At 34.5% G+C, this 137,127-nt stretch overlaps 12 protein-coding genes and 1 long non-coding RNA gene across 17 annotated transcripts in view; 3 read left to right on the top strand and 10 right to left on the bottom strand.

The window, feature by feature from the left end:
* Positions 1-10,125: 10,125 nt before the first annotated feature.
* On the bottom strand, positions 10,126-12,591 carry LOC145582828 (polygalacturonase 1 beta-like protein 3). The gene is made up of 2 exons (XM_081639854.1): positions 12,358-12,591; positions 10,126-12,251 (listed from the first exon to the last, which is right to left on the bottom strand). Exons 1-2 carry the CDS (start codon positions 12,433-12,435, stop codon positions 10,428-10,430), a joined length of 1,902 nt encoding a protein of 633 aa, XP_081495980.1. The 5' UTR covers positions 12,436-12,591; the 3' UTR covers positions 10,126-10,427.
* A 28,884-nt stretch (positions 12,592-41,475) lies between these two features.
* Positions 41,476-42,163, bottom strand: LOC145580684 (uncharacterized). Its single transcript, XM_081637810.1, has 2 exons — positions 42,159-42,163; positions 41,476-42,016 (listed from the first exon to the last, which is right to left on the bottom strand). The coding sequence occupies exons 1-2, from the start codon at positions 42,161-42,163 to the stop codon at positions 41,476-41,478; spliced, it is 546 nt and encodes a 181-aa protein (XP_081493936.1).
* Positions 42,164-48,848: 6,685 nt separating this feature from the next.
* LOC145582827 (uncharacterized protein At4g28440-like) lies at positions 48,849-53,742 on the bottom strand. Its single transcript, XM_081639853.1, has 3 exons — positions 53,592-53,742; positions 52,693-52,926; positions 48,849-49,433 (listed from the first exon to the last, which is right to left on the bottom strand). Exons 2-3 carry the CDS (start codon positions 52,913-52,915, stop codon positions 49,243-49,245), a joined length of 414 nt encoding a protein of 137 aa, XP_081495979.1. The 5' UTR covers positions 52,916-52,926; positions 53,592-53,742; the 3' UTR covers positions 48,849-49,242.
* A 2,683-nt stretch (positions 53,743-56,425) lies between these two features.
* LOC145580683 (uncharacterized) lies at positions 56,426-57,898 on the bottom strand. The gene is made up of 2 exons (XM_081637809.1): positions 57,488-57,898; positions 56,426-57,199 (listed from the first exon to the last, which is right to left on the bottom strand). The coding sequence occupies exons 1-2, from the start codon at positions 57,896-57,898 to the stop codon at positions 56,426-56,428; spliced, it is 1,185 nt and encodes a 394-aa protein (XP_081493935.1).
* An 8,382-nt stretch (positions 57,899-66,280) lies between these two features.
* LOC145580682 (F-box/LRR-repeat protein 13-like) lies at positions 66,281-67,708 on the top strand. Its single transcript, XM_081637808.1, has one exon. It carries the CDS (start codon positions 66,281-66,283, stop codon positions 67,706-67,708), a length of 1,428 nt encoding a protein of 475 aa, XP_081493934.1.
* Positions 67,709-68,043: 335 nt separating this feature from the next.
* Positions 68,044-71,497, bottom strand: LOC145582826 (2-methylene-furan-3-one reductase-like). The gene is made up of 4 exons (XM_081639852.1): positions 71,015-71,497; positions 69,476-69,799; positions 69,206-69,365; positions 68,044-68,498 (listed from the first exon to the last, which is right to left on the bottom strand). The coding sequence occupies exons 1-4, from the start codon at positions 71,432-71,434 to the stop codon at positions 68,233-68,235; spliced, it is 1,170 nt and encodes a 389-aa protein (XP_081495978.1). The 5' UTR covers positions 71,435-71,497; the 3' UTR covers positions 68,044-68,232.
* An 811-nt stretch (positions 71,498-72,308) lies between these two features.
* On the bottom strand, positions 72,309-82,706 carry LOC145582825 (carbonic anhydrase 2-like). Of its 3 annotated transcripts, none has more exons than XM_081639849.1 (9): positions 82,608-82,706; positions 79,896-79,954; positions 77,585-77,755; positions 76,364-76,412; positions 74,737-74,853; positions 74,536-74,589; positions 73,955-74,040; positions 73,010-73,115; positions 72,309-72,633 (listed from the first exon to the last, which is right to left on the bottom strand). In XM_081639849.1, exons 1-9 carry the CDS (start codon positions 82,659-82,661, stop codon positions 72,469-72,471), a joined length of 861 nt encoding a protein of 286 aa, XP_081495975.1. In that variant the 5' UTR covers positions 82,662-82,706; the 3' UTR covers positions 72,309-72,468. The 3 variants fall into 3 exon arrangements, with proteins under 3 accessions (XP_081495975.1, XP_081495977.1, XP_081495976.1); XM_081639851.1 differs by lacking the exon at positions 82,608-82,706 and adding an exon at positions 80,086-80,240; XM_081639850.1 differs by lacking the exon at positions 82,608-82,706 and adding an exon at positions 80,088-80,193 and having other exon boundaries at positions 79,896-79,960.
* Positions 82,707-84,925: 2,219 nt separating this feature from the next.
* LOC145581740 (uncharacterized) lies at positions 84,926-85,786 on the bottom strand. Its single transcript, XR_014099673.1, has 2 exons — positions 85,348-85,786; positions 84,926-85,102 (listed from the first exon to the last, which is right to left on the bottom strand). It is a non-coding gene; the product is annotated as an uncharacterized LOC145581740 (long non-coding RNA).
* A 4,455-nt stretch (positions 85,787-90,241) lies between these two features.
* On the top strand, positions 90,242-95,780 carry LOC145581739 (AMSH-like ubiquitin thioesterase 2). The gene is made up of 8 exons (XM_081638771.1): positions 90,242-90,395; positions 92,701-92,852; positions 93,001-93,090; positions 93,672-93,734; positions 93,831-93,905; positions 94,102-94,164; positions 94,706-94,758; positions 95,331-95,780. Exons 2-8 carry the CDS (start codon positions 92,712-92,714, stop codon positions 95,503-95,505), a joined length of 660 nt encoding a protein of 219 aa, XP_081494897.1. The 5' UTR covers positions 90,242-90,395; positions 92,701-92,711; the 3' UTR covers positions 95,506-95,780.
* A 3,154-nt stretch (positions 95,781-98,934) lies between these two features.
* LOC145580681 (uncharacterized) lies at positions 98,935-99,720 on the bottom strand. Its single transcript, XM_081637807.1, has one exon. It carries the CDS (start codon positions 99,718-99,720, stop codon positions 98,935-98,937), a length of 786 nt encoding a protein of 261 aa, XP_081493933.1.
* Positions 99,721-113,706: 13,986 nt separating this feature from the next.
* On the bottom strand, positions 113,707-116,839 carry LOC145581738 (transcription factor bHLH90-like). Of its 2 annotated transcripts, none has more exons than XM_081638769.1 (8): positions 116,504-116,839; positions 116,197-116,382; positions 116,001-116,079; positions 115,337-115,405; positions 114,759-115,241; positions 114,451-114,648; positions 114,154-114,330; positions 113,707-113,990 (listed from the first exon to the last, which is right to left on the bottom strand). In XM_081638769.1, the coding sequence occupies exons 1-8, from the start codon at positions 116,605-116,607 to the stop codon at positions 113,928-113,930; spliced, it is 1,359 nt and encodes a 452-aa protein (XP_081494895.1). In that variant the 5' UTR covers positions 116,608-116,839; the 3' UTR covers positions 113,707-113,927. The 2 variants fall into 2 exon arrangements, with proteins under 2 accessions (XP_081494895.1, XP_081494896.1); XM_081638770.1 differs by having other exon boundaries at positions 114,496-114,648.
* A 2,869-nt stretch (positions 116,840-119,708) lies between these two features.
* On the bottom strand, positions 119,709-120,957 carry LOC145581737 (uncharacterized). Its single transcript, XM_081638768.1, has one exon. It carries the CDS (start codon positions 120,820-120,822, stop codon positions 120,088-120,090), a length of 735 nt encoding a protein of 244 aa, XP_081494894.1. The 5' UTR covers positions 120,823-120,957; the 3' UTR covers positions 119,709-120,087.
* A 14,695-nt stretch (positions 120,958-135,652) lies between these two features.
* LOC145581736 (putative nucleoredoxin 1) overlaps positions 135,653-137,127 on the top strand; it is a 4,302-nt gene continuing 2,827 nt past the window's right edge. For both annotated transcript variants that reach the window (XM_081638766.1, XM_081638765.1), the window contains exon 1: positions 135,653-135,823. In XM_081638766.1, coding sequence (XP_081494892.1) covers positions 135,731-135,823 — 93 coding nt within the window. In that variant the 5' untranslated portion in view covers positions 135,653-135,730. The remainder of the gene's footprint in view (positions 135,824-137,127) is intronic.

The raw sequence follows: 137,127 nt of genomic DNA, 5'->3' as shown, positions 1-137,127 counted from the left end.
TACTTTTAAGTGCCTAAGGATAGAAATTAAGAGAAATAAGCACAAATGTCAATTTTCAACCCTAACTCATCGAAAATTATCAAAAATTTGCCTATATGGCTAAAACCATGCCTATTTTCTAAGTTTTCAAGCAAATGGACTCGTTCTTTCTTATAACATTCCAATATCACATACTTTTAAGTGCCTAAGGATAGAAATTAAGATAAATAAGCACATATGTCAATTTTCAACCCTAACTCATCCAAATTCATCCAAAATAAGCATATATTGAGTTCTACTTTGCTAATTTGCCATATTTCAACTCATATAATAAGTGTTTACCGCAATCCTTTTTTCTTTGTTGTTGGCAGCCACTTGGCCTTTACCAGACACTTCCTTGAAGTGTGTCTTCAAGAAAAGATCATGGGCATTTGGTAATTGGCCTTGGTTTTTTGCAGCCTTTATATGTACATGCAGAAAATCAATGAAAACATGTTAGCCCACCAAAATTCATTAATAGACAAATGACATAATTGTTACTAGACATATTGTAGTAACCTTACCATCTTTTTAGCATGTTGTAACGATGACATTGAACCTTGAAAGTGGGTCGGTTCAACGACATTTTCCATAATCGCACATTGTAAATTCATAAATTAGATCCATAAGACATTAAAATAATAAAATGAGACCAAAAATGTAATGCAATATTACAAATCCGAGTAGTCATTAAACTAATAAACCAAACTATCGTTATATATATTAAATTAAACTAACATATTTCTAAAAAAAAACTAAACTACAATAAGGTACTTTATATTAAAATAAATTAAACTAAAACACATTATATTAACATAAACTTAACTAAACTACATTATGTTAAACTAAACTAAACCAAACTAACATTATATTGTTTTTTTAAAGAGAAGGGAGCAATTGATTACTTATAAGAGATCACCAATGTCACTAAATTAACCAAACTAAAAGTTATTGAATATCTAACAACCAAAGTAAGATACACATACACATTATATTAGGGTTTGTAATGTAACTAACCTTTAGATCTGCACTTCTTTTTAACAATTAAACCAACAAAATTGTACAAATCCTACAACAAAATTAAAAAAAAAAAAATTAAGGGTTTATAATTCAAATTAATGCAACAAAATTCAAGCAAATCAGAAAAAAAAATTAAAAAAAAAATTAAAAAAAAATAAAAAAAAAAAGAATTCGAGCATTTATGAATTTGTCATCTAATTAATCACCTTAATCGTTCCCTCTCTAGAAAAAAAATAAAAATGCAAACATAATTCAACAAAATTAACGATTCCAGAATAATTAGCTACTAACACAAAATTGAAATAATTACTTCGTAAAATCCTGATTTAACAAACCATTAGCACAATTCCTGAGAAAATATAGCATAGTATCATAAAAATTAGCACATTAAGCAAGAAAAATAGCAGTAATTTTGCGATCGTTTGGCCACAGAGTTCGAGCAGCTAGCTAACTGATATTCAATTGAGCACACTTACTGTCAGGCGGAGGTGGGGCGTCGCCGGAAACAACCAAGGACCGGTGGGTTCAGTCACGGCTAGGGGACGGAGGTGCGGCTGCGTTGTGGTGGTTATATGTTTTCCGGTAGTTTTTTTGCAAAAAAAAAAAAAAATTAATTGACAATTGCACACACTTACCTAGACGCGGCGGCTCGCCGGAAACCACCAGGGCTCGACAGCTCTCCCTTCTCCCTTCCTCCTTATCTTTCTCTTTCCCGTTCTCTTTCTCCTCTCTCTTTCTTTCCCGTTCTTTTTCTCCTCTCTGTTTCCCGTTCTCTTTCTCGGCGGCTGATGTGCGTCGTCTTCAGGCGTCGCCGGCGTAAAGAAATCACCACCGCCGCCGCGACTTTCTCCTCTCTCCTTCTCTCTCTCCTTCTCTTTCTCTCTCTGATTTTCAATTATTTCCCCCTTTTTTAAGGCAAGGTCGCAACTTTTAATTTTCAAAAAATGACAGTAATATTTACGACGGAATTTATTTCCCTCGTAATTTAAAACTTGCGACGGAATATTCCGTCGCAAAACACTTTACGACGGAATATTCCGTCGCAAGTTTTAAATTACGACGGAAATAAATTCCGTCGTAAATTTTACGAGGGAAAATGCGTCGTAATAGAAATTTTCCGTCGCTAAATTGCGACGAAATATTTTCCGTCGAAAATATCCACCTTTACGACGGAAAATCATATTCGTCGTAAGCATTCCGTCACAATTTAGCCTATTTCTAGTAGTGTGCAATAAGTCCCTAAACTTTGGCTTAGTTGGCTTGGAGATCCCTAAACTTTGCTGACTAGGAAGTTCCTCCACCAGAAATGGTGAGGCAAGGGTGGTAGAGGGAACAATTTGCTTCATTTGAGACATAAGGGACCAAATGTACAACTAATGACAAAGTTAAGGGACCGTATTTTAGCTTAACTCCTCTTTAAATCAAAGATAGAAGAGCTGCTAGCGAAAGAAAATTAATAGGCGAACTTCTAAGACGAGGAAAGTTCACTTCATTTTAAAGTGATCAAATAAACTAAAGTTAGTCTAGTATGTTCTCCTACAATAAGAAATTGGCCAAAAAAAAAACCCTAGACAAATGTGTAAGTTTTACATTATGGTATTGTGCGTGTTTAGAATATCATAATGCTTTACGTATCTCTATTTTTAATTTTATTAAAGATTTTTAAATTAAAGTGGTTACATTGTCTTTGCATGGTAATTAATAAGCGCATATATAGATGTAAATGAACTTTATATTCTAAAAACAATACTCCGTAACTTTCATAGCTAGAGAGTAGAGACATATATATATGAACTTCTTAAACTAGAAAGCTTGGTTTGTAAGTGATGAAAAAAAATGTCATCACCTTACCTTTACCTATATGAACACATTAATTATATACACCCTAACACCCAATAAGTATAGCATTAAACCATCTCACATTCACAATACTTAGCTTGTCCATGACCTACAACTTTCCAATAGAGATTACTTTTTGTAGGTATGAAAAATCCAAAATAAAGTCAAACGAACCCAAGAATACCTCCATTATATAAACCTCATACTCTCGCATAAATAGTGCTAATACATACATAAATTGATGAATAATATGTCGGCATAAAATCATGTCTACGTTAAAAAGGCTCTAAGCCAATGTTCATATTTATTCTCATTTATAACATTAACAGTACAATACTCCGTAATAAACTAATTTGTTGACCCATAATGTCATTGTCAGTACTACATTTTTACGTGGACTAGCACAACAGTTATTCGTCACCTTTTGTGTCTTCACTTTTATCTGTTTTCCACTGTTTCTTGTTTTCTGAAATTAGATTCACCACAAACATTCATGAAAAAATAGAAATAATTAATATATTTTCCATAATACAAGGATGAACCTTGATTTTTCTGTCACGGTACTTTTGTACATGGAATCTGTAATTCTACAAGAAAAATGTAGAGGTATTGCCTTTTTGTTTTTACTAATAAAACTAGCATAGCACCCGTGCAATGTACGTCGTATAAATCTTAATACTTATATTTATTTAACAAAATTTCAAGATAAAACATTTTAATGAGTAATAATAAATTTACTTACATAAGTGTCTTAATCATACATTTTTCACCTTTCAAAATAATGATATACTACTTTTAAATGGGGGATTTTTCTGAGCGGCTAGTCACACTGTGTGGCCAGGGTTACTTGAGTTACTCGTTCAGGGGTTACTCGAGTTACTCCTGACCGAGTAACCTCTCAAATAACCCCTGATCGAACCCCTCGAGTAACCCCTAATCGAGTAAACCCTTTAGTAACTCCTGACCGAGTAACCCCTGGTCGAGTAAACCCTTTAGTAACCCCTGATCGAGTAACTCCTTAAGTAATCCCTAACCGAATAACCCCTCAAATAACCTCTAACTGAGTAACCCCTGACCGAACCCCTCAAATAACCCTTGACTGAACCCCTCAAATAACCCTTGACCAGATAAACCCTCGAGTAACCCCTGATCGAGTAACCCCTGACCAAGTAACCCCTTAAGTATATAACTCCTAACTGAGTAACCTCTGATCGAGTAACCCCTGACCAAATAACCCCTTAAGTATATAACTCCTAACTGAGTAACCCCTGATCGAACCCCTCAAATAACCTCTTGACCGAACCCCTAAAATAAACCTTGATCGTGTAACATGAGTAACCCTTGACTGAGTAACTATAATAACCCTGGACACACGGTGTGGCCAGCCACATATAAAAATTTGTGCTTTAAAATAACTTTTTTATTCTTAAATTGAATGTAAAGTTTTTAAAAATAATTCAACTCAATGAACTAATAATCAATACCTACATTAAGGGGCTATTCACATTTACTGATATGAGATGAACTAAACTGAACTGAACTGATTGGAGCTGAACTGAACTGAGTTGAAATGAATATTTTATAAGAGAAGGAAAGTAGGAGCTGAACTGAACCGAAATAAGCTGAAGTGAACAGGCCCTAATTCATTTTTTTCTCTCATTTCTACATGAGTCACTGGCCACTTCATTTTAAAATGATTAAAACTCAATACATAGCTTTTTTGTGTGGCCGGCTAACACACACCAAAGCATGAGTAACTCCTGACAACCGAGTAATCCTTGACAAAGTAACCCAGACTTACTAAGTGACCCTTGACCGATTATTTTTTTTCTTTCTCATTTCTACATGAGTCACTGGCCACCTCATTTTAAAATGATTAAAACTCAATACAACGCTTTTTTGTGTGGTCGGCTGGCACACACCAAAGCATGAATAACCCCTGCCAACCAAGTAATCCTTGATAGAGTAACGCAGACTTACTAAGTGACCCTTGACTGATCGAGTAACCCTTGACAAAGTAACCCCTGACCAACCGAGTAACTCTTGACCAAGTAACCCCTGATCGACCGAGTAACCTTTGACCAAGTAATCAGCCACACAGTGTGGCTAGCCACACATGAAATTTTGTGATGAACTCCATATATCAATCAATAAATCAATCAAAACCTTAATACCATAAGCGGAGTCAGATAACATGAACCAAAATTGATTATTCTGTGTAGTCATCGACATAAATCTTCCTCTTCCATCCTTTATGATCTAATGTTTCATCCTCATGCAAATTCATGCACTTCATATCCTTCAAAATTCCTTCTAACAAAGTCATTTTCGGTCTCCCTCTCCCTCATTTGATTCCTCCATAGTCCTACTCTTCCACTCTTCGAACCGGTGCACCCTCGAGTCTCCATCTTACATGCCCAAACCAATACAAGCGATTTTTCCTTAGTTTATCTGCAATGCCTGCCACACCTACTTTCTTGCAAACTCCATATATATTTGGAAAATTTTACTATTATAATAACAACGTGATCATTGTATATATAATATTGTACTTCATATATCACAAATAATATTATATCTTTTTCTCCTCTATAACCTCTAAATAAACTTGAAATTTAATATGAATTGAAATTCCAAAAATAGGATTTTTGATATTCTCAGATAACATGAATAAAAAAAACATATCTTTTTATAAACATTTGATATTTTTATTTTATACACACACACGCACATATATATATGTGCCTCTCCTCTCCTCTTCTCTCCTCCTCTCTCTCTTCTAGGGTTTCTCAAAAATTTTGGTCGTTTAGGCCGGAAATAGTCTAATGTCTTCGGAAATTAGACTATTTTCGACCCTTTTTCCTTAATTTTATTTAGTATTGCATTTTAGGTTTCAATAAATCTACACAAGTAGTGTAGATATTCGTCCGTCTCCCTATGGTGGAGTGTCTCCCAATGGTGGAGTCGTTAGTTTAGTTATTTGTTTATTTTTAGGGTTTGTTTGTGTGTTAGGGTTCATAAAAAAAAGTAATCATCTTTTGCCCTATTGTCAGTTTCTTGGTAAATATTTGTTTGGGATCGCAACGGTTGTCAAATTTTCAAATGCGTTCAAGCGAATCAGATGAGAATCATCCTTACGGCTACAACAAATCGTTAAACCGTCTTTCCGAAAAGGCTGTATATTCCAGCGATGTGTGCGAGAGATGTACCACAGTGCAAGATCTTTTCAACGATTATAGCTCTGATGAAGGAAACCCTAATTTGATTCAATTTTATGTATTAGTTAATTTAGATTTCATTTGTAGATGTCGGATGGCTTTGTATTAATGAATTGATTTGTTTCAAAAAAATAAAAATACACACACACACACACACATTATTTCTCATATTTTTCTTTCACTCGTGGAGGATAAAAAACATTGATAACGTGTCACAATTAACATATTTTTTTTACTGGTTAAATATTTGGTCGAATTGAGTTTAATAATATTAGCGAGGTTGACAACAATGAGGCACAGTTAGATTCAACATCATGGTTTCCAAAAAAAAAAAAAAAAAAAAAAAAAAGGTTCAACATCATAAGAAATGGTGTTGGCAGCCATAGGAGTAATGTGGGGAGGGAAAAATAAATTAGGTTATTGAAGGAACAACCTGCTCTAGTACCACGAAAGGGTTTTATTCCTCTGTAATAAGGTGTTTAGGTTTTTGTTTTCTTTTTGTTTTATTGTTTTTGCTTGTTTGTTTTTTGCTTTTCTTGGTTATTTGTAGCCTCATTTGGAATTAAAAAAAAAAAAAAGTCTAGAGCATATACAATAGTTGTACGTGTGCTAATAAGAATAGCAAAAATATACTCTACAAAATAAGAACATATACTCCCTTTGAATTAAGCAATCTAAAGTCAACTAATATGGACTAAATATATGTTGAATCCTGTGAATAAAATTGATTGAGAAACAATATTAAGAAGTCAAGGATATCATCATGGAGTATCTTTAATAATAAGATATTTGACAATTATATAGTCTACCCAAAAAAACAAAAAAAAATACTAAAAATCTAAAACAGGGACACGTGTCAGCTTTGGAGCTAGTGTATCCTGTTTTGGTATAGTATATAGATAGATAGATGTTGATTTACTTGGTTTATTACCTCATACAAGTGTTTTATTTGAGATACAAATCCTGTCCAAGTGAGGGTGTTTGGGGTAAGAATTTTCTTACCCTTTCCGGGCCTCTACTTAAGTAAGATTTTAAAAAAAAAAACATTAGGGTTGAGATGTGGTATAAAATTGGCTTTTTGTGTCTTTTTTGGTAGGAAACTAGGAATGATGAAGGATCCCGAAGCGTTAGGAGATCAGATTTTTTTTTTTCTAAGAAAAGAACTCCTTCCCTAATTAGGTTGAAAGTTATTTAAAAACTTAAATTTATGTACATGTATATTAAAATTAATACGAGATATATATTAGTGTACATTTCAGGGTAAGTTTTAATCAATTTTGGATAACTTTTAGCGCGTTTTGGGGAAACACTTGATATAAATATAATGCATATGCTATGAAATAACTTTTATAAAGATAATACGATTACTTTCACACATTGAAATTTAATTTTAGAGCAACTTTATCAATAAGAAATACGAAGTACGTAGGTAATAACTTTTATCACTATTAAGGTGATTGTTTTATTTTATTTATTTAGGGTAAGAATAACTTTAATTTCCAACTAATATACAATATCTATCGTATACCCGATTTAGTTAATGGTTTTACTAGACCAAACTCAGTTAACATTGGACTTTGTAATTACAAAATGTACCTCGTGTGTAGAAGAGGTAATCCGTATTATATGCATGCAGTAAGATGTATAATAGATGCATTGGTGCTAACATGATCGAGTCAATATCCATTCTATAAAGACTTGATCAAGATAAGCCATTCTTGGTTTTCACTGCAAGTGCATTAAAGTGAAGCTATCCAAAATCTCTTTTTTCGCAGCTTCTACTTATTAATTAGATGTTGCATTCGATAAAATCAAAACCTTGTATATTTATATGTTAGTTTTTTTTTTTTTTTTTTTTTGGAGGAAATTTATATGTTAGTTTTCAGTACAGTTTCTTGAGTTCTTCTCACAATAATTAAGTCCTATTGAAAATTTAAGCCACCAGTTTGAAGTAAAACCAAGTGAAATAATAAAATAAGGTGGAAGAAATGAAAAAAAGTGGCCCATAAATATAGCTGGCAAAAATTGGAGTTTAATACACATCAGTTGAAGGCCAGAAAGCACCTAAGTTTGGGTTGGTTCTAACTTCAAAGGACCACTTGGATCTTTCTATCAACTCAAAATCACATGGTTTTGTACATTTCTAAAGATATTGTTTTCAGGGCACTTGGCTTTAACACATGAGTTAAAGGTCCACACGGAATGGATCTATACATCATCTCATTCTTTACTTGATTAATTAATACTCCTTCCGTCCTGAAAATAAAATAACTGTCTAATTTGATTTATTACTATCTCCATTAACTTTTAGTTGTAAATTTGGGGTATTATTTGTATTCATAAGAATCAATAGAGATAGTATATAGTTAAGAGATACGGTTCTAATTATGGATATACGTAAATATTTGATTATGTATTCATAACAATTATTAAAGGTTAGTATTTTGAAAATACCCATCAAATCAAATCTAACCTCACATTTGACAAAGTATATTTGTGAAATACAATCACGGTTTTTACAATTTGACTTTAAAAAGTCAAATGTAACACTTAATCTGAGACGTATGGTGACTAATAGGAGAGTGAAATGAGAGAATCTTATAATAGAGAAGTTCATCCACTAATTAAACATTTTGGACATTTATAGAATCACCTCATAGGCATACGAACTAGGATAAAAATAAAAAATATTAAAGCATGCTCCTAACCATAACTCAAATTCACATTAAAGAGGTATAGAATAAATGTTAACCCAATTAATTATATAGGGAGTGATATCCACGATTTGAGATCAAAATCTCGTGTACATCATTTACTTTTCAACAACGTTCTTTCTATACCATAAATTAAACTTCAAAGTACACAAGATCGATGATAGGACGAGAATAGAAAGAATGGCATGATCCTAAACCACTACTCACGTCGCTCATAATAATTAGTTTTAGAGAACATTATAAAGATGTGGAGCATTGATGCGGGACCATATAATATTAAATCAATCAAAAAGAAGCACATAATTATATCAAATCAAATAGTCTTTAAAATCTTTGTTTTGCATTAGAGCATTGAAATTTGAAGCCTACTTTGTGAATGTGAATATATTTCTCTTTCTTTCTCTCACTCACAGGTAGCTACATACCAGTCGTAAAATTGCAAGTGAACAAGAATGCGTGACTCAACAGTTACTAGCAAACAAAAACACGTAACACCATTGTCCCTTTGTTGTTAATAACTACCAATTTTTTCATGCTATTTGCACTTATTCTTTATTTCGGCAAGATATATGGGATGATTCATGAATCATCACATATTGCTATATGAAATTACGCGTTTATATCGCCTTAAATCATATCAACATAGATAACATGAGCTAATCAATCGGATTCAATAACCTCGATTATATTATAGTACACGTTCTTTTTTTTTTTTTTAAATAATATAGATAAACTGTAACGGACAATTTTATAGACGGAACTTGATATCTACTCAATCTGAGTCAATTGACAACTTCATTATCAATGAAATGCAATGCAAACAACCAATGCAAATACTAGTATAATTCACCTACCAAAGGAATTAATAATTCTTCTGTTGACTATCTGGTATAAATTGCTAAATATTGACAAAGCTTTGAATCCAAATATGGTGAATCCAACAACACATCCCAATCACCCGCCACCATTTATCATATCCATACATGTGAAAGGCTTTATAGGGGGTCATAGGGACCACAGAAAACTAGAAAGTTAAAAAAAAAAAAAGCGCGTTGCAAGGTTAGCCATAGCTAAAACTTGCAATTCTCTATCGACAACAAGTGTATCAAAATACCTCCTCCGATTCTCAATATTACTCTTACCTCGACCTTTTTTTTAAGCAATCACCGTCAAAGTAAGAAAGACATTTATTTATAAAATGAAAAGAGAAATCATAAAATTATGAAGAAAAAAAAATGCATAAAATTATGAAAAATGTGCATTAAATTAGTGGCTGTATCCAATCGATACTCGTTTAATAGGTACATAGGACTATATAATATAATATAAATATATCCATTATTTCACCTATATAGTAAAATTTACCCATATTCTAATAACAATATGACAAGGTAGTAACCAACATTTAGAAACAACAAATTACAATTTTTTGCTTGCACATTTGTGGCTTTTGCCTTTGCAAAGCCAACAACTATTTTAAAAAAAAAAAAATTAAAATGTGAACTAACCCTTTTTTTAAAAAAAATTTGACCAATTCCCAAAAATGGTTCTTAAGTAAAGAACCCAATCTCAATGGGAATGCGTTGCCCCAATTTTTTTTTTTTAAGGATCATTAGTTTTAGTCAGCTTTAGCCCAAGTTAAATCATTCTCAAAAATCCAATGGCAAACCTCAATCTTACCCGGACCTGACCCGAGTGATAGGAACGCTCCGTGGGTGGGGCTCCATGCCGAGGTATCCAAGTGACAAATGGCGACGCCATGGTTGATTTTAGCCTTGGTCTTCGGGTTCAAAATATCTGCCTCGTAAACCCGAACCTTAGGTACTGAATGACAGTAATACAACAAGTACGGGTACAAACTTTGATGACAAGAAACGGACTTTGTAACCTTTCCACCATTTATCCCTCTAACTTTCCCAATCAAAATATCCGATTTGGACCCGTTTACACTCTCCATAGTCCGGGCCTCCACGGATTGACCCAAAACCGAAACCGCGAAATCAATCATATCCTCAATCGAACCAACACACTTCTTAGTCTCGCCCACGGCCGGGGCACGCTCACACTCCCCCAATGCCGCATTTAACATCCCCTCCATAGTAGAGTTATCAAACGCGTGAAAAATATCCTTCAATTGAGTAATTTTGGAAGACGAAAAGGGTATTTTCGACAATATCGACCTCGGCAAAAACGACCTCGTTGGCATCTTATCCCTAACATCCGGCATTGGCATAACAATGCCTTCCTTTAACATAGTTTCTCTAAAAAACTTCCCTGGTTCCACCCATTTATTTACCATTTTACCCTTGTTCGCAATCTGTGATGCACCCACCTCATTACTTCCACTATTACTAGTATTCCTATAATCAGCAAAACTAACCCCCTTCTTCGCATAACTCTTGAAATTACTACCTTGCCCATAACCCGTAAACCCGACTTGCTGTCCTTTAGCACCTTCTCCGTACCCGGTAAAGTTATCGGTTCCTTGATTAAAACTCTCAGCATAATTACTAAACTTAACCTTCTCAATGTTGGAATCTTTCGCATAAGATTTGAAAGTATCGTCTCCTACATTGGACTGATCTCGATAACTCGAGAAGCTCTCGACCCCGGCATTACCACCGTCGGCGTAGCTGTTGAACTTATTCTCCGGCACATTGCCGTCAAATCCGTACGAAGTGAAGTTATCGTTTCCGCTGTTTCCGGTCTGAGAATACCCGGAAAAAGTGGACCCCACCACATTGGAGTCATCAGCATAGGTGTTGAAATCATTACTCAACCCATTTCCATTCTTGCCATAGTTAGAGAACCCTTGGTCACCCGAGTTCGCCTCGTGCGAGTACGAGGCGAACGAGCCGTCACGCCCGTTCGCCTCGTCCGAGTACGAGGTGAACTTAAGACCAGGAACATTAACATTATCTGCGTAAGTGGTGAATCCACCGGACCCACCGGTAGCACCAGCAGCGTATGTGTTAAACGTCTGAGAAACAACATTACCATTACTGGCGTAACTGGTGAAATCATCATTATGACCGGCTGAATCCCGGCTGTACCGGCGGAAGGTATCAAGCGGTTCATTCTCATCACCGGAGTACTTCTTGAACGAGTTGAGACCACCGGCTGCGCCGGTAGCATAGTTGGTGAAGTTGTTATCAGAATAAACGGAGAATTTTCCGTCAGGGGAGTGTTTGGTTGAGGCAGAAATAGTGGGGTCAGGGAAACAAAGGAGGTTAGCGAGTTTACAGAACGAGTCAAGGTGATTTGAGAGTGAGTTGGTGGAAGCGAGTTGAGTGAATCGGGCTAAATCGGAGGCCGAAAGCGGTGATGCTTTTCTTAGGAGGAATTCGGGTCTTGGTACCTTGTAGATCTTGTTATTCCAGTATCTGATTGCGAAGCCCTTCGGCGTAAACGGATTCTCACGCGCCGCCGCCGATGGTTGTACCTACATTATTGTATCACATACCAACCAACATATTAATTATTAATGTCAATTTATTCTAAATACATAAAAAAAAAAAAAACATGGCATAGAATTAGACTGAGCTTACAAAGGAGGATAAGAGGAGTAATAATAAGTGGAGGAAGAAGAATGAGTTGATAAGCTTGTAATGTTCTTGTTCTTTCATTTTTTTTTATTTTTTATTTTTTTTATTTTTTGTAAATGATTTAAATTTTAATTTGGGAGGAGAGAGAAAGAGAGAGAGGAATGTTGGAGATGGGTGAGTTTGGATGGAGTGAGAGTATTTATAGAGGAAGAAAATCGAGGAGAAGGGAGCGCTATTTTGGCCGGGGAACTTTGGGAGTGGAATTGTGGGAGTGAGGCAGTGGACTATAATGTCGGGTTACTTCAATTTTTTTAATTAATTAACAAGATTAGAATAATGTTTTGTATTAATAAATAATCTTTGCCAAGTTATCAACTCTTGCTACTTGCTAGTGTTAGATTAATTAATATTCTTTCCATTCATATCGGATAATTGACGATAATATCTAAGATATCTGAAATAATAGTTCATTTCAGGACGTGTTTGGATTAAAATTATGTTTATGGCAAATGATAGTAAAGATAATGAATTGAAGAAGTATAGTTTTGCAAGGAAAGTATCATTTGAATGTCAATGGCAAAGCAACCTTCTCTTTAATGATACATGTAAAAATAAATATTAAAGGGTAACATGACTAAGTGAGAAAGTGAAAATAAAATAAAAATGAATATATGTATGTTAAAGGCTTATTTAAGATAAGCAGAAGGTGGTGAAGAGGCTAGGGAGAATGAGAAATGATTAACCATTTTTAAAAAGAGTGATTACCTACCATCATTTATTGGTCTTGTTTAATAATTAGCGATTAACCTTTAGCTATTTGTATTATCTTATTTGACTAGTTAGTAGAATTACTTCATAAATAATACAAATTAATTGTTAATTGAAAGCTATGGTAAAAATCAATTTCCTCTCAATTACTACAACCTCAAAAGTAGTATACTGGATTCAATTTTATTTTTTTTCAATCTTCCATCAATTTAACACTCCAATTATTTCTAAAAAATAACTAATACGAAATACTAGTTCATGATATATCACCCTCAACTCCCTCAATTGTCTCTAAAAATAATTAATACGAAATACTAGTTCATGATATTATTATATACTATATTTTCAAGATTTCACCCATATATATACTTTGTATTTACGATTTATTACTGTTTTTTACAACTATTTTTTTTTTTAAAAAAAAAATTTATAGACTTATTTTGATGATAACCTCAACCACTAACTTTAATTTGTTATAATTTACAATATATAGACGGCTTATTCTCAAATTATTAAAATATAGATTCAAATTAAATGACTCATCACATCAATATAAACTAAAAATCGAATGGATCCCGACCAAAACTGATTCAAACAAGATGCATGTTAAACCCCCTACCCTAGTTACAATAATTATGAGATAAAACAAGAAATGTTTAAGCGAAGTAGATGGCTAAGATTATGAAGCAAAGAAAGTATGATGCAAACAAAGAGGAAATAAAAAGGGGGCCATTTATAGTCACGAGTCCTGTCACTGTCCATTGATGGATTTATTAATAAATGTATTATTAAAGAGTTTGATCATTATATATCATCCTTGATCAGTTTAATCATGTATGGTTTGGAGTTTATTACGACTTTTACTAGAACAAACGCTAAGAACAACAGAACAAACATAAAGACATTCATTGCCGGCTATGCGCGTCACAAATTATCAACACCCAATCATTAAACTCCAACCATTAATAAACCATTCTACTTGCTTCGTCCTCTATTAATTGTAACATTTTGATGTTCATGCTTATTTCTGAAGTATTTTTGACCTTATATTTAGGCAATATCTGATAAATTAATGGAAAAATTAGTTTTAACGATCTCAATTTTGACTGATTTTCTTTAAATAATCTCAACTTTTGATTATTCTAAAATAATCTCCTGCGCATTAAGGAGGATCATGTACTATCGTGGTTTTCAAGACGTGCTCTTGCTTAGTGGGTATGGAATAGTGGCGTCAAGTTGAACCAGCATATGACATTTTTCCTTAAGCTAAGTGAGTCTATAAATAGTAAATTATTTTAGTTGGAAAACTCACCTTTGCTCAAGTATAATTTTATCTTTTATTTTCTTATTAAATTGAGTTAAGATTCTTATTCCACACTATTGAAAAAGAGTGTATGTTCCTATGTTCTTAATTATACCAGAGTTAATCTTTTCGAGTTGTAATTTGGGAATTGGGGAGTTTGAGTGAACTTAGCTTTGAATGAAGCTAGGAGAAGAGAAGAGAGAAAAAGAAGAAGAGTAACATGTTTAGGGACTTGTTGCTTGGGGGCTTTGAGTTCACTGAGGAGCTTGAAGTAAGAGTTTTTAGTTTGTAATAGGTCATTGTCTTATTCTAGTAAAGAGTCTTTTTCTAAAATCCATTGTGGTCGTGGTTTTTCTTCTTGTTTAAGGCCAAGAAGTTTTCCACGTAAAGTATCTCTTTGCACTTTTGAGTTCCTTGAGTTTCAATCAATCAATCAATCAATCAAAGCCTTAATCCCAAAAGTGGGGTCGGCTAACATGAACCAAATTTGATTATTCCGTGTAGTCATCAACATAAATCTTTCTCCTCCATCCCTTACGATCCAAAACTTCATCCTCACGTAAATCCATGCACTTCATATCCTTCCTCACTCCTTCCAACCAAGTCATCTTTGGTCTCCCTCTTCCTCGTTTAATCCCTCCATGGTCCCACTCTTCCACTCTTCGCACCGGTGCACCCTCGGGTCTCCGTCTTACATGTCCAAACCAACGCAGACGATTTTCCCTTAATTTATCTACAATGCCCGCCACACCTACTTTCTTGCGAATAACCTCATTTCTGATTCTATCTCTTAAAGTGTTTCCACACATCCACCTTAACATGCGCATTTCCGTAACCTCCATCTTTTTAATATGCTCTTTCTTAGAAGCCCAACATTCTGTACCATAGAGCAACACTGGTCTTATGGCAGTCCTGTAGAATTTTCCCTTCAACTTTAAGGGAATGCTGCGGTCGCATAACACTCCCGTGGCCGCTCTCCATTTAAGCCACCCTGACTTAATCCTGTGGGTCACGTCTTGATCAATGTCACCATTCTTCTGGATGATCGACCCTAGGTACTTAAAACATTCACTCATGGTCAAATCCTTTCCATCCAAACTCACCACTTCATTGCTTGTCCCCCTCTGAGTGCCAAAACGACATACCAAATATTCAGTCTTACTCCGACTTAGCTTAAACCCTCTAGATTCCAACATTTGCCTCCATTGCTCCAACTTGACATTAACCCCATCCTTAGTCTCATCCACCAAAACGATATCATCTGCGAACAACATACACCATGGAACCTCATCTTGAATTGGTCTAGTTACTTCATCTAGAACCGTTGCAAAAAGAAAAGGGCTTAATGTAGACCCTTGATGCAATGTTCCTTGAGTTTATTTGTTTTTTATTCTGCATGCAAAAAATTGGCTAATTCGTCATACTAAACCCCCTCTCTTGTAGTATTATCATTGAAACAACAAGATGGTTCAAAGTTAGGATTATTTATGTTAATTTTTGCTAAATTAATTGTAATTTATTTAATAAAATTTATGCTCTGGTTGATGAAACTCCCAATGAGCTCCAAGTATTAAACGATAGAATGAGTTACATGGTAGATCAGAGTTGATTGTTTTAGAATCTAAACTTTTGAAAATTATAATTATTGCAATATTAAGGGAATAGAGGAAGTATACAAAAAGATGTTACAAAAGACGGAATTATTTGAGACTAATTAATCAAACAACCAAGCTATAACATTACTTGTATAACATTATTTCTATACAATAGCCAAAAAAAATTAATAATATAATTATGTAAATAATGCAAATATTAAAATATTGCAATTATTTGAGAGCGGATGTATTACTACTTAAGCTTTGAACAAGTTAATTCTAATGACAATATTAATATTTCTTTGAATAAATAGGGCTAAAATAATAAAATGACGTCTGAGTAAAACACAGGCAGGCTTTGTTTGGCAATGATAAAGAAAAAGGGTTGTGATAGAATATTGTTCCTTTATTGAGAAGGGATAAAAGGTAAAATCAATTACCGAGAGAAATTATATTGTTCACTGTTTGTTATCTTTTGCAGGAAGGGAGAGCTTCGCACTGGCCATCATCGGATCGGCAACAGACCTTCTCATCTCTAATTCACAGTTTATTCCAAGGCTTTATTTTCAAGCTTTATTACTGATCAAGTATTATTACGTCATCATTTAATTGAATATAAGAAGTGGAGTATCGAGTTAAGATCAACTCCAATGGTTAAAATAAGGAACTTATTTACCAATATTAAAAATTTTAAGCTACATGTACCATTGTCGCGCATTTTGTTACTTAGCTTTACAGAGCTAATGAGCTTGGTGATATAAAAAATTAACCATTTGAACGACTTTTGTCAAGGAACTTGTAGATCGTAGAGCAGTATGGGTTGCAAAACTCCTTTATTAAGGTTACTTTAGCCTTTTTGACCTCATTATTAATCTTCTGAAAATAAAGAGAAGATATAACATTAATCTTAGAACTAGGAATTAGGAAATCAAAAGATAAGAGATCAGATAAGGGGATTCCGCATTATGAAAAAGAGAAAAGCTAAGCAATCATCTCTCCATCTTTATTTCTCCAACTACTAAGTCCTAAAATAAGAATTGCATTGGTGGATTAAGCTAATGATGTTGTTTTCGTTCTTGCTCGTTCATTTTCTCCCATTACTCAAAACACAATTTATACCTTATGGTGTAAAGGCCAGTCTTTATATTATTTATTTATTATCCTTTTTTCTAAATTAACGAAATTATGGGATAATTCATATACAATGGCAATAGAAATAGATGATCAAAGTTATTGAACGGCTTTAACTCCAAAAACGGCAATGGAGCAACGTACCATATACAATCTTGTATGTTCAATCCGAATTTGGACAAGCATTGTGAGAAAAAATAGCCCACATATTAGTTGGAGATAAAAAAAAACATATATATATATATATATATATATATATATATATATATATATGGTGGAAGAGAAATAGCTCACTTGCTAGTTGCCTAGTTGGAGCTAGTTTTAATATTGAAGAAAAAAAGAATAACTAACATATATTTCGATCTATAAGATTGTTAGGCTACTTCATCTATCACCAATTGATTTAGAATAGAGGTTTAGCTCTACTTGACAAATATGTGGGCTTGTACTTGGCTTACTGAAGTTATCATGGCATCAGAGTGGACAATCCTAACCCTAATTCTAAGCCTATCATCAGTCAAAAAGGGATGGCTCAATAATTTGAAAAAATACAAGATTGAATAGGGTTTGAAAAAAATGTTAAAAAGATCTTTGTTTTTTTTAAAAGAATGATTAACATATAAAGTAATTGGAGGGTTATTCCTAGAAATCCCAAGGGACGAGACGAGCTGGGTAGGTTTAGGTTGTAAATATTTCCCCAAAATTCGTATATTTTGACTGTTAGTCTATGACTTTTTAAGGTCGGGCTAAAAAAGTAAACTAAAAAACGTAAAATATGGCTTCGAATTGATTTTTGATGTCCAAAACCCACCTAGAATTAGGTTGGGCCGATGTTGATCCTCTAGTTATTTCATTTATCACCAATTAGTTTTAGCCATTGTTTATTAAAATCCCAATTTATATCTTAGAAACTTACGATTTTACGATTCATGTATGTCATATGATCCGATTTACAATTTTACCTCATTATACATATTTCTCTAACTAACGAAATCCTTACAAGTTTAAAACATGTATACAAAGTAATTTATAAATATATATTGTCATTATTAGTTGCTTAATGGATAACATAAACAACTACTCTCTATTAATAATTAGATTTCAACTCATAATTTTAATATATTTACTTGAATTTAGATATAACTTACATCTTGATTATGCATGTCCATAGAATCATATGATTACATGATTCGATTCTGAGAGCTCCTTTTCAATTCAAAATAGAATCTCGATTAGATAACTTTGATTTTAGCATTTTAGGAAAAAACCCTGTTGGTTGTAGGCATGGCTTGTGATCAGTCTATTAAAGTTTATCATCACTTATGTTCATTAATATCTTTTAGTTGTAGTATGGATGTACGTACTAGTTCAATAAGTTTAAGTTTTTAACACTTCAAATTTAAATCTAGATAAGACATATGAGTAGCACTTTCATTAATGTCTTCTAATAATCATGGGCCAATTTATGCAATGCAATATGAAGTGTTCTAATCTACTAGTTGCATTTGCATAGTTCTCCATTTTTATTCTAGTTCTAAATAAACCATAAATGAACAGGTTTCGCATTAATGGAGTTCGATGTGGTACTATATAACCACTCACATTTATTTCATTGACTATGAAAATGTAAGACATATGTCATGGTATTGTCAGCAAAATTTATTAGAAAACATGGATATTTCAAATCAAATTATTTTTTTGAAAATAAAAAATAAATCATACTCCGTAGTTATTTTTTAAGAAAATTTTTTTGGTGTGGAGGGACATGGGGTGTGTTGTGTGTGGGGATTGGGGGGTTGGCTTGTTGAGGTCCAACGTAATTATGCAAAATGATTATTTATAATAATGGATCGTGCATCATTTTAACTTTCAAGGTAATGAGGTATTACATTTGCTTTTGCATGTTAAACTCAAGAGTATTGTGGAGAAAACGGTTTAAGCTTTGTATTGATAATCACCACATATATATACACAATACAATAGAAAACCTAATTTGCCTAAAACTCCGAATAAAATAAACTTAACATAAATACAATATTAACATAAATACACCTAACCGACTCTAATACATAGTAACATATCTTAGAACTTGGATCCTGTGTACGTGATTATATATATACGTGGTTATCTTCTAATTATTATTACTTGTTTATCTTTAATATGTGATGATTATGGAGAAAGAAAACATCATGCATATTTTTCCCAAATACAAATGTTCTGGATGTAGTTCCGAAGCCTAGCTGGTGGTTCGATCTGGGTGTCAGTTGGGATTACCTGCACAATGAACGGTGGTTATGTCCTCGGGGGTGGTTTTGAGGAACCCTCTCCGATACTTAAGTTAGTAAGGTACTGGGTGAATAATAATGGGTAACTGATGAAATGTATGTGTCTAACCTCTTTTCCGCTGTACTTGAATTGCTATTTATAGTTGTACTATTCTTGGCGCTGCAGACTGAGGCTTGATGAGGTCAGCCTTGGTGCTGAACCCCTAGGAGATTGATCCTGACTCTGAGATGGAGCCTGCTGGGGTCGGTCAATCAGTCATGAGGCTGAGCCCCTGACCGGTTTTCCCTGGCTTTGGACCAGACTGGCTCGAGTGCGCACCTCTCAAGTGGTGCTGGGAGCGCGGGTCAACTCAGCGGGAGCTACCCCATACAACTAGCCCCTCGAGAGGTGATCTGAGGCACTCAGGCCAACTCTTGCTGACTGGAGACGTTCCTCTGCTGTGAGGTTCGGAGCATGGAAAGAACTCTGCCGGAGCTATCCCATACAACAAGTTTATTAAAACTTAAATTATATAGCACAATGTATAACCTTCAAAATTAATTAAAGCTAAGATCTAATTTTTTTAACTCTTTAAAGTTAGATCACAAGAATGTTAATAGAATTTAATCAATTTATGCAAGAAGGCTGTTTATATTATTCCGATCCTTACTTTACCAAACATATACTCCGTAGTCGTATTAATTTACTTTCTCTATTCTTTTTACTTGACCCGCTTTGAGTTTTACACTATTCACTACCCCTCTTTTTAACAATCTTTTGTGAAGTATAAATAAGAAAAAACATATTCATGTGAGATTTTGCTTGAATCATTTCTGTTTCTGTCTGATCCCAACTCCTCCAGGAACTCGGAACTGAGATTCTGATACCCCTATCGGCAAGCTGAGAACCTACACAATGAGAAGAGGTTAGCTAACCCCGGGGTGATCCGGGGATAACCACTCCGATGATAAAGTCAGAAAGTATTTGAGAAGAGAAGACAAGTAAGAGAAAGAAAGTAGAGAGAGATTAGAGAGAGAGAGTCATTAAAAATTGTCCCCCTTAATGAGGTCTTACCTACTTATTTATAGTAATCTACCTTGACAGGTGGCTTTCACCCATGCACAACCTTTCGCGCCAAGTGTCGAGTTTCTGTTGCCACGTGTTAAATTGCGGCAGGCCGACATGTCCTCGTTCTGTAACATATCGGCGTCTTCTCGTGATCTGGTCACGTGCTTTCGCAAGATATCGGTCATGTCCGGATATCATCCCATACAATTAGCCCCCCAAGTGAGGACGTATGATCATTCATCATCGTGCTCAGTTAATCATGGGAGACATGCTGATCGTAACAGAACAAACTTTGGGTTCCACATCTCATTCTTCAGACTCTTCCCTAAATTGGAAATTTTGTTGTAACAACGTTTCTTGCACTCTGTTAAGTACTGTGTATTAATAAAGTTTCATTAATAATGTTGTCGTTTGTTAAAATTCATTGTAATCGCTTGGCCTGTATCTAGGCAAATTAGTTTCTACATATTCATATATTTTCAAGCTCTATGTTCTTTTGCTGAGAAGTGTCATTTTAATTTGCTACTTTCAGTACTTTTTGTTATTAATTCGGCAGAGGGTAACTTTTATAAACTCCGTTTTCTTCCCCAAGTGACCTTGTATGCTGATAACATACAAGGTCAACTCATTATAAAGAACCTGGGAGCGAGGTCAACTCATTATAAAGAACCTGGGAGCGAAAAACTCCGTTTTCCTCCCCAAGTGACCTTGTATGCTGATATCATACAAGGTCAGCTCATTATAAAGAACCTGGGAGCGAAAAACTCCGTTTTCCTCCCCAAGTGACCTTGTATGCTGATATCATACAAGGTCAGCTCATTATAAAGAACCTGGGAGCGAAAAACTCCGTTTTCCTCCCCAAGTGACCTTGTATGCTGATATCATACAAGGTCAGCTCATTATAAAGAACCTGGGAGCGAAAAACTCCGTTTTCCTCCCCAAGTGACCTTGTATGCTGATATCATACAAGGTCAGCTCATTATAAAGAACCTGGGAGCGAAAAACTCCGTTTTCCTCCCCAAGTGACCTTGTATGCTGATATCATACAAGGTCAGCTCATTATAAAGAACCTGGGAGCGAAAAACTCCGTTTTCCTCCCCAAGTGACCTTGTATGCTGATATCATACAAGGTCAGCTCATTATAAAGAACCTGGGAGCGAAAAACTCCGTTTTCCTCCCCAAGTGACCTTGTATGCTGATAACATACAAGGTCAGCTCAGTGCAAAGTGGACGTTATGGTAGTGTAACCGTTTTTCTTCTCTCTTTTTTTTTGTTTGCTTGGGCGGGAAAATTTTTACACGTGTCACAAATCCTGCCGCTGCTTTTTGAAAAAGCTTGTCAATTAACAGCCGTCAGATCTCTGAACCGCCTTTCACTTCAATTGGCCTTTCAGTTTCTTCTCTTTAGATCAAAATTCCGCCATTTCCTCATTACTTCGCATTTTTTCCTAGTTTTTTCCTGTCGAAAAAGTTTAAGTTACCGACCAAAGTTCTTTCCTTTCTTATCTTCTTCACGTTCGGTTTGTGCATTCCGTCTCCTCAGGCGTATCTTCTCTTTCTTCGTCGTCTCCTTATCAGTTAGAGGCGTCAAATCCGCGATTTTCATCGAAGGTATTTTTGTACCCTAACCTCTGATTTTTCATGCCTTTTTTTTATTTTCTTATATTCAATTAAATGTCTGAAGATAGTGTTGAAGAGAATTTTCCTAACCTTAGTACTGCTAGGCGTCGTTTAATTAGGCAATCTTTAGGCAAAGAAACCGGTAGTAATCAGGGTAATTCGTCTTCCCTTTCTGATAATATTGACTATCCTTTTGAGACGTTATCTTCTGAAGAAGAAAAACGCGCGTTTATGATACATAGGACCATTGCCCACCGTGAAAGTGCCCTTCACCCTACTAACCCTGATATCCCTGCCGATACCGAAATTCTTGACGTTGAGCCTGTTAATGTCCGTTATCACTTACGCAGCTTTACTGGGAGACGATATTTTAATCAATACGGCACTAACGTTGGCAATATAGGTATAAACACTATGCCAAGGGTAAAGAGTACAAGTTATCAACCCCGAGCCGCCGCCCGTGAAGCCGCTGAGGCCGCCAAGGCAGCCAAAGCAGCTGAGGCCACCAAGGCAGCGGAATCTAGCAAAAGACTTGGACAAGGTCAGGTTGTAAGTTCTTCTGAAGAAGAACTTGAGGATGATATCCCTTTGACACCTGAAGAAGGTCCGTCATCTCCTGTTCATGACTCTGCCGTCAACTCAGTTTTAAGAGATGACGACGCTCAGGAAGACAGTGTAAATAATGAGAGTAGGGATAACATTGTTGATTTAACGGCTGAGGTTATCCAGGAAGAGAATCTGGACGAGGGGTATATTTCTGAGACTGATAGGGCTGAGTTCCGACAACCTATGGTCCTTGCCAGCGACGGAAAAGTAGCAAAGGAAAAGATAAGTGAAGCTTTTAGGAAAACGGCAATTACAAAGGACTATTGTCGTCGTGCGAAAAAGTTCTTTAACTTACCTGATGGGTATGAGTTGTCTCTCCCTCCATCTGGAGCTTCAGTGTTGGATTGTCCAGCTGGTTCCGTTGCTGTTTATATGAAGCACTTGGATTTCGGCCTCCGCTTTCCTCTACATCCCTTTGTTGCTAAAATCTTGAAGGCTTGGAACGTTTGCCTGGTCCAGTTAACCCCTCAAACCATTCGTGTCGTTATCGCTACAGTTTGGGTTATGCTATATCGGAACTTCCCTCTAACCCTTAATGTATTCAGGCGGCTTATTACCCTAAAGAGAGATGGTCAATCAGATGGGTGGTGGTCTTTATATACCCTACCTCATAAATATACCGTCCATCCTAAATTATCTAGCTGCAAAGGTTGGAAGGATAAGTTTTTCTTCATGTCAGTCCCAGAGGATTTTCCTTTGAGGAGAACTTTTTTCAAGCCTCATCCCCACTTTGATTCAGTCCCCGAGAGAGATCTCGGGAAACATGAAGAGAGGGCTGTCAATTACTTTGACATCTCTGAACATGATGAAGGTGACGGCAAGGTTCGTCTTATTCCTGCGGTGTGGGTGCCGAATGTGAGTTACATTCTGGGCAACGCGCCGCTTTCTCGTGTCGGTCTTTGTTGGACTGACCAGCATGGTATAGCTTATCCTTCTTGGCTTTATTATTCTTATTCACTAATTATTCATTTTCTTTTTTCATAATGAAAACGGTGTAGCCTACTTGTTTGGTGCTACCTTCTTTTCCCTTTTATTATTATTATTTTTTATATATATTCGCATTTAACTGATTGAATTTACACTCCTTTTCACCAGGTATTGATAAGTTGGATAACAGACAACTCGGCCTATCTGCTGACGGGACCAGGGTTATCAGGCGCTGCCCCAAAGCTTCCGACCCCTACGATACTCTTGCTTCCGTTTGCGGGCGTGCTCCAGCCATTAGTGCCAAGAGAAGAGCTGAGATCATGGCCGATGAAAATACCAAGAAAAGAAAACTAACACCTCTAGCCAATCGGCGAGGCGGCATTGCGATCTCCAGCCCCAGGCAACCTGAAGGGCGAGCCGAAAAGAAAAGGGAGCAATCGGCGCCCGAGAAGAAGAAAGACCAGTCGGTGTCTGAAAGGACCCCGACTGCTAACAAAGCTAAAAGCCCTGAGGCCGTTGTGAAGAAGGTTATTCAGGGTATCGAGGTCGAAGATCTCACTTCTGCTGAATCTCCCCGTCTACCTCAGGCAACCACCGTAATTGCTCCTACAACGGTTGGGTCGGATTCTAGCATCCCAGCCTTGACTTATCGGTCCAATCAATGGATTGAACGCGTTTCTGGAAGGTTTCCAGATGAAGTTCTGAAGGGGTTTGCTGTCCCTCCCGGCCATTCCGGCGACCGTTGGCAACCTGCCATGGATGTCGGCCGGAACGAATCTATGATAACCGATGACCCAATGCAAGGTGGGAATCTCGGTTATCGGTTGTTGAGCAATTTGACACTGCCAATGGACAGACCTGCTGGTCCAATCGGCCCCCTTGCTGCTGTTCACATGCACAACATGATGAAGGTACGTATATATGTTATTACTTTATTTCTTTATATATATATCTTTATGTAGCGTTCTCGGCTTTCCTATTTTTACGTATATACATTTCTGTAGGCCGTCATGTCCGGCACAGAGCTGGTTGAGATGTATCGTTACTATCAGGAGAAGCATCATCAAGCCTCCGCCAGCGAAAGTGCTATGCAAGAAGTCATCAAAAATGCTGAAAAAGCGTTGGATGACTTAAGGAAAATAAAAGAGAAAGACGACAGAGAGATGTCGGAGCTGAAGATCAAGGCTGAGAGGGTTGCCAACCTCGAGCTAGAGGTGCAAAGTTTAAAGACTCAGATCACTGAGAAAAACAAGGTCGTTGAGCGGCTCCCCTCAGTTGAAAAAGATCTCCGGGATGCCAGGATTAAAATTAAGAGCCTTGAAGAAAAGGTTCAAAAAATGGAAGCCGACAAACCTGGTATTCGTCGGAGAGCGGTCGGCCGTTATCTAGCATCTGATGAGTTCTGCTCCAAGCTCCAAGATCGTTTTGATGGAGGTTGGACCGCTGCTCAGAGATGTATTGCTCACGCCGTCGGTTGGAAGAAGGATGATTGGGCAAAAATTGAAAAAGCTTTCGGCGAGGAAGCCTACAAGATCCCTTCTGGCTTTGAGGCGCAGCAATTTTCTGATGAGGACTTGTATAACCTGGCGCCAACTGTTGATGACGGCCCCAGCAATCCCAGCATTTTGGATTTCCCTGTGCCTGAGAATGCTCAATCTTAAAGGGGCGGGCAGTCATCACCGACATCCTCTTGTGGGTCTTGTATCATTGGGCCTTACCAGCCGTAACTCTTTTATTGTTTTTGTATGTATGAACATGTTTTGACAGTGCTGTTTTATCGGCATATACCCCTCTTTTGTGGTGATGCCTGTCGGCTGTTAATTTTATCTGTTGTGTAAACTTATTTTTATTTTTACCGTCTGCCGTTTGCCTTCAAAATTCTATACTTTTATCATAACTGTGTAACTCTTTAGTTATCATTTTCTAGTTTGCCTGTTTTTAAACAAGGTTATGATAATCATGTTGCCTCGCCTTGCTAGTTTTCAACGCATAAAAAATTGCAAACAATAGTTACTTACCTAATGCTTTGTCTGAAATCAGAAAACTTCCAGTTAGAAACCTTTTTAAAGACGCCAGCTTCCGGAGATACCAGATCTAAAACCTGGCTCGAGAAATTGCATATAAAAATTACTAGCATATTTTAAAAACTTATCAGCATACTATGGATATCACAACGCATCTGAACGCCATATCATTCCTCGTGCCCCCCAGTGTACATAGTTCACGCTAGAGCTATGCACACTGAGCTGCGAACATGAAAGCGAACGGTTATTGCTGGTTCAGATTATAACACTGGTCACCTACTGCTGTGTTGTTTTAGCAAGTTAGGTACCCTCTCGGCGATCATTTTCTGAGCTACGCCTCATGTCGGCGTATACTCGAATTGATTTGGCCGGTATTTATATTTTGAACCAGCAACCTCATGAGTTAACATATACAACTGATCAGGTTGTATAACTGTTATCTTCATGGAAGCGGTTTTTAGCTGTCCATCCCACTTAACGATGTTCTGTTAAATGGAGGATGCCTATTTCAATGCGTATTGTCTGAATACTTCTTCATTCATTACCGATATCTTTTTTGATATCAGTTTCAAAAAAAATAAGGATTTGTTCATTACACATAGTATTTTTTCAATACAGCGGAGTTCCATACATTTTTTAGAGGTATCCCATCCGGGGTTTCCAGATAAAATGACCCTTGGATGACGACATCTCTTATTCGATAAGGCCCTTCCCAGTTTGCAGTCAGCTTCCCGTCTTCATTTCCCTTACCGGTTGCTGCGGTTCTTCGTAAGACTAGATCTCCTTTGCTTAACGACCTATATGACACTTTTCTGTTGTAGGCCCGTGACATTCTTTCTTTAAAGGCAGCTGACTTAACTACCGCTTTTTCTCTTAGCTCTGGCAAGAAATCTAACTGTTGCCGTAGGAGTAAATCATTTTGATCTGCACAATAATGCTGAATTCGGAATGTCGGCAACCCGACTTCTGCTGGTATGACTGCCTCCGTTCCGAAAACTAGAGTGTAAGGGGACTCACCTGTGGCTTCTCTCATTGTTGTCCTGTTGGCCCATAATATTTCTGGTATCAAATCTGCCCATAAACCTTTTGCGTCTTCGATCTTTTTCTTAATTGCCGTTATTATCTGCTTATTTGCTGCTTCTGCTTGGCCGTTAGACTGTGGGTGGCATACTGCTGCATAAGCAAATTTTACCTTATACATCATTAAGAGATCTTTGACTGGCTTACAGTCAAATTGAGTTCCATGATCAAAAACCATCGCCATCGGCAGTCCGAACCTCGTGAAAATGCTTTTCCATATAAATTTTTTCACTTCCGATGCCGTTATCTTCGCTACTGGTTCTGCTTCTATCCACTTGGTGAAGTAATCAATTCCCACTATCAGATATTTTCTTCCACCTGTTGCTGATGGGAACGGGCCTACTATATCCATTCCCCATTGGGAAAAGGGGACTGGATTCAACATCGGAGTCAGATCATTTGGGGGCAAGTTGATAATTGGAGCAAACTTTTGACACTTTTCGCATTTTTTAACATAAGCCGTCGCATCTGCAATCATTGTCGGCCAGTAGTATCCCCTTCTCATTGCCTCTCTGGACAAAGCTCTTGCTCCGAGATGATTACCACAACTTCCCTCGTGCAATTCTTCTACTAATCTTGCGGATTCAAAACCCGTTATGCACCTTTGCAACGGCAATGAAAATCCCCTTTTGTATAACTGGCCTTGGTACATAACGAACCACACACTATCCTTCTGTAACCTTCTCAGCTCCCCTTTATCGGTTGGTCCTACACCATGAACGATGTATGCCAGTATTTTATCATACCACTGATCCTCCACTTCAACACAATTGACATCTGCCGGCATCTCATCTATGCTTCTCTGCTTTAAAATCTCAACCATAACCGTTCTTTCCAAGTCATTGAAGCTTGAACTTGCCAATCTTGCTAGTGCATCCGCTTGAGCATTTTTTAATCTCGGAACCAGTTTGATCTCAAAGTATTGCAACTGAGCTGCCAATTGCTTCATCTTCTCTAAATACTTTACCATTGCTGGCTCTCGAGTTTCGTACTCCCCACTAAACTGGCTTGATACCAGCTGGGAGTCAGTTGTCAAAACTAACCGTTTTGCCTCTGCCGCTATCGACAGCTGCATTCCAGCTACAGCAGCTTCGTACTCGGCCTCATTGTTTGTTGCCTTGAATTTAAATTTCATGGCGTATTCAAATATTTTTCCATCTGGAGTCGTTATCACAACTCCGGCCCCTGCCCCCGTTGCTGCGGCTGATCCATCAACTGATACCTGCCATGTTCCCAACTCCTCTTCTTCATCCGTGTATGTGGTTTCAACAATAAAATCTGATAACGCTTGAGCCTTAATTGACGTCCTAGGCCTGTAACTTATTTCATACTCCGATAACTCTACTGCCCATGTCAGTAGTCTACCAGACGTATCCATTTTTCGCAGTGACTTCTCTAGGGGATGATTGGTGAGTACTTCTATCGGATGTGCATCAAAGTAAGGTCTTAACTTCCTAGCTGCTACCAGTACAGCTAAAGCCATTTTCTCTATTACTGGGTATCTGCGTTCTGCTGCATTCAAGACATAGCTGACAAAGTAAATCGGTTGTTGTTGCCTCTTCCTTTCTACCAACAAAACGGCCGCTATTGTTTTTGGTGATGCTGAGATGTATAATTGTAACACTTCTCCCTTCTCAGGCCTAGCAATTGTGGGAAGAGATTTAAGATGATTCCTCACTACTTCTAAGGCATCACTTTGTTCTTTTCCCCACTCGAATGCCTTATTCTTTCTCAGCACCATAAAAAACGGGAGTGCTTTATCAGCTGATTTGCTGATAAATCTTGTTAGCCCTGCCATCCTGCCCGTTAACCTCTGTATATCACGAATGGTTCTTGGTTGTTTCATTTGAAGCATCGCATTCACCTTATCGGGATTTGCATCTATCCCCCGTTCACTAACCATGAAACCTAAAAACTTCCCTGATCTCACCCCAAAGACACACTTCTCTGGATTCAACTTCATTTGATATTTTCTCAAGGTTTCGAATGTCTCCCTCAAATCGGCTATATGGTCTTCTTTGTTCTTACTCTTTACTATCGTATCATCCACATACACCTCAACATTCCGCCCTTTCTGTTTCTCAAAAATCTTATCCACCAACTTCTGATAGGTTGCCCCTGCATTTTTCAGCCCAAAGGGCATTGCCTTATAACAGTACACACCTACATCCGTTATAAAGGCCGTTTTATTTCTGTCGGCCTTATGCATGCTGACCTGGTGATATCCCGAGAATGCATCCAGAAAACTAAGCATGGCATGACCAGAGGTCGAATCTACCAACCTATCTATCCGGGGTAATGGATAGCAATCCTTAGGGCAGGCCTTATTCAAATCTGTAAAATCCACGCACATTCGCCATTTCCCTGTCGGCTTCCTCACCATTACTACATTTGCCAACCATTCGGGATATGTACAGGGTTCTATAAACCCTGCTGCTAAGAGCTTATTCACCTCGGCCTGGATTGCTTCTATCTTCTCAGTCGAGAAATTACGCTTCTTCTGCCTTATCGGCCTAAACTTTCTATCAACATTCATCTTATGTTCCATTACCTCAGGATGTATGCCTGGCATCTCACTGGCCGAGAACGCAAAGACGTCGGCGTTCTCGCGCAATAAACTTATCAGGTTGCATCTGGTCTCCACATCCATATCTGCCCCAACTTTCACTGTTCTACTGGGGTCGCCTGGCTGCAATTCAATTTGGACGGTTTCTCCGCCCGGCAACGGCCGTGGTGTTTCTTCAGGTCTTGCGTCAAAGTTTTTCATTGTCAAATCTTGCACTGTCGGTTCACCTTCCCTTGTTGGGTTGCATGGAACTGTGGCACTACCAACGGGGTTCTTTAAAGCTGTGACATAACAGGCTTTTGACATAACCTGGCCTCCATACACCTTCTCCACAGCTCCCAAGTTTGACACATAGGCTATTGCCAAGTGGTAGGTTGATACAACAGCCTGCATGTCATGAATTATCGGTCTGCCGATAATTGCGTTATACGCCGACTTGACATCCACCACCAGAAACTCTGCCATCACATCTCTTGCGTGTGGTCCATCACCCATCCTTACAGGCAACACAATACTCCCCTCCGGCCTCACAGTTGATCCATTAAACCCGATTACTGGATACGACACCGGTTTCAGGTATTGCCTCCCGATATTCATCTCATTAAAAGCTTGAACAAACAAAACATTTGCTGAACTGCCTCCATCTACCAGCACCCTTTTGATGTCGGCACCATTTATCTTGATTATCAAGACTAACGGATCGTCATGTGGGAACACTACACCTCGTGCATCTTCTTCCGTAAACACAACTTGTGGTATTGATGCCGGCCGAGGGCGATTATCTACATCCAAAGCACAAACCAGATGCCGGTGCTCCGCTAAATGCTTCTTTGCCCCACTAATCGTTCCTCCGTGAATCGGTCCTCCCGTTATCACATCTACCCTTCCCGTAGATAACGGTGGTATTCCTGCGTCCCTTTGTCGGACTATTCTTCCTTGAGCTCTTTCAGGCCTTGCTTCTATTTGTTGCCTCTCAACGGCCTGTGTCGGTTGTTGATTTCTACCGGTATTCAACCGGTATTGTGTTAGGTGCCCTCTCCTGATCAACTCCTCGATGTTGTCCTTCAATTGGGTACACTCTTCTGTATAATGCCCCACATCCCTATGGAACATACAATACTTCTTCATGTCCCTCGACCTTGCTTTCATGGGAATCGGCCTTGACCAATCTTCTCTGTTCTGATTCACTGAGTAGATTGCAGCCCTTGGTGTATTCAGGGGGGTATAGGTGCTGTATCTCATTGGCAGCCTTGTCGGTCTGGTATCTTGCCGGCTTCCTCCTCCCCTTCCCGAGGCAGGAGTTCTCGGCCTGCTCCCTCCAGACGAGGTCCCCTCATTTTGAATTTGCCCCTTTCCTACCACCATATGCCTGCTACTCGTCTTCAACAGCTCCTCACTCTTTATGTAATCGTGAGCTTTGCTGAACGCTGCCGCCAATGTCGGCAGACTCTTCCTTGTAAGATACCTTTTGAAATCTGAATCAACTAATCCATTCATCAAAGCCATCACAGCTATCTCCTGTTGTAACTTCGGAATAGTGTTTGCTTCATTATTAAATCTCCTGATGTAATCCCTCAAAGATTCATCTGATTTCTGCTCCACAGCCATCAACTCTCCAGAAGTTTTCTGCCTCACGCTGTTACTGACATATTGCCCTACAAACATCTCAGTCAGTCTTTCAAAGCTATCTACTGATCCAACTTCAAGGTTGTTAAACCAATCGGCTGCAGCCCCAATCAAAGTTGTCGGAAAGACCTTACACCAAACTGCATCTGAGTTTGTGTACAGCATCATGTGTCCCTCATAAGACGTTATAAATCTTGCCGGATCCCCTCTTCCATCATATATACAAGTCGGCATTTTCACTTTCTCCATTGGTTGTTCTAAGATGTGCTGGGCAAATGGGGATGCCCTTAGCTGCACTACCGTGCGTACTGCTTGACCTGCCACTTGTGAGCTTCTTTGCTGCCAAGTTCTGGTACTCGCAACACGGCTCGAGGATTGCTCATCTTGCCGTGATGTTGTATGCGTCCTTACTGGCGACTCATGTCGGGGTCTCCTTGACGAGTTCTCCAGCTGATTGTGTTGTTCCTCCTGATGATGGTGCGATGTTCCTCTATCGGCCTGGGCAGCTTCTCTTTCAGCCCGTGCTGCCTCAGCCTCCTTTCTCTTCTTGCTCATTGCACTCATCACCCTTGCGGTTGTTTCCAATTCATCTGGAGTAAATGCCGCCATAGGATCCTCTGCCTCCCTTCCTCCTGCAGGGGGGGTTATCGGCATATGGAACTGATTACCCTCTAGGGTATGGGTTTCATCCACTATTTCCACCTGGGGTTGTCCTTCTGGTATCCCATTGTTTAAATTGTTTCCGGCCATGATTATTGTTGTTGCGTATATATTTTGTGTGAGGTTCTTAGGCGATAGAAGTGATCAACAGCCCCCTCCTTCTAGCGCCAAATTGTTTCTGTCTGATCCCAACTCCTCCAGGAACTCGGAACTGAGATTCTGATACCCCTATCGGCAAGCTGAGAACCTACACAATGAGAAGAGGTTAGCTAACCCCGGGGTGATCCGGGGATAACCACTCCGATGATAAAGTCAGAAAGTATTTGAGAAGAGAAGACAAGTAAGAGAAAGAAAGTAGAGAGAGATTAGAGAGAGAGAGTCATTAAAAATTGTCCCCCTTAATGAGGTCTTACCTACTTATTTATAGTAATCTACCTTGACAGGTGGCTTTCACCCATGCACAACCTTTCGCGCCAAGTGTCGAGTTTCTGTTGCCACGTGTTAAATTGCGGCAGGCCGACATGTCCTCGTTCTGTAACATATCGGCGTCTTCTCGTGATCTGGTCACGTGCTTTCGCAAGATATCGGTCATGCCCGGTTATCATCCCATACAATTTCAATAAATACTACTACAATATATAACTTTTATAATATTTACTTATAAAGAATTAGAGTTATTGTTGATTGAAATTGTGCATTGATAAACGTGATAAAAAATCAGGTCAGGTAAAAAAGAAGGGAGGAAGTATACTTTAGAAAAACAAAATTAAGCAAGTATGTCTCATAGGTACCACACAATAATGAGTACTATATTGAGTAGGCTTCTTTAGGAATTTGGTGGAATTCGAAAGTATGTATAAAAATGCGAAATTAGATGGAATTTTTTTGGACTGCCGACCTTAATTAGTTAATTATGGTCACCATTGTGATTGGCCCCGCGATGTAGACCATAATAAAGAGAGATGATTGGATGAAAACTTTTATGTAAAGGATATAATTAATTTGGGTTTACATAGTGGTTTTAAACTTCTCTGACTCGTTATGTTTACCTTATGCAAGTATAAAATATACCCCTACCGACGAATGTGACATACCCGCCCTAATTAGATATTTAAATTTCTATATAACATATTATACGTATATCGATCACTGAACATTACGCACGTACATAATCTCATAAGAATCATTATCTTTATCTCTCACTCGTTGTATCCATTTTACGGTAATTGTTTGAAAAATAACTACCACATTATTTTAATAATATATAATATAAATGATTTATTTTTCACCTTATAAAATGGTCACAATTAGTCTTATTATATCCAATGCAAATACATTTTTTGAAATTTTCAATTCAACATAAAATAATTTTTTTTTCGAGAAACTATAAAATAAGAATAAAGATTACATAAATAAAACTAAAAAATTGATTAATAAAAAAACTGTTGATAATACTATTTTATACCTAAAGTAAAGTAATATAATTAATTATCTGGAAAAAAAATATCAATTATAAACTATATAATCATGAACACACTATGGTAGTCATATTTCAAATGACTATTGTAAAATTTTCAAAAAAAATGATTTGTTTGATGCTACATTTAGCTATATATAGAAAGATAGTACATAATCAGATTAAACTAGCTAGCCACAAATAATCGAATATTAAAAAAACATGGAAGAGATACAATGCCCAAGCCTAGCAGAGGAAGGGGTTTGGGGCATGTGTTTTCAGCGGCATTTAGAAACTTAGGGTAGTGATTCGTGTGTTTGTTATGTATTCTAAAGGATGAGAGTGAGGGATAACTGAAGTGATTAGAGCTTTGATGTGGATCTCTCAAGACTCTCACAAGGCTCGCAAGCTATAATAACATTGGATTTTCGGATTTTAATAAGAACTAAAGAAATTACACGAAAATTAAATGGATAATACTCTAATTCTCACAAGAATAGAGGGTCTCTTCCTAGTCGCAACTAGAAGATGATCACGAGTCGCAACAAGTGATGTTTTTGATTAACAATCAAACGAGCAACGCTAAAAAAGGATTAATTCCCAAAATAAACTCTCTCATTCTTAAACTATTATTGATATACACACATATTTATAGGGTGATAAATCGTACAAAGATAAGATAGGAAACTAATAATTATATCCTAAAATAAGATAAAATACTAAGAATCCTAATCCTAATATATCTACTAATCATATTTTAACCAACTACTAAATCTATCCTAACATAAATTAAATAAATAAAAATCCTAATGGCTAAAACTCTTAAAGCCTAAAAATAGGAAAAATCCTTTCAAGTGAAAGGTAAAAACCCATAGGCAAAAATCCTAATAATTAATAATAACTAAAAGATAGTGTAGGCTTTCTTAAATCCATGAATTTTCAAGAGCTTTCTTAAAATTCCATGAATTTTCAAGAATACCCATATTGGTCTATTGCTCCCGTATCAAGCTTTCTTCCAGAAAATCCTGCCATTGATTCTCACCCCCGCCCTTATACCTCTTTAAACACCCCAAAAAAAAAAAAAAAGTTATGTATTCTAAAGGATGAAAAGACTAGCAACAAAATTTTGTACAACCATGTTCAAATTCTACTACACATACGTTGATAAGATCAGACCTTGTTATAAAGAACATTGTATAATTAGACAACCATATACTCTAATTATAAGACCGATTGCCCATATTTATATATTGACAAAAGATTTTATGTATAATCAAGAAAAGAAGTTGACCTTTTTTATATTTTTTGTGGGTATATATTATTTGTCAATTGTCATTATATTACGTCATTACTTCGTAATAAGTGTATAATATTATTATTTTAACTTTAATCTTTGGAGTGATACATATCTTCCTCTCTTGTCTCCGCTTTCCTAATTGTAAACATAGGCCCATCATTTTCATGTGATATAAAATGACACACTCTTTGGGTAAACATTCTAGTAATTTATTAGGAACGTTTTTTCTTAAGAAATTTAACCTAGTTCAACATTCGACTAGGGAATACTCCGTAGTAGTTTTAATTAATCTCATAATAGATTTATTATATTTTGACTTCAATTCAGAAATTATGAATTGAATAATTGAACATGCCTGATTTTGTGGATAGCACTAAGCTAGCATATGAGACGATCATGACGATTGGACCCATATATTATCATCTTAGAAATTATACTAGGATACTTTAATTTGCATCAAGGTGCTACTTGAATCCTTCATATATTTTGCACGCCAAAAGATGCTTTTTGTTTGGCCACCACAACATCATAAAAGTCTTGATGTCAAGAATTATGTATGATAATGGAATCCAATCGTATTTTATGGTTGAAATATATTAGGGCCTTTTCTGTTCAGCTTAATTTCAGTTCAATTCATTTTAGATTAGCTCTAATTAGTTCATTTCAGTTCCGTTTCTAATTTCCTTCTCTCATACACAATTCACTTCAGTTCATTTCATTTGTTTTTAGTAAATTAGAACAGGCCTTTACTATACACCTTCTTTATTTTCTTCATTTTTGAATAGTTTTAATGAACAATATGATCATTACACTATTTATACCACCTTCATTTCAGAAAGTTCGACTCACTTACTATTTCTGAATCATGAGATCTGAATAAAATAACTTTGTTATCTTCTCTCTTGTTATCCAATAATTATAAAATCGAGGTAGTATTATACGAGTACTCGATTACTCTAATGTTACTGAATCAATTATTATGGGTTATGGCCCATAATTCTTTGCTACAAGTCTACAACTGCAATTAAGCTGCAACTTCGGCAAGAGCAACGAGTCTTTGTCTACTTACTGTCAAGATACTGTAGTTGACTCTTGTCATGAAAAAAGTTCCATTAAACAATTCAAAGAAAATCATCTAAAAAAGGTAAGAAAATCTAACTTATGGACTTATTTTGTATGCACAAATACCCAAAATACCACCAAACCCTAAAAGTAAGTTACGTTGTTATTAAACACATTTTTAGTTTTTGTATGCGGTTAACATTTAGCCATTTGTTCGATGTAGGAGCATTTAGGCACTTAGCTACTGACAAACTATTCAACAATACATACTTTGATATAATGATATAAATTAACATTCATATACAATTTATAATAATGCTATATATAATTCATTTTCTCTCTTGGATGATGTTTTCATTAGATTAAATAGCTAAATAAAAAACATATTATAGATGAAGAACGTTTTAAAGTAGTTGTAACTTGTAAGTGAAAAGACATATCATGGACAGAACTATGAGGGATATAAGGGATGAAGAAGAGGAAAAATTAAGGAAAAGATATACTTCGTAGTTTCTAGTCTTTCTACTTGTATTTTGCATTAACGTTTATGTTATGCCCCTAAACAACATTTTTTACCTTATAAATAAACCAAATTTTCCCTCATTCTCATATTTCTATGGATTTTGTTGTTACACTAAATAAGAAGATAACATGGTTGTCCATAATGGGAGACTTTATTTTTTAGTCTTTGAACATCTCCCTAGCTGAGAAGGTGTTCCGGGTGAGCACCGGTACTGTGAGTCCTGGGGTTGGTAAAGGTTTACCGTCCAATTTAGCACCTGTACAGTCAGCACAAATTAGCTAATCTGGGAGATTATCCGGGGATAACCACTCCGATTCTAAAGTTAGCAATCTGATGAGAAGAATGAGAGAGAGAGAGAGAGAGAGAGAGAGAGAGAGAGAGAGAGAGAATTGTACCTTAATAATGAAACATGTTTGGGTATTTATAGAAAGATAACCAAGTTGGTGCCATCTATCCCTATATAGGTGGCAAGTTGACTTTGTGAACAGCAGGTGCCTACGTGGTCGTTAGCAGCTCTCTACGTGGCTGGGACTATTCCTTAACGGTATCGGCACTATCCCGTACAACTAGCCTCCCAAGTGAGGACGTCTGTGAAACTGATGTTCTCACTTGTTAGGCAAAAGCAAAAGATTTTTTTTAAAGTGCCGTCAAATTTGTGTTTATTGTAACGAATGTTAAGAGATTGAAAAAATCTCTGATTTGTCCCCACAGTGAGTAAAGTTGAAAGATAAAACTTGCTCAATTAAAACAAATGGGCCGAGATTGAAAAAATCTCTGATTTGCCCCCACAGTGAGCAAAATTAAAAAATAAAATTTGCTCAATTAAAACAAATGGGCCAAGATTGAAAAAATCTCTGATTTGCCCCCATACTGAGCAAATTTAAAAAATAAAATTTGCTCAATTAAAACAAATGGGCCGAGATTGAAAAAAACTCTGATTTGTCCCCACAGTGAGCAAATTTAAAATATAAAATTTGCTCAATTAAAACAAATAGGCCGAGATTGAAAAAAATCTCTGATTTGCCCCCACAGTGAGCAAATTTAAAAAATAAAATTTGCTCAATTAAATCCACCGGAATGAGGGTTAAGATATAGACTAACAAATGGGCGGGAAAAAACTTGAAATTAATGAGGCACGTGTCGCAAATCCAATGTGGGTTGGCGAAAAGGCGTTTTATCCCACCCGTTAGATTACATGCAATTAACGTCACATCAACCGCCACTATTATTGATAATATAAATATTTAAAAATACACACTTCACTCACATTTTACTGTCCTGAAAATTTCGCCAAAAATTCTCCAGCGCTTAACTCGATTTTCTGAGTGAAACATTCGAATTTGTTGCAAATCACTCCAGCGTTCGCAGAACTTAGTCGTTCTTGCTAAATTTGGTACTTGCGTGTGTTGTCCTGCTCAATCATTAGGAATCGGATTGTCAAGAGGTAAAAAAACCCTAACTTTCATTTTCGCATTTTCGTTAACACTTGTTTTTAGTAGCGTTAGCCATTTTTGCGTTTAAATATCAATGCTGGTTCTGGAATGCATTCAAATGAGGGTAAAGCCGGCGAGCTGAACCTTTTACGCCCTTGTCCTGGGCACAACAGCGGGAAACATATTATCGGCATAAGTTTCTAGCCGACACTGAGAAGGCTTTACGTCCTGATAATCCTGATATTTTAGGGGATGTAGAGGTTATCGATGTTGAGCCTTTAAGTTTTCGTTATCATTTAAAATTAGATACCGAATTATGTAATTAATACGGTACTAATCTCGACAGAATAGGTATTAAAAGCACCGGCATGCCGAGAACTAAGCGTACCAGCTATCAACCTGAGGCTGAGGCCGGGGAAGGCAGTAGGCGTCCCAGAAAAGAACCAATGACAGAGCCGGAAAAGCCGACATTAGATGTTAGGGATGATGGCGTCGAATCTGTTGAGAGAAGTAATGGTGAGGTGCATCCAACAGAAGGGGGAGGTGAAGAGGCTGACATGGGAGAAGAGATTGAGGAAGAAGAAGACGAAGAAGAAGGTGAAGCGGAGGAACAAGGAGATGAGGGTGAGGGCAAAGATGAGACGAGTGAAGAGATTAGGGCTGACTTTGATATCGCCGCTCAAGTTGCAGAAGAAGAGAGAGTTGATGAAGGTTACGATTCTGAACAAGATGATTCCAAATACCGATAGCCTTTACTTGTGCCCAATGATTATAAGGTGGCAGAAACTGTTGTTGATCCTGATTGGCTGAAGTTGGCTACCGAGAAGGAATATTGCCGACATGGAAAGCGCTTCTATAGGCTTCCTGACGGTTATGAGCTCAGGTTACCTAAAGAAAGGCAAACTGCTTTAGACTGCCCTCCCGGCCATATAGTTGTTTACGCCAAGCACTTCGAGTTTGGCTTACGGTTTCCTCTGCACCACTATATTGAGAAGATATTTAGGGCTTGGAACGTACCTGTTGTGCAGTTAACCCCATCAACAATCCAGAATGTGGTCTCCCTCGTTTGGGTGATGATTCTTATGGACTTTCCCCTTATCTTAAATTTGTTTCGGCGGTTGCATTGGATAAAGAAAGATAGCCAGTCAGCGGGATGGTGGTCCTTATATACAACTCCTGGCAAATGTACATTTTGGCCGAAATTGACCAGTTACAAGAAATGGCAGAAGGAGTTTTATTTCATGACTTTACCTGATGATTACAAAGTTTGTAGGGCTTTCTACCCCCCTCACAGCATGTTTGATACTATTAGGTCTAGGAAATTAGTTAACCGAGAGGGAAAAGCTTTTAGGTGGTTTACATGTAAATACGTTGGTGCTGGTAAGAAAAATAAGGTCGTTCCGGGGGTATGGCTGCCCCATTGTAATTACATACTGGGCAACGCCCCCCTTTCTCACGTCGGTCTCTACCATACCGATGAATTTGGTATAGACTTTTTCGTGCAGTCAAATTTCTGTGATAGATATTGACTGCTTTGTTATTCTTGTTCTGTTTCATTAAATTTTTGATGTCTACTTTTGTTTTCGTGCTACTTGTAAGTTATGTAATCAGTCTATGCCCTTGTACTAATTGCAGGTTGGTATTTGCAGGAATTGACAAGCTAGACTTCGCTCAATTGGGACTGTACCCTGACGATAGAGTCAAATATCAATGCCCTCCGAAACCGAAAGAGTCCTTTGATACCTTACCAGTTTTCGCCACTAGAGCGTCAAAGGGAAAGCAAAGAAGAAAGCAAGATATGGCTCCTGAACAAATAAGAACTCGTTCTAGGACCCTTCCCTTGAAGAGGGGAGGTTCTCTCAGTACCGGCTCCAAACGAGCCAACGAGATCAGTGACCGAGAACAGGCAAAGAAACATAAAAAAGTCAATGATCAGCAAGCAGCACAGTTGCACACCCAGCAATCAGGGCAACCCAAGGATGTTACCATCGACAGCTTAAACGTTGTTCAGCTAGACGAAGAGGACGTGCACCCAACTTTTAAAAAGAAGTTAAACATTATCCTGCGCGGCTAAGCTACTACCGGTGCCGACAAGGCCGCGTTCATTGAGAGGCACCCAACTATGACAAGACGGTCTGGCGCTAGCTGTCGGAATGCTTTCATCCCAGTGATGGCGGGTGATTGCATCGAACTCCCTCACGTGAAGCTTCCGGAAGAGGTATGTGAGGAGTTTCTATTACCTGCCGGTAGTACGTACTGGTGAGCCTGGGCATCCCCGCATCAACGTCAATCGGGGAGAGTCAGTCATATGCGATGAGCCTGGTTCTGGGGGGAGCATGGATGGAGGATGCTAAAGGACTTAGCAACTCCAGCTGATAGTCCCGTTCATCGGTTGGCTGCTCCTTGTGGGCAGATGATGAATGATTTGCTCAAAGTAAAGACTTTGTTTTATTCTTTTGCTTCCCGCTTTACATGTTATTACACGTATATACCTTTTTTTTTAATCTATTTTCATATATTTAATTCATTTTATGTGCTTATGTGATGATAAATATATATATATATATATATATATATATATATATATATATATATATATATTATTTTAGTCTGTTAACTCGGCTGTGGAAGTTGTGCATATGTACAAGTATTATCAAAGGTATGCTGACCAAGCCGAGACGAAGGTGAAAAAGGCTAAAGAAGAACGCAAAGTTGCTGTTCTGGAGCGTGAGAATGGCAAAGTCCAGATGGCTTTGCTACAAAATCAGGTTGCAGATCATTTAGATATGAAGAAAAAACTTGCAGATCAGGATAAGCTGTTAGGTCAGATTGCCGACCTGGAGAAGAACCTTAAGGTTGAGAAGGTAGAGAAAGAGAAGTTGAAGAAAAAACTGGAGGAAGCACAGAACGAGAAGCCCAGTATAAGGCGTCGAGCGGTAAACTGATTTCTGAAATCAGACTTGTACCGTGACAAGCTTGTGGATCGATATACCGACGGGTGGGTTACAGCGCATCGCTGTGTGTGCAAAGCTGAAGAATGGGTCGAGGGAAAGTGGCAGGTTGCTGAGTCTGCATATGCTAACGGCAAACACCACTCCCCTACCAGCTATGAGAAATCTTATTTTGCCAAACCCCTTTTATATGAGATAATGACCAATTTGGATCTACGCAAGTTACCTGATGAAGAATTTGATGACGCCCTTCTTGCCAACCCTGTAACTGACAAAGAACCCGAGAAGGGTCCTAAGAAAGGGTCCGAAAAGGAAGTTGAGAAAAAGCAGGATTAATGGGTCGGGTAGTCATCACTAAACTCGTCATGTGGATCATCTTTCTCATGTAACCACCGCTAGGGCTGTCTGTATGAACAGTTTTATATTTTTGCTTGTATAACTGACTCTTGCTTTGAACTTAGCCGATTTGACCCTTGTCTTTTTTGGGTGATGGTTGTTGTTTGCATGTTTTTATTTGTACGCAATTACTCTACCGCCCGTGTTTATTACTTTATCATCTGTTAAGTATGCTCTTTCTTACATGTTTTCCTTGTTCTCGTTTTATTTTTGCTGAGATATTTTTTGTTTATTTTTGTTTTTTCATACTATATAAAAAATGATTGATCTCGGGTGTAGGTAACCTACGCTCCCCAGTTTTGCAAGGAATTTTAACTTGAAATTTCGTTCAAAACTTTGCCATTAAACTTTCGATAGTTTCAGCATGAAATATGCAACCTTTGCCAGGCTGAGTAAGGACAGTGGATTAGCGGTTACTTCAACTCACCTTTAGGCGCATTGTTATCCAACCTCTCTCCTCACTTGAATGGGTGAGACAGTTAGCTAAACTGGTCACACGCTCATGTCAAAAGTGGGGGGGGGGGTTCCATGATTATAATATAGGCCGTTAACTACTTTATTAACGGCTTAAGCCAAACTCAAAATTATAAAATGAGTTATCACACATATGACCACATATCATACCGAAAATAAGCATTTAACTCCTATCATACTTAGGAAATACATTCCTAGAAAATACATGCTTAGAAAATACATATCAAACATAATACTTCTTAAGAACACTAGCATTCCACACATTTTTTAACGGTACCCCCTCTAAGGTCATCAGCCGGCATGACCCTTGTCGGAGAGTTCATATATTTGATATGGGCCTTCCCAGTTTGCGGTAAATTTCCCATCTATGTTTCCTTTACCCGTTGCTGCGGTCCTTCGTAAAATCAAATCACCATCTTCCAGAGGCCGGTAGTTAACTCGCTTGTTATATGCCTGACTCATCCGATTCTTGTACATTGCGGATTTAATAGCCGCTTTCAGTCTTATCTCAGGCAAAAAATCTAATTGCTGTCGAAGCAGGAGATCGTTTTGATCTTCATAGTAATGTTGAATACAGAAAGTAGGAAGGCCGACTTCAGTAGGGATAACCGCTTCAGAGCCGAAAGCAAGGTTGAAAGGCGACTCCCCAGTTGTTTCTCTTGTTGTCGTCTTGTTGGCCCACAGTATTTCGGGTACCAAATCAGCCCATAATCCTTTTGCCTCTTTGATCTTCTTTTTTAAAGCATTCAAAATATGTTTATTAGTGGCTTCCGCTTGACCGTTTGACTGTGGGTGAAACACTACTGCATAGGCAAACTTGACCTTGTATATGCTAAGGATGTTTTTAACCGGGGTACAATCAAACTGGGAACCGTGATCGAAAACCGTGATCGTTGATTTACGTTGATCATAAAAATATCCAAAAAAAAAAAATTCTTTAACTGTTTTCCATAATCCTCTAGGCACTAACCTACTCCATTATAATTTTTCTACAAAGTATGAACAACAAGTTAATCCACTTAACATGAAATCGATGTGATCAATTAGTGCAATGACCATGAAGAGTTCTAGACAGCAATAATTAAATAATTATGAACTGTGTAATTATCCTATCCAATTATCTATGTAGTTCGTATATCCGATGTATAGAATTCTTTTTATCAAATTTAGTTGGCAGTTCCATTGATGGCTTGGGTATACTTTAATCCTGTTCATTGTTCCTCCATACCTATTTAATGAAGATTTAGGTTGAATACTTCGAACTACATCAATGGCAGTAACAAGTAGGGTTTTTTTTTTTTGGTAAAAAGTAAAGTAGTTTAAAAAATTATTTATGATTTAGAAGTTGAATATATGAATGGACATGATTAATCATTAATATTTAAACGGTTGAGATTAAAAGTACAATGACTACATTTTTAATGTGGCCATTGAAAAGTTTTCCGTCTAAAAAAATTGTAATATTTGAATTATTTTATCAGAAATTAGAAGATTCAAAGTAAGTATGAGCAAGTGGGGGCATTAAGGGTCTGTTCTGTTAACCTTATTTTCACTTATTTTCTGATCTAATAAGTTCAGTTAAGTTAATATAGGTTCAAATAAGATCAATTCAGGAAAGATTTGTTTTGATAAAGGTTATTCAAATTTGAATTACGACTAAAATAAAATTAAATAAGTTTAAATAAGTAAAAATTAGGTGAATATATAAAAAACATCCTAAAATAAATATTATTTCCGATTTAAATTCATCGTGAAAAGATACATATGTGATCGTGGGTTTCCTTCAAATTAAATTATTAAAAGTCCACTAGCCACATCAAATCAAACACATGATGTTGTAACATTTACGTAGTACATGTAAAATGACTACAATCATTGTATAATTTTTTTTTATTTATTTTTTTTAATGAAAACACAATCATTGTATAATTGAGACATTAGAGTACGTATTGGAAACAAATTAACGATAACTAATGACTTTTTACGGTTATTGAGTAGTAGGATGACGTAATTGTAGCAGCTACGATGACGTCAGAATGCATAATAATCGCCAATAATATCCAAATAGGTGCAATATAATAACAAATCAAATATACGAGTATTCTTTTTTTTAGGTAGCTTTTAAGCCAAATTAAAGTTTTGTCAAAAGATAAAAGATCACTACTCATTGGTTTAGAAGCACCAAACATGCATAATTTTTATGCTCCAAGTTCAACGTTTTAGATGATGGACATGCACCATTGTGTTGATCCTATTATAGAATTCAAGATTTTTTTTAATAATGTCATCAAAGGCAGATCGATTGAGACCTTTGTGCATTATCGTTAAAGTTTAAAGAGAGTTGATCTTTCAATTGATTATGTATATTAGGAAATCAACTTTGCCTGGCCTCCACTAGTATAGATGGGTGTTCCTTTTGTCCTCCTTGGTGGAAGGGAGCAATAATATCGAAAGCGAAATTGGAGTGAGATAAGAGTTTTATTGTGGTCGCAAGGGGATGAAATCACCGAATTAGTAGTGCAAACTACTATATCGAAGGGTGTTTCAAGCCTGAAGTCATTTACTTTTTTAGTCAAGTCTGTTTAAATAGCATAAATTTTTTTATTATGTAAACTTTCGAAGAAATAAGACATTAGTTTGTTCAAAACTATCTTTAATTCACGTTTTATTGCTAACTTGAAGTATATTGTATATATATACTAAGGGCCTAGTCTGATTTATTTAATTGGGTTGAATTGAGTTGAACTAAACTGAATTGTTGAGAGAAAAAAATTAGGAGCTGAACTGAGTAGAACTAAATCGAGCTTAACTGAATTGAAATTAAGCTGAAGAGAACAAGTCCTAATAGCTAATTGGTACTTGTGTATAACAAAGTCTTTAAAAGACATTTGCATGTTTTATAATCTTAATTAAGCAGCTGCATTTTAATAAGTCTATGGTGATTGAATGAAAAAGTTGATGGAAATACTTTAGGGTTTAACCTAAGGTTATATAAAACACTAATAATAAATTAATAATTGTGGTTGGAAAACTAAGTTACCAGTATATTATATTCTTCTTTTATCTTTTTTCTTCCCTCCCATATAGGGGTGTAAATGAGGTGATATGTTCGTGAACTACTCGCGAACAAGCTCGGTCAAAGATTGGTCAGAACTCGTTTGTTAAGCTAACAAACAAGCTTGAACAAAAATATTAAGCTCGTCAAATTAATGAACAAAGTTCGAACAATATCATGTTCGACTCGGTAATATTCATGAACAACTCGTTTAACTCCATTTATAAGTTTATTCACGCCCAATTAAAACTCGAACAATTTATACATCTTTTATTCATATATATTTGGAAAAAGTACTAATTATTTCATCATGTAAAGGCATGAAAACTCTGTCATTACTTTTTTCTATAGAAAGAATATAAATATCTTATATAAAATTAAGTGGATGTGTTAAAATTAGAAGGAAACTTTTTTTAATGATATATTAGGGTTCGTTTATTTAATTAAGCCCGATTTAAACCCGTTCAAGCTCGAACTCAAACTTGAAATGCAAACGAGTATGTTCGTGAACAAAGCTCGAACAAGCCAAATTCTTAACGAGTCCAGGTCGAACAAGATGTTTAAAAGTTTATTCAAGCTCGGGATAGTTCGAACACGAATAATTCTTATTAAACTTATCTCGAATATGCTAAAACTCAATTTGACTCGGATCATTCGCAGCTCTTCTCCCAAAATCCTCTCATTTGCTAATTGTCAACTAAGTTACCTTTTAAATATAATATGAACCTAAATTGTAGCTAGTGTCGGTAAGAGTTCAATATGTTGAGTTTGAACAATGGTAGACAATTCTTTGCATTGTCATAATAATTACTTAATTAATTATGTGTTAACATATTAACCATGCCGCATCTAGCTAGCTTAGTGTGCATCTTTTATGATATTTAGGAGCTACAAGCATAATAGATTAACATGCATGGTAGGGTTTGCTGATTTTATGTATATAAAAATCCTATAAATAATAAATCCACTTCTATGTTGATTGCACATATCTATCATAAAAAAATGATCAAGGGATTGATCACTAACTTCATAATTAAAGTGTAAGAATGATGTATGTCCGAGAATCAAACATTAACAAGAGTGGAATTTAAAATTGGGGCTGTAAATAAAAAATTTACATATAGTCATATACTGAATGGACAAGTGTCTTTTAATTTTACCGAGCTTAATAAACGTGTTTATAGCTAGAGAAATCAACGAACATAGCAACACATATTATGACTCATTTACACTTGATAGATTACTTAACTAGAGTTTAGGTTGAAAGAGGACTGGATGCTATTGAGAATGTAATTTCGATAGACTTTTGTCTTGCTTTTAATGAAAACAATAAGGTGGATAATTGTGTGACCAAAATTACAATATGATTGTTTATCTTAAAACTTAAATGACTAGTGGAGGTCAACTAATATAACATTTTTTATTAATTTTTCTTTAATTTTTTTTTTTTTTTTTGACAATAGCTAAACTAATTATATAACTTGGTTAAAGCCTGAATAATCAAATCTCATTTACATGAATAGAGCATTGTTAATATAAAAAGGATTTTTTTTTGTAAATAACCATCCCAATATGTACCTTAAATTGAATTAACCACCCGTTTTTTTCAAAATTAAAAAATACCACCCATTAATGTCAAAACTAGTAAATTTGACCACCCTTCTTCATTTCAGGTCAGTTTTCCAACTTAGAGTACACGTGTCACCACATAATTGCTCAAAAATAAAAAAAAAATTAAAAAAAAAAAAATCCCCTTATTCCCAGACCCTGGCGGCTCCCCCATCTCCTGCCACCCCACCCAAATCAACCACCTACCGCACCACCCTCACCCTCACCCCAACCAACCACCACTCCTGCCGGCGAATCTCACCAAGCCCCAACCCTTGCTCCCGAAACCCCACCCCTAACCCCTACCCACATCGCCGCTTCACCACCAAACCCCACCCACTTCGTCGCTTCCTCAAAATACCCCTACCCACGTCGTCGTTTCCTCACGAAACGAAACCCCCACTTCGCTCCTTCCTCTGCTCATTCCAAGGTTGCACTCTTCAATTTGTTTTTAAACTTAATTTTCTGTTTTTTAGAGTTTTGATTTGTTGGTTTGATAAGATTGTTGAGTGAGTTTGTAATTAATTGAGGAAGAGAGAGGAAGTGGAGAAGATTTAGAGAGTTGCTGATTATTCTGGAGACATGGGTTGACAGTGGTGAGTTGGTGACTATGGATAGAATTATAGAAGAGGTGGGTTACTGGGCTGTGGTGGTTGTGAAGGTGGTGGTGAGATTGAGGGGTGGAGGAGATTGCAGGAACAGGTACGGGGAAGGGAGTGGATGCCGAAAATGGAAGCGGGGAAGGGGAGGGGTGCCAGAGGTGGCAGAGCTGTCGCCTTCCAGAGGTGGTAGTGGTGGGTTTGGGTTTTTTTTATAATTTAATTTTGATTTTATATTTTGTGGGCCCCTAAGTCGGAAAACTGGCCGACCTAGTTAGAAAATTGGCCGGAATTGGAAAAGGGTGGTGAATCTACTGGTTTTGACATTAATGGGTGGTATTTTTTAATTTCGAAAAAAAACGGATGGTTATTTCAATACAGGATAAATTTTTGGGTGGTTATTTAAAATAAGGGTAATGCTATACATAGCCCTTAGGGCTATATATAAGCATTGAATTTACTCTTGAAAAATGTATAAAGTTGGGAATTCATGACAAAAACACGCGCAAATCGGTGTAATTAGTGTGTTTTTGTCATGATTTTATAAATTTAAACAAATTTCAAGAGTAAATTAAATGCTTATATGTAGCCCTTAGGGCTATGTATAGCATTTTCCTTAAAATAAAAAATCCTAAAATTTGTGTATTGAATATTTTTAGGGACTTCAAGGAGGATTGGGGTGGGATTTGCAGAATACTAAACCCCACACTTTTTCTTTTTCTTTTTTTAGCAATAGCATTGTTAATATGCTACAATTACACAAAATTATTAATTGATTTAATATCAACTTTAACACGAACATTACCAAGAAGAAATGACCCATTGATTTGAAGAATGCAACATAAAAAGGATTTGAAAAAGAAAGCTATACAATTCAGTGACTCACATGTGAGGAGAAGTGTTGGAAAGTTACTAACACAAACATTTCGCTACCTTATAAAATAGTGTTGTTTCAAATTAACAGCATGGTCAATCATAACAGCCATTTGCATTGCTATGTTACAAATAACACATGAAAGACATTGAGGCAATTAGGCAGCTCAATATACCACATATGAATGAATAAAACAATATGAAATGTCTCTATAACATAAGCCATCTTTATATTGACACAAGACATTAGTCCCTTGTATTATTGAAGATATTATTTTCAAAGAATGTGTGATGTAATGTTTCTTAAACGTAAAAGCAATATCTTCCAAATAAACATTTAATTTGATGAATGCATGTGGGTTTATTCCCCTTCAATAGAAAATCAAAAAAGTGAGGTAATTATTTTGATTGAGATACAAAGATAGAGATGTGTTTGATTAGACAACTGCCAATACCGTTAACAATTTTATGATTAGTGTTCATTATATGTTGATTATTGATTAGTTAACATCATGCAGGTATTAATTGAAGTAATTAATGGACTAAGTTATAGCTTACCAGCTTAGCAATGAATTTTACAAGAAAGTGACATTAACATATTTTATATTTAAAGGTTCACGATATATATAAACCTATTTAGCCTAAGGACTTGTTCTGATTTACTGAATTGAGCTGAGCTGAATTGAACTGACCGGAGCTGAACTGAACTGAATATTTTATGAGAAAAGGAAATTAGAAACTGAACTGAATTGATTGGAGCTGAACTAAACTGAAAATAAGTGTTGTTACACAAATTTTAATTAGTATTCACTCCTTGTGTTTCCTAAATTAGCAATATATAATTATACAGTCCAAAGTCAAGTAGTTTTCATACATCACTATCATCTCTAACACCGCCGTATTATATTGTCTTTCACAATTTATCTCAATTTAATTGCTCCACTTGTAACCGTCTAATCGACATAAATTTTTAGAAAGTTAAAACAGTAGTAGAGGAAAAATCGGATGGACGAAAGATCAAAAGATGAAGAGACTAATTGAAGTAGAGAAAAAATTGGATGGACTAAAGATCAAAAGATAGAGACACCATTTCACTATGGAGTAATAATTGACCGAATCCTAAAGTTTTGCAAATAAAATTCACTTTCATAGACTAATCAGTTAAATTTGGAGCACATAAGGAGCTACTTTAAAGGTGATGAAGAGCAGTACTGATTACTGGAAGTAAATTGCTATTTGCACTATAATCGTAGAACTAATCTAACCCAGAATCGTATCTATCTCGCCATAGCAATGAAATGGAACTGCTCGTCGTAGGGACTAGGGAAGAAAAATTACAATACCAAATCGATATGGTACATACCAAAAGTTCTTCACCAAAATAGATAAAATGTTGGTATAATCATATACGTCACACAATGCATTTGTAATATGTCCATGACTCATGCCTCGAAAAATTTCAAGAATGTCTATTAATCCCATACACAACACCAAATCAAGCTTGTATTAGTAAAACAAGATAGAAGACGGCGAAAGAAAACTAGAGCAATGGTTCATATGAAATCTCATGGATATTACGAAGTATATGTCCTAAGAGGCAAGTAATATCTTTGTCTCCAGACTATAAACTGAAACAGATATTACAGAAAAACAACCAATATACCAATATAAGAGGGGTCCAAAATCCAACAAGCTGCCTTCACGTGCTGCGAAATGGTTTAGCCTATCTCAACTTTGGTAGAGATTAGAAGCCTCAAATTCCTCCTCCAAGAAGGCAAGGTTTCACGAGCAATTGGAATTATGCCCAGGAGACAAAACTACATGAAATTTCACCCTTTTTCTATTTTTGTTTGATTCCTATTTTTATTTTCTTCAGGTTCCAACTTTTTGGAGGGCTGGAACAAAAGTAAGCGTCAGTTACATTCACCCAGAAACGGTCACAAGTTCGTACTCAATCAGTGATAAGTTGTTATCTTCCTTGACAGTGAAATCAGCAGGCTCCTCAGCCTCTTCGACGATCCCCCATCTATCAACTGCAAGCCTCATGGATCCCTTGAACATGTCAATCTTTGCGTTGCGCAGGGTTACTGTAGTTCCCGCTTTCATCTTTTCCACTAAAAAGAGAACATTACATCCCATCATTGATTGTAAAAAAAAATAATTAAAGAACATAAAAAACATTATACAAGTATGAGAAGGAGAAAAGGGGCAGCTTAAAGCGCCAGAGTAAAAGCTTTCCAGGACAATCCCAAAACAACAGAGAATTTCAGTCTTAACTTCCCATTCCACAATTCATGTAAACTGAGATAACAACTCTGATCTAGCAATGAGGACCATGTATGACATGTGAGATAATAGAAAGGTAGCATAGTATCGAGATAAAGTACAACAGTGCTACTGTATGTTTTTTTTTATACTATAACAAATATTCCAGTTCAGTAGACAGGAATCAACATTAGCCAACTTTGGCTTTTCTACCCATACAAAGTAATAATTACTGTTTTACTGGAAAATATAATGAAGTATTCAAATGTCCACCCAGTCTGTTTCAGTTCACTAGCTTTCAGAAGTAACTTACCAAGTGCATTATCCCGAAAAAATATCTTTAGCGGGAAAGTTTGCTATAGTGATAAAGAACATTGATGTGAGTTAAACTAATGTATAAAAAAGCTCAAGGAGCACTAAAGCAATAGAACTCCTGATGTGCCTAGGCGCTGCTAATATAAATATCTAAAAAAAATTGGAAGTGTGCCACTGGTGTGCCTTGCCTAGAGCCAAAAAGTTGCTTTACCATAAGCGACTAGCGCCTCATCACCTACACGCACTATTATGTTATAACAAGAAAAATAGACGTTTGTATGTTCCACACCAAACCCATTTTCTTATTTTCAAAACGATAAAATGGATCAAAGCTGTACTGGATTGAGAGGACTGAACTAAGAAGTATTAAAAGGGAAGGAGGGGGGGGGGGGGGTCTCAAATTATTGCATGGTATACACACACACACTCACACACCAAAAAAAAAAAACCTCAGATTTTTTAATTTTCCATACCACATCTATTTCCCAAGCAATGCCATGGACAACCATACTCCAAAAAGTCTAAATGAGAGGAATGAAATACGAAATATATAGCAGAGGGGGTGGAAGAGGATATGGTTATTAGGACTATGAAAAGGAACCTATTACCACCATTTGAGGGTAAACTACCACTCTATGAGAGCCTACTACCTCATGGGAGGGGAGCGAATGGTGCATCAAATTCCCTAATACAACTCCTTGTTCAGAGAGAGGAGCGAATGGTGCATCAGTCTCAAAGAACCATAATATATCACAAAAAACTCCCAATTGTCTTTCAATGTAAAAAAGCCATGAAGTCCATAACATCATTTTCATCAAAAATCAGGAATATCCCAAGATTGAAATGCTGGGACAGGACATTTAAAATTGTAAACTGTCTACATCCAATATGAAATATATGAAGAAATACATAAAATTGTTGATTATCAAGCAGTAACTACAAAAGCTAAATATGCTATTGTGAATTCCAATATCTTGAATGCGAATGAGTTTCCCCATTTATTTTTGTTAATCAAGTCAAGAGCAGGGATACAGGGCAGGTTTTTGCGACAAAACAAGTACCACCAAGGATCAAAACCCTACTTTCAACAGAGTGACGATGGAGGATCATTTCCTGGTGGAGATGGAGAAACTATCCCCAGAAGAAACCATAATACAAGAGGGGAAACTTTTTCCATTCACAATCTTGTTGATCAAGTGAAGAGAAGGATGAGGCAGGGGTTTTACAGCAGAACAGGTACCATACTACCAACGACCATACTTCAGCTTATATGTTTATATTATAGTATTGAAACTTAAGATATTGGGATTAACCGCTTATAGGTACATATTTTTATTAGACTATACGTACAGCAGAACAGGTACCATACCACCAACGACCATACATCAGCTTATATGTTTATATTAGAGTATTGAAACTTAAGATATTGGGATTAACTGCTTATAGGTACATATTTCTATCCAAAAGTATTAGGTGGAAAAGTCCTTTGACTGGGCAAGGAAGGACGTGAAGATTTAGTAGGTAGCATCAAGTCTATCTCTACCATCATTCCTATTCCTGTAATGAGAGAGTTTCTAAGAGTTAGCACTAAAGTACACATCGTCCATCAAAAATCCATCCTATATGGCTTATATAGACTTAAGCTATGCTATTCCATCAAAGAAGAAAAGCAGACACAAGAATGGCTAATACTTATTTACAGCCAAAAGGCGGGAATACCAAATTTAATTTTCACCTTCCTTGTACTTTGACCCACAAGAGAGCTTGACCACTCCCAATATCCCAACCAAGAATAACACATTTCAAATTTTCACTACCTTCTATCTTCAATAAATGACCAAACTCACTAACTCAAGCAAATAATCCACTAAAGATTTTACTTCCTTTTTCAATGTACCCATTTGGCAACCGAAGATGCCAATAGAGCGATAGCAAATATAGGATTTCCAAAAAAAAAAAATTGAACAGATGAGTTGAGTAAAATGACCGTTAAAATTTGCCTCTAAATAGCTCAGAAGCAGAGTATCCTTTTGGAGCCAGGAGGCCCAGGACACCAGGAAAAGGTGCCCCCCCCCCCCCCCCCCCAAAAAAAACACACACACACACACACACACACACACACACACACACACATATATATATATATATATATTCTCTTTTACTAAAAACTGAGTTCCTGATTTATTATTTTAACTTCAGTTTTATCAACAATACTTTTCAATTGTCAATTGTCATGTTTTCGAGGAGTGAATTTTAGAAGAGAAGCAAGGAAATTACAGGTGTGCAAGAAGAGTCAAACATGCATGGAAGAAAAAAAATGAAGCAGGGAGCTCTTAAAATGCATCTTATGCCCATTAATGTTGTAATGTTGAGTATTGCAGATAAATTATTAGGCTATAATGACGCAGATAAACTCAGTTGAACAAATAAGAGAACATGTAGTTATCAATCAAGTAGCCAAAGCCAACCTTGTTGACCTCAGATGACATGTTTAACAATAAGGTCACTGATGATGTTAGACGCTCTCAAACTAAAAGTAATGGTTTAGAAGAACACCCTACAGAGTAACACACTAGCAAGATCGATAAACATCAGAAAAAGAAAATTAAATTAAAATTGGAACAGGGATTCAAGAAACACTCCAAACGGCAATCGATACACCCATGAAAATAAGATAATAATGCACTTAATAGCCGAATCTTATGCCAACAAAAATAAAATGATACCATGGACTAAACTTAACAGATTAGCCTAAAGGATCTGAACACAATTCACACCTACAAAAAAGCTTACCTTGATCGTTTCTAGCGGTAAAAATTATCATTCCAGTCTCATCTCCGACCAAACATTCAGCAATTTTCATTTGGCGTACTTGAGGTCCGTCAGACCTGCCCCTCTGCATAACCAATTTCGAATCAACAACCTTGACAGTGAGGTTGTGGCCAAAAGTACCAGGTCGTAGTTCATTAACTTTGGTGAAAACCGGTTTCCTCATTTCTTGCTTTGATTCAGCCATTTAATAGACACCTACAATATAAATAAAATGACAACGACAACGAAAACGAAAACTTCAAGTCAAACGAAGCAACAATCACAGAAAACACCTCCTTAAACCTCCGGTATTGATAGGGAGAGATTTACATGCTGACATTGCTAGCAATAGCATACGCTGAAAACGTAAGCCGGTATTTTCACACACTTTGAATACAAGTAGAAAAGCTCCAATATCAAATAGTCTACAATATGTTTAACAACTTAAACAAACACAAAATTCTAATTGATTTTACAATTAAATTCATATAATTTCTCAGAAATACATATAATACAAATTAAAGTATATCAATCAAACTGTAGATCGTACTCGTAATAGGTTAATAAAGCCTAAATTCAATCACAAGTAAATACATAAACCCTTAGCCGTTTTTTTCTCATAGAAAAACCAAGATTATGCATAAAAGATCGGAAATTTAGAAAAAATACAACGAAATCTAAAGCATGTAATTCCGAAATAATTTAATTTAACCACAATGTTATGCAGAAGAAAAATCTCGATAATTCCTAGATAAAAATTGAACAAAACAAAACCCTGAACATGCAAAATTCGAATCAATTAACAATTAAAAAAAAAAAAAAAAAGATGACTGAAAATTATTGTACAGAATGATGAATGTATTCAGAAATTCGGGAATCACCTGGAAATTGTGAAAAACGATGAAGAATGAAGCGCAAAGTTGAGATCTTGAAAGGTAGCCGTCAACCGCAGTGTGTTGGGCTAGTTCAGCTTTAAATACAAGTATACAAGGAGACTTAAAAAGAGAGTAAAGTCGTGGCCCGTCGGATGAATTTTTTTTATTCCTGAATCGCCCTTGTTTAAGGGCAGTAATTACGAAGGAAACACCTAATGCATCAGAAATAATATACGCAAGTAATAAATGGAGTACAAAATAACCTAAATGCAGAAATTAATTAATAATACAAAAATAATAAAAAGATTGAAATACCTTTTTCCAAAATAAATAAATAAACTGATTCGCCATTTCACTAGGCTTTTAGATTTTACATTTTTTTTATTTTGCAACTCATTTCACTCGCCAACTTTTTCCTTCAATCACTGTTTTTTTTTTTTTTTGGCAATTCATTTCATTTCACCATTTCCCTCATAATGCTTCAATCTGAGCCTTAGATATGAACAAGTCGTTCACCGCTCATAAACCATCCGGTCTGAGGTTTTTTTTGTTTAATTTTTTTTGTTAAATTGTTGTAATTTTCATTATAAGTACCCCCGTCTATGTTTTTCGGGGGATACTTATTACCCCCGAAAATCTTATCCGGGGGGTACTGGAGACCCCCGGAAATCTTAGCCAGGGGGGTTCTGGAGACCCCCGGAAATCTCATACTATACGGGGGGTGCTAGAGACTTTCGAAAATCTTAGCCGTACAAGATGTAAATGATTTTTTGTTCGATTGTTCATCTAGTACAACACATAATTTTCATACCTCAAAAAAATCGTCGTAGTGCACTTTATTATTGTCTAGAATTTGTATAGTATTGAATATTAAATAGGATACAAGATTGAATACGTTAGAATTTGGTTGTAAATCAAACGGTAGGGATGATTATATAGTTAGGAGTATAAAGAATTTAATTTTAATCATTTAGAAAAAAAAAAGTGTAAGGATTAAGTTAAAACAAGGACAAAATTGGAATATAATCTTTTTTTAAAAAATAACTTATTCTGCATTTAGGTAAAATTATCCCTGCATTCAGTACTCCTCATAATATAATGCCAAATTTAAGGGTAGTAATTACGAAGGAAACACCTAATGCATCAGAAATACTATCTCCGTTTTATATTATTTGCAACGATTTGACATAAAGTAGAGAGGAAAAATGTCAAATCGTTGCAAATAATATGAAACAGAAGTAGTAATATATATGGGTAGTAATCACAAAGGAAACACCTAATACATCATAAATAAACTAGAGGTTTTGTTATTATTATTTTTTACGAAAAGGAAAATTTTTTGAGTTATTATCGAACAAAAGGAATAATCAAGATAATCTACCAATTGGTTGTTGGTGTAGTGGTGATTGGGACTACACTTGATAGGAAGGACTTGTGTTCGATCCCCTGTAACAACAATTGAGAGGGGATTGGAACCTAACCATTCAGAACTGATCCCCGAATTCGGATTAGCCCAAAGGTGAATCGGGTGAAACACAATAGAATTTAATCACTTTATAGCTATGCAATCAATTACTCCATGCATGATTTGTTTTAATTTCTCAATAAATGTGACAAATATTTCAATTTCCATAATTTTTTTTTTTTGACAAGAAGTCCTAAAAAAGAAAATACACACAAAAACTAGAAGGACCAACTAAGCAATTGTCGACGACAGGCCAGAGTAGCCAACCAGTGAGCAGGGGCAACCCACTGACGAGGAACCTTACGAAGTTTGCAGATAGAGAACTGCAAGACAGAAAGCCGAATCTTGTGAAGCAACCAGTGGCAAGAAATATCTCTGTCACCATCATCTCGCAAAAGAGAAAAAAGATTCGAACAATCAGAGTAGATAAGAAGACGCCGAAAGCCTCAACGACCGGCAGCCCGAAGAGCCCACAAACATGCCTATAACTCAGACTGAAGGGCCCAAGAGGAGTGACAGGCTCTCAAGCCACCTCCCAACACAGAATCTGAAGTTACTTCCCTAAAAATCCAACCTGCTCCGGCACTAATTAAGATTCTGAGCACTCCAAGCCCCATAAAAAAGAAGGCAAACGTCAAAGGCAGAGGAGAAGTCACCCAGTAGACAGCATGAATCAGAAGCTACCGAAGTAGGGAGAGATGAATTCCCTAACGAAAGAACACATGACCTGAACCCTTGCGCTAAAACACTCCTAGAGATACAATCCTGCATCAAATGGAAAATCGCGCCAGGAGACATCACTGCTTGTCTAAAAATCTTGTGGTTGCGCGCAATCCAGACTGCCCAACAAAAGGATTCAAAGGAGACCAAACCGTCCCAATTCCGAGAGGAACGAAGCTCAGAGATTGTATCAACAAACCAATCAGTAAAAGGCTTCCTATGCAAAAGAGGAGGAAAAAAAAGCAATCGGAGCACAAGCCCAAAGATGAGAAATGAATGAACAATCACGGAATAGGTGGTCTGATGTTTCACGTTCTTGGTAACTAAACACACAAGTTGGATCAATCGGAATCCCTCGGAGCTGCAGATTCCCAGAGAGAGAGAGCATTGTGAAGTAATTTCTAACCAAAACACCGGAGTTTTGGCAGAATAGGCAATCCCCAGAAGTGCTTCCACCAAGAGGCCGGAATTGCACCCGAGACCCTAGAAGACACCGAATGACTTAGCAACATAGCGTAAGCAGACTTAATAGTGAAAGATCCAGTCTTAGAAAACTTTCAGCAAACGAAATCGTCCATCGGCTGAAGAGAGCGATCCAAAGCCAGATGCGAAGTGCTGTAGAAGTATCAAAAAGCCGATGAACTAAGGTCGAATCCTACGCGTAAGAACGTGGATTAATAATTGAAGAACCATGTATCGGAGGATCCGACACACCAGAACCATCACGAAAAACAACAGCCTCCCCTGGGACCCAATCATCCTCAAGTATCCGAACCTTGGAACCCGAACCAACCTTCCAAGCTATACCCTGATCAAGAGTGGATAGGCCCGTTAAAAGGCTACGACAACCCCAAGAAGACCGAGGAATCGTCTGAGTCTTAAAAGAACGAAGGGAAGGATACTTAGCAGTAAGCAGCCTCGAAACCAAAAGTTGGGGATGTTGATGAATGCGCCAACATTGCCGAGCGAGAAGCGCAGTGTTAAAGTTTTCCAACTGACGTATACCTAAACCTCCCAGCCCTTTAGGAAAATGAAGAAGAGATTTTGAACGCATCGCTAAACCTCGAGATTGAGAATCAGATTTCCACCAAAATCGAGCCAACAAGTTATCAATGCGAGAACAGACCGAAGAGGGAACTTTAAACACCGACAAAATATGATTGAAAGAAGCGACCAAAATTGAATTAATGATTACTAATGTAGCAGCAGAAGACAAACCAATAGCCGCAAAATCAGAAAATCGCTTAACCATTTTGTCGATTAGAAAGCTAAAGTCAGCCACCTTACTTCGACTGAACTCAACCGGTAACCCCAAATAAGAACCAAGAGAGGGCTTGCAATGAAGTTTCAGGCTACTAGAAAGATAATCACGATAATCTTCCGGCGTATTCGGGCTAAACTTAACGAATGACTTTTGTAAGTTAATCACCTATCTCGATAACCCGCAAAACTCAGTCAGGAGAGCCATAAGATTGTCACATGCTGTAGGAGATACCTGTAAAAACAACAAGGAGTCATCCGCGAAGAATAAATGGGAAATTGAAGGGGCACTCCTGGAAATACTGATTCCCTAAATAAGAGAGTCTCTTTCGGCCTTCCTAAGCATAGCAGAAAGAACTTCTATACAGAGGCCAAACAAATAGGATGAAAGCGGATCCCCCTGACAAAGCCCACACTGAGGGTGGAAGGCTGGGGAAGGATTGCCGTTGACTAGCACCTGATAAGAAACTGTCGAAACACACTGACTAATTATATGAATCCAATAAGGTGGGAACCCGTAAGCCTGTAGAACCCGAAGTAAAAAATCCCAACGAACCCGATCATAGGCTTTATTCATATCCAACTTGAGGGCTGCATAAAACCTCTTCTTGGCCTTTGAATTGTTCATAAAAGAAATGACCTCATGAGCAATCAACGCGTTATCCGATAAAAGACGACCTGGAACAAACGCGTTCTGGTAATCAGCCACCAAACTAGGACGAATCAAGTGAAGCCGACCTGCGAGACACTTAGCAACACACTTATAAATCACATTGCAGAGACCAATCGGCCGAAACTGAGAAATTAACTCCGGATTTTCTACTTTCGGAAGCAGAACAAGGAAGGTATGATTCCATTCTTTTAACATATACCCATGAGCAAAGAAGGGCTGAACCGCCGAAACAACGGACGAACCAACGTCAGATCAGTGAGCTTTAAAGAAAGCTAAAGAAAATCCATCGGGTCTAGAAGATTTGTCGTCATCGATACCAAAAATTGCACTCTAAATTTCCAGAGCAGAAAAAGGAGCCATAAGAAGCTGTTGCTGAACTGAAGAGAGAGATGGTAATTGCAACTGTTCCCACCAATTAGAATCTTGGGTAGAAGCATCGCCTGAGACTGAATAAAGATCTTTATAAAAATTCAAAGATAAAGAGGTGATGCACTTAGAATCTCTTTGCCAAACACCAGACGAATCTCTTAAACCACAAATCTTATTTCGACAATGTCGAGACTGCACCTAGGATAAGAGGAGACAAGAATGAGAATCCCCTAATGCATCCCATTTCACTTTCGCACGTTGACGCCAGAAGAGAAAAGCTGCTTGTGCCTCTGTAACTTTCTCGTCCTTAGTAGTGATAAAAAGACAACGATCGATACGGGAGGACAAAGCCAAAGAAGCTTGCTGAACTTTCGAAACCAAAGTCTTCCAATTAATCCCCCAGGCCTTCTTATGAGAAATGCACCAAGCTAGCAACCGTTCTCTAACAACTAATAATTTTCGAGATAGAGAAAACATTGGGGAGGTCGGGAAAAACAAGGAGATAGCAGAGTGTACTATTTCACGAACCTCAGAGGCCGACAAACACCAGTTTTCCATCCTGTAAGGACGTTTTACATATCCTAATTCAACTGTATCCGAGAGAATATGTAATACCCCGAATTTTTGAAACGTATTTCTAATCATTTAATTAATTAGTATTCTCTTAAAAAGGGTATTTTAATAATTTATTTTACTATTTGAATTTTGTAGCCAAAATGATATTTGAATTTTGGCGCCAAAAGTATTTTAAAAACTCAATTATTATTTTTGGATTTTGGATAAGATTTATTATCCATTTATTGTATTTTAAAAATCGGATTATGTATATATATTTAGGATATTTTAACTAATCAAAAATTATATTTTAATTACTTAATTAGGAGGTCCGAATTTCCTAAATAATAAGCTATGATTTTCGGATTTTCTAAGTGTGGAAAATATGATATTCTTAGTGAATTTATTTCGTGAATAATTGGTATTTTCTTAATTAATTATTTTATACAATATATTTTATTTACACAATTATTTTTAATTCCTTAAATCTAGCAAAATAATTTCCTAAATTCTACATAAGGGGTCCGAAATTTTGAGCTATGGAAGCTCAAAATATTCGGCCACCTTGGTTGATTTATGGGTGATTTATTTTGGTAATTTGTATTTTTAATTATTTCCCTTAAATATATAATTTTCCTTAATTTTTATTTCCTATCTACTAAATATTTTATCATCTTATTTTCCTACCTTATTTCATCTTTGATTATTCCCCAAGTAATCTCTTTTGCCATATTATTTTCATGACAAACACACTTTCCTAAATTCTATTATTCTTAATCACCTTAATATCAAAAGTTTCCATATATCCTTATTCACTTCTCCAAGTAATTCCTTAATTCTTTTTACCATAATCCTTCCTACATTTTCTTAACATAATTCTCTCATTCATGAGCCTATAAATACCCCTTCATACCTCTCATATTCTTCACACCAAAACTCAATTCCCTTCTTCTCTCTTATTCTTCTTTTCCCTAAACCTTTTCATATTTTTCTTCTCCTCTTTTCGTACAAATATTATCCCGTATACCTTTGAAGCCAGTTTTCGGGAACTTCTGTTCAGTTTTGGGGTTTTGCTATTTCACGGAAAATTGTTTCTCTCAAAAAATCCTTGAGGTTAGGCTCAAGAATCACCCAATTCGGAGTTATATTGAAGGAGTTATGGCCTCTGCAAGTTCTGCCTATTCTTTCCAACGAAAATTCAATTTTCTTTAATCTTATTCCTTTATCTTCTTCATGGTTAGTTTTCTAAAATACAAATACCTATTTCAAAGCTATAATTTTATATTAAAGCATTATTTTAAAAGAGTTTTATAGTCCATGCACATTATATTTGAGTTTATATTGTGATAACCTTATGGTTATGTTATTTGCAAGGATATTCGTGATTGAACTTTGAAAGTGCGAAGTGTTGATTGATATTCAGAATCAAGGTTCTTGAGGTTCTTTTTGTGTGGTTTTTCTAGCAAGAATCAAGGTACGTTTAGGTGGCTAGATACCTTTGGAAGTGATTGGTTTGAATAACATGTTTTATATGATTTTATTGGTGATTGAATTAAATTGATTTGAATTATGTTTGGAGGTATTGATTTTAATATTTAATTTGTTTTAATAAAAGTATTTTGAATGATTGATTTTTAAATCATGTTTTGAATGGTTTGAATTATTTATGGTGTTTAAATAAAGGAATTGATTTTAAAAGGCTTGTTGAATTAAATTAAAAGGTTTTTTAAGGAAGAGTTATTGATTTTGAAAAGTTATTAATATGAGATTTTATTCTCAAGTATCTATTTAAAAGGTTGTGATTTTCAAAGTATGTGGAATTATTAAAAGGAGTTTGAATTATATTGGAATTTATTGGATATTAAAAGGATTTACTGAACCATTGAATTATTATTATTTATGCTTTATAAGCATGTTGGTAATCCCACATGCGGATTTGGTTTATTGATAAGGCCTTGGATTTTGTATGACCGGGTCTTTCCTCAAGAATACCTTGTAATATAAGGAGACTAACTTGGGGGGTGTGCACACTTGGGTGAGGAATTGGATTAAAAGAAATTGGTTTTATTAACTATTATTATTGAATCATTGGAATCGGTTTTGGAATAATGAGTTTGGAATTTATTGGATTAATTATTGGAATTGATTTTTAAAGCATGTTTGCAAATAAATTGAGTTTACATTATCTTGCACTTATCGTACTTAGCATAATTTGCTAATCTGTATTTCTTATTTGTTTTGGTTCGCCCTGTTTACCGTAATGATAAGCAGTGTTGACTATTTTCAGGTGGAGTCATGAATGAGCATATGGGAGTCCCGGGATTTGCTTCACCTAGTTTAGGAGTGTTGGTCTCGTCTTTATTCAGAGTACTCATAACAATGTTACTATTTTTATAAGTATTAATAAAAGAAAGTTGAGTTTTCGCTGCAAGTTTGTTATTGAGTTAAGTATTTTGAGTAGCCTTGCGTATTCATGCGGCGGTAACACTCCTAAGTCTATCTCTACGGTATAATTATACGTATTATACTAGTATTTCCGTAGAGGGAGATTTGGGGGTGTTACAGAATAATAGATGCGTGATCCGAAAACAAGATAGGCTGGTGTAAGACTTTTGTGTCGGGATAATCTAGCAACCAAGCGGAAGAGGCGTAGGATCTATCTAGACTTTCAAAAATCGGATCTGAATCAGTCATGTTATTAGTCCAAGTAAACTTCGGACCAGAAAATGGAACATCAACCAAATCCAGCCCCATATGCCAATTAATAAAATTCATCTGTCCTGGAATGGATGAGCTACCCCCCAATTTATCCGAGAGGTATTCAACTTGGTTAAAGTCACCAATCAAGACAACATTTGGAATGGTTTCAAGAATATTGGTGATCAAATTCCAAACCTCCGAGCGAAAAGAAACATGAGGCGATCCATACACAAACATTATATGCTTAATTTCATCTCCTTGCTCCAATTTACATAGAAACACATTATGAGAACTATACATAGGAACCAAACCCAACGGAGTAAACCAAAATACAAACATACCACCACTAAGGCCAACAGCTTCCACACCACTACAACCCAAAAAGGACAAATGAGCTATCTTTTACGTAAGATTATCAATAGACACCATAGATTCTAAAAGACAAATTATATCCAAACCATGAGAGCGGAATAGAGAAGAAATATAAGGAATTTTAGGGGAGTCTGCTGATCCCAAGCCCCTACAATTCCAAACACTGACTTTCATTTAGACTTTGGTGACCCAGAACGGGAGGTCACCGATCCCTCAGAAATTGTTGTAGACGCTGAAACCGAAAATCCTTTGCGTCTCTTATAAGGTAGTAAACACGGAAAACAGCTAGATTCACGAGAATTCTGAAGTTGTTCCTCAGTTAAAAGTGGTGTAGAAGGTTGAACCTCACTACTCAACCGTTTCATGGTACCGTGATGTGTAACCCATTCCCACATCTTGTCTCCTCTCCTCCGCAATTTTAGACCATCACATGCTACTTTCCTAAAAGGAGGTTTTGGTTGTTTGAGAGGTTGTAATTTTTGTGGGGAGAGTGACACATTAAACACCCTAGACTTAAAATTGGGTGGGAATTTTCTAGAAGATGAGCAATTAGGAGGAGTTGATGTATCGCTGGTTGTTGGAGGAATATGGTGAGTATAATCTGTGGACTCAGAGTACAATCTCCTCTTTTTCGAAGGGGAGAACGATGGAGTAGAAGACATAAGGGGCCTTTTCTTTAATTGGCTACTATGGGGTTGGTTTGGGACAATGTCCTTAAAAATACTCCGAAGATTAACTCGAGTAGTTCTGAATTTTTCAGTCCTTTTTAGGCCAATGTTCGAGTTGGAGAGCTTATGGTCAAGATCAAAAGTAGACTTACACCAACCATGTTTATCAGACACCAATGGAATAGTCTTATCAGAAGAGGAAAAACAAGAATTCTTCTTGTGACCAACTCTATTACACTTAGAGCACAAAATAAACAAATTCTCATATCTAATATTTATCCATTTAAACTCAGAGTTTCCGAGGTCCAAGAAGAAACCTGGTAATAACGGTTCAAAAACATGAATTAGTAGCTTTACTCTAAGCAAGCATCTAATTGAACCGGAAGGGTGTTTATCAATACACAGAATGTTTCCAGCCAAAGAAAGCATCGGTTGTACAACATCATACTCGCATAAGTTCAGAGGTACCTCATCAAGGTGTACCCATATAGCAGCCTCATTAAAACTTATATCCCTTATAGAATCACATGGAGTCCGAGATTTGAAGACTAGAAGAGCCGCCTGGTACGCTGTAGATCCCTGCTCCAACATGGAGTCTCTGTCTCGAACATCTTCACATAGAAACAGAAAAATATTATTGAACTTCTAGACTATGATATCCCCAAACTTTATCCACTGGTCTAACACCCATCCTTGGATGCGTTGCTCTGAAAATTGATGGTAGTCTACAAACTTGCCAAGAACTAGGTGACGATGGAGATTGGAGTTATGGGGTGGGTAAAAAGACGCATTCAAGCTTGGGTTGTCGGAAAAGTGAGATGAAGCCATATCTATTGATAGAGGAAAGGATGAAAACAGGGTACTCGTAATCTAAACCCAAGAAAAGCGAGCATAGTATAGAAACCTAAGGTATATGAGTAGAGTATAAAAAAACAAAAACCACTAATTAAAGAGCTTGTGTTGAAGAAAATTGTACTGAATTTAAAAGCAACCTGGCAATAAAGAACAATATGGTGGAAACAGGCAGTAAAGTATGAGAACGAGCGACTCAAATTCTGTAGAACAGAAAGGCGAAAAACCGATCCTTGCTATTTAAACAAGGGAAAATTAAATAAAGGGAAAACTATATAAAGATGAAGGTTAACTGAAAAATTAAAGAAAATTAAAGGTGAAAGCAGTGTTCTTGTTGATTGTTGACGTTGAGGAAGGTGAAAGACGGTGGAGAAAGGTTGGGGAAGAGGCTCTAGAATCCTATAGAGATAAGCTCTCAATTTAGAGAGAGAAGTCTTAAGTCTAATTTCCATAATGTTAAATAGGGAGTGAGTCTCTATGAATATTTAATCTACTCCGTATCTACTATGGAGCTACCCACAAACACTGTATTAAGAGAGTGAGGGAAAGCTCTAGTGGTTAGAGCTTCCTTCCCGGTTCTAGGAGATCCTGAGATCGATTCTCACCCTCGTCTTTGTGGCTCTCTAAACAACAACAACCTTGTATTGAGTTATAAATAGTTTATATGTTAGCATTCTGCTCGCTTATTCGTCCCATACCTAAATATTGTATTTATTGCAAGTGTAATTTTCCTAAAACCCCGTAATATTCCACAAAAATAATTAACCTCGTGCGCATGGTAAATCTAAGTTACACAATGGATGTCAAATTAAAATTCATGCATAAAGATTTGTTCAAGTATCTAACACGACTTCAAATAAAGCTCAAACTTTTTATCAACCACGAATGCAATTATGCAAGTCATGGATGTTAACCTACCATGGAAGAGGATAACCAACTTGTCATTGTCCTTTGTGTCATGATCTTTACTTAGGCTTTGTTCTCTTTGTCTAAAATAAGATGTACAGATTTGAATATTTCTGGTTTAGTCTATTTGATTGCTTGACTTGACTAAACTTTCACCTTTATTGTCCATCATATAAGATAAAATATTATAAAACGAAATCTTATTAGATTCTCCTCAATATGTATTACATACGAAATTAATAATATATGACAATAAACGAATGAGATTAAGAACAATTGATCTAGTCTGATTTAAATCGCCAAAAAATTTAGGATTTCTATGTTGATTAACTCTTTCCTTATACATAGAATTCATATTTTCGATTAGAGCATGGAACTTTTGCATAATTCGAACCAATTGTTATGAAATTCTATGTGCTAACTAACAGATAATCCCTTTTTTATGATCGAATGCAAAACGAATCAACAACAAACTCCTCGTAGATTAACATTTGTCAAAAACTGATGATGTTTTACATGATGATGTTGTAGGGGTGGCTTTGCCACAACTTGTTCCATGAGAGTCGATCATAACAAGAGGTAGAGATGGAAATGGACCGGGTTCGGGGCGGGTGGATCATCACCCGCATCCATCACCCGCCTCCATCCACCCCACCCGATCCATCCACCACCCGCTAAAATTTTCACCCGAATCCATCCATCCATCACCCACGGGTGAAACGGATGGTTCGGGTGATAATCGGATGTATAATATAAGCAACAAATTAACAAAAACGCTGCAGTAAATTCGTGACAAAAAGGCAAAAATATGTGAAAATATATTATTCATATCATATATATCAACCCTAATAACAAGCAGAAAATTCGAATTAATTTCGAATTAACAATGTAGAAATTAGCTACAACAATTACAACAAGTCAACAACATGTACTCCGTATAATTTATTTCGAATGAACAAAACCCTAAAACTTAAAAATTCGTATATAATTAAATTTAACTAGTGAACAAACAAAATTCGTGAGACGCCCTTTTTATTCCTTGTTGATTGCTGGAGTTGGAGAGTTGGAGTTACTGCAGTTTTCCTTGTTGCAGCGGCGCCATCGTGAGGCAGAGACAGGCAAGAGGGATAGAATTAAGAGGGAGAGAGTTAAGAGAGAGAGAGCCGTGGTGTTTTTTTCTTTTAGAAACTTTAGGGTTTAGAATATTAGGGATGGAATTATAATACTGACTTAGCTTCACTTGGGCCTAGCCCATTATACAGAATTTCAGAAATTGTAAAAAAGTGTGGTGTTTTAGAAATTTCGGGTGATGGGTCGGGTTAACGGGTCGGGTGACGGGTGAAAATTCTCCACCGAATCCGATCCATCACCCGCATCCGTTAATCCATCACCCGCCTATCATCCGTTTAAGCCGGGTTTTTCATCCGTCCAATAAGACGGGTGGAGCGGGTGAGCGGGTGATCCACTGGATATTTCCATCTTTAACAAGAGGTGTTCCCTAATATGAGCACAATCTGCTTCCTAACAAAAGTGTCAATGTTGGTAGGTAGCTGATAAATTATGACATCAAATACTAGTAGAAACTTAACTTGCGGTTCCAAGAGTGAAACATAGCCCCAAGTTTCATACTTACATTAGATCGTACAAAATTCCAGTCCTATCCGTATTGATTTATTATAATCCGATTCCAAACCAGGTCTATTTATACACACCCCTTTTGGTAAGTAGGTTAGGGCCACTAAAATTTGAAATTTGAATGAAGCCCCAAATGTAAATTTACTAGATTAGACTTGTGCGTTGCACGTTTTTATTAAGTTTAATTATTATGCATAAAATAAAGTTTTATCATTTGTGTAAAAAAGAGTGGTAATTTTTTTTATTAGAAAAATGTATAGTGTAGGTTTAAAATAAATAAAATAAAAAATAAAATAAATGATGACATTCTTCATAGAAAATGACGGGATTATTTTTAATGTTAGAATGACACATACAATAATTTAAGGTTTGATGACGTCAGCAATGTTTTGTTTTAGTAATAATTAATACTTCGTAGATGTGTGCATTTTAGGACCTCCCCTACAACCATTTAACTCCATGAATGAAGTCTCCTCTAATTAAACCCAAAACCTAAACCTAAACCATCATCCCCACAAAAATGGCAGAAACTCTCTCAAATTCCAATTCCCCCAAAAAACAGAGACCAAATTTGAACCATAATCCTTCAGAAATAGACAGATTAGGCTCATTCCCAGACACCCTTTTGCTCGAAATCCTCTCTCTCCTCCCCCTCAACTCCGCCGCCGCCACTTCCACCTTATCCCGCCGTTGGCTCCGCCTTTGGACCCACCGCACCCACCTCTTCTTCGACGGTTCCAGCCCCCCACACTTAGAATTCCGCCATTTTTTCACCAACACCAACCACATCCTCAACCAACTCACCTCCCCTCATATTCACACCTTCAGTCTTGCCTTCCGTCATTCTCCTTTAACCAACAATGAGTTTCTTCTTTGCTCCACTCTTCTGGATTCATGGGTCCCTCTTATTTGCGCTCGAAATCCGGTTAACTTCAAGTTATGCTTCGACTTCGGATTTACTGGCCATTTTATTACTTTACCGCCTATTATTTTTGAAACCCAATCACTTGTACAACTTGAATTATTGGGAAATCTTTACTGTAAATTGCCAATTGGTGATATTAACCTTTCTAATTTGAACAAGATTGTTATGCGCCTTCGTTTCGATCCTCGGGTTTTGAGGACATTGTTTAAGTCTTGCCCATTGTTAGAGAGTTTGTTAGTTGCATTTGAGTTGATGGAGGATGAAACAATAGAGATATCAGCTCACAATCTCAAGTCATTGACTATCTTAATGAATGGATCATCGCGTGCTAGCAAATTTGTGATTGATGCACCATTGTTGGAGGACATTGAGATTAACCATTGTGTTGCATTATATAGTTTTGTTAGTAAACCAAGTGTGTTACAAAAGGCAACTGTTGGGTTTTGGACTCAGATTTTTGAGGATGGAACTGATCTTACTCATCTACCGGAGTTTCTTTGTGGGATTTCGAGTGTTAAGTCCATTCATTTAGTGGATAATCTTGCTCTATTCAATAGCCTTAATGCTATAGATGCGAATGTATGGTTCAACTTTCATAATCTCACGCATCTTAGCTTGATTGTTTCTGAGGAACATGTGATTTGGGATGCTCCAATATCTTCCCATTTGTTAAGTAGGCTCAAGAACATAGATATATCAGGGGTTAAACTTAAAGGGGAAGACAATGATATCAAGTTGGTAAAATATATTCTAAGTAATGCAAATGTTTTGGAAACGCTTTACATTTCTAGCTATGCCAACTATGATGACTATGATAAGGGCGGAAGTTATAAACTTTGGACCGAATATATGTTCTGTAGAAGATTGTTCAAGCTTCCAAGGAGCTCTTTAACTTGTAAAGTTGAGTTTGATGGTGCTTATATCATTGCATCTGTTGATGGTTCTGGAAATGGATCAGTTGTTTCTCAAATTGATTGGGAAGGACCCGGAATGTGGCATGACACAGACGAGGATGAGGAATAGAAGGCAAGCCATTTGAGTTTTTGATCCTCAGGTAATTTGATCTCATCGTTTATTTTGTATAGAAAGAACTTTGATTGCCTTTTCATGTATGCACATTTTTTGGCTTTGTAGTCTAACTTGAATGTACTGTACATTTACATCACTTAAGCAACAGTTTGCTTTACTTCTGGTTGGGCCTCGTAAAATCTACTATGCACCTTTTAGGTTCCTTTAAGTTTTCAGTTTTATATTTCGCGAAAAGTAGGCACTAGGGACATACTACAATTCACCCTTCCCCCCTCTCTTCTTGAAGAACACACCCAAGAACATTAATTGGAAAGAGCTGAAGGCAAAGATGAAGCAACAAAATTTAAACACCAAGAATTAGCATATGAATATGACCAAACCGAACCCCAAGATGAAATTGACACTCATTCCTCATAGTTATAGTAACATGTTTCCCTGATCACAAATTTCAACAAGATCCACCTGAGCACTATTAAATCTAGATACAGATCATTCTGTTAGAACTTGAAACTTTGAACTCAGGGAATGGGATGGATGACTACTTTTCCAGTAGCGCGATTAGTTTCAAGGTAAGTGAAGGCTTCAACAACCTTGTCAAATGTGAAGGGGCCCTTAGGATCGACTATTGGCTTCACCTTCCCACTCTCGAGGTATGGATTTAGCTTCTTCAGTACTTCTCCATTGGATGTCACCACGAATCTGAACCCCGGTGGTGTAACAGCACCAGTTAAGACCACCACACTTCCCCCTTCTTTCACTGCTTTTACATTCCTCTCGCCTTCACCTGTTGTTCATGAAAGTTGAAACAAAATAAATGAGTGGGAAAGGCTATTTCAAGGAATTACAAAACTGACTAGTGATGCAAAAGATGTTCATTATTTTGCATTACTTTGGAAAAGGAAGTGTCAGTTCTGGTGCAGTTTGGATGGATATAATTTTATTATACTAAAAGTTATAAGAGGATTAAGAGCTGATATCACAAAAAACCCCGATACAAGAAGCCTTTTTAATGGAGAAATGTTTCTAAGCATTTATCTATGGATGTTCTTAAACAAAGAAGCAGAATCGGCATCATTCTTAACTGCAATTATTCAGGCCTTGAATAAGGTCCTCTATACCTGAAAATTACTGAACTGATTTTCTTTTTCTTCCCTTTTTAATGTTCAAACTCAGATTTTACCAATCAAAATTGATTTGAACTGTTTTAGCATTTTTTTTTTTTGGCTACATGCTGTTGCTGGTTAAGACTGATTTTGACATTAAAATTTCAGCGCTTAAGTAGATGATGATATACTTTTGTTGCCAGGGAACTTATTTACTAGATCCTCAGCGGGATCAATTCATCAATTCTACTCAGGGATGATAATTTTATACTGTAATCATTAAACTAATCCTTAATGTTGCTTATTTAAGGGCATCATAACTGATAATTTCCTGTCAAAAATTTTATCAGCGGAGATAACAGAGGTTCTAATCAAAGCATAAACTTACCAACTGCGTCATACACAACATCAAACTTTTCTGGAAGGTCCTCAAACTTCTCCTTGGTGTAATCAATAGCAAGATCAACACCAAGACTCTTCAAAAATTCGATTTTCCCGGTGCTAGCAGTGGCTGCAACTCTAGAGGCACCAAATACTTGCTTCGCAAGCTGCCCCAAAATCAATCCAAAAAGGAAATATCAAATTATCTCCTTACCCAACACCGAAACTACACTAAACAACATTAGGGTATATACTCAGAATAATAGATGTAACATACCTGGATTACAAGAGATCCAACACCACCTGCCCCACCTAAAACAAGGACCGATTTTCCAGGAGACATCCCAGCCCTTTCGAGACCTTCATAGGCTGTCTCTACAGCTAACGGGAGACCAGCAGCTTGTACAAAGTCAATATTTTTAGGCTTCAGAGCCAACAACTTTTCCTCCACAGCTGTATATTCTGCCAATGACCCAAATTGCTTGGGACCATCAAGTGCTTTCTCACTGATGTCTCCGTAAACTTCATCCCCTACCTTGAATTCTTTCACTTGACTACCAACTTTTACTACCACACCAGCAACATCATAGCCTGGGACAGTCTGCACTAAAATTTCCATTCTTTTTTAGTTGCAAAATCCAAGCACGACATTTAATGTATAGAGTAATCTCGATTGCTACACATCGATTACATTAAGTGTTTTAGTCCTTAGTATTTCATCACCATCAAATCATAGGGTTCCAGCTTATATTACCATCTACGACTGCTATATTTCCTTAGGAATCGAAAATTGAATCAATATATTTCTCACAAGTATGTACACATGTGAGCTTGATAACATTGCCTAACTGTATGACTACATGACATACACTGCATAGAATGAGCCTTTGCGCTTCTTGAATTGAGTTATTTGAGTATATGTCACACAAATAAAGATACAATGATAACAGAACAGAGACATATTATACAGTTAAAGAATTGTTGTTCAATTCTGTGTTTAAGAAAGTCCATAAAACTGACTCATTGCATAACTTTCTTTGACAATTTTGAAATGTTCGAAAATGATCAAACCAATTCTATGTAGCTATCAATATGTGCAACTTCCATGTATAATCTTGTGTCAACAGTTAAACTTGCTAAAGAGTTAATATCACCTCAGTAAAAACAATGTAATTAGTCAGTATAAGTTTATGACCAAATCAACCAGACATTAGCTTTGCAAGATTATGCACCTAATTTTTTTAAGCTTGCTACTTTTATAGTTAATAGTTCTATGTCCTAAAACCTAGGAAATTTAACACTTGTTCAAATTTTATCAGCAAATCATGCTAATAGATAAGTAGGTTATTTGTTATTGATAATGCATTCTATGGCTTAAAATTTTACAAAGTAACAACCAAGACGTGGTATAAAAGTACATATCATCCCTCGATATGTACTTTACCAGAGCATATCATCCCTCGATTTCCTTGCAGTTGTGTCATGTTAATCTTCTCTGTATCGTTCCAATTTGATTAAAAATCTCGGAAGAGAAACACATTACTAATAACTAGTGACTATAACTATATGTAAATATCACAAGTAGCTAACAACAAAGATCTAGTAAATATCCCATTACTAGGTAAGTCTCAACATTCAATATTTTAGGTAGTACAAGTCAATATACAACTAGCAATAATACTAGGTAAGTTACAAGTCATATTGATAATGTAATTTAAACTAGCAACGCGACAATAAATTAAATAAACCCGAATTGAGGAATTACAAACAACAATAACAACACTACAACAGAGCTAAGGAAAGAAAATAGGCTTACAGGAAGAGGTGAATCAGAGGCCTTAAACTTGCCAAGCCTTCTCTTAAAATCAACAGGATTTAAAGCAGCAGCAGCAACCTTAATCAAAACTTGATCATCCTGTAATTCAGGAACTTTAACATTAGACCCAAAATTAAGGACATCAACACCTCCATAATCTTCATAAATCCAAGCTTTCATCTCAGTAGGTATGGTTGAGGGTTCTACAGAAGCAGGGGCAGTTTGTGACATTGCACAAATTTTAAGTGAAGGGTAATTATAATAATGTTGGGTACCCTTAAAAATAAGGGTGTTACTCAATTTCTTGGTGGTTTTGGAAAGGGTTGAGAGTGAGGAGAGAGAAAGTGAAGGTGTGTTAGATGAGGTAGAGGAGGAAGAAGAGAGAGAGAGAGGAATTTTGGTGGTAAGAATGGCTTCCATTTTTCTGATTGATAAAATTTCAGTAGACAGTGTAAAGTAATGGCTGGTATTGTTGTTGTCTATATTTATGGTCATAGAAGATTATATATTTGATGATGAAATTCTGGATTTGTGCATGTTTTTGTATTTGGCTATACAAGTGACACTTGTATGGCAGATAATTGAATCTATGGATGGTGGGCCGGGTTGTTCCGAGCCTATTCGTATAGGCTTGGATCTATATACCTTGGATTTGGGTATTCTTGTCAAACATGAATACGTGTTTAAGTGTCTGACTCAACTATCTTGTATGAATTCCCATGATTTTAGCACAAATAAAAGCGTTTAAATTATCATATTCATATCAAAGTGTCAAGGGTGTGAAACGGGTACTCAGTGAAATAAATAGTCTTCGTAAAATATGCCTGAACATTGGGCTCGGCGGTTCAAAATCGATTAAGGCAAGGCCTGTAAAGCTAATAAGTCATGGGCTGCATATTCAGCCCACCAACCAAATCTGAAGTTTGTACAAATTTTCCATAATCGTAAACGGAACTATGGAAGAGAGACAAGTGATTTGGATTATGGCAATCTATTGGGGCCATCACTTAAACTATGGGAGCTTTACTATATGACACAGATTTCGCTTTCATAAGCGATCATAAATCATGAGACTAGTAATAAACTTGTATGTGATTGTGAGTCTATGGTCATTACCATGACAATGGTTATTCATTTTTAAACACGTAATTTCCTTTTATGAATTATCACCACGACACTATAATATAATTCAATATCACCTATAAAGTGGTAATAGATAGAAAGAAAGATCTGTAAAGATAATGACGTATTTCATACTAATTTGAGAATACAAAGATACGAGAAGAATTTTAGATGGAAAAAAAGTGAGGATAGAATATGTTTATTATTGCTGCATTTGTATGCATATTTGCATAAATTACACAATACACATAATACATAGCAAGGGATACCTTGAAAGAACAAGAGGAAAAGTAAAAAGTGGTAACATTTTGATTTGGTACGTTTAATTTTTTTTATACTATGGTAGAAGCTGAAATAGAAAAGTCAAGGTTCCAAATCTCAAAACGACCGTTGACAAAATCATAGTGTGCACCCTGAAGAGCTAGAGTTTTCTTCACCACTGCTTCCCTCACAAATGGGTATGTCAACAGGTTCCCAAGTGAGACGTTCACAGCTTCCTGCAATTACAATTAGCTATTGTCATTAATATGGTGTTTACAAGATCTTGATATAATATGTTATATGACGCTTATTTTAAGAATCATACGTAGTATAAGTGATTGTCATTAATTGGTATGCCACAATTACACAGTTCATATACGTATCAAGAATCAGTCGTCACATTGTTTTAACCCCTTATAAGTGACAATCATGTTCATTTGGTATCCTTAAAAATTACTTTAAAAATCGCATGATGCTTAATTTCAGGACTACATTTAATGTACTTTCACTTGGGATCATATATAACAGGAGCATTGTTTATAGAGCTGTGCATAATTTGCTAATTTCAGGACTAATAATGATAAGATGATGTTCGATTGGAAGGAAACTCACCTTCTCACAGTGTTTGCATTGTTCAATAAACTCTGCACTGCTTAGCTCTGATTTCACCTTGGACTTAGCGAGATTGCCGAGCTGGACCCAATTTTCAATGAAATCACTGGCATACCAAAACAGAGCCGAACAACAATGTTAGTTCATTCTTAACTTTGTTCACCCATTCATTAATTAACCAAGTCCTAGAGAACTCGAGTTACTTTATTCGGACTAACTTAATTTTAGCGGGTTTGGACATAAACAGGTTTAATTTTGGCTATACTACGAGTCTACGACCTGGCTTGTCCTTTGATCACATCTAGATTTACGAAAAAAAAAAATTACGTAGTAACTCTGTATCTTGCTTGATACATGCTAAACTGTACAACAAGATTCTCAAGTAAGCCAAGAGTATTTATCACCAAAAAAACAAAATTAAAAGGAAGCAAAGAAATTTAGTTAAAAACTAAGACAGTTCTTAGAGCAACTTTTCAAAATACTATTCTCTGAAAACTGAAAAGGTATATTAAAATTCAAAAGAGGTTTTCATACAGTAGTTATCAAGTTTGATACAGTAAATAAGATGCTCGTTTCAATTCCATTCCTATCATCAGCCTAATACAGAACATACATATTCCAAGAGAAGAATAACTTGTACTTTACTAATGAAACTTTAATAATAGATAATCATAGTTCACATATAACATGGAAGAATTAACAAAAACATGATTGTAGATAATGTGTAAAATTATAGATTATTATAATTACACCCTCGTTCCCAATTTACTTGCTTTATGCACAGGATTTTATGCAAGTGAAAAGTATAGAGATTTAAAAAAATAAGCAAGTATGAGACCACCCATGTTCTTAAAAGATGCAAATTATTATATTATAAGAAAAACTTCCCAAAAAAAAGGTAAAAAACTGGTCATATAAATTGAAACGGAGTGAGTATGTACTTACGAAGAAGTTTTGCCATCATCTGGGATAGACATGAGGCCCTTTATTCCTCCACAGCAGCTGTGTCCAACAACCACAATATTCTCTACCTATAAAATAAAACATTTTAAAGCCCTTTTTAGTTTTAACCCCATAACTTCTTTGGAATTGGACATAACCTGATGTAAAAAATCCAGATCAAACTTCTTTTTTCCCATACTTTTTTGGCCAAAATCTTTGCTGATCAGGAAGTCCTTTTACTTTTTAACATTCTTTTTTTGTAATTTTTTTTTGACTGAATTCCTTCTTACAAGAGAATATTGGTAAAAAAAAATAGCTTTAATCTTTGTACTAATAATCTCCTTGCTAACTCTCTTCAAATGCAGACTATTACTTATGAAGTATATATGAGTACTTTTTATGAAGAGTATATGTTTAACGGAAATCAATTATAACTTAAAATTTCGATTTATTTATAAAATTAATTCTCACAATTTTCGTCTTAACAAACCAAATAAAAGAAAATGAGTTAGTTATCATATACTCCTTATAAAATAAGATTTTCCTTCCAACCAACTATGGTCTTCCACTAGGAGAAATTTTACCTTGAGATGCAAAACAGCATATTCAATAGCTGCTCCAGAGCCAGGAAATTTTTCCTGCAATATGAATAATCAATGAAATCCAAAGTTAAAATATGATCTATACCAATAATAACTAACCTAGATTATCTTAAGTTACCAATAATAAGAAATAATATCATTTTTGGACCATATTAATATTTGTACATAAGTAACAAAAATAACCTTATCATAAGGTGGGACCATGTTGGCAATATTTCTGACAGAAAAGGCCTCCCCAGGCTGAAAATCAAAGACATGGGAGGGGCAAACTCGAGAATCTGAGCAGGCAAACACCAAATACTGCATGTGCAACAAAAAATTTCATTAATTACTTTATTTAATTATGCAATCTTTTTGGAATTAAGAATCTGGAACTTCTATTTTAACTGCTAGTTGTGCATGATTATAGTTAAAAAATTAATTAGGTAGGTCTTTTTGACAGAAAAAATGGCAGAAGATCCAACGCATTTATATTTGACTGAAAAGTCTGATAAATATGAGGCACCTCTGTTGATTATAGCATTAGTGTATGAAGATCCTTTTTTATTATACCTAATAAACACATCTCTCCTACTCATAATACACAGTTTATGAAAGACAGTGATGTAGACGGGATTTGATCTCAAATTTTAACACTAACCTCTACAACATTTTTAACCAACTAAATTAATTGCCGTTCACTACTTGAATTACACTTTTATAAAAGTGTAAGATTTATATTATTAACAAAACTGAGTAGCAACTTGTAAATATAAACTCGTTCTATATACCAAAACGTACCATAGACCTGTAACTGTAACCATAACCATCGGTATATCATCATCTCACTATTCGCAAACTCTATAACCAATAATGTTAAGACTTGTGTACTAGTACATATAAAAGTAAACATCACATTTTATTTCCCCACAAATAGAATATTGAAAGGATAACGCGTAATTTCTTCACCTCATTGACTTTAACAAGGGCATGATATGCCTCTTTACAGTGTGGAAGCACATGGTAAGCAATTATGGGTGGTATCATATCCTTGTGACAGCAAAAGGCATCATAGATTTAGGGGCTACTACTCATTTATTTCCCGTTTATTGGGAGGTTTTTTTTTTTTTTTTTTTTTTTTTTTTTTTTTTTTTTTTTTTTTTTTTTTTGACATCACAGGGAGTATTTCATTATATCTTTAACAAGTGCTTCAATTATGGGTTATTTGATTATACGTGCACCGTATGTTGAATACATAAGAATTGCCTTTAATTTTTAAAGTGCGAATGTAATTATTATAGTGCGAATGAATCACAGGGCCATGTAAATTACAAAAAAGGGTTGAATAATTTAAACCAGTAATCTCATATATATCCCTTAATCCTAACCACATGTTGAAACAATATTAATTTGAGTCATATTAGCTTGATTAAAAGATAACTTTCGCATTTAAAGTATTAGAAAAACCATCTAATATTAGCCACATACTTTAATTAAATGCTATTGTTGCACCAATAATTCATTTTGTAAAAAATAAATATAATTTTGAAAATATTAGCACTTCGCATATTTGAGAAAATATAGTCAATCTGAATCTTGAATCTTGTTTAAAGTGTCTACATATATACTACGTATGTATATAAATTCATAAAACTAATCTTTATACTTTTTTCTCAGATGGACTGACATAGCTATTTCAAATAGATAAATTAGTACGTATTAAATATGTAAGTGTATCATAGTATCATACCACTAGTACCTTAAATTTGCTAAAGCAATGCACGATTAAACATTATAAACAAGGTTTTGTTGTTGTTAATTAAAAACTCACCTTAGGACTTTGACCATTGGCAAGTTCACGGTACCTATCAGGATTCTTCCTGGTAAGAAGGAAATAAGAAAACAACAAAAAAGTGAGTTTAGCTAAATTAATTACGGAGTACTTAGGGTCTGTTCTCATTGACTGAAATGAGCTGAATTAAACTGAACTTATTAAAGCTGAGCTGAAGTGAACTGAACTTATTAGAGCTGAACTGAAATGAAATAAATATTTTATAAGAGAAGGATATTAGGAGGTGAAGTGAACCGAACTTATTAGAGCTGAGCTGAACTGAACTTATTAGAGCTGAATTGAACTGAAAATAATCGTCTGAGAACAGGTCCTTAATCTTCACATTATGTACTAACTAAAAATAGAATTAGTAGAAGTACAAATTAAGATCTACTTGTATTTAAATTAATGAAATTAAATTAATCAAGCGGTGCCAATGATCAGTGGACATTAAATAAAAATGAGAAAAATACAAGATCACATTAATTCATGACGCCCTATTTTGGGAAGCTGCAAATGTACCAGATTCTTGATTCTGTGGTTAAAGTACACTCATCTAGTCCTTGTAAGGTCATAGAGTACGGGCTCAAAAGTAAGAAATTCTTGCAACATGAAAAGGGTACTAATGGCTGTATTCTCATCATTAATTCCCAATTATGCTAAAGCATATTCTACCAAATTTTGTGAGCCATTAATTCTTATCAATTCATATTCTACAAAGTATTCCATTTTTTGTAAATGATTTAGCTCTACTTTACTCCACACAAGTATTATCACTTAAACGTAATTTTGAATCACATGTTGTAGAACCTACCATCAAAATAATAAATAATCTAACATTTTAAGGTAATTAGTAAATTACGTTACAATTGGTATGTGCATATTTATATATTTTATGAATTATACAACGTATTACATAACACAATATGATCGTCTCATTTCTTCATGATGCTAAAAAAATAAGGTACGAGTACAAAATACTTTGTATTTAGATAAACAACATATTCAATTTTAACGTATGATTATATTAGCATGTATAGTACTTCTAAAAGTCAATTTAAAGTGGAGTAACTAAATAACCTAAATTCATTTCCTTTTTTTTTCGAGGGGAAATTCATTTCCAATTTAAGAGAGTAATAACTACGTATTATCATCATAAATAAATGGAGTAGCTGAAAAATAACCAAAAAAAAAAGGAGATAAAAAGAAAATGCAACGTACTCGTATTTCTCGGTTTTGAAGTGGCGGAAACCAGTCTTAAGACGCTCAACCGGATCAAAAACTTCCGTAGAATCAGGCTTGGCTACGCCATTTTCGGCCTTCTGGCCCTGCAACTCGGCTGTTAGCTGCTTTATTTTTGCGGCTGCTACATCATCCAATCCTGCTTTCTCACTGTTTCCAATGTAACAGATATCTCGTTATTTGTACCCAATATTTATTATAGACTAACTAACTTTCTTTCTTGCAAATACAATCACCTTATCTGTTTCAAAAAAAAAAAAAAAAACAATCACCTTATCACTATATCCAGTATACCTTAATTTAATACTCCCCTCGTCTCCAAAACTTCGATCCTTTTGGCCTAATTTTAGTCCCAAAATTATCAATCCATTTGCATTAAAAATACCCACCAATTTATAACAATATTTGTACAAAATTAGCTTTCTCATATAAAATTTTGTTTTTTCATGTATTTTTAATTTTTTATCTCTCTACTTTTTTACAAACCCCATGTAAATTTATCTTTCCAATATGATTTTATTTCTTTTTATTTAAGTTTCTTAATAACCACAAAATCAACCCAAAAGGGTCGAAGTTTTGGGAACAGAGAGAGTAGTAAAGTTTATATATAATAACCATGAGGTTATGGGATCTCACTAGAGACACTTAGGGATGGCCCCCTTACTTTCAAAGTGCCTAGCTCGTTAACCCAAATCGGGAGAACCTGTAAGAAGTTTCGATCTGGTAGGACCCTTTTCTTTACCAACCAACCAACCCAAAAAAAAAAACTTATCACTTATGTTTACAAGCATTATATCATGTACACGTTCAGTCCATTAATAATTTTAACTACGTCATTTATGATTTGATAGATTGTAAATATGATCTATATAAATCTAACAAGATTACTTGATGATATTTTATTGTAAGAAAATACAATAACTTTCTCAATTATAAAATATGATACTTTATCTATTGAGATTATTAACTTATTTAGGACGGAGAAAGCACTACAAACTCTGTTTTTAAGAATTAAGTTAACTTTATTATTTTAAGAGAGGTAAAATAGGGTGATTGATCTATTCATCTATATCCAACAAATCTAACTCAACCACATCATAACTTTGAAAATGAGAGTGAAGGATAAAGTGGTTAGAGCTCTCCTCCCGATTTAAGAGATTTTAGAATTGATTCTCATCAATCGCCCTGATGGCTCTCTAAACACCAAAAAAAAAAAAAAAAAAAAAAAAAAAAAAAAAAAAAAAAAATTAATCAACTCTAAAAATACTAAGTACTTCGTAGTAAAGTAGTAAGGGTAAAGTCTACCAATGAGACAAACAAACTCCATTGATTTTTGTTAAATCCATCAAGTGCGTGTGCTTTTTATCCAAAAAGATAAGGTTCATGAAGAATTTCAAACAAATGATTATATATAAATATGTACAGCTATTGTAAATAATCATAATTTCCTCTACCTTGAATTGACTTAATTGACTTGTTTTTTTTTTAAAAAAAAATGAACTTACCTTTAATTTACATTTTAAAATACTTAATATGATCAATAATTAATATAATTATCTTTTATAAAAATTATTACTCCTACCTTCTTATTTTTACGAAATGAATCCCAAATTAGAAATTTGATCATATTATGTATAGATCATATATACAAAAGACTTTAGGTCAAAGACTCAAATAGTGTTTTTTTCCCCTTTTACATGGAAATATGAGTCTTTAACAAAAGGAAAATGATAAACATAGTTCTTGAATAAGAAGCTTAAAAAAAGAAATATTAAGAATAAAGTAACATTAGTTACACTGTCCTCAAAAAAAAAAAAGTAACATTAGTTACACTGATGTGCGCGTGATTTTATCGTAAATTCCCAACTTAATTCCATTTTAGAAAGTATATTAAATGCTTATATATTTTGGATTACATATATTATTACCCCTTTAACAAAAATCCTTTCACAAAAAGAAATATTACACAAATTTCATGGCATAACTTTGATCCAACTCACCTTCAATTTCCAACCTAAAAATTAGAAAAATAAACAATGAAATCCCCTAATTTTATCATTATAACATTTGATTTAATCAAGTTATTCATTAAATAATCGTGAATCAACGTAAAAAGGAATTTAGAGACGGTGAGTGGGGTAGGTGGTAACGAAACGAACGGCTGATACGGGCAATACGGCCGTCATGTGGGCCCCGATTTCATAACTTGACCAATGTCCTCCTCTTATAGTATACGGTTAAAATAAAATTACAGTGATCAAAATGAGTCAAATTTAGCAATTTTTTTTACCTTAAAAGCTTCGTGAGTCCTGCAATGGCTTCCTCGTATTTGCTTCCCATTTTCTCTTTCTTTTAAAAAACCAACCAAAAAAGAAAAAACAAAAAAGTCAATCATTAAATTATCTATAAATTATTTCTATTTTTGATAAATACAAACAATAAAGTCCAAGATATAATTTTGAAAAAAAGAGAGAAAATACCTTTTGATTGTGAAATTGATGAGAGAAGAAGATGATAAATAAGGACGAAAGAGGTTTTTTTAAAGGAGAGAGAAAAATGAAATGAAGGTGATGTATGTTAGAAAATGGGGTGGTCACACTTTTTGGTAAGAAAGTGTGGATATCTATATATAGGGAGAAATTTCTGATAAGAATTGAGAAGGGTATCTACTAACTATGGTTAAAGGGTAATTAAGTTTAATGATCCCAAAAGGGGTTGCAAACTATGTGGATTAGGGAACTTAATTATATTGTACTTTTATTTTTTATTTTACATAAAATTGATGTGAAATTATGAATCTTCCTTTGATTTGTCAAAGAAATAAATATTGGTGAAATATTTTTTGGGGTGTTAACAACTGATGAGGTGCCATGTGTTTTGTGGTTTTCTATTGTGGAAAGTTGCGCAAATCGACGAGGACCACCAACTTTTTATTCATTCTATTAAGTTTTTTTAAAAAAATTGTTCTTATACTCGATTACTCGTAGTTTTATACGAGTACACCAATTTCCTTTTCTTTTGGAAACCGCAAATTCTATCGTTCCTCGAGGACTAGATTTAAGAGAGGATAGTACATACACATCACTCTTGTTATAAATTCAAGCAAAAATGGTAAATATAGGAACAAAGGTTACGCATATAACTCATGAGTAAGAAGCTGATAAAAAAAATTAAGAATAAACAAAAATTCATTACACTAATTTATGTGTGTTTTTATTTACAATATAATCCAAATGTATACTCATACGGAGTATCATTTTAAAATATCTAATCTATTTAGACATTTAGTGCTTATAAAGGTTGCACATCAACGGTTCATTTCTCTGAATTCAAATATTAGAATTTTATACAAGTCTATACTACTCGTCAAACAAAAATACAAGTCGTAAAATAAAAATGCGCTTTATACACTGTACTTACACTTATATGAGCCAAAAAAAACTTTTCCCACCGTATTAACAATAGATGTAAATTAATAAATTGAAAGTGTTAAAGTGAACCGAGAAGCCCAAGGCTAAGCAAATTGTATCAAATATATAACAGAAACTACGTACTTCATTTGTATAGACGCTTGCAAAAATATTCGAGTACATGTTTGGTAGATGCCAAGATAAAGGCGGAAATCTAGATAAAATAGAGGTAATCTATGCAATTCCCGTTATATAGGGATTATTTGATGTTTTAAATGAAAAATAACGAATTTTCCTATTATTTAGGATTGTATATCACCCAAGCTAAATTGAGTTAGTCATTGACTTATTTAGTCCCTATATTTTTATTTTATAGACAAAAATGGTATGAAAGAGATGTTAGTTAATAGTGGCTTTATCGAGTTATAAAATAAAAATAGAGGCATTTCCTCAAAAAAAATAAAATAAAAATAACATAAAAATAAATAGTGGCTTTATTGGTGAGGAAGAGTCAACAATGGTACTAATAAGGAATATTATTGACTAATTAAACTATGGTTAAAGGCCTTGCGGTGGGGGCCAGGAGACAACGTTGACTACTCTTATTATGACCCCTTCTATTTACGTAACCCCCTTTTATTTTACGTTACTAATCAAATTATTTAAGAGACAGAGACAAAAATATTAGAAGTTTAGACAAAATGCATCCAATTATTACCAGGAAGGGTTATGTTATGCTAAGTTTAAGCCGGCAAATCATGTATTTTTGGAATATTGGAACCGGTCTATTATTATACGAAGTAGCATTCTCATTTATATATGGAGTATAATACATTCCCTCGGTTTTTATTTATTTGCTTTATTATCTCTTTTAGAGCCTTACTTGATCAATTTTGAAGAATTCTGTCCTATATAAAAAAAAATTTAAAAATAATGAAGTATTTATATATGTTTGCCCATATGTACTACTCTGTATGTATGTGTGATTTTATCAAAAACGTCTGATTAAATATATATACTCTGTATTATCATTTCTTTTTATAAATTTTAATTAATTAAATGTACCAAATTAAAAGATATGTCAGGAAAAGGTCATTAGAAAACGAAGGGATTAGAAGCGAAGGACAATAGAAATATACAATTGTCACCATTCTGATGCATACAACAAGGCTAGCACTAATTATTGGAGGAAGCAGTTGCATTGGTTAGATTATAGGGATCCCAGATAATCAACTTTTAATATTAACAGGATATTCTTGTTTTCTAAGTTGCTTTATAGTGTGACTCAGCTTAGTAAAATGATCAATTCCCGTGATTTCATACCTTCATTAAAAGTATACACGTTAAATATTTATGACTTCATTGAAATATGCACCAAGTTTACTGGAGTAATTTAATTACGGAGTACTCCTTCCGTTTCACGGTAATTTTCATGTTTGGAATCTTTGACTTTTAAAAAATAAGAGAAAATCTTCTAAATTTGTACAGTAAAAAAATGTGTTGCAAGTAAACATAAAAACAGGAAGTATTTCTACTAATCGGATGATTCAATGATCCAATTCAATCCGTATAGTAAGATAAAGAAGAATTACCGGAAGTGGTTTTCCACAACATAGCACCATGCATTTCTTAAAGCTTCCTGCCATAATATAGAGATATCTACACTCTATTATACTCCAGGTTACTTCATCAATTTCTGACAAAATTAAATATTAAAAATGCCATATTAGAATATCAATCAATATCTATAAAGTTTATGCACATACAAACTATTGGCACTAAAATCTCTACAACTTTGCTAAGCATTCACATCTATATATAGTTGATTAAGCATGACACACACCGCAAATCAATTAAAGTAGCATGGAATTGGAGAAATTAAAAAGCAGGAGCATGCGTCTCAAGGAAAATTCGACCAAAAACGCACATAAATTATGGAATTCGAAAATAAAAAATAGTACGGAGTATTTTATTAGCATAATTCAATTTTTAATGAGTTGTGCCCAGTTAATTCCACAGATAAACAAAATTTGTTATCCGGGGGTATAATTGTCTTTTCAAGTATTAGTAGAGAGGTATATGCGTCTTTTCATGTACTAGTTGAGGGGTGCATGAGTAATTTCCTAAATGTAAGTTGCAAACAGTAATTGGATAACTCATCAAAAGTATTGAATAAATGACCATGCTTTTTCAATATATTTACAGAAATGCCACCAGATTAACAAAAATTCGTTTATCTGACAGATAAACTTGTATTTGCCCATTTTTAATTAGTGGTCGTTTAATTGGATGTAGGATTTATTATTTAAGTGGAAAGTGATTGATCTGTTAAATTGAGTTACGGTCCTCATTTCTGTAAAGGGCTACAATTTATTTTAGGTGATCATGAGTAGAGCTTTTGGTGAATGGTGAGATTCATGTTAGACAGTTAAATAGTGAAAACTATATAGACAGAGAATTAATTTTGTTTAGAACAATTTCATATTTATTATCTATGAAGTATGTAATTCTAGACCGAGGAAAGTGACATTAGTGCAACTCCATGACAATTTTGCAATGCTCTTGTGTCAATCATTGACCACTAATTCATAAAGTTTTGAGGATACATGAATTTCTAGTTGAACGCTTATTACAAGAACTGATAAGGGGTTGACTTGGAAGGAATGAGATATGTTATGGCCTAGGCTCTTTAGAGACATTGACGCACAAAACATAAAAGTTGGGGCAATGTCGAGCATAGTGGCATACACAACATTATAATGTACTCCGTGAGTTTGTAGTGGCTTAAAAAGGAATTGGGGACAAGTCAAATCCATAGTGGCTTAAAAAGGAATTCAAGACAAGTCAAACAGGGATCTATGTAATATCGAGCCTTATAATTTAGGGTTATAGATAATTAAAAAATAAATAACATATTACCATAGAAAGAATAAAGTAAGAGTGATTAGAATTTGAAAAAAAAAAGGATAAAAAAAAAAATTGAATAAAACTAAATGAAAGAAATATAAAAATGGTTTTTTTGAGCCAAAAAAATCTTTGTTCCAAAAGAAGTCTTTTAGTTTTAAATGATGACATGCAACACCATAATACCATTTGGAAAGGAAATTTGTAAGTCTGTAAAAGCTTATTATTTACTACCTCTGTTAAATGTTATGTTCAACTTTAAAATATTTTATATCTTACAAATAATACCCTAAAATTGCACATAACATTTAACGGAGGTAATATTTTTATAGGAAGAAGAAAAAATATGGGCCTTTTATGGACTGGTAGAAGTCATTGTAGGCCCTTAGATTTAAATGTAGCCAGCTTTCAGTAACAAGGCCCAGCAAAAATTACTAAATGCCGTTCGTTGAGGGGTTGGAATTAGTTGAGATTGAGATTAACCAATCAGCACTTTGTGGCCTTGTATTATCCATCTGAAGCAAGGAACTAAAAACACCACATATCACACATATCTGTAATCTGTAAATCAATTTACCACAATTATGTACTCTCCTCGTCTCCATATACGGAGCATAAGTTTAATTTCATTTAAAACTCTTGTCAGGAGAGTTTCAATTTACCATTTAAAAACTTTTGTATAATTACTTTATAACGAGGTAACTTTTGTTGAATTTAGGGTAACTTTTATCCATAAAGGTTAAATAACTTTTATTTCACTAGTAGAAAAAACAAAATGGCAAGCGGTTCAAACCCCCCAATGGCAAGCGGTTTTGAACCGCTCCCTCTTGGGGGGCTTGCCGTTGTCCATTTAAATGGCAAGCGGTTCAGAACCGCTTGCCATTTGAAGAGAAAGGGCAGCGATTTTGGTGCCAAACCGCTGCCCATTAGGGCTTAAAAAATAAAAAAAAAATTATTTTTTTTTTTTTAGTTTTTTTCACTTAAATTGACACACAATCAAAATATATGTAAAAAAAATTAATATTTTCATTAATGAATTGTTGTAATATTACATTTTCATCCAAAAAAAAAATAATACAAAGTAATACAAGCCACCACAATCAACCACCACGCACTGCCACCAACGCCACCGCAATCGACGCCACCAGCCCACCACCGCCACCACAATCGACGCCCCCTGTATCTGGAACAATTAAAGAAAAAAGCTCAAAAAATTTACTCATGCAAAGAGAACATAAAAATTGAAATTAAAACCCACCAATACCACCACCAAACCCAATAAACTCTGTAATTAACTATTTAATATCAACTACATTGAACAAATCTAGAAAAATTAAACCAATACCCTGAAAAATCAATGGAATAATACAAGTAATTAAAATCAGAATTTTGAAAAAAAAAAAAAAGAAACTAACTCTAAATTCTTACCTAAATTAAATTAGATCTGAAATTACACAACCTCATGAGTGTCGGTGTTGGTATTGCTCGGATTTGGTCGGATTTTCGCTCGAATTTGGTCGGTTTTGCTCGAATTTGTGCTCAGTTTTTGCTCGACTTTGCTCGGAATTGTGGGTTCGAAAAATCTGGGGTTTTTTATGAGTTTTTTTGCTCGAAAATCTGGTGCTGCTTGAGATGAGAGGAGAGAAGGAACGAGATCAGATGGAGAGAGGAGAGGAGAGAGAAGGAGAGGATAATGGAGAGAGGAAATCAGATGGAGGAGAATGGAGGAGGAGATGAGAGGAGAGAGAAAACGTGGGGAATGAGGTGAGGGAGGAGATAGAGGGACGTGAGAAAATGAGGTGAGGAGATGAGAGAGAAGGAGGCCGCGTGAGAAATAGGGTTTTTTAGCGAATGGCAAGCGGTTTATGGTTTGAACCGCTTGCCATTTACATTTTGGTAAGCGGTTCACCCAAAACCGCTTGCCATTTGTTTATATCAGTTTTTTTTTATTTTGGGTGTTTTTGGAAGCGGAATTCAATAACCGCTTGCCATTTGGGGCTTCCCATTTAGTTTATTCTACTAGTGTTTATATCAAAGATAATTTATATATACTAGGTATCTTTCATTCATTATAGGGTAACTTTTAATCATTTTAAGGTAACTTATTTTAAAATGTTTGTCTTTACCATTTCACTTTTAATTAGTCAAATCTCACTTTTTTTTTTTAATTTATTATTTTTAATTAATCTCTATCTTAATTATACTTAACCAAATATCACTATCCCCACCCTTTTTTTTTTTCCCTTTTCAGTTCACCTTCCTTACATATATGTGCAAAAGAAAAATGAGAGTTCTATTCGAAAATGAAAGGCATACAATTAATGGATTTAAATCCATTAACCAAACAAATACGGAGTACTATGTATGTTTTTTTTTTGGTGCACACGAGGGGCAAGGCCCCGGGAAAAAAAACAAACTAAGAAACTAAGGGGGAATTAAACGTGGCATAGCCACACCTACTACATCATTATGTAAAATACGCCCTAGAGCTAGGGTGGGGACTTGAATCAACTGGGTTTTGTTGTTCTGCTTAACTCCTTGATTAGCTAGCCAATCTGCTGCTTGATTTGCTTCACGATATACGTGCTTCACTTGAACTTCCCAATCTTGCATCTTAATTAGTACTATGTATGTATTCGTACTAATAACCTATTTATTAATGAAATTATTTTATTACTCGTATTAAGAGACTTAAATTATGTACGTGTAACACTTTTGTTATTTTCAAAGTTGCTTTTTGTACATCATAGTTTCCATTCTTTTACTGTGTATTATTGGTGGTTCTTAAAAGAGTTATAACTGTTATATATACACATAAGACATAAGCACAATGAATCACCAAAAAAGATAATATCTTCCATTATTTACTTCGTTCTTCCATGACCAAGTGTTTATTTACGTTATTTATACACCAAAAAAAAAAAAAAAAGAAGTGTAATTTATTACAATACATTAATATTTATAACTAATATAACCAATTTTCAAACCGACATGGAATTGAATAGGGCATAATGGAACTTTTTCACTCTAGAGTCGGGCTATAACAATAAGTTTATTAATATATATGTTACGTGACACAAAGTATGAGATAGGAAAAAAATGAGCTGCTTGAAACAGAAAAAGTAATTAATAAACACGCACGAAAGAAAGGAGAATGAGATTACCAATCACCAAGGGAGAGAGGCAAGTGTTGTAGTTGTATACAAGGTAGCTAGCAAAGACGATGCCAACTCCAAATGCCAAAAACCTACTTAAATACAAGTTTTATGTTTTTGTGAGGAAGAAATAATTGTAGACAACATAAGAAAAATAGCAAAATGAAATTTCGTTGAGACAAACACTCTTTAATTTAAGAAAGACACCAAAAAAGTGGGAGAAATATAAAAGAGGGACAATTATATATATTTTTGTTGGCGTGTAGAGAAATAGGATAAGGAAAGCGAATGGGGAAGCAACTTGAACTTCTATTAGAATGTCACGCTAAAGATTGGTTTAATCTATTTCTATTTTATCATTTTATGGTCCACATTTTTTTCTCATGACCATGCAAATCCAAACTTATATTAGATAAAAATTTGTTGGCGAGATCATTGGTAAGATGTATTTGTGTTATTGTGTACACAATTCCACTGTTTTTATCTTTACTAAGCTACAACAACCTTGAATTTTGTGGTTGCATGTTCACTTTGATTCTAAAAAGATTAATACAGGTAGCTTAAGGGATCGAGTTGCTTGTGATTGGATCCCGAGGCATCTTCGTTCATAATTATATCACTAAAGACATACTTGATGTTTGTTTACAGTAAGTTGCATGGTTAGACCTCTAAATACTACCTCCGTTAAATATTATGTGCAACTTTAGGGTATTTTTTGTGAGATATAAAATATTCCAAAGTTGTATATAACATTTAACAGAGATAGTACATGTTTTAAACTGCACATATAGATATACAGTGGTGGACTTACATACAACTAAGTGGGGTCAAAGGACCTCACTTGAACATGGAAGAAGGAAATATTTTTCCTCTAAAACTATTTTTTTTTTCATTAAAAGTACTCACTTGACCCTATTAAAATTTGTAAAATATTATTTAACCCTGTTCAAAAAAAGTTTTTAGATCCGTCACTGTGAATATATGTATATTTATTGTTAGTTAATTAGTAAGTCTAATTAGAGTCTTCACTTGATAAATATAGAAAGTTAAGCTTATCTTATACTCCGTATGAACTAATATAATGTTTATTACCAAATGATTGAGTACAATATTAGCACGTGTTTTATTTAATATATGTAGGAGTTTCAACTCATCAACCATGACATATCTCATCATCAATCCAACTCATACCATGGTCATACGTCTTATCTATGCAAATTAAATGAAGTCTAGTACGTATATATACTACAAAGATTGCTTAATTACCGATAATTTATAAATAAATAAAAAAAATGTTAATTAACTAATAACTAAATGGATGCCTGGATGGACTATCACTAATACCTCGCATCGATCATGCCAAGCGTGCATTCAACTTGTAGCTGAATCACTAAATTAAATATACGGATAGACCAACTACCTAAGGTATTGAGAAGATACAATCATACCAAAATAACGAAGCAGCTAGTATTGATTCATGCATAATGGAAAATGCATGGAATTCTAAGGCTACGTGTAATAACTAATTAGTAAGACTTCTCTATCTTATCTTGTGTCTTGTCATTTGTTTTAATTAACACATTACATATCGTTTAGGTGCATATTTACGTAAAAAAAGTAAATGAATTAACAACAAAAACATGCAAACTAAATCTTCTGGTTGGTTAAAGTCTTGGAAGATTGGCGTTGTCTACCATATAATAAGATTAAACTTTGTGTCTACATCATTATCCTCGGACTTGGCCTAACAAGAAAGGCTAGTGATCAGGTGAAGATGATTATGGGTAGGTTGTGCCTCATGTAGTCATGTCTGCATGCTTTGGGTTGGTCTAAACAAACCCACAAATCCACAAGCCCACAAAGCTACGCGTTGAGATGCAATATACTTATTCTGTTTTTTTTAGTTGAAACTTTCTATTATCACCCTTGCCAACGTATGTTTTTAACGATTAATATCTCTAATTATCAATATTGTAAAATTATTAAAAGTGGATATTAATAAAATATATATTGAAACGATTCAAACAAGATCTCACATGAATATATTTTATCATATCTATTAACCAAAAAAACGAGTCAAAGCGTGTTGTGTGAATAGTGTAGTTAAACGGTGTCAACTAAAAAAAAAAACGGAGGAAGTAATTTTTAGAAGGTGATACAATTAGGCTCATGTGCCATTCTTAGGCCCAATTTCAAATAATGCACCGTATGGTATTCAGCCTTACCCAACCTGATGCCATTTAAATTGCGAGCAATTTGATATGCTACTGCTAGCATAAATTATTGGTTCATTGATAAGTTGTTGTAGAAAGTTCAATTTGATTTGGAAGAGTTGGATTTTGTTTTATTAATTGAAATGAATATATTTACATAATGGTTGCTCTCTTTTTAAATAGAATGTCTTCTTTGTCAACTTTACATTGGGCATTTAAATATGTATCCACTCATTTCACTTTAATATATTTTATTAGATTAGGGCTTGTGCGATGCACAATAGTAATAATTTTTTTTTTCTAATAATTAATTTGTGATACAATATAAAATGAGGCAACTCGTGGAATAAATAAATGCAATGCATATATGAAAAATGAAATAATAAGGCAAAAATTATTAAAACTACAATTTAGAAAAAAAAAATTATTAGTGATTAGTTGTGTTGAAATATTTATAAGCAGTTTACTGTATACATTATATTACATTAACGATGCATGTTATTCCCAATAAAACTATACAATATAGATGTCGTATGACCTTATTAATGAATTGATTTAGCTCAAAAAAAATAAAAAAATATACAATGTACTTCCAAAAAATAAGCTAAATAGAATTTTTTTTTTTTTAAAAAAGTGACATAATCATTAGTTCTATTTAGCTTAATAGAATCAATAAGTTAAATAAAATTAATTTCAGTTCAATTCAATTCAGTTCAATTCAATTCAGTTCAACTTCAATTAGTTCAGTTCAATTCCTAATTTCCTTCTCTCATAAACAATTCATTTCAGTTCAATTCAGTTTTGCTCCAATCACTTCAGTTCAGTAAATCGAAAGAGGTCCCAAGTCTATTAATTTTTTTATTACCGTAAATGGCTAAAATACCCCCAAAAAATTGTTTTTGACTTTTTGTGTGTTTATACCCAAAATTACCCAATTTCTTATTTGAAGAAACTCCACATTTCCTGAAGCAGAGGACACCAATAACCGACCTATTCATTCTCCAATTCTTCTCCCTTCCTCTCTTTCTCTCTCTCTCTCTTTCTCTCTTTCCAATTGCGTAGCATGCAGGATTAATAACTGACATCAATCACAGGATTTTGTTGCAAGGTATGTAATCCTCTCTCTTCTAAATCTTATCTCATATTCATCATGCTTCAACTTTCAAATCATAATTTATCCTGTTAAGCTTCAAGGATATGATAATTTCTACCTTGTTTTGATTAATTAGATGGATTATTCTATCTTATGGATGCTATAATTTATTAAGTTTTTAGCTTTTGTTTGGTTTATATGATCTTGATATAATGATATTTGTCTGGGCTTTTCTTTTTCCTTATTTGTGTATTTGTATTTGTTGATTTTATAAGGTGGTACCCATTTCTTTGAAGTGGGGCCAATTTGCAATCAGATGAATTACTGGTCTAATTGGGATATTGAATAATTGATCACCCTCCTTAATTGATACTCTATTGTTTATTAAAATTTAACAATCAACAATGGTATATGTTTTGTGTTTGATATAATTAGATGTTGGTATGCACTCTAGTAACTAATTATGGAGTAACTTTGAGTGTAACTTTTACTCTAGATAGCACGAACACTTCTAGAAGAAGTTGGCATGTTTAATGCCAATCGTATAGACAAAAACATTGTTACAAGCTTGGACAGATTGAGTATCCACCCATAAAAAAATTTGCATCTAAATGTATCGTTACGTAATCGTGCCCGTGTCTCTGTCTCCATGTAACATACTCCCTCCTTTTTTTTTTAATGCATCACTTATTCACTAGTGATGTACGGAGTTTTAGGAGAGGTATATAATATTGTGAGTGGATGAATAATTTATTTCAGTAAAAAATAAGATGGAGACTATGAAAGAGAAATTAAGTGAGAATAAATATTTTTATTATTTAAGTGGGGACTATAGAAGAGAGAGAAATGATAAAATAATTTAAGTGAGGTTTAAAGTAAAAGAGAAAAATGATAAAATATACGCCGTAGTATAAAGTTAGTGATACATTAAAAAAAAAAAGCCCTGGAAGGAGTTTAGTAATGAATGTTGTTTTGCAAGCGTTTCCTTATCAATATATATTTGTATCCGACAATCTCTTGTTTGGGTTAGGCATATCAATTGAATGGATATATTCCTTATTCCCATATGGGTTGTTGGAAGATTAGTGATTTTTATCATTGATTACATGCTTTCTTAGGCTTATTGTTCATCAAAGCTATGTTGACTTCTTCGACGTTTGGAATAAAGATATTAGTGATGTGATCGCGTATTTAGTAAAAGAATGTATATTAATTTAAATGATGTGATGTTGCTGGCTTAGAGTTATTCAAATTGATCATGATGCTTCATGAAGCATCAAGAGAATAGTTGGATTTTTGTAACGGTTATATAGAAAGGAACAAGACCAAGGCAACCCAATGCTCAACATACCAAGTGGTGTGGGCCTGTGGGGTGCATGGATTTTTTTATGCTTCAGATTGTACTTTGAGCATAGTTTATGGAGAAAATACTAATGTGTCTACACTCCCTTTTATTCTCTAGTATAAGGCGTTTGGTGATTGAGCACAGAGATTAGCCTCGCAAATATAAATGAAATGGCCAGCTGAAAAAAAATATACTTCTAATCACATCTTGAATAATGATACGGAGAAAAATATTGTTATAATAGTAAAGCTTATGGTGAATGATCCTTGACTTCAGGATTTTCTTAAATTATATAACAATCCGAAGCTAAAGATTAACATGTCACTGAATCATTTAGCTCCAAAGAAAGAATTGTATGGATTATATGATTATATGAATTTTTTCGTGGACTTTATGAGGCTGCATGTTCTCCTTCTTCATACGACTACGAAGTATGTTGCATCTTGGACTTTTTGCTACTTCTATGTGCACTTTAGATATGGTCCTCTGCGTGAGGAAAATGTTTAGTTTTTAACTTGTACTTAAATGAAGTTAGAAGTCACATTTGTAAATGTTAGTACTGGGAGTTTTGTATCCTCGATATTGGTCTGCACCTGGAAATTTTTTAGCACAATGTGAAACTGCGAATCATGGGCTATAAGATTAATGTGAGAATAGCTGCAGAAGATTAGTGTTAACCTTATAAATTGTGATTAGTTGCTTGTAGATAAGTGTAGCCAAGGCATATACAACATAGCATTTCTCTTTCATATGAGATGTTTAGAGAACATTTAATATGAACCTTCATTTCCCAGTAATCTGTGTGCCTCAAATGAATTGATATATATTGACTTCTAACTCACTGCAATCAACTTCTGCTTCTATGAATCTATTGCACTTCATTCTCATAATAATAATAATAATAATAATAATAATAATAATAATAATAATAATAATAATAAAATCATCAATCAATTGTGTTAATATATGACACAGGATTTTAGAAAATGGTTACCCATCATCCTTCAGCTGCAATTTCCTGCACGGAGGTTGCACCTTATGCTGCACAAGTTTCGCAAGTAACAGTTGGTGATTCACGATATACTTATTCAGAATCTGCGATGCTTGGCCTCAAAAAATTACATATTGTAAGCAATCTGCTTCAATTACTTTATACAGTATATGGGCTTTTACAGGTGTCAAACTTTGTTTCTTGTTTACCTTTGCCTCTCTTACATATATCTCTATATTTTCAAATGTTAAGGTTGCTTTAGTAATGTTTGATTTTCAAATTAGTCAGCTCAATTAATGGAGGTTTTTCTTGAAATTGCTCGTAACAACACCAACAAGGATCTCGAGACATGTGGGGTTCTTGGTGCTTCCCTTGTAAGATTGTTTTCTATTTCTTTTGTCTGTTTAATCTTAGTTGAAATGATATGCTTTAAGGAGCTTTGCTTCATTGTTACCATTAAGTGTTGCTCATCATCACAATCCATTTATCCATTAATCTTTGTTGGCTTGTGTACAAGCCCCCTGTAAGCCTCTTATATATATCTCAACGCACCCCCTTTTACTTACTATTTTATTCCTCTATTTGTTTTACTTAAAATTCTAACATCACCCTGGCAACCCAAAGTTTAAAGATTTTTGACAAATTGCCTGCTGGTTTGTTTTTGCGCACGAAAATCAACCTAATTTCATTCGCTAAAAGTCTAAAACCAAGCCAGCATTTTTGCATTATGCCTGCTTTCTAGTATTATTCTCCTTCATTAAAATTCTACTTGCATAGTTCCTTTTTAAATAAGAATGTTACATTGTAATTGCTTTGATGTTTAGATATATGCTTCAATATGTGTCCAAATGTCCATGTTGCCTGTAGACCTTTAAGTTTAGTATTTTACAGTGGTTGGCTGATGACAGCCGTCTCAATCTTGAACTAATTCATATTTTCTGATTCGGCCATGTAGACAAATGAGACATTCTATGCTACCACGTTGATAATACCAAAGCAGGAATCAACTTCCAGTTCAGTGAGTCTGTGTTAATACCTTCATGTTGCTACTCTGCATCTTCAATATGATATCTTATTTTAGTAGCTTGCATTGGTCTTATTGTTGTTATTGTAGTGTCAGGCATTGCATGAAGAGGACATCTTTAACATACAGAATGATCGCTCCCTTTTGCCTGTAGGATGGATCCATGTATGTCTCCTTTCTTGCTTCCGCTTAAATAACCTCTCTATTGTTGTTCTTTGTAAACATAGAATTTTTTTCCTGTAATCTTTGCTTGACCATGTTTGAATTAATACACTTTTCTTTTTGAAATATATGTGTATTTAAGTGTGAAGTTTTGTTTATACATAGAAACACAAATAATTTGATTTTTTCTACTTACCAGACACATCCTTCGCAAAGCTGCTTCATGTCATCGATAGATCTACATACGCAGTATCCATATCAGGTAATCAGCTGAGGTAGTTCCCTTTATGTATTTGAAATCCAATTTAATTTATTCTTTATGTACACTAAAGACTTGTGCAAAAAAAGTTCTATCCCAAAGCATATGCTTTCTATCCCTATGCTTTCTATTACTTTCGTGATGTGCTGGTATGGGTGATTGGGTGTACAGGCGGCACAGCTGTTGTCCTGTAATTCAAATCTGATTGAAATTACTACACTCTTTGAAATCTTTATCTATTTTAAATGGGACTATCTACCGTTTCTTCATTTTGGATTCAAAGGTTAACTGTTATTTTGGGTTTGAACTATAATCGATTAACTTAGAATGGCCTATAAAGGTACATATGATTCATTAAGTATTGTTTGTAACCAATTTGTTATTCTAAAATCGGAAGCATTTTTAGAGGTATTGGGGTAATTTTGATTGTGTATTGTTTGTAACCAATTTGTTATTCTAAAGTCGGAAGAATCTTTAGAGGTATTGGGGTAATTTTGATGTTGATTTGCCGTACTACCTCGTCAGCTTTCCTGTTGTTATGCAGGTGATGGTGCCAGAGGCTATCGCTATTGTCGTGGCTCCCACTGATAAGACAAGGTCTGCACTCTGCAATCTCATATGTCATTTCAAGTTCCTTGCATTCATTGCCTTGATATGTCATATGTGCAACAGATAAATGCCCTTGTATGCTTTTGTTCTTCTAGCATTTGGAAAAGAATAACTAGTTACTCCGTATATATGTTTCTCCCATAGTCGTGTTAATTACCTCAGTTAGTCATTGGAGCATCATGTTGATATTTTAGAAAATTGAATTTAGTATATGACGACAAGCACAGCTTTATTGAGAATGACATATCATTCAACTCTTTGAAAGATACAATGACTTGTTCTCCCTTGTCTTTTATTTACTAATCGTTGTTTTTCCTGGTAAATATTTCCGTAAGTTCATACAAACTCATTTTAGGTCTCTACTTAGCTCTAATGTCTCATATTGCACGAATACACCAGGATGTAAAATGATGAAAAACAGTGAAAGTAAAAAACAAGCAAGGGAAGACAAATTATTGAGCTGAATGACAAGTTACTTTTCTTTTTTTAGGTACTTGTACTACTAGGTGGATGCAGGAATAATTTACTGAGCTGTTACTCTGATTATTGATGTCCTACAGGAACTATGGTATATTCCGGCTGACAGATCCTAGCGGTATGAACGTTCTTAAGGAATGCGAAGAGAAAGGGTTCCACCCTCACCAGGAATCCAGCGATGGGAGGCCATTGTATGAACAATGCTCACATGTTTATATCAACCCAAACTTGAGATTTGAAATTTTCGACTTGCGTTGATATTACAGAACCTTGCTTGGCTTCTACTTGTGAATAGACAAAATAGGTATGCTTGAGAATCTAGCATGTTGAGCTTAGTTTAGCTTGCATCAGTTCAAGTTTGTACTGACATTTGTGGAAGAAAAGGTATATATAGTCAATAGTCATACATATATTCTCACATCTCTAGTAAATGCATCCAGTTGTGCATAATTCAATAGGGGGAAAACAGATGTATTATTTTTCCCATTTGAATAAGACACTGTTGGGATGAATTACAACATACAAGTATTAGTTTGACCAACTAGTTGAAAAAAACTGAATTATTCAGCAAAATGTAGTATCGATCAGTGTTATTATATCAAAAACTGGAACATATAATTTTTTTGTTATTATATCTCACCACGACTTGGGCGAGGAAAGTTAACATAATGTGTAAACATCATAATATTCACTATACACTCGTGTATATCATAATGATACATTTACGCTCATTTTTTTTATTCATTTGGAGCGACCAATTAAAATGAGCAAAGATGCAATAAACAAGTCTTGGCCTCCCTTGGGTTTACGTACCATAGATACACCAAACGTGTAACTGAAATTCAAGTTTCTTGTAGATATTTGAGATTATTGCAAATTTGCAGTATTTGTTTTCTATTGTTGTACTAATTAATAAAAGGAACATAAAATATCCAATTCTGAGCAAAATGTTGATATTACATCTTTTTTAAATGGTCAAGAATAGTTAGCACTAGTTGCATAAGCTAGCTGCTTGTGAACTGTCACTCTGTTCTGTATTTTTTTGGTACCATATGATGTACTCTCTCTGTAGGACCATACTGTTCTAAAAGAGAAATTGCCTAATTTGTGATTATATTTAATTATAAAGTACTTTTATGTTATTTCAAAAATATGAGTATGTACTCGTATTACAATTATTAGAGGATAATAATGGCAAATTTGAAAGTAACCTCTTTGTTATCTTTGGGATAGGAACAATAATCATGTTAATATGTGATTATACTAATTAAGCATTTAGATCCCCGCTTAAAGTGATCGCATGTATCCCTATGATCATTTTATGATGGGTCATTTGCATGGAGATTAGAGAGGCACAAACACAAATGAATATTGAGTAGTTTTGTAACTTGTAAATATGAAGTAACCAACCATTCTCGATTACTCTACAGACCGGTTGATCTCCTATAAGAATGAATGTATTCTCTCCGTTCTTTTTAATTGACACGTTTAATATAATTTTTTTTTTTATACTTTAATAATTTATCTAACAAGATCCCATGACTAAAGTTTCCGTAATTACAAATCACAAATCTATAGAAGTCAAAGCAAACTGTATGAATAATGTTAAAAGTCAAAACATGTCAACTAATAAAATGAAGAAAATATTTAAGAAATTATTGGCTTTTACAAAGGTTATTTAAACATGGTTCAAGTACTTACTCGTATTACTTATTCTTGTTCAAATATGATAAGATCATTTTCAACGATTATAGTTTAGACTTTAGACCTGACCAAAACATATGTTTTTATTTGTTTTCTTATATATAGTAAATAACTTCAATTTCACAGTAGCAACATTATAATTAGATGTTTGCAAACTACACATTGAGAAATAATCATCAATTCTCACATGATTGTTTTTTAGTTATTTATTATTTTTTTTAAAAATATGGTACAAGACTCCAGGGGATTATTTTGCAACTTACCAAAATGATTCAGATCATGAACATGTCTTAATAAACTTAGACCAAGGACCATATTGAAGAAAGCATAGTCTAAATGAGCTTCCTTAAGAAACCAAGGGTGTAGCTATTAAATTAAGCAAGAAATGCAAAATAGAGTGAGTACGTACTGGTATTGCTTGTAGCCTACTTGTGAATGTCTCACATTAGTAAAACTGTGAAACAGGGAAGATGTTTTTACTTTATAAAGTAGAGGAGTTACTCATACTATCACTAATTGATTTTAGTATGAAACCTATTTTGGTTTTGTTTGTGGACCGAACACTCTTTCCATTTGTTTGGGTTACCTAAACCCATTTCATATTCTTAGCTTTGAATTTCTAAGGACACTCAAGTGAGGGGGTGTGCTGAAACCGATTATAGCTCACTTGTGAGCGTCTTACTAACAAAATATGTAGCACTTACCCTGACATTGATGTACACGGTACACCTTACAAGAAGATGTTTGTTTCCTAACTCCTTAATTGCAAAGGCGTTACCTTACCAACAAAGTAACACTTAAGTCCTTGACGTGCTATGATATAAGACGTAACTACTAACTACACACACATCTAATGTACTAATGTACCATGCGTATATGCACCATCATCTGCTGCAAGTTCTTCCTATTGCATATATGAATTAACTCATCTTTTACATAACATGTTGCAAGCACAATTGATAGACTAGTGCAAGTAATTGTCATTAACATAATGAACAATTCTATCAGTTACCTCACCATTATTATCAATCAAGCCTCAACATCTTCGAGTAATAGAACCATTATATTCAATCAAGCCTCAACATCTATGAGTAATAGATGCCTCATCTCAACCCTAACCATAAGTGTTTTGTTGAAAATCTTGGTTTGATTGGTCATAAACATCAATTGTACATTATTATAAGCCGCATTTAACGTTTCATTCTGTCAACTAATGATGGGGGCGTGACATAAATTAGAATACTCGTATATTATGATTTTAAATCTTTTATATGTGAATTAAGAAGCAAAAGTCTTGTGACATAGACATTAATTAAGTTATCTACAAAGTTAATTTTTGGCACCAACTTTACAATATGACAAAAAAATTAACATCACAACTCTTCCTTCTTAATATCCAACAACCTGGAGGTATGAAATCTTTGTCATACACTCTCATACAACTATACAAGTAGTTGTTAAATTGTTATTATGCGTATAAAGTAAGACAAATTTTTGTTAGTTAAATGAAGAATGTGAATTTATCATTAGTGTATTTTCTTCTCGAAATGTGAGTTAATGATTGTAAAAGACCAAAATTTCATATCGTTGGTCATATAATTCCCAAACAAGTACTTTACTAGAATGCATGCAAATTGAGGTGATAAAAAGGGCCTTTAGTTTATTTATGTACACTTGCCCATAATTTCATGATAACATTACTCGTACATGAATATAATCTCAAGATATCAAAATTAAATCACTAAACCACCACCCCTCAAAAAAAAAAAAAAAAAAAAAAAAAAAAGAAAAATACAATTAAAGGCATTTAGCATTACATCTTCCCTAATACAATAATATCAACAAAAATGCAAGCCATTAGTCATCCAATTAATTATCAACTCCCAACTCACATTTTTTTTCTTCAATTTACAAAACAAAATAAACAAATTATATTGTTATAAAACTAATTAAATGATATTATAAAGGTATTTAATTTATTTATTAATAAGGATGAACATTTCTACTCAAAGCACTACCATTCGTAAAAAAGCCGACCAAATCTTGCCTATATGGCAAATACGATTTCCCACCGCCTTTCTTTTTGTCTTTCCCTCCACCCAAATACAACGCTTCATACGCCGACTTCTCCTTCTTCTTCTTCTTCTTCCCTTCTTTTCCTAACGACGTCGTTTCACCCTTCTTCTCCCCCACTTCAATCTTCAACTCCTTCTTCTTCTTCTTCTCCTTCTCCTTCCTTTTCGCTTCGGCCGAACCCGAAGCGTCGCTTTTCCCGTTTAGGAACACGAACGCGTCTTTCCCGTCACTATTGCTCCTATGTAGCAAATCTCTCATCTTCCGAAGCTTCGAGAATCCCGTCGAATTGCTCTTCTGACTCATCTCCGGCGACGGCGCTTTCCACACGCAGTACAATCCTTCTTCCGCCACGTCATCATTTTCCGGCGAGTTTGATACTACGAACACATTCTTCACTGGCCGGCCGTAAGATGACGACGATGACGTCTCTCCGTCGCCGGTATATTCGCCGGAAAACGGTGAGATTACCCGGATCTGACCGTCTTCGAACACTTCCTCCGCTGAAACCGGCGATTTTAAACCTCCTCCGAGAAAACAGAACTCAAATTCCTCATTTTCGTCGCCATTTTCATCTTCTTCTTCATCGTCATCAGATTGACGCGTTGATGACGATTCTAGGGTTAGGGTTTTGTCCAATTTATCAGAAATTTCCGATAATTCTTCATTTTCAACTAGATTCTGATTTTCTTCCATGATTTTTGTTCAAAACAATTGAACTAATTTACCTGAATTTAACCCTAGAAATTTGTTTGATTTTCAGAGGAGAGAGAAAAAATGAAATAAATTTTGTTAGAGAGAGAAAGAAAGAAGGATAATGACGATAGCTAGATCGTGGGTTTATATATAAAACGTAGAGGAAAGAAAGGTAAGCAATTTTTTTAAGACAACAGTCCACGTCATGGGCCCTACACGTGGGTTCCAGAAACTGGGTCCACGTGGATTGTGACCGTGTGAAAATAAGAAAATTCAACCCAAATTATCTTGGAAAATTAAGTTTGGATTTTTAAAATTATTGGTGGGAAATTTCGTCTAAGTTACCATTAGTCAATTATTAGTGGTAAACATGACAATTAGTACATAAGAATGAGCTTTTTGGTGCTTTATGGTAAGTGAGGTGAACCTGGCTTTTTGTTAGGTTTGTGGTAAACGATTGATTTTTTTTCTTAATAGTAATACATCATACATACTTACTTCGTTTTTATTTAGTTGCAACACACCCTTTTAGCACGCATATTGAGAAAGATATTAGACTAGATAAACGGATAAATTAAATTACAAAATTTTAACACCTATAAGAAGAAAGGGATAAGTTGCTACAATTTAAATTTCATAGCTTAAATTTATTTGTTTACCTAGTTTAATCACCTCATTGATAAACATGATAAAAGGTGTGTTACAAGTATAAAAAAACAGAAAAAGTATATATTTGTTGGAAGGATCATAAATTCATAAGATAATCTTATGAATTTATCCATGTTTTTACCTAGAAAGTTACATAAAAAGCGTTTTTATACGGTGTTTGCACAAACAATATGTGTTTTCTTATTTGGATTTATATGATTACTCATTTACTCTATGACACTTTTATCATTTTACTTTTACATAAATGTTGCTTTTATTTGAAATTAACTGCGGAGTGTACACTTGTTCTGTTATTTTAGAATTACATACATGCATGATATAGTTTTATAAAAATTAGGTTTACAAAAAATCAATAGGAAAGTTTTAATATGATAACTTTGCAAAGTATTCTTACAAATAATAAAATAAAATAAAAAATCTAATCACGCAGGCTTAATACACTATTTATGACTTATAACCCAAATTGAATATCCATTTTGTAACATCTACTGATACCATTCTTCTCAAATGTCGTTTTCAAAACAATAATTTAGATTTATTGACAAATCATTTTATTATTAATATTAACAAATTAAATGTCTCAATCTCTTTGATTAAAAATGTAACTACAATTATCTATCATTTTTTTTGTTTTTATTGTTACAGTTAATAAGTTGACAAAAGCTAATATGACATGATCCACGATTTAAGTAAGTTAACTAGTGTGTACCCCGGGCGATGCACCGGATTTTAGTTGAATATTAACAATATTATTTGACCTATAATATATAAACTATATAAACAAGTGAACAATAATAGCTATGTAACTAAATTAGTTCTCTCAAATTGGTGTTTAATACAAAGTATTTAGTATATTTTAATTGAATATGAAACATAATTAAAATATAGCAAAGATGGTTAGAACATTGGATTATTTTTTATTGGTCTTGTGTTCAAACCTTGTAATAAACATTTTTATTGCATTAAAACATGTTTATAGTACGATGGATGATGTGGCATATAATACTTGTGAAAGGTGATGTGGCATATATCTAATACATGTGAAGGGTGTCACGTGACACATATTTCGTTTTAGGAACGTTTTTTAATATATAAGATTTGAGATTTGAGTTTTGGGGATTTGAAGGGCTGTGGTGAATTGACCCTGCAATTATATATAAGATAATTAATGTGTGGCCCAGGCAAATGCCCCGGGTTGCTAGTTTGTACTTGTTTAATTTGCTAATTAAATTCAACTGTTTAGATAGTAAGACTTGTTGGTTTCGAGTTTAAGTCTTGCTATAAACAATTTTTATTTGTCAAACTCAATCATTACATAATGGAAACAAATAGTATAATAAGACACAAATTAACTTATGTAAAATAACTATAATTTTGTTGGATAAAAAAACACATTTAATAAGTGGCTAAGATGGTAAGACTCTTAACTTAAAACTTGTTGGTCTTGAGTTCAAGTCTTGTTATAAGCATTTTTTAGATGCAAACCTAATACATGTGAAAGTGACATGTCATGTTTATAATGACATGTGGTGCATATTGCTGACATGTCGAACTTGAAAAAGGTGACATGTGGAACATATTCTGTTTTAGGAACGCTTTTTAATATATAAGTATAGATAGATGTTGAGCCTTTATGACGTGTTTTCTTGTGAACACTGCACTAATCAAACACGCTGCAAAGCCGTCAAATATGTTCCACTGTCCACCTTGGATGAATATCTGTAACCTTTGATTTCTGAAAGCTTGAACCATTGAGATTAAATCTGTGCAAAAAGTAACCCCCTTTAGGAACTCCTAATTGCCCACCAAGGACCTTCCAGATAAGCATTCATCTCAGCATGCAGCGTTGACTCAAACAACCCAAGTGAAGCTCCTCCCACAATTCCCAGGTCCCCCTAGGTCATATTCTCCGAACACCCCCACATTCCTAATCTGTGCATGTGTTTATTCCAAGAACCATTCACCAATATGACATTTAATTTAGGAAGTGGATGTAGAGCACCGAAATCATGTAATATAGCACACATAAACCCCAGAGGCCACTGAGCAACCCATGCAGGTGGGTTCAAGGACCTCAATTTGTCCTGAGCTCCGATCTTTGTAAAACAAATCCAGTTATCGTATGCCTTAAGAAATAATGGTGGGTGTCATAAAGTGTATTGTTCTTGACAACCCAAGACCCTATGTGTTCCTCTCTAACCACAACTCCCACAAGGTTGCAACAAAAAAGGTGGTCTTATATGACCACTAGCTAAGACGACGACCATATCTTCGCTTAAAAATTGTCGTATATAGTACATAAATCAATCATTAAATGATTGATCTGCGTTACCTTGTGAGTGGATTTGTAATATTCACCCCTCCATACATCTTGGGTGATGTGCAAAATTTGAACAATTGTTGTAAATCCTCCTCCTGTAAATCACATAGGTCACAATGTACATCAATGTCCAAGTCCTTCTTCCCAAATTACTTTTTGTCACAATTCCATTGTATTGTGAAGAAGTTTCCACTTTGGCATAATATCAAGAGACCAAGACTTTATAAAATATCCGAAACCGCCTAAGGAGTAGATATTAAGCCTTACACAAGTATTTTATCATCATTTTCAATATTGTACATTTGTACCCCTTCTTTTTATTACAACCTTCTCTATTTACTTACCGACTTTGATTAATGTTTATGATTTAAACATAACTAAAAAAATATAGCCTTGTGGATATTTGTTAAAATCGTATCATAGAATAAATTATTAATTAACAATTGTTATAATTTACACGTTACTGCCAGTTAAAGATTTATATCGGCATATATGTATGTCTAAGAGAAATAAAACACTTATTAAAAAATGGAGGGCGTACTACTTAGAAAAAGTATGAATTGTTTATAAAGTTTAATCTATCAATAATTTATTTAATTATTAATTAATAATTTAATTTTATAAATCAAACAATTAGAGTGAATCAAAAGGATCTAAAACTTAAATAACTAAATAAGATATCCTATAGACTGGCGGCAATGACCAGACCCAGTCCTGACTCCTCTCAAAATTGTCAATTACAAGTAATATATTACCTCGTAGAACAAAGACTATGACTATTAATAGATTAATCCCCTACTAATAGTATACTACGTATGTATTAAAAAAAATATTACGTAGTAAAAGAACTTATTAATAAAATCTTATTTCTTTCGTTTCATATTACTTTACTCACATTGACTTTTGACTGTATATACAAATTATTTCTACAAATTCATGTGATTTATACTTGAGAAAAAACAAGACTAGATTCATCTAAATGTATATTTTGTAAATATAAATTTATTAATTATTGTATACAAAGTATTTTAATACTAATATATTATTATGGAGTTTAAGTATAGCTGTAAAGGTAACTAATGAACTAGTTGCAACTAACTAACAGTTAGAATCATGTAAAAGTGACTAATGAACTGAGTGCAACTAACTAAAAGTATGAGACAATATCTATTAAAGGAGGGTCATTTATACGAAGTAGTACATTATATTTCATCTGATTTTTACTTATTTTATTTAACCTCATAATATAAAGTTAAAGAACCTAAAATCAGGAAAATTAATTCGATAGGTAAAAATTATTATTCCAACACGGTAAATTTTTTCCTCTTTCTGAATTAAGAATTCAAGACCTCAAGGATGGACGGTAATAAAATAAGGAGTACTGTAAGAATATAGTCAACGGTGTCTACTAGTCAACATTGACTGGGATAAAATGTTGACCATTCAAGCTGTAACGTCTGACCACTAAGAAGATCGATTTTGTTAATTCTTAATCGTGGGATGGTCTTCCATTCTGTTTGACTCTCCTTTCCTAGTTCCTACATTCTTCCTAACTAACATGTGCAACTTTTTATGCTTTCGTTATTAGTGTTTTTTTCTTTTTTTTTTTTCCCCTTATTAATGTTGTTTCTAAGAGATTGCTCCACTCAACATTACTTGGTTTGTACTCATACAAAAGAATTTCATTTTATGAACCTTTGTAGTTTATACTCTTATACAGAGGTGTCAAAAGCACACCCGACCCGACCCGATTCGAAACCGATTTGAAAAGTATCCGATTCAGATTTGGACTTCCGTAGACATAACAATTTAGTATGACTTAACTTTAAAAATTTACCCAACCCGACCCGATCATATCAGACCCGATCCGATCATCTGAATTGACACCCCTACTCTTATAGTTATATCTTATACTTCCTCCGTTCTTTTTTACTTGACCCGCTTTGACTTTTACACTATTCATCACCCCTCCTTTGACTGTCTTTTGTGAATAATATATAAGGAAAAACATATTCATGTAAGATCTTTTTAAATTCGTCTCAATAAGTACTATCATAATATGTAAATTTTATAATTTTTACTTATGGAGAATTAAAGTTATTGTTCGTTAAAGTTTTGCATTGACAAACGTGATAAAAGAAACAGATCAAGTAAAAAAGAATAGAGGAAGTACATGTTACAAGACTTATACGAAGTATGAGTTAAATTCGTCATGGACTCATGGAGAATATATTGCTACGAGTACATTATTATATTAATCTATAAATTAATTTGATACCAAGTATTCTTACTTATTTATTAGAATAAACCTTTTAATGTAAGTGAAAATTTAAATGATGTTTATAAGAAAATTATACTACATGTGTTTAATTATTAATGAGTTTGAAGACGAGTAGAATTTTCATGAGGATGGATAAGATATATACTTCCTCTATTTTCTTTTTCTTGCAACATAGACTTTAGGCACACAATTTTAGGAGGCATATTAATGAATGATTTTTTAAAGATTATTTTTACATTAGGATTAGAAAAGGGTTAGGTACCACGTGTAAAAATGATTTTGATTAAAGATTTGTTCTCTTTAACTTGTTTCAGATACTTATTCCTTAATAAATTCGGATCAGACCAAATGCATTTAGATCACATCAAAACTCTTAATTATTACTTCCTCCGTTTTTATTTAGTTGCAACACACCCATTCGGCACACATTTTAAGGAAGATATTAGACTAGGTAAATGGATAAATTAATTTACAAAATTTTACCACCTATAAGAAGAAAGAGATAAGTTGCTACAATTTAAATTTCATAATTTAATTCATTCGTTTACCTAGTTTAATCGCCTCCTCAAAAAGCGTGATAAAAGGTGTTTTGCAAATACAAAAAAAATAGAGGAAGTATTTACTTATCGCAAAATATTGTTAATTGTGTATTTAAAAAATTATGAAAATTACATGTTTATATGTTTCATTTTGTTGGGTGATGTGTTTATTTAATTTGTTTGCTGATTTCATCCTTTTGCTGGCGGATATGCATGCTTCATTTGTTGGCTGATATGTTCTTTTTGTTGGCTGATAAAAAATATAACCAACAGAAGGAATATATCAGCCAACAGAAGGATATATACCAGCCAACAAATGATTTTGATCAGGGCCGTATTTGAGGTAGGGTAGCCGGGGGGCCTGCCCATGGCCCACGACCAGAAGAGCCCCATTTTGCCGAGCTTTAAAGTCTTCAGAATCAATAATATAAGTAATTCATGTGCGCATATGAACATAATTCTTTCTTTGGCCTGGTGGTTCGATGATGCTCTAGTGTTCCCACTTATTTATTTTGGTTGTGGGTTCGAAACCTATTCCTTTACTTTTTCTTTAAAAATTACCTTGACGCATATTTTGGTTGTGGGCCCTGTACGTCATTATAAAAAAAAATTGCAACACTTTGACTAAAAATATGAGAGCTTTTTGGATAAAGTGTTGCAATATGAAACCGAAAAAGTATAGATAGGGCCCCATATCTTACTTCGCCCTAGGGCCTCCGGAATCTCAAAAATGGCCTTGATTTTGATTTAGTGACATAAAATTTCATGTGGTGGCTTGAGAAAATTCCGTTTCTATTTTGATTTTGATTTTGGGTTTTGATGCATATCAGCAGGTTGTTAATCTTATTAGCCAATAAAAAGAACAAATCAGCCAATTGATGTCTGAGTCAATATTAAGGACATATCAGACATTAATAAAATAGAAATGAAATTTTCTCACACTACCACATGAAATTTTCTCTCACTAAATCAAAAGGCAAAACTCAGTAAAATAGAAATTGTAATAATAATGAGTGAGAAGTGAGTGAAAAAGAGAGGTGAGAGAAAGAGAACCAACTGCTATGGAAACGACCCTGTAATTATCGTACGGCTTATTTAGCTTTATAACCGGCTCCACCTGTTTTTACCAGCCATTACCCACCACCGAATAACCTTCTCACGCCACCACCGATCCTAGCTGCCGCAATCGCACTGCATCACCAACCACCGTCCACAACGCATCGCCTGCAGTGAACCGCAAATTGCACCACTTCACCTTCGTCATCGTCATCTTCGTTTTAAGGGGTTTTCGATTCAATCAGAAATGCATCATTTTCTTCGATTTGGTTGGTTGATTCAAGCATAATGATGTTGTTCGGTGAATTGTGAGCCCTAAAATCTCAGTTTTCTTTGAGAATTGAGATGAATGGGTGGGCTTTAGTAGGGGTGAGCGTAGCAGGGTACCCTGTAAAAATATCGGTACCCGGAACCGGAACCTGTTGCAACAGGTTCCTAAAAATAGGAACCGGAACCGGAACCTGTTGCAACAGGTTCCTAAGAATTGGGAACCGGAACCGGAACCTGCAGGTTCCGGTTCCTAAACAGGGTACCCTGTTTTTCAAAGTAAGCTTAATAGTTACTTGATAATTGTGACAATTCTATATTTTTAAAAATGGATGTTCACAATTAAAGCTTACAACTTTAGTAAACTGCTTCAAATATAACAAACCAACACTAATTGTCTAGAATATTCAATACCATATAGGTTTCGGTTTCATGTATCCTATAGGGAACATGTACTAACAGGGTACCCTACAGGTTCTAGGTCCAAAATTTTATTACCCGGAACCGGAACCTGTTGCAACAGGTTCCTAATTTTATTACCCGGAACCGGAACCTGTTCAACAGGTTCCGGGTTTGGAACCTGCGGTTCCGAACAGGTTCCGGTTCCAGATCAGGGTACCCTGAATTTTTGCTCACCCCTAGGCTTTAGTGGTAGTTGTGTTTGAAGGAAAAATGGGCTGCCGCACGAAATATGCGGACTACCGCACAATTTTCACCATAAAAACCTTCCTTATATAATGTGTTGCAAATATTGTGATATTTCCATTTTAGGGAAGTGTTGCAACTATAAAGAAATAGAGGAAGTATTCCCTCTATTTTTAAATACTCGCTCCACTTTTCTTTTCCAGACGTTTTTAAAAACTTGCTCTATTTCTTTATTTGGAAATCTTTTACAATATTTAATTCAATTCTCTCACCTAGTGGACCGAACATAAATCATATTTTATTAATTTCATATTCTCTCCTCCTTCAATTCTTTCAACTACTTTTGCTTTTAACAATTTTGTATTCTTCCCCCTACCCAATTGCCTCCATATTTTATTACTTTCTCCAATTTCTCCTAAAACTCCGCGCATCGAGAAATAGAGCAAGTATTTAAAAACAAAAGGAGCATATCTCAACTGAGCATACCCTGAATACTCTAGAGCGTGGAGGTGTGCCATCGATTAATCAAAACTACCCTCTCCAATCCTAAATAATTGACATAGTCAAACTTTGCAAACATGCCAATGTACTATTTGGCCTTAGATATATATGTTTAAACTAGGCTTTTTCGCTTTTGGCCTGTGCCACATACATGAGTTATATATAAGAAAATTGGAAATGAAAAACTGTTAACAACTTTTTGTCTCTTGGGGAAAATATTGTAACCGTTGCATGGGTGATTGAATAATTATCAATCAGTTCAATGAAAGTTAAGAAGTAACGACCTGTTCTCTTTAGATTATTTTCAGTTCAGTTTAGTTCAGCTTCAATAAGTTCAATTCAGTTCAGTTCTTAATTTCCTTCTCTCATAAAATATTCAGTTCGGTTTACTTCAGCTCCAATAAGTTCAGTTCAGTCAATCAGAACAGGCCCTAAGGGAAGAAAAGAATTACTTACATGTGAATTGAATAGGAAAATGGATAGCAAGATTGATGAGAATATTGAGAGGGATTTAATTTTAATGTTGGAAATGAATGAAGAAGATAGAGTGTTAAGGCAAGATGAACTATAAAAGCTTTCTCATAATAAACTGCATTTAATTATATTTAGGATATTCAGATCCAAAAATAAAGACCAATCTAATAAAATTATGTAATACAAGTGACAAATTGTGGTTTACATTTTACAATTGGGCCAAATAAAGTCTGCAAGTTCAAATAGTTGACCCTAAAAAGGATTATTGAGACTTACACGTGGTAAAAATAATATGTTTATTTTAAGGGACAATTTTACAATGCCTAAATTTATTAGATACAATAATATCTCAATCTTATTCTTTCATGATACATTTCAAGTGTGGTAAAAAAATACTCCATATGTTTTAAAGACCGTCAATATATGGAAGAAGTTGTGAAAGATTTACAATCATCTATGTTGATTGCCAAAAAAATAGAAACAAACCCACTTTGAAAAATTACAAGCTCGAAAGGCAACCCAACTTTATTATCTCGAGTACAAACGGAGAGCTTATTGGGAAATGCCATCACCCTTGAATTAGAAAACAGAACCCATCAATCAATTAATCAATCAATAACTATATACTAAAAGACACACCAGCAATGACACATGCCATCTCCTGCGGTGTCCTTAGTTTTTTTTTTTTTTAATTTTTTTTATTGAATAAAGATCTATTTAGGAAATAAATCTTATACAAAAGCAATTCCTTATCTTATACAATATAATTATTTAAATTTAAAAGATTTGACATATGTTTAACACAAATATCTATAGTTATTAAAAAAATCCCCTAATCTTATACGATATAATTACTTAAAATAAAAAGATCTGACAAATATTTAATACAAATATTTATAGTTATTAAAAAATCATTCTTACCATAATAATTTACAATATATTCTAATATTTATTTTTTTGCTGATAAAACATTTACAATTATGGGTTGAAATCCATTATTTTACTACAAGAAGGTATTCATATAGAAAATCAATGCTTATAGAAAATTAACAACACATATTCCTATTATCTCTTCAATAATCTATATTCACAATAATTATAATTAGTCAATAATCAATAATTTATCAATTTATACATATACTTAAATAGAGGTACTTAATTTTAAAAATGACACATATTACTATTTCATTTTAAATCTCATTTTTTCCCATTCTCTTATTAAAATAATTTGTTTAACATCACATCCTTAGTACAAAAGTTAGAATATAATATTAAATAGGCATAAAAAATCTAACGATGATCTATTTTATTTGTTTAATTATTTTATTTTACTTTATTAATCTTCCTATTAATTAACACATTTTTTCTTACACAAACTAATTGAAATTATTTTTCATTTTAATTATTAAATATTATTTTACAGTTATCATATCTTTGATTTATAATACATCATCTTATATGCATCATACCTTTTGAATTCCATATTTTTAATCAAAATTTGACAACAATACCTTTATTTATTTTTTTATTTATAAAAAATTAATTATAATGATAAATTAATAATAATTATTGAAAATTACCATGTATGACACGGGAACTAACCTAGTAATAGTATAAAAAAAAACACATATATGATCACAGCTCCAACTTGTTTCATGGTATTAGACTTTTACTTCTTTTCCTTTCCCTTTACGACGGAGTTGGGAGCAAGTGTGACATAAGAAAAGCAAAGGAGTGAAGATAAAAAGATTTTAAGTGGCAAATTAAGTTTTTAACAACGAAGGAGCCTACCTCAATATAGATAATAATTTTTTTAAAAAAGAAAACAATACACGATATGGGGCACTCTAAATTTTCAGTTATTAAATATCACGACATAGCATAAATAATAATATATATATTTTATTAGATTTGCATTAGATTTTACTCTTTTAATAAGTTAATAAAAACATAAACAATGCATTGCACGGGTCAAAAGCTAAATTCTTTAAAACCATTTCTCCATTTCTCTCTTCTCTTTCACTTTGTTGCAAGTGCTCTTTTTTCACGTCTAGGGTTTCTCTCTCTCCTCTCACTCACACCTAGTGCATGAGGGAAGGGAATTAATTAGGAGGATTCATTTTCCTTCCCCTTTTAATAAATCAAATCCCTTCCATTATTAGATAGATTGAAAAAGAAAATAAAAGGTCCCCTTCTCCCTCCCCTTACCTTCCTTTTCCTTCCCTCTCTTTCGCTTCATTAATAGTCTAATTAGGTTTTCTTCAATTTCTTGTTCTCTTATCACTAATGCCTGAAATTTGTGATTCATTAAAATTGTTATTATGTTCATTAATAAAATATATTAGTAATTGGTTTCAAAAAAAAATAAATAAATATATATATATATATATATATATATATATATATATATATATATATATATATATATATATATATATATATATATATATATATATATATATTAGTAATTGAGATAGTATATCGTAAGCGAATGTATAATGGGCATATGAGGTATAATATGATTGTTTTCTTTCTTGAAAACAAGTGGGGTGTGGAATGTGGATATCTAATTTGCTAATATTACGTTTTATATCAATCTTAATTGCAAATATTGTTGATGTGTATTGTAACCAAAATTTTAGATTATTGTTACGTTGGTTTTTTTATTTTTATTTTTATTTTTTTATTATAGACATTGTCTAAGGTAATTTTAAGCCTCAACTGCTAGAAAAGTGGGGTATGATATCATCAAAGCCCACTGGTAAAAAAAAAAAAATTCAAACTATGCGTTTTGGAGTCATCTTAGTGTTGCTGATTCTGATTTATTTTCATTAATTCGTGTTTATATGCGTAATGAGTTACGGGGTCACAACTTTCAGCATTTGAATATCAACTCATATTTACTATGGGTTTGTCAATATTCATGAATTTCTTGTGTTCTTTTTTCACACTGGGATCTCCATCCTACGAAGCTTACTCATGACTATGCGCTAAAGTCGAGCCTTGTACATGATGAATAAACAACAAAAAATAACTTTTAATTACCTATATAAATAAATTTATTCATGTTAATCACTAAAAAAAAACCATATAAATACAATTGCGTAATAACTTCATCTAATTACATAAAAATTATTTACATATTAACAAATTACATAAAACTGCGTACATATGTTATATTATACAAGATTTTATACAAAAATAATTAAAGGGTCAATTGATCTCATTGCTTTGAACTTAGACCTGATACTGGTTTTAGAGACTTGAAATATTTATGAGTTTTATGAAGCAAACAAAAACGCTAGACACTCTAGAGAGACTTGGAGTTTCTATGTCTTGTACGAGTATAGGTTACTCGATTTCATATGAGATATTTGAGACATTAATGGAGCGGTTATAGGACCCGAAATACTTTGGAAGCAAACAAAAATGCGGGGCTATCTAAACAGATTAAGAATTCTTATGTCTTGTACGAATATAGTTTACCCAATTAGTTTACCCAATTTTATTTATCATGAACGTAAACGTGAGACTGAGGACACAAAGATTATTTTTTATTTAAATTACTTTATTTTCTTTAATATTAATTCATTTATTTATTTACATAATTATTTTTGTCATTTTCAATGTCACATTGGACTATAATAACTAATATTACTCCATATGCGGCAAAGACTAATGACATATTTCGTAAAACAAAAATTATTTTGATAAAAAATCTATTAACTATTACTAAAATAGAGTGTGTTAACATATTGTTTACCTGTCACTTTATTTAATATATTTTTTCTCGTCTAAATGCAAGGAAAATGTCTTTCTTTTTTTTTTTGGTTTATAAAACTATCATATTTAACATTTTTGGAATTTGAATAATAAAATCTTCTACATTACAATTACAATATATCAATCATAGGAAATTGAAACAATTTTAAATAGAACACTAATAAATGACCTTATACGTTAAAATACAGTATGTATTAAAGGACTTTGGATAAGTAATATATCATAATTTGATGAAAATCTTAAATTTTAAAATTACAAATATTTTTGTATAATGTTCATAATTATTATTTATATTCATGTATAATAGCCATTTTTTTAAATGTATAAATTATAATATTAGGTTTTATATAAATCGTGCATTGCACGAGTTCTAAAGTAGTTTTGTTTAAATTCAAGTAATTATATGAAAAAAGTTTTTTTTTCCGTTCAATTTAAGGAGAGTAAAAACTTTTAACTTGTGGAAAAGGCTTCAAAGAGTAAGTGCCTTGTGTCTATTTACTAAGATCTGTTAAGTCACAAGTTTAGTAAATCTCATTGAATTGGTTAGGGATTGGGTTAGGGGTTTTAGGTGTTTGTTTGCAATTCCGATGAGGGAGGTTAGTGGGATTTCGTTTGCGGTTCCGGTGAGGGAGGTTGGTGGGAGTTAGTTCGCGGTTCTGGTGAGGGAGATTGTGTGATTGCCAGGGAAGGAAAAGGGAAAATAGAAACAAACCCTCTTCGGAAAATTACACCAAACGGAAAATCAACAGAAATTTGACACCAAAAAAGTAGCCAAACTTGGTTATCCCGAGTACAAAAAGACGAGGTGCTCGGAGTTATAAGAACTAACGAAGAGCTTCAAAGGGAATGCCATCATCCCTGAATCAGAACAAATCATCCATAACAGTATTGAAGAAACCATGCATACAATCACAACTCCAATTCGATTCATGGTACCGGACCTTTTCTTCTTTTCCTCTCCCATTAGAATTTATAGTCACGTCGATAGTGATTTGAATATAAATTTATACAGATCAAGGCTGTCCGAGGGTGTATTTATAACAATTGTAGTTCTAGTATGAGAAGGAAACCAATACTTCGTGTCCAACATGGAAACATACTACTACGTAGTATTTAAATTACCAGTTCGCCTAATGTAACTAGTCAATTACCAATCTACCATTAGGAGATTGAGAATGGGTTCATATTGAGAATTAAGATATAGTGATGCAACTATACAGGCCCAAGATAACAGTTGGCTTTCTACACAACTTAGCAATGACCTACTCTGGATTTGTTTGCCATCTCTCAGAGACTTGCCCTGGGTTCAATCCTCACCCACAACAAGGCGGGTTAGACTGTAGAGTGTATGTTGTCCGGTGTTGGGTGTAGCGATTGAAAGAGGGCAGTCCAAGGATTTCATTCATACGTAGTAAAAGAATTGAGCACAACCAAAACTTTGGTAAGGAGTAACTAACAAACTAACAAAACAATTGTACCATGGATTAGTAGGTAGTGAACAAATGACAGCCAATATATACAGTGCTTAGGCTAGTTAACTGAAATAGCACCTTCTACAAACTTAAGGCTAGCTGAGTACCTAAGTGAAATGACATCTATCAAGTCACAAGGAGCAAACTTGGCTGATTGTATTAATGCTGTTAATCTTCTTGTGACTTGCGGAGCTTGATTTTTAAGCCGTCAGCCTTGATAACGAGTCTCTCAAGTCCTCCTCACGGATCTCTTTTTTGTTTGACTACAAAAAACGCAACAGCAAGGCTACAGTTATTGGGTAACACACTAACACCTACTAAATTATCTATGATCAGATGGTTTCAAAAAAAATAAAAAAATTATCTTTGATCAGAGATGATGCATGAAGAATACACTCATGCTTCAGTTACAAATTTTGCTGTTACCTGAACTGTAAAAATGGTTGATACTTGGCCATCACACGTTGTGAGATTGGCATCTTTTATTGGCAGACCCAAAGCACTTAAAGCTTCCAGCAACTTTGTATACACACCGGGTTTCTGTTGGCATATAATTCTCAGCAAGAAGTTCCCGTTACCAAGCTGGTTCGCTTGTACATTAGCCTAGCCAATGGCAATGGTCCAATATGCATATTATTATAACCAAACAAAATTACATTCTAAATAAATTATGCACATAAGCACAGTCAAGCCTTAAAAGGAATTTCTGTAATTCTAGTATACCTTTATTCTTTCAGTGACAGAGGAAGCTTGTTTAGGCTTGCTAACCTTTTCTCCCAAATCGGCTTTCAGCTTCAATGTATATTTTTCATCAGAGTCTTCTTCAATCAAACTTTTCAGCTCATCCTGGAGCTCCTTGATCTCATTATTTAGCTCTTCTATGTAATCAATTGCATCTGATAGAGTAGCGGCTTTGTGCATCTAATTAATCAGAAAATACTGTAAGAGACAGAAATAGGTATATATGCAGGAGGGTAACCGTGCCAAAATATCATTGTCATCATAATAAAATCAAGTAAAGCGGTATTTACCTTGGTGATCTTTGGGACCAGAGCACGAAGGGAAAGAATGCCATCATTAATCCTCTGTCTCCTATTCCTCTCAGTTAAAAGATTTTTTGATTTTCCAGTTCCTCTCTCTAGCCCATGTTTCTCCTGTACCATGGCAGGATCTTTGTGACAGACAATAATTGGCTTGGACGGTATATCTTGCGACACGGAACAAGGGTTGGAATCAGGAGAAGGGCGCTCATCTGAAGGGAATGAACCAGTAGAGGATCCATCTAAGGTAGAATCGCTGTAGTGTTGGGCTACTGATGGGAGCATGCTGGGTTGTGGCCAAGCTGGGATGTTGGGTTGATTTAGAGATGATAGACCACTATTTGATTTTATATCCAAAAATGGATCAATGAACTGCCCATCAAAGCTTATAGTAGAAGTCGACATAGTTTCTAGCTCTGAATAGATGTTGAACTGACTCTTCACATATTCTATTACACTTTCATCCTCTTCTACCTAATAATTCATAAAATCATTTGAAAAAAATATGCAGAATTAGTATACACCTAGCATTAGGTCATATCTATTGAAAAGTTAAAATGGTCTCTTACATGCTTTGATGAATATAGCTCTACCAGCCCACCGAACACAGGTATCAAAACATGAGTTCCACAGGATTCCTGGTAAAAGAAAGGCATAAGTTTAATTTGTTCGAATCAATTCTGGTATTACTCTGATTAGGAAAGATAATTTCCTTGTGATCAAAGGGATTACAACTAATTCTTTGTTATTGCATAAAATAACATAAATGAAAATACAGAAACATGTTTCATAAACACAGGAAATCTCATAGACAACAACACCATGTTTCTGCCTATTTTACATGTGGCAAATTGTAGGCAATATTAAGAAAGTAAGAATATCATCCAAGATATTAAATTCAAAGCGATTAATTTATCTAAGAGATGAAACATAATTTCAATTTCAAATCAAAGAAACCTCGGTGGTAATCTCACAAGTCACAATAGCTTAGAACACCAACATTTTATATACACAAGTAATCTAATACTCCATAATCAACATGTTATCAAATAAAGGCAATACTAGCATATCATCCAAAAAAACTAAATTCAAGCAAATATTAAATCCAACAGTCACTCTTAAGAAATAAGCAAAAATATGAATTGAGCTACTAAACTACATAGTTTAACCTGTTACTCTTCAAAGATCAAACAGCATACAATAAGATTAAAAAAATAAGGGATTGAAACAGACCTCGGTTGACATCTTCAAATCCGATTTCTTACTAGTTAGCCACCGGGGTTGACAGGAAAGCACAACTTCTCCATGAAGCCTGCAATTCAATCCCTCACTAAATTAAATAATTAATCATTGCAACTCCAATCCAACTTATTAAAATAATCACTCTAACATTCATAACATTAAAACAAAACAAGAGAAGAAGAAATACCCAGAATAAATAGACATAAATGGAAGCAAATTAGCAAGAACTTGACATGAATTTGTATCAGCCAGATGAACATAATTAACATCTTTACAAAATTGCATTGAATTGTTCTTCTCTCTTTTCCTCTTTCTCAAACCCATCTCCAGTTTCCCACCACCATTGCAGCAGCAACCTAGGAACTCAATAAACCTACCAAAAAACACAGATTTTACATCAAATTTTCAAACCAAACAAAAAAAATCCCCATTAAATTTAACACTTAAATCTGCATAATTTAAAGAAAAATTGAGTAAGTTATGAAAAAGGGTACCTAGAAGGATCATCACCAAGCTTCCAAAGAACACAATAATCCCAAATTTCTGAATCCAAAACCAAAGGTCTTAACCACTCTAATCCAGTTTCTAAGTGACACATTTCATCAAACACTTGGTATGCAACTCTTAGCTCTCTACTAAACTCTTCTTCTTCAAGTAAAAACCAAAATTTTTTCTCACCCCAGAAAAATTAACCACCCAAATTTATATACCCAAGTTCAAAAAATCAAAAAAATCTGTACAAAATCATTGCTGTGTCAGAAACAGCTGACACTTTCTCTCTCCTCTCTCTTGACTAACAGAAAGAAAGAAAGAGAAGGTTTAACGGCCGAAAGAACAGTTCAAAAAAGCGGGAAAGCTACTGGTAACGATCTAGAGTGAGAAAGAAGAGAGAGAATTTTGATGATGATGATGATATGATGGGCAGGTGGCAATCAGAGAAGGGTGGTCTACTGTAATTACTGTGAGGTGCGATGTAGAGGATTGTAGCTCTTAGCATGCGGGGGAAGCGTGAGATTGACGAGCCTGAAAATGGCGCGTTGTAGTGGACCACTGTTGTGGTAGTACACTGGTACAAGACAAGGAAGGAGGGAGTCTGGAATCTTTTGGATATGGCTATTTATGGAAAGTTTATTTTTTTCCTTCTAATTTTGGTGGAGTGTTAGTGTGTTACTAATGGAAGGGGTAAATTTTGACATTAATTGTGGATTACGGGTGATTAAAATTGGTATAGGCTTAAATAAGACTAGCTAGGTTTAGGAATTAGGATAGGATCTTTTAATTTTGGGGGGTTGGTTTGGAGTAGGGCTAAACAAGATTGGAATTGTGTAGATTTTTTTTTTTTTAAAAAAAATTTATTATCGTGTAGCTAGATATATTTATAACTTTATGAAGTAAGTCATTTGTTTCAAAACTATAAAACTGTGATTGCGAGTTTGCGACCTGTATAGGTTTCTTAAAATTTTGTGGTCTTTCTTGATGATTTGTGTCAGGCTGTTAGCATATACGAAGTAACAAAGAAATAATGATACAACAAATAAACAAATAACAAAATATAGGTTTCAAATGTTTCATTAAATTAAAAATGTGTAAAAGAGTAATACGGAGTAAAATATAAGTTTCATTAAGTTTAAAATGTACTACCTCCGATTTTTTTTTAGTTGCAACTTTGGGGTATTATTTGAGAGGTACAAAATATTTTAAAGTTACAACTAAAAAAAATCAGAGGTTGTATAAGATTTTCATTTAAAGGAGTATGGCCCAATTTTGACAATGAGTCGTGCTCATGTTGGGCTTTGCTAAAATAGCTAGGTGGCTTTGTGTTCACGAATTCGTTAACATGAGAAAAAAAAAAAACTCCATATTTCATTCACAAATAATAATCAACAATTGTTGCTATTTAAACACCATGTTTGATTTAATTGGTGACCAAAAAATTAGGTCCTTTTCACTTCACCTTAAAAAAATACGAGTAATATTTAGTAAATATAATTTCAGTTCAGTTCAAATAATTTCAGTTCATCAAAATTAATTTCAGTTCAGCATAAAAAATGTCAGTTCAGTAAAAATCAATAAAGTTAAAGAAGAAATATAATAGAAATTCTGTAAATATAATTTCAGTTCAGCAAAAATTATTTTAGTTCAGCAAAATTAATTTCAGTTCAATTAATTTAAATTCAGCAAAAATAGTTTTAGTTCAGTTCACCAAAAATAAGGTGAAGTAAACAGAACATTAGTCGTAATTTATGTGTTGTGACTTGTAGTCTAGTTCAAGAACCACCAAACAAATTAGCCATGTTAGATTTAGTTCGGGTCTATATTGAGTCAAATTCATATAGATTATGGCTAAAACACATTAATACAGGTTGGAAACTTGGAATTAAACCAACTGAAATACCAAATTAGAGTGCTGCGATTTTGATTGGTTATAATTTGGTAACAACTTTTGTACTTAAAAAATCATAGTCCATAATTTGAAAAAGAGAGTGAAACAGACAAGTTTTCTGTGAAATTGGCATGAAATATTACATCATGATGATATGGGGCTGGAAGATTGAGTATCACAGTACATCTTAATAGTCTGAGAGAGAATATCTAGCTGTCTTCTTTCTTCTTTTGTGCTTACAAACTTTCCCATTTCTGGCCTTTCATTAATATTGGGCCTAAATTAAGCAACTACAGTTGCAAATTTGCAAAGGATGTAGCAAAACTTTGACTAATAATTCTCATTGATGTATATGAAATATAATATGATTATGCGAGATATTGTTAGATTCGTCTCAATACAAAGCGTTCTATAATGTCTATTTGTTACGAGTTTAATTTTAGTTGCAAATAAGAACATTAATGGTCTAAGGAATGCCGTAAAGACCGTGCAAATAAAATTACGAACTGTATTATGAGATGAAACGAGTATAAAATAACTTAATAACCTAGTGTACTTAAATATTTTAATCTTCAAATATAGGAAAAAGTGGCACATATTCTATTGATAGAATGTTGTATTAGGCTATTAGCTGGGATCACTAAACCGGCCATGTAATAATTGCTGGCTAAGCTACATCCAACACCTTAATGATAAAAGCCCAATTGAGTAAAGGCGGGAGAAATTGGTGGAATGTTAAAGTTTCTAGCCCCACATTAATCAAAAGCAATTGACGCTGCTTTGGAATTTAAGTCCTTATAAAATTATCCAATCATTCAAAAATTAATCTATTTAATTTTTTTTGTTGGTGGTTTTGGTGGCTGGAGTGGTGGTGGTGGTTGATGAAGAATATGTGTAAGAGAGCATAAAGAGGGGATACAAGCAAAAACAAATATAATGTGGGCGATATTAAGTAATTGTAGTTGTATTGTTTAGCGGTTCACTATAAATAATTACTTCGTAAATTATTAACATATACACACGGAGTAAAAGAATATGTAATTAAATAGTAGAATGTAAATTTTTAGAATAAAATGTTTGGTTATTGAATTGGTAGTTAAGACACGTATGTACTCTTTCAATTCCGAAGGTAAATAACATTGATTTTTAGAACAAAGAGCAAAAATGAGTATAGTAATACAGATAAGACCATTATTTCTTAACTTGTTTAAGTAGATTGCTCATTATCTAATTGTAAAATTTGCTACACAAGAGCAAAATGAAGAGCTAAATCTAAGATGATGTACATACGGAATACTATACGTTCAAAACGCCCAAAATCAATAATTACATTGATATTTCTATTTAAATTAGAAACACGACAACTATATTCAATTTGATCCGTACAAAATAAATAATTAGATTATTGAAGATCTACATTTTCTAGCATGTCCATACTACATATTAGTATTAGTAAATTTGACATAACTAGTTAATGACCTTGCAATTTTGCTTCCAAACCCGGATTAATTATACACTGTCACTTAATTTAGATGACAATCTTTGTCATATATAGAAAAATATACCATTACACATTTTCACTCCTCAACCACCATACCATAATCTAGCTATTAAAAAAAAAAAAGCAAAGAAAATTAAATAATTAAGCTGTTTATGAAGGAGATCTTCAATAATAAGATTATTAAGTTACCAAATTTAAGGAAAATCTCTAGGGTTTCCATGGTGATGATGCTCCATACCTCTTCCCATACTATCAACTCGAAAATCTCTAGGGTTTCCATGTTGGTGATGAGATTCCATACCTCTTCCCATGCTATCAACTCGAAAGTCTCTAGGGTTTCCGTGGTGATGAGACTCCATACCTCTTCCCATGCTATCAACTCGAAAGTCTCCATTGTTATGAGCAACTTTAGCGCTAGGAATAGACCTTGCCTTAGGGTCAAATCCCATCATGATATCGCCTTCCTTAGACCGGTATCCAAACTCAAGGTCTCGGTCCTTAGGCCTCCCTCCATTGTGTTGCTTGCTATTATTAATGCTAGATTTGCCACTGCCCTTGTGGTTATTATTATTACCTTGATGGTGGTTCATCATCATATGATCATGGTTAATGTTGTGGCTACTATTTCCATGACCTTTCTTTGACCCCTTATGACCTTTAGAGTGATGGGACTTGGATGATGACTTGTCGGATTTCTTACCACAAAACCGGCCTAAAACACAAGCAACAGCTGAGACTACAAGAATGATAGCAAGGACTACAAAGACCATCCCAAAGGAACCACTCGAATGATCATCGGGGCTCGTGTTTTGATCATTGCTTCCCATCGAAGAGGTTGTAGTAGTTGGTGTTGGGTAGACCACCCCGGCTTGAAATGAGCCTTGTTGGGGTGGTCCGGGATTTGGAAGCGTTTGAAATGAAGCAGACATTTTTGAATGATTGATATTTTGTTTTCGAGATTATGTCGAAAGAGGCCGGGTTTTAGGATCGGATGGATGTTTTAAAGGGAGAAGAGAAGTAATGTAGGAGAAGCTAAGCTAAGCAAAAGCAAGAAGCATAGTTTCTTACAAGCTATGGTTTATATTGTAGAAGTGGATATGATAATAAGAGGGTTGTTTTTATTTTTTTTGAATTTAAAAAGAGGAGGAGCTTATTAAGATGATTTGCTTTTTCTTTTTTCTTTAATAAAGAAAGAAAAAAAAAGGGGAAGCTAAGCTAAGTAAAGATTATTCCTTACTACGGAATAGAAGGAATACTTGGGCAAGTTTTCCTGATTTTTCTGCTTTTTATGAAGAGAAAGCAATAATTTTTATCCTTCCATGGCCACATTCTCAAGTGTGTCCCCAAGAAAGTGTTTGTTTAAGTTCATATTGATCATTAACTTTTGCTTTTTAGAATTAGTGCTTCTTAAGGGGGTCCATGATTTTCATGTTTATGTATGATGTCCTAGTCTCTAGCTCTTAGAGATATTATAAAGAACATGACTATAGTGGATCGATTATAACATTAATAAATTTGAAGGATTATCACACATATACAATATAGCTAGCTAGTGTCAGACCGTCAATATTATGTTTAAAATTTCACGGGGTAAATTGTGAAGAGTAACACCTGATGATTTGACTAAGGTCTTGAATTGAAGTACATAAGCAACCTTTGTTACCCTTTCTCTCAAGGATTCAACCCAATGCAAGACCGCGTAAGTAGCTCTCTACGTCCCTTCCCTTCCCCAACTGTTCTTTTAGATCGAAAGGAGACGAGCTCAGCTCTTGGGTGATGTGACTTCATTCTTATTGTCCTTAATTACTAGGCTACTCCATTCCTTGTACACAAAATGACAATTAAGGTATCAAATCATGTTAAAGGAACAAATTATTTTGTTGCAAGTCAAAATAATTGGCGTGGTGTGAGCTAAAGTTTAATGCATGACGTTAACGGCCATATACATTCACACAAATTTTCATTTGAACAAAAAGAAAATAATTGGCAAAAAAGAGATAGATTATACATACTTTTTTTTGAGGGGAAGATTATACATACTTAATTGAGTAAAAAAGGAAATTACAAAAATTGGAGTAATTAGAGGCAGTGACAAATTACAATATTCTTTTGAGAGATTTGCTTTTGCCTACCAAAAGGGAACACTTAACACGCCGAACAATATAATCAATTCTTATCTTTTTTTTTTTTTTTTTTTTTTTTTTTTTTTTTTTTTTTTTTTTTTTTTTTTCTAGAGAATGATTCTGACAGAATGTGGTATGCCTTTTTCATTTGATTTTATCTGTCTTATAGTTTTATGATATGATTACTTGTTAATTAGGATTTTTGATCGCTTAATCATTATTACTATCACTACCTCCAATAATGAGGAAAGAATCCAGGCTGCTCTATCCTCAAGGCATAGAAACTTGTAAGGTAACATTTTTAGGTAGTAGCAAACTAGCAATTGCATGCTAGGCTCTATAGATTATATGCCAATTTGCGGGTTAATTGTTAGCCGGTTGTATTAGATGCCTTGACTTATATCATTGTCCTAATTTGAATTTCTCATTCTATTTATATTTTGACGTAGTATAAGATATTGTACTAACTTGAATTTAAATTACTCAAGCTTAATAGTAATGCATTTAACATATGACTAAATGCTAGATCCGTTGTATTAAATCACACGATGCACTTTCTTATAAAAGTTATTATAGGATTTTGAATATGCATTTAAAAAAATAATCCAATTCGAAGTAAGGATCAAATTAGGATTGCTTAATATCCCCATTAAAAAATCAATGTGTTACATGTTAAAATCAAACGTAAACGACTCAACTACGTACCTTTTCTTAATTAGGCTTTACAATGAAACACTACAATAGTCGGAAGTTTGTATGTGATTGGATTCTCCTTCTATACATGTCTGCATCATTGGCGGATAGAAGATTTTGACGTGTTTATGCTTGGAAAGATGTAGGCACCAAACACAATCCTGGAAGTTACTTGGACATACTATAGTTCTGGTCCAGCATGCCAAAAGTCACATATAAAAAAGCAATATAATTCAGTATTCTGTTACATTGTTTGCTCGAGTAAAGTAAGCATCCATATTATAAAGTAACTAGGCAAATCGAATATATACCCTGTAATGCCTGAAAATTATTGGCCTTTCAAAAACTAGATCGAACATACTGAATTGAGCCTTAATTTTGCTAATAATTATAATGTAAGATGTACTTAGATATAGATATTACTTTTATATAATAACTGAGTTTAGGTGAACTTGCAACATATTCCACTTGGTCTTATTTATATTGTTCCAGCTTGGTTTATTCATTCTTATTTGATTGAAAGGATACTTTTGGCTGATAAATAACCATCTTCTAACAGGGAGATACGATTCATGTTTAAGTTCTGTTAAAATGCTACCAGTATTCTCTAAATTATGTTAGATAGTCTAAATTATGTTAGATAGTATTAATTGAAGTTTTGTGACTTTAATCATTAGGTTCGCCTAAAGTGAGGCTTCCTTTAGCATTGGTGGCGGAGCTACATTGCCATTTGTGAGGTCAATTAATCCGACTTGTATATGAAGATTTTGTGAATTTTCATTATAATTTTGAATTTTTAACATTTTTAGAAAGTTTATAACTTTATTTTAACCCTAGTAAATCAAATTTATTGGACCATAATAACTTAATTTTTTTTTTTCTAAAATCGCTACTATTTTTATCAAAGGTTCTTCAAAATTAAATTCCCTTTTAAAATTGAATATTTCAAATGAGGCAAAAGGGAACTGAGAGAGTACCTCGTTCACAGTACATACTACTCCGATCTCTACCTGTTGAGACTACTGGATCTCAGCCCAAGATAGATGAGTCCAAGACTGAAGCCAAAGCTCACAGCACGAAATAAAAAGTTGTTATAACAACTTATGCTGAGTCAGCACTAAGTTTGTTATGCTTTTCTATTTGTTATGTTTTTACATAAATAAGGTAGTTAGCTTTCTTTAATTCATTCAATTAGATAAAAACACTTTCTCTCTCTTCTGAAATGAGAACTTTCTCTCTCTACTGTAATAATGGAGGTTTTCTCCTCAAACATTGAGTACTAGTTTCTAGTTAAGGCAAGAGCTCGAAATCTAAGGATAGAGCAGTGAAGCCAACAAAATCTCTGTGTCCTGTTCTTCGATTTCTGATTTTTGTCATGGTATCAGAGCGAAACAACGATCGATTTTGATTTTTCCGCGATTTTTCGAGGTATTCTCTTCTGTATTTTCCAGTTCTTCTTCTTCCAGAGTTTTTGGTTGTTTAGATCTTCTGCGATTCTTGCGATTGATGCTGCATTTGTCTCTCTTGAGGAATTCTTGGTTCTTCTGTTGATTGCGATTGATTTTTATTGGAGATCTATTTTCTGTGGATTTTTTGGAGTTATTTTGAGTTTTTTTTTTTTTTTTTTTTTTTTTTTTTTTTTTTTTGTGATTTTCAAATGGAATCACAAGGTAATAGAATTGTTGAACCTACTCAAGATCCGAGTACAGTCTATTATATACATCCTGCTGATAGTGCTAGTCTTAAGGTTTTCAATGAGGTTTTTGATGGAGAACATTATAGTTCATGGAAGAGGTCTATGATTCTGCATTTGTCAACTAAGAATAAAATGTGTTTCGTTGATGGTAGTTTGCCTAAGCCTGCAAGTACAGATTCTAAGTATAAGGCTTGGATTCGTTGTAATGATTTGGTTATAGGTTGGATTCTAGGTACTCTAGGTCCACTGATAACTAAGAGTGTTTTCTTTTATAAGAATGCTTCTGAAATTTGGAGAGATCTTGAGGAGAGGTATGGTCAGACCTCAATGCTCAGTTGTATGCTATTCAGGAGGAAATTTTTGGTACACATCAAGGAAATGACAGTATACCAGAATATTATGCCAAGATCAAGAATCTTTGGGATCAGTTTGATGATGTTTGTCCTATGCCAATGTGCACTTGCACTGGTTGCACTTGCAATTTAACTGCAAAATATTTGAAGATTCAGCAGGATCAAAGGTTATTACAGTTTTTGATGAGGCTTAAGCTTGGATATCAACAGATAAGGAGTAATGTGTTGATGATGATGCCTTTGCCACCTCTTAATCAGGCATATAATTTGCTTTTACAAGAGGAAAGGCACAAGCAACTTAGTGAGATGACAGGTTCCACTGAGGTTCTTGCTTTTGCTGCAGATAGGAGGAAATTCTATGATAATAAGACATACAAGCCACCTCACTTGTATAATCAGCATAGTCAAAATTCTGGAAATTATGCTAAACATGATTCCTCTGGGGGAAGATTTCTTTCTGGAAATAATTCTGGAAGTCAAGGCACAGGATACAAGAGAAGAGAATTGTTTTGTGAATACTGTAAGATGAACAATCATACTGTGGACAAATGTTACAGACTACATGGTTTTCCTTCTGACAAACCACCACAGCAGAAGAAATTTGCTCATTATGCTCACTGTGATGAAAGTGAGGGGAAATCTGAAGACTTAGAGATGAGTTCAGCCTTCACTAAGGAACAGATTAATGCTATTATGCATTACATGCAGAAACAGAAGGATGTTAAGCAAGACACTATTCCTGCTGCTGAATTTCATGAAGCTGGTAACAGTTCAGTTCTCTTTGCAGGTAAATACTGTCTCCTATCTCATTTTAAATCTGGCTGGATAATAGATAGTGGAGCTACAGACCATATATGCTATGATTTGAAAATGTTTGCTAGTCTATCTGAGTTGAATAGCAAAGATAATACTATCACTATTCCAGATGGTAGAAAAATTCTGGTAACTCACATAGGAAGTGTGAGAATTAACAGTCATATAATTCTAAAAGATGTTTTATATGTCCCAGAATTTCAGTTCAACTTGATCTCAGTGCATAAGTTGTGCTTGGATAATAAATGTTCTGTTAAGTTCACTAGTAATGCTTGCTTAATACAGGAGCATTCCCAGACTCAAGAGATTGCTCTTGGTAAATTGTGCTGTATTTTGCAGATCAAGTTTTTGGTGCTAGAGTAATTTCTCAAACTGGTGATTCTTCCTTGATTGTAAATAGCAATAATCACATAGCATCTACTGTTTCTAATGATAGAGTTGCTTTGAGTTGTAATGTTACTGAGGCCAAATTATGGCACCTTAGGTTTGGTCATATACCATTCAATAAGCTTCAGTCTGTTTTTTCTGACTACAGCTGTAAGAATGTTAGTGATGTTGTTTGTCAAATATGTCCTAAGGCAAGACAACATAGGTCTTCTTTTCCTGTCAGTGAGATAAAGACTAGTTTACCTTTTCAGTTGATTCATGTGGATCTTTGGGGTCCCCTTATTCATCAGACTCATACTGGTTGTAAGATGTTTGTTACTATTGTTGATGATTTTACTAGGATGACATGGGTCAAATTCATCAAATTTAAGTCTGATGTTGTTCCAATTCTTGAAGCTTTTGATGTTTTTGTTAAAAATCAATTTGGTTTGTCTATTAAGTGCATTAGGAGTGATAATGCTAAAGAACTGACAGAAGGTCCTATCCTTAGTTTCTTTGAGAAAAATGGTATTGAACATCATAGGAGTTGTAGTGACACTCCACAGCAAAATGGAGTGGTTGAGAGGAAACACAAGCATTTGCTAGAAACAGCTAGGGCTTTGTTCTTTCAGGCTAAATTACCAATCAGATATTGGGGTGAATGTATTCTTTGTGCTACTCATCTGATTAATAGGATGCCCTTGTCTGTCCTTAATAATGTGTCACCTTATCATAAACTTTTCGGTATTCCACCTGATTTGAGCCATCTAAGGGTTTTTGGATGTTTGTGTTATGTGTCCACAAGTAAAACTCACAGAACAAAAATGGACCCAAGAGCTGATGCATGTGTATTCTTGGGATATCCTGTTGGACAGAAAGCTTATAAAGTTCTACATCTCACTTCTAATACAATTACCATCTCCAGGGACATTGTTTTTCATGAAAAACATTTTCCTTTTCACCTTAGAGATGCTGAACATTCAAACCAACCTATTTTTCAATTTTTCATGCCCAATCCCACTTTTTCTCATTTCTTTGATGATCCTTTTTCTTTCTCTTCTTCTACCCCTGTCTCTGAGTCTATTCCTGATCTCACACCTATTTCTTCACCTATTCCTACTCCAGAAATTACTTCTCCAACCCAAGACCCTCTCATTGATGTTTCACTTCATACCCCTGCTGCACCCCAGTCATCTGTCAGAGTGTCTGCTAGACCTAAGAAAACACCCAAACATTTTGATGATTTTGTGATGCTGTCCTCTACTTCTCATTGGTGTAATCTGGTGTCCTTTACCAGTATTCCAGATTCTCATCTGGCTTTTGCTGCTAAGTCCCTTGATCTTACTGAACCAAAGTCATATAAACAAGCTTCTACTCATCCTGGTTGGGTTGAAGCTATGGCAAAGGAATTGCATGCCCTTGAGGTAAACAACACTTGGGACATAGTGGATCTTCCCAAAGGTAAGAAGCCAATTGGGTGTAAATGGGTGTATAAGATCAAACTCAAGGCTGATGGTACTATTGAGAGGTTCAAAGCAAGGTTAGTTGCCAAGGGTTACACACAAAAATATGGCATAGACTATCAGGAAACTTTTTCTCCTGTTGTAAGAATGTCTACTGTTAGAGCTCTTATTGCTTTGGCAGCTTCTAAGGGTTGGTCATTGTTCCAACTTGATGTGAACAATGCCTTCCTTCATGGTGATTTACATGAGGAGGTGTATATGCAGCTGCCAGAAGGGGTTACAGAACATGGTGACAAAGTTTGTAAGTTGAAAAAGTCACTATATGGACTCAAACAGGCATCCAGGCAGTGGTATGCCAAGTTACATACAGAGTTACAGCTTCAAGGTTTTAAACAATGCAAGAATGATTACTCTGTCTTCCTTAAACAAGAGGGTGATAACATGACAATAGTTGCTGTTTATGTGGATGACATTATTCTCACAGGGAATGATCCTTCTTCTATTGATTCATTAAAGTCACACCTGGACAAAGTGTTTAGTATCAAGGACTTGGGTAAACTGAACTATTTCTTGGGTTTGGAGATCACTTATATGCCTGATGGAGTGGTTCTCACTCAGAATAAATTTACCAGGGAACTTTTGGCTGAATGTGGTCTAGACTTATCAAAGAAGGCTGTTACTCCTCTTCCTGTTAATCTGAATCTCAGCCAAGATGATGGTGTTCTTCTCTCAGATTCTACACATTACAGAAGTCTTGTTGGTAAGCTCAATTTCTTAACCAACACAAGACCTGACTTGTGCTTTACAGTCCAGAACTTGAGTCAGTTCATGCAAGCTCCAAGAGATTCTCATCTGAAGGCTCTTCAACATACTCTCAGATACATTAATGGCACTTCTGGTCAAGGTATCTTACTGAAAGCTTCTGAAAAGATCACTCTTCAGGCTTTCTCAGACTCTGATTGGGCAGCCTGCCCTGATTCAAGGAGATCTATCACTGGATATGTTCTTCAACTTGGAAGTTCTCCTATTTGCTGGAAATCTAAGAAGCAATCTACAGTCTCTAAATCTTCTTCTGAGGCTGAATATAGAGCTATGGCTCATGCTGCTTCTGACATCACTTGGATGGTCAGTTTACTTGGTGAACTTGGTGTTACAGGTCTTCCTCCAGTTTTGTTACATTGTGATAATCAGTCTGCCCTACACATTGCAAAGAACCCTGTATTCCATGAGAGGACTGAGCATATTGACATAGACTGCCATTTCACCATAGAAAAGGTCTTGGAGGGTCTGATTCAGCTCACTTATCTTCCTACTTCTTCCCAGCTTGCTGATGTTCTGACCAAGGTGTTACCTTCTGAGCAGTTTAATTCTCTGCTTTCCAAACTTGGCATGTTCTTCCCCCAGCCAAGTTTGAGGGGGGGGGGGGGTGTTGAGACTACTGGATCTCAGCCCAAGATAGATGAGTCCAAGACTGAAGCCAAAGCTCACAGCACGAAATAAGTCAGCAAAGTTGTTATAACAACTTATGCTGAGTCAGCACTAAGTTTGTTATGCTTTTCTATTTGTTATGTTTTTACATAAATAAGGTAGTTAGCTTTCTTTAATTCATTCAATTAGATAAAAACACTTTCTCTCTCTTCTGAAATGAGAACTTTCTCTCTCTACTGTAATAATGGAGGTTTTCTCCTCAAACATTGAGTACTAGTTTCTAGTTAAGGCAAGAGCTCGAAATCTAAGGATAGAGCAGTGAAGCCAACAAAATCTCTGTGTCCTGTTCTTCGATTTCTGATTTTTGTCACTACCAAACTACCACATAGCAGAAAGCCAGGACATGAAGACATATGAGGACTACTCTGAAAGGTCAAGCAATGCAAGTCTAGCTCGTTGCTTCAGTTGCTTGCCGGCCCTGCAAAATATTGGTCCACATTACATGTTATGTTTGATCGTCAACTTTGGTCCAAGTTAACAGTAATAGGATTTATTTGGTCCCAAGTAATAAACCCCACAGGCTTCAAAACTACATAGAATCTGCCTTTTCTTTTCCTCTCTAATTATAAATTTGTGCGGCTAAAGCTTACATACTCGAATAGTGCACGGAGATGTGTATTGAGTAACATCACATGGTGCACCCCACACATCGACATATATGGTACACCGTACACATGTTGTCATTAACATTTGCTCTATAGTATCCATTTTCAAATTGTTTTAAAGTGACTGTGTAGTATCCGATGATCCAACATGACTTGACCTTGCGCTCCATAATTTGCTTGTATTAAGATCCTAATATTGGCTGTTAACCTTGATACTTATATTAGAAGCCAACAAGTTAAGTTAAAAGTGTATTATTTTCTAGTTATAAAGTAACACACCACTTACATGCACTAATACTTGGACCTAAAAAGACCAGATAGCTAACATTGGTAGGTGATCCTCATAAAAATAAGAGATAAAGTATTAGGTACATTTTTTGTTCAAAAATCTATATTTGACCGACCCATTACTATGCACCAATACAAAAGTTATTTCTCTCATAGGTTGATGAAAAGAGGCTCACCTTATAATAATTAGAATTTAAAATAAAATAATTAATCAATTTTTTTTTTTTTTTTTTTATTTTATTAAAAAGAAAAATCTTCATTGGTTTGTATGAAAGTGAAAATCACAACAGATCCCTAGGTAAAAAAGTTAAATCATTCATGATCCATTTTTTTTTAAAGAAATTGACTGTTCATACCGAACTATTAACCTAAAATAAACCCTCTTCCAAACTTATAAACTAATTTTACCCTAATTTTCTCTAATCTCCCACCTTTAAAGTTCTCCTCTTTTTATCCATTATCTCAATTTTCCAAATATCAATATGAAATCCCACTATTCTATAGCTTCACTAAAATCACTTCTTTTCTTCCTATTCCTTTTCTCACCTTCAAGTGGTAGGTTTGATTGTACTTTGTATACTTAATAACAAATTATTAACAAAATTCACGGTGAACACATACGACTCATTTGGTAGTGGGTTGCACAATATTACTTCCTCCTTTTGGAATTATAGTCATGTTGTTGGGTTGATAGCGTAATTGAACCAGCAACGTGACTACTAATTCCCGAGGAAAGGAGTAATATAATAGCTTAATTTAATAAAATTTTGTAGTACCATACGTCCATACTGCCATATAATAAGCATATAATATAATTCTAATTAACACTTATGCTCATGATATATTCCTCTATATTTTTTTACTTGTAAAATTTCATTGATCATAAAATTTCCTCTGTTCTTGCAGCTGCACCAGTTGGAATATGCTATGGAAATATAGCAGACAACCATCCACCTCCATCCTCAATAGTCTCCCTCCTCCAATCGAACGCGATACCAACAGTTCGAGTCTTCAAACCATCACCAGAAGTGTTACAATCATTCTCAGACTCAGGGATCAACCTAATGATAGGTGTCCCTAATGAAATACTACCTTCCTTAGCCAATAACCCTGTTACATTTTCTTTACAATGGCTTCAATCCAACATTTTAGACTATTTCCCACCTACCCAAATCAAATACTTAGCAGTTGGAAATGAAGTTTTTGTTAAAGATCCATATTACACACCATTTGTTGTTCCTTCAATTTGGAACCTTCATCAAGCCTTAAAAACCCTTAATTTAGATCAAATGATCAAACTGTCTACCCCACACGCGGCGTGTGTTCTTGGGACGTCTTTCCCCCCTTCAAATGGGAGTTTTAATAATGAAATTATGCAACAAATGATCCCTTTGTTACAATTTTTGCAACAAAATGATTCACCCTTTATGGTAAATATATACCCTTTTTTTAGTTACATAAATAACAAAAAAGATATTGGTCTAGACTATGCCCTATTTAACTCCCAAGGGTACATGTTGGATAATGAGTTGTACTATAACAACTTGTTCGATGCCACGTTGGACTCGTTCGTGGCAGCGATGGAGAGGGAGGGGTTCCCTGGGGTACGAGTCGTGGTGACGGAGACAGGGTGGCCTACGGGTGGGGGCGAGGACGCGAGCCCGGATAATCCAAGGATGTACAATGGGAATGTTGTTAGACGTGCTAGAGGAGATGTTGGGACTCCTATGAGGCCGGGTGTTGGAATGGAGGTATTTTTGTTTGATATGTTTGATGAAAATGAGAAAGATGGACAAGAATATGAGAAGCATTTTGGAGTTTTTGAGCTTAATGGTATGAAGGCTTATGATGTTAGTTTTACCTAAGCTAATTAATGTAACATGGTTGATTTGATCACTAAATTTTCATGTCATTGTGTTCATATACTTGTAAAGTTCGTTGTTCTAGCAAGTTCATATACTTTTTTATCATTTATTTCTCCAACTTTAAACAGAAATTAGAATGTACTTGCATTAATGCAGTATGTTACAACAATATATTATTTGCAAAGTAAAAACAATTTTATGTGCTTTTTTGTATTATCTGTGAAGTAGATATTAGAGAATTCTTTGTAATTTTTTTTTTTTTAAAAAAAAAATCTACTGCCTACTGGCGTGGGTTTATACTCTTGATAGTCTTTCAGGATGTTAAGAAATGAGTGAGGAGGATGCGTAGAATTAAGTCAATATATGCTATCAAAATCACTACTATTTATTAAATCACAAACTAGCAATATTCGGGAAACTCTTTCATTTTGGTGTTACGTAACAACTTTATTTGTTGGTAGCCTTAATGATGAAAAATATGTAAACAAATATTTTTAGGGGTTTAAATGTCCGCACACTATTCTTAAAAACTTAAAAAAAAAAAAAGTTAATTACTACTAGTGGGGGCAATTAAGTAAATAAACATTTTAGAGGTTATAATTGTTCAAACACTATTTATAAGATTTATCTCATATTTTTTAAAAGAAAAAGATTTATAAGATTTATCATCACTACTTATTTAATTTGGTGTAAAAAATTACAATATGTACTAGATTTAACCAAACTTTGACATAATTTTTAACAATAATCCTCAATTTTAAAATTATCAAATGATTTGTCATTATATTCGTATTAATATGTACTTTCCAAAAATGAAATTTTCATAATTTGTTAAATTACGAAATAAAGATATCCAACGATAACATGCAAATAAAAGGATCTACGCAGTATTATGATATGATCATTTTTTTAAGGTTAATATCATCTTAAATAATTTGACCCAAACATAGCTTTAGGTGCAATTACTAGCTCTCACTACGATCCAATTCAAAAAATTCAATTAGACCTTATATGAAACAAGGAACTAAAAAAATGAAAAGAGCTCAATAAATTACTCCACACAAAAAAAATTGCAGAAAACCAAAATCATTAACATATTTGAGGAAGCCTAATTTTTCTCCTTCATGAACAAATAAGTACTCCGTAGCAAAATCAATAATCAATAATCAATCAATAACCTACTACTAAAACAGACATCGGAGGTGACAAGGTCACATCATGGTGCTGTTTTTTTCCTCCAAATTTCCCCTTTCTTTTTAGCATTTTTTTTAGAATATTTATATAATAAATTATAATAACATTCTTTCAAATCTTGTATATTATCTTTGTAATAAATATTTTCCTTTTTATTTGATGTTTTTAATTGTTCCATACACATTTGCCTAAAATCTTAGTCCAACTCTTTTTGATTAATCATATAATTGATATTAACGAACTTACTTTAACCAGATTATTATTTGCCAAAAAAAGTAATATACGTCGTAATAGAATTGATTCATTTAATTGATATTAGTGAAATTACTTTAAAACTAACATGACTTGAATCTTCAAACGTGTTTTGTGTGCGGTGTAACCTTTGTAACACTGACCACCCTGTAATTTTTTTAATCTAATTCATGATATTATATATTAATCTTTTGCTTTGCCTTTTAATATAGATTATAATAATATAATTTCTATATATTTAATGTGTATGTTTTATCAAATTTTATTTGTTAAATTTAATTATTTTTTTTTAAAAAAAATTAGACTTATCGTGTATGGCACGGGGCCTAAGCTAGTTATAAGTAAAACAAAGTTGTCCAATCATTATAGCATTATTATATCAACAACTATATATAGGATCATTTAAATATATACTTTCCAAAAATGAAATTTTCTTAATTTGTTAAATTACGAAATAAAGATATCCAACGATAACATGCAAATAAAATGATCTACTATGATATGATCATTTTTATTTTAAAAAGTTGATATCATCTTAAATAATGTGACCCAAACATAGCTTTAGTACGTACATGTCTTTTTTATTTTTATTTTCTTTTTTAAAAAAAAAGACCGATTGTATTACTTGATTCATTTGGATTTTGGGTGCAATCACTAGCTCTCAGTCTCTCATTACGATCCAACTTAAAAAATTCAATTAGACCTTATATGAAACAAGGAACTAAAAAAATGAAAGAGCTCAAAAATTACTCCATACAGAAAAATTGCAGAAAATCAAAATCAGTAACATACCTAATTTTTCTCTTGATGAACAAATAAGTACTCCATAACAAAATCTATACTATATACTAAAGTAATCAACAAAAGGGATACTTGGCATAATTTTGTGAAAAATAATAATTGATTTATATATTTATTATATCAACAACTATATATAGGATCATTTACATAATAATTGATTTATATTTTTACAATTTTGCCACATAATAATTAAAGAAGGAAAATGATAAATATAGCCCTAAGGGCTATGTATAAGAAGCTTAAAATGGAAAGATTGAGGAAAGATTAACATTAATTACATCGATCTGTGTGTGATTTTGTCATGAATTTCCAACTTAATTCCATTTTGGAAAGTATATTTATTGCTTATACATAGCCCTAAGGGCTACATACTTACCTCCATTTTTTATTGGAAAATTTGTCAATTACTACCGCGTATTAATGCGTATTTGAAAATTACTACCGCGAAATAAAAAACTTGTGACTTACTACCGTAAAAACTTCAAAAAATTTGCGATTACTACTAATCTCCATTTTAAATCGTTTATGACGTCACTAACCCACGTTAAACCCATGGTTTACCTATTTAACCACCTAAAAATAAAAGAAAAATAAAAAAAAGGCCTAACCCATGGTTAACCCCCCCAACTACCCAATTCAGTTTCTCTCCTCCTTCTCTCTCATACCACACAAAATATTTGCAGCCTCTTGTATTGTTCTCCGCATCAAAGTCTGGACAAGCTACAAATCTCCTACCAGGGTTTTCTTTAGTCCAGGATTTCATAATTGAAGTGTTCAACCCACATTTGCATTTCCAACCCTTCCACCTTGCCCCCCTAAACATCTCCCTGTTGAGTCAACAACAAAAACATAAACTTTTATCACTTATTATCTTTAAATCTTAGTTTAATTCAAAGAAGTATACAATACCCCTAAATTTGTCAATCAAAATCGCACTAACCCTAAATTGCGAATTCCAGAAATGTCGTTAACCCCTAGAATTCTAACACAATTAAACAACACGTTTGGGAGCGAAATTAAACAAATTGAGAATTTACCTGAATCGATTTGAGGACACCTTCGAGGTATTAGTCTTCAATTTTGAGAAAGAGCAACAATTTGGAGAAATTTCTAAGTTGCTCAGTTTTCTAAATTGGGGGAAAAGAGTGAGGTTTAGTTATGTTAGTTGGGGGGTTAACCATGGGTTAGACCTTTTTTTTATTTTTCTGTTATTTTTAGGTGGTTAAATAGGTTAACCATGGGTTTAACATGGGTTAGTGACGTCATAAACGACTTAAAATGGAGATTGGTAGTAATCGCAAATTTTTTGAAGTTTTTACGGTAGTAAGTCACAAGTTTTTTATTTCGCGGTAGTAATTTTTAAATACGCATTAATACGCGGTAGTAATTGGCAAATTTTCCTTTTTTATTAGTTGACACGTATTCGTTTTTAGGATTTTTTTTTTTTTGTAAGTTGACACGTTTCTTTTTTGGATAAGTTTTATAACTTGCTTTTTAAGTGTACCCCACTTGTTTATCATTCTCTCTCACTCTCTCTCCTTTCCTTAATATGTGTGACTAAATTGAACATATCAACTAAATAGAAACGGAGAAAGTATATCATTATCCATTAAAGAATTGAACAAGATGACTAGATTAGAATAAAGTCTAAACCGGTTCGGTTCGAGTTTTTTTAGATAGGTGAGCTGTGAGCAGTCCATAGCACTGATTAGTGTGATTAATTGATTAGAGTGCAAACCGAAAATGCTTACAGCTTACTACTCCCTTTTGAAAGAATATCCCCGAATTAATGTAAATCACACTTTCTCTATTTTCTCTGTTTCACCTGTACATTGCCATGACAACCCCAACAAAGTCCACAATACATGATCTTCCTTCAATTTTGTCTTCTACTGGAACACATTTTCTCCTTCGTAACAACCTTCTTCAGGTACCCTTCTCTCTCTATTTCAACATGCTTATGATTATTGGAGCTTATTCATTGCTATATAATATTTCTCCATTTCTTAATTTCAGTTTTCTTCAATTAAATTCTGTGATCCCCTTTTTAATTGCTGCAAATTTGCTTCTTTTTTAAACCAATATTACACGTTTTAACTTCCGTTGACTTTGGGGAGAATCATTTTGAGGTTCAATGCTACATAGTTGATTTTAATTTGTGGGTTTTGATGAATATCAGATCATTTCCCACGATTTTTGAGAAATTTGATATTTAAGTTGTATTTATGCAATAAAATTAAGCCATTTTATGCAGTTTTTCTGTTCAGCATGTGAAAATCTGAATTAGAGAGGACATTGATTGACAAATGGGATCTTTCGATATGTTTAAACTAAGTTATGGTGTAATTCTTTGGATTTTATTGATCAATTTTGTGTTATAGTTAACATTGTTGGAAATTTTGTGTTTTCCCCGGATACACAAGAACAAATATGAACAAGAAATTACTTAATAATTAACAAAGTAATTTGGATTGGTGTATAAGAGAGAATACGGAACCACTGACTTGAAAACGATAATTGAACCCAGTTGGTGTGCTTGATTGTATTCAGCGATTCGCTCCCTAGGTTCACACATGACTGTCATTCTAAGGCGCACTTTAGCATGAGAGGTTGGATTCACATGAACCTGTGCACAGGAATATAAGGATGAAAGGTAGAAGAAAAATAAAGCTGTGAGTGTATATCTCATTGAGAATCACTGGATTTATATTGAAAAAGTTGAAGTATGTAACAACTAAGAGATGGCCAAAGATCATGAGATATGAATGCCATTAACAGAAATCTATTCAGGAAAAAAAATAAGGAAAAAAAAAATTTGACACCTCATAATAATAGAAAAATTACTCTTTGAATATACTCATAGAAATCTGAATATTGATCTTATTTAAGAGTATTAAAGATAGAATGTAATCTAAGAGAAACAAAATTGAAATTTCCACCAGATTATCAGTGTTTCAATTTGTGCCCTATTGAGTGGCCTTGTCCCGGTGGTTGGGGGAACTACCGACCTACAATTTTATTTCGCCACAATGTCAAAGTGCGTCATATAGTTTAGACGAAGTTTATTTACAGCTTTTACTAACATAAACATCTACATATGATGAAAAATTTACTGAATATGCAAGTGAAAGGTAGTTTATGAGGCGAATTTCAGCCACAAATATACTATTATGCTGTATTGGACTATCGGCTCTACTGTAACATTGAGTTTTCTAGTATCGTCCTAAAGGATGA

Source organism: Chenopodium album, chromosome 15 (genome assembly GCF_948465745.1).
Source record: "Chenopodium album chromosome 15, dcCheAlbu1.1, whole genome shotgun sequence".
Lineage (NCBI taxonomy): Eukaryota > Viridiplantae > Streptophyta > Magnoliopsida > Caryophyllales > Amaranthaceae > Chenopodium > Chenopodium album.
Note: the sequence above shows the minus strand (reverse complement) of the source record. Positions and strands in the feature narration are given on the sequence as shown.

Excerpts from the sequence above, each read along its gene's own strand:
- LOC145582826 (XM_081639852.1), bottom strand. The coding sequence starts at position 71,434 with ATGGAAGCCATTCTTACCACCAAAATTCCTCTCTCTCTCTCTTCTTCC. Across the intron at positions 69,800-71,014 it reads CCTCTGATTCACCTCTTCCT|ACTGTCCCAGGCTATGATGT; the intron begins GTAAGCCTATTT and ends ATTTTAGTGCAG. Across the intron at positions 68,499-69,205 it reads TGTTGTGTATGACGCAGTTG|GTGAAGGCGAGAGGAATGTA; the intron begins GTAAGTTTATGC and ends CATGAACAACAG.
- LOC145581737 (XM_081638768.1), bottom strand. The coding sequence starts at position 120,822 with ATGTCTGCTTCATTTCAAACGCTTCCAAATCCCGGACCACCCCAACAA.
- LOC145580681 (XM_081637807.1), bottom strand. The coding sequence starts at position 99,720 with ATGGAAGAAAATCAGAATCTAGTTGAAAATGAAGAATTATCGGAAATT.
- LOC145582825 (XM_081639849.1), bottom strand. The coding sequence starts at position 82,661 with ATGGCAGGAAGCTTTAAGAAATGCATGGTGCTATGTTGTGGAAAACCA. Across the intron at positions 74,590-74,736 it reads TGGTCCCACCTTATGATAAG|GAAAAATTTCCTGGCTCTGG; the intron begins GTTATTTTTGTT and ends TTCATATTGCAG. Across the intron at positions 72,634-73,009 it reads AATGCAAACACTGTGAGAAG|GAAGCTGTGAACGTCTCACT; the intron begins GTGAGTTTCCTT and ends TTGTAATTGCAG.
- LOC145582828 (XM_081639854.1), bottom strand. The coding sequence starts at position 12,435 with ATGAAAGAACAAGAACATTACAAGCTTATCAACTCATTCTTCTTCCTC. Across the intron at positions 12,252-12,357 it reads TACTCCTCTTATCCTCCTTT|GTACAACCATCGGCGGCGGC; the intron begins GTAAGCTCAGTC and ends ACAATAATGTAG.
- LOC145581739 (XM_081638771.1), top strand. The coding sequence starts at position 92,712 with ATGGTTACCCATCATCCTTCAGCTGCAATTTCCTGCACGGAGGTTGCA. Across the intron at positions 93,735-93,830 it reads AGGAATCAACTTCCAGTTCA|TGTCAGGCATTGCATGAAGA; the intron begins GTGAGTCTGTGT and ends TTGTTATTGTAG. Across the intron at positions 94,165-94,705 it reads ATACGCAGTATCCATATCAG|GTGATGGTGCCAGAGGCTAT; the intron begins GTAATCAGCTGA and ends GTTGTTATGCAG.
- LOC145582827 (XM_081639853.1), bottom strand. The coding sequence starts at position 52,915 with ATGGCTGAATCAAAGCAAGAAATGAGGAAACCGGTTTTCACCAAAGTT. Across the intron at positions 49,434-52,692 it reads TACCGCTAGAAACGATCAAG|TGGAAAAGATGAAAGCGGGA; the intron begins GTAAGCTTTTTT and ends TTCTCTTTTTAG.
- LOC145580682 (XM_081637808.1), top strand. The coding sequence starts at position 66,281 with ATGGCAGAAACTCTCTCAAATTCCAATTCCCCCAAAAAACAGAGACCA.
- LOC145581738 (XM_081638769.1), bottom strand. The coding sequence starts at position 116,607 with ATGTGTCACTTAGAAACTGGATTAGAGTGGTTAAGACCTTTGGTTTTG. Across the intron at positions 116,383-116,503 it reads CTTGGTGATGATCCTTCTAG|GTTTATTGAGTTCCTAGGTT; the intron begins GTACCCTTTTTC and ends GTTTTTTGGTAG. Across the intron at positions 114,331-114,450 it reads CTGTCACTGAAAGAATAAAG|GCTAATGTACAAGCGAACCA; the intron begins GTATACTAGAAT and ends GCCATTGGCTAG.
- LOC145580683 (XM_081637809.1), bottom strand. The coding sequence starts at position 57,898 with ATGTTAAAAGAATGGAATCATACCTTCCTTGTTCTGCTTCCGAAAGTA. Across the intron at positions 57,200-57,487 it reads TTTCGACAGTTTCTTATCAG|GTGATTAACTTACAAAAGTC; the intron begins GTGCTAGTCAAC and ends TTATCGAGATAG.